General features: G+C 39.3%; 5 protein-coding genes across 11 annotated transcripts; 3 read left to right on the top strand and 2 right to left on the bottom strand.

Moving 5' to 3' along the window:
* Positions 1-24,648: 24,648 nt before the first annotated feature.
* Positions 24,649-26,165, top strand: cart3 (cocaine- and amphetamine-regulated transcript 3). The gene is made up of 3 exons (XM_086139702.1): positions 24,649-24,894; positions 25,278-25,361; positions 25,481-26,165. The coding sequence occupies exons 1-3, from the start codon at positions 24,712-24,714 to the stop codon at positions 25,586-25,588; spliced, it is 375 nt and encodes a 124-aa protein (XP_085995828.1). The 5' UTR covers positions 24,649-24,711; the 3' UTR covers positions 25,589-26,165.
* A 10,147-nt stretch (positions 26,166-36,312) lies between these two features.
* cdkn2aip (CDKN2A interacting protein) lies at positions 36,313-41,346 on the bottom strand. 3 transcript variants are annotated; one of them, XM_086143922.1, is made up of 4 exons: positions 41,201-41,346; positions 40,592-40,841; positions 40,368-40,492; positions 36,313-38,539 (listed from the first exon to the last, which is right to left on the bottom strand). In XM_086143922.1, exons 1-4 carry the CDS (start codon positions 41,274-41,276, stop codon positions 37,941-37,943), a joined length of 1,050 nt encoding a protein of 349 aa, XP_086000048.1. In that variant the 5' UTR covers positions 41,277-41,346; the 3' UTR covers positions 36,313-37,940. The 3 variants fall into 3 exon arrangements, with proteins under 3 accessions (XP_086000048.1, XP_086000049.1, XP_086000050.1); XM_086143923.1 differs by having other exon boundaries at positions 36,313-38,536; positions 41,201-41,342; XM_086143924.1 differs by having other exon boundaries at positions 41,153-41,245.
* A 156-nt stretch (positions 41,347-41,502) lies between these two features.
* On the top strand, positions 41,503-48,732 carry tubgcp4 (tubulin gamma complex component 4). Its single transcript, XM_086143921.1, has 18 exons — positions 41,503-41,672; positions 42,702-42,830; positions 43,365-43,487; positions 43,566-43,619; positions 43,737-43,793; positions 44,207-44,286; positions 44,676-44,877; positions 44,985-45,150; positions 45,251-45,375; positions 45,462-45,512; positions 45,740-45,845; positions 45,982-46,089; positions 46,221-46,365; positions 46,444-46,621; positions 47,150-47,284; positions 47,362-47,478; positions 47,546-47,685; positions 48,149-48,732. Exons 1-18 carry the CDS (start codon positions 41,595-41,597, stop codon positions 48,153-48,155), a joined length of 2,001 nt encoding a protein of 666 aa, XP_086000047.1. The 5' UTR covers positions 41,503-41,594; the 3' UTR covers positions 48,156-48,732.
* On the bottom strand, positions 48,722-74,719 carry tp53bp1 (tumor protein p53 binding protein, 1). 5 transcript variants are annotated; one of them, XM_086143916.1, is made up of 29 exons: positions 74,604-74,719; positions 72,287-72,503; positions 70,704-70,791; positions 70,556-70,628; positions 70,408-70,475; positions 70,168-70,293; positions 68,942-69,002; positions 68,687-68,856; positions 68,171-68,297; positions 67,428-67,522; positions 67,155-67,342; positions 64,578-65,517; positions 64,013-64,129; positions 62,896-63,087; positions 62,723-62,789; positions 62,199-62,291; positions 60,369-60,633; positions 57,142-57,198; positions 56,903-57,055; positions 55,193-55,410; positions 54,653-54,823; positions 53,662-54,059; positions 52,860-53,051; positions 52,027-52,206; positions 50,896-51,084; positions 50,707-50,801; positions 49,992-50,188; positions 49,115-49,251; positions 48,722-49,040 (listed from the first exon to the last, which is right to left on the bottom strand). In XM_086143916.1, the coding sequence occupies exons 2-29, from the start codon at positions 72,464-72,466 to the stop codon at positions 48,856-48,858; spliced, it is 5,022 nt and encodes a 1,673-aa protein (XP_086000042.1). In that variant the 5' UTR covers positions 72,467-72,503; positions 74,604-74,719; the 3' UTR covers positions 48,722-48,855. The 5 variants fall into 5 exon arrangements, with proteins under 5 accessions (XP_086000042.1, XP_086000043.1, XP_086000044.1 ...); XM_086143917.1 differs by lacking the exon at positions 54,653-54,823; XM_086143918.1 differs by lacking the exons at positions 54,653-54,823; positions 57,142-57,198.
* Positions 74,720-95,720: 21,001 nt separating this feature from the next.
* Positions 95,721-121,874, top strand: map1aa (microtubule-associated protein 1Aa). The gene is made up of 6 exons (XM_086143915.1): positions 95,721-95,876; positions 107,239-107,321; positions 108,068-108,208; positions 108,335-115,253; positions 115,397-115,623; positions 118,456-121,874. Exons 4-6 carry the CDS (start codon positions 108,497-108,499, stop codon positions 118,609-118,611), a joined length of 7,140 nt encoding a protein of 2,379 aa, XP_086000041.1. The 5' UTR covers positions 95,721-95,876; positions 107,239-107,321; positions 108,068-108,208; positions 108,335-108,496; the 3' UTR covers positions 118,612-121,874.
* The last annotated feature ends 5,489 nt before the right edge of the window (positions 121,875-127,363 follow it).

Genomic DNA, 127,363 nt, shown 5'->3' with positions numbered 1-127,363 from the left:
CCACCAAACATCACAAGAGGGTGAATTTTAGCTGTTTCCCCTGAGCGATTCGACCTCCTAGAGTAATAACATGAAGAAACACCTGTCAGGGAACCATTTAGGAGGATGAACAAGATAAAAGCATCAGTAGGGAAATAAACATACTCTGAAGTCTGACAGAGATGCAGAGTGTTTTCTTGTCTGGAGATCAGAGGTGAGTGTCAACACATTCAACCGTATTGCATGAACAGCAGCGTGTTGCCCATATTTTGGAAAAGGTCAAGTTTAAAACACTTTAAATGCCCCTTTCATCCTGTAATAAGATTTTAACATCAAGAATGAAAATCAGTTTTTAATGTTTGATGTCATTGCAACTGACATTATTGCTCAAGTACATTAACAATGACTAAACAAAGAGAGTTACTGCTTGTCTGTATCTTATATTACTTGATTTGACACCTGCAGGACTTTATGTACAAAACATTACTTTAATGTAAAATATAATCCAGTTTAAATGCAATAGCCAGTAAAATTCTGCTCCTAAATTAAGATATAAAAGAAAAGAAATGCACTTAGACACTGCAGACATTCATTAAGGTCAGTAGTATTTCCTGAGAAAATCCTTAAAAATATCCAAGTAATGAGAAACTACATGTTTAATATTTTCATGAAAATGGACACATGATGACTCCTGCCTGCGTAACATGATTATGCTTGAGTTGACCAAGCACTAAAGGAGTGCAGCAGCAATACCTTGATCACATGAATGAGAAAAATGAATGTCCATCAACTATTAATTATTTATACTTTGCAAGAAACTGTTGTACATTTAGGGAAGGCTGCCAAAAATCTCTTGCTCTAAGGGTCTCTCTTAAATGTCAACAAATATTTATGCATTCAGCTGATGCACAATAGATTTTTCCATTTAAGCAGTCTTTTTGTAATGAGATAGTCGCAGAGATGAACATGTTTAGGTTCTCTTTGGGGAGTGATGAGGATGGATAGAATCAGGGATAAATCCATCAGAGACCAGAGCCGGCTGGCCCATTAGGCAAATGCTAAAGGCAGCCACACAATGGGGGAAAAAAATCAATAAAAAAAAAAAAAGATATTCAAACTAGTATTAATATAACTCTTAAAATGGAAAAGCACACAATGATTCAAATGTAAACCAATTTGTAATCAATATATATAATTAATATGCTTGAAAGGTCAGGGGTGCTTGACCACTTTGGTCTCACTTTAAGTTACCAATTAAGAATGCTGATGATTCCATACAGCCGTTCAAATTTTTATTAAAGAATATCTTTAAAAAACAAAGTGAAAAAAACAAGGTTTGTTTCTCTTGACTCACATATCCATTGACAGATATCAGACTAGAAAAATAGGTAACTTGCAGAAGTGTTGAAAAGAGTAACGAAAGGTACATGCTCATGTTATTTATAGATGTACAGCGCATCGTAAATATAAACAGCATTTGTATTAAACATTACACAGTTGTACAGATATTTATAGATGCACGGCAATATGTATCAATTTGCAGATGTGCAGGTCATTATACAATTGCATAGTTTATTCATAGATGTTTGGATCTTTGGATGCTAATGCTACCCCATGTGCCTTCCAATTGCCGCATGAAGACATATAAAGTGATCCAGATTCTGATTCAGATTCAATTACTTTCTCTCTATACATATAATTTTTCACAGTATCACGAAAATATACTGTACAAAAGATGGGTGGGGATAGGAACAGCTTTTGCATGTAAACTATTAAACGGCCTCATTATCCATCTTACAACTAGTCAAGTGGTTGTGCGGGGGATATGGAAGGCTGCCTATTTGATGGATTTCGTATCGACCACGTCAGAGCCACGTCACCGAATAATCAAAAATAAATATTTCTGATAAAGTTGGCAAACATTCTTACCATGGAGGTTTGCATGATCCCTGACTGCATCAGCCAACGTCCCTTCAATATGGAGGCTGTGAAACAATTCTCTAAGCCTTCCTGTCCAGTTGCCATCACTCCTGAATTTAACTAAAGTTTAAGATTATAACCCCATAAATTGCCATATATAACCTGCTGTGTGAGCCCCTAAAAAGGGAAGCCTCCCAGCAGTTGGCTACTCTGCTCACCAGCACTACTTTAAGTTGTAATTTACCTCACTACCTGAGCTTACACATTTTGATCCCACAAATTGCAATTTCTTAAGCTTTGATGCCTCAAATGAGCATCTTTGTGAGAGAAAATAACTCATAAAATGCATTTGAATTCAACAGGATAATAGAACAATATATCTCTGCTATATCCTGCGAGTAATCGTTTCACAAAGAAAAAATAAAAACCAAAACGTACAGTTGAAAATATTTGGATCTTTGTCTTTCACACATCAATGAACCCAGGCGTTCAGTCAGGACAACATTCCGCAACATGTTTGGATCCTTTATTCCTTTCTTTACTTCTCTTGTCATTTCTAGCATTTACAATATGCCTGTGAAAAGCCCAAGATAGTTCAGACATTATTGATTTCAGTTTTCCCATCATTGCCTCAAACACAACAGAAACTTCAGATTGGAATTGATTGAAATCGCAGCAGAGCTGGTGCATTCAAGACGCTACAGTGGTTTCATGATTCTGTTTGTTATGTAACATGGCTAACCAAGGTAAACACACTCCCGGTGTTTACAAGCAGAGAGGAGGTGGCTGTTTTTACACCGTGTGGCCATTGCAGAAGTGGTTGTAGACGCCATTAGCCTCAACAACAATAACAGCAAATACTACTACTAATAATAATTATTATTAATTAATTTGTAGTTATTTACATTACGATGCTTTACAAAAAATAAGAGTAGGACAGAGTGAAAAATCATGTGTTGTCTATTCCACCTATCCTGCAGTCAGGGTGCATCTACTTTGGGATTATTTAGATCATTGAGGAAACATTTTTGAAAGTGTATATTTTACATTTCTTTACGCTACAACAGAGATATTTAGTGGTATGACCAGCAACGTTATCACTGTGCTGTCACCTGTTGGCGGTTGCGCACTGCCCTTCATCATCTCCAGGGTAATATTGTTTGGGATCAGGTGTTTAGAGAGAACTTTTCTTAATCGAAGTATCATTACTGCGGAAAATGAATTGATTTGAAGCATCAGCCATTAGTTTGTAACATCATGTGATCAATTTCTCCTGAAAATGATTTGAAGCCTCTCTTAGGTGTCAGAATGGCTGTGGAAGAGATGGTGTTGCTGAACTAATGAACTGAATGATAAAAAAAATGGCTGAAACTGAAACTTTTGCCTTGCAAAACCGGGCATTGACAGTAAAATGAACTGGGCACACAACACTGGTGGACTCCACTGGAAGGGTCAGAGCAAGTTGTTCTTCCTGAGGAGACTGAGGTCGTTTGGCGTCTCTGGCAGGCTCCTCAAGACCCTCTACCAGTCTATGGTAGCCAGCGCACTCTGGACTGGTGAGGTCAACAGGCTCAACAAGCAAGTGAGGAAAGCCCGCTCGGTAGTGGGATTGAACCTGGACCATTTCCAATCGATGGCAGCGGGGAGAGGAAGGGCAAACTGGGGTCTATCCTGGACAATTCTTCCCACCCCCCTGCATGATGAGCTGTGGCTGATGGGCAGCTCCTTCAGCCAACGGTTCATCCCACCCTGGTGCAGAACTAAACGCTTCAAACACTCCTTTGTGTCAGTGGCCATCAGAATGTATAACAGCAGTCTGGATGGCACACAACTCTGACCAGCCGGAGGTGCATCTGTGCTACCACAACCCCACTACATCACCCCAATGATTAAATCTGCATGGAAAAGCTTTTGGTACAACATGACAATTTGCTTTCACTGTTTTTTTTTTTCGTTGTATCCAGGTTTCATAATTCAGACATGGAGGAACCTGCCATTAGCAGACTGTTTTAGTCAGATTTAGTCACCAGTTATTGCATGCTCTACTTTTTAAGATCCCATTTGATATGGGGAACAAGAAAAATTGAAAAACAAACTAATTAACAGCAACGACAAAAAAGACAATCATTGACTTCCACAACACGTTAAGTATGTCCACCTGGCTATGTGTGGCACTATAATTGGAAACTTCAAATATTTCTACAGCAAGAGCATTTTGTTCCCTATTTCACAAATGATATTGGATGCAGTCAGACCAGACTAATAGTACACTGGTATGGCCTGGCTATGCAAGACTAACTGCGATCATACAGGCCATTCGAAGCCAGGATATCTCATCCTTATATCACACAGCCTCTGTGTGACACCTCTGAAAAGGACACAATTTTTTGTGCTCATATTTTTCCTCCCACGCAGATAATTCCACTACACTCTCCTTCCCTGATCTGAGATCTTATCCTTAACTCTCGCTTTACTTGGGTAGCTGTGTATTTTTATTTAACAGCAACATGCTCATCCCTATTTCTTCTTTGCCTGCATGTGAAATACACGGAAAAAAAAAAAATTAAATTGAGTAAATGTTGTGCTCTAAGTTTAAAAGAAGTGAATGAAACCTTCTTTTATGTGGAGTTCATGGCCTTGTCAAAATTAATGTCAAGGTTAGACCGCTGAACCCACAATGTAGACTAGCTGAGGTTGACCAGGAGGAGGGCGTGTCAAAGAGGGGTCAGGAACAACACAGGCTCCAGCAATGTAGATCAAGAAGTCAGGAACAGGTCAAGCATCATAGGGATAGTGTAGGTAGTCAGGCAACAGCTGTGATAGTTATTAGTTAAATAATAATAATTATTATCATTTACATGATAATTATGTGGCTTCACCTGATGACCTGATGGATGCTTGTGATTCCAGTCAACAAGTGAGCTTACTAGGACACAGGACTCCAAACTCCCTACTGAGAAGAGCATTTATCATCTTGTCTTAGTATGCAGATAATGCTTTTTTTTTTTTTTTTTTCACTTGCAAGTAGTTGAGGTCTGCAACTGTGCAATATATGTGGTATAAGCATAAATCTATCGGTGCATATCTTGCATTGTATTTTTTTCATAGAGGATTCTTTTATCTTTGCATGTGACAAAAAGCAATACATGCATGCAAAGGAAAAAGAGAATTTGAGATATTCACCTCACTGTTGCAAAAAGTGTCACTGGACTGCTTCCCTGCACTGCAATTACAGAACGGAGAACACTGCACATTATTTAAGCATAAATATAAGCCCTGTATTCGGAAAGGTCCTGAACCAACAACCCTTAATTACCTCACAATGACGCATGAGACTGCGTCTGGGAGATTCTGGGCTGACAGAATACTTGTCCAACTTGTCCAAGTGTATGTTATTTACACCCTCAGTTCACTCAGTGCATCTCTGTCCTAGGTTGTTTAAATGGGAAGGGAAACAAAGCACCTTATATATAGCTATTTTTTTCTTTAAATCATCTATTTTTCCTATTCATTTTTAATTTTCTTTAATATTCATTTATTTCAGTTCAGAAAAGTTAATATTAATCCTGCTGAAGGAAGATCAAAGCTGCTTCTTCATCCCTTTAATATGCTCGAAATACTCAGCAACATGACAGTCTTTTGCAGCCCACGCTCAAAATGCCTTGTGGCTTGACTGTACTGGGCAGCCTTTAAGGGGCTTAGCTTTATGATTTAATGGTGTAAAATGTTTCTGCATTAATCATCTCCTCCACCCACACAGATTTGAAACAGATGCTTTCCCTCTTATATGTTAATGATGCAGATAGTGTCAAATAAACCAGCAGATTTCAAAAGAGGTTGAATGTAAAGAAAGGAAGATGTGACATATTAAGTGAACCAATTCATTCTGACAGGAGCCAGTTGGCACGTGCTTGAGCGCATACATTTTGCCAGGGGGCTCTTTCAGTGCTGGCTTAAACCGCAAAACAAAAAGTAAGGAAAAAAGTGTTTCAGCATGTCATGAAATTTAAAATCGAATATATATTTCATGCTCTATATTGTAGCAGTTATGCTAAGGGGCATTGTTTAGTCATTGTGAGGGTGTTGTTACTATTCAATGTCACTGATGCAGAAAATGTAGAGGTTGCCAGCCGTCACTTAAACAGTACATTTAGCCAGATAAGTACAACCAAGTTGTGAACAGACAAAGGGGCCCCTGCTGTGGTAAACACACCTTGTTAAACTTGCATTTCCTCCTGATTGACTTCTGGAAGTATCTTGAAGATGCTCTGATTTTAATCATCAATGCTGAAAGCACAATCAATACAAGAATCACTTGTGCCAGATTGCTAACTTTTTAACTTGTCAATCCCAAGTTCTTTTTTCATACTCTGTGTTATTACATCCTTGTCCAAAGGGTTACCTTAAACAACACCTTGAAATTCCTGAGTTTATTTCACCACACTTACCCATGTTGCAATCATTAAATGACAAATGGGAGCTACAGAGTTGAACTCACAAAATATGTGAGCTGCATTTGAGACAGACTCTGCTGACATCTGCTTTTAGATATATACTGTATCGCATCCAGTATGGGTAAAGTGTAGACAACTTTCGTTGTTTGCAGTGCAGGTTTGCTTAGCTTTCCCCCTTATGTTATAATAATAGGGTATAAACACCCACAAGAAGTGCAGAGGTGACCAGATCTTCCTCCAGAAGCTGTTGTTAGACTATCTGTTGGCATTAGCTTCAATGTACAGTTGAAATGTATTATCTGTGGTCTGCTGACCATACCAACTTCAGGTAATTTTCTCCTCTGCACAATGATCTACGTTTATAACAAACTGATAAAAAGAAACACACTGCTACAATGACATTGCATCATGAAAAAGTCTTTGAGATGGGTTTTCAAAATGCTGTAACTCATGTCAAGATTGATTATCAAAAGGTGAGAATGAAGTTTTCTGGGTTCCAAACAGGGTGAAATGAAGACATGTAATTTTCCAGAGTGTGATTGTTGTGTGAGTGGATTTGTATTGTTTCTCAGATAAATGAGATAAGATAGCTAAGGAAGGAAGAAATTCTTGTGCATACCAACAAGGATAAGCTCGGACTTATAAATGTGTATCTAGAGGACATTTGTGGTAGTCACAAATGCCGTCTGCCAGTGTTTGAATTCAATTGTAGAGTTCTGCTGATTAGAAACAAACTGTGTGGCATCAGAAAAGTGATGTTTAGGTATATTATACTATAACAAATGAAAGGACAGGTTGGGGTGGTATTCCTCATGTCATCTTCATTTATATATACTGTAAATGTACATATCTGGTGGGGGAAAACACATTTTTTTTATAACATTACAATATCTTTTACTGATGTCATTATTCATTTTTCTCTTTTATGGTTGGCCAGACAGAAGTTTCTGTGTTTCAAATAATATGGTTTAACCATTAAAAACAACAATGAAAAGAAAGACTTTAGTCACAAAGTAAATAAAAAAACTGGATGTATTTTTCTTGAAATATATCTAGAGGGACTAAATGAGTGATTTATTTATTTATTCAAAACTATTGCTGTGACTTGGGTGCAGAATGCCAGATAAGGTTACCATATAGTTGCAGTTAATGAGCTTGTACGGGCATACAGTATCAGTAAGGTGAGGAAGGCAATTCTTCCACCTCCATGACTCACTCTGTCACGGAATTAGAAATGACAGTCACTGCTGAAATAAGCCAAAGATTGGTTGAGTTTTTAAAAAATGCATTTCACTGGCTGAATCTACACTAATGATGCTCATTGATCAAGTTTTTCATTAAGAATAGACTTGAGATGAAGCAATTAGAGATGACTCACTGCCAGAATTGACACTCGACCCTAATGATGGCCAAACAGGAAAGGCTGGTTTTGTTTGTGTGCAGTGATTTTGAAGATTGGAGTTGTTGTGGGATTATCTGATCTTCTTATTTCCATTCCCCCCCACAAGTCTCCATTTGAGATGATGCTGTTTTCCACCAAGTCCATTCAGTGACAGTCATATTGTTATGTGTAATTACAACTGAGCTCTCTTCCTCACTGAACAGAGGTTCTCTTGCTGTTAGTCTGCTCTCTCATTTCCTTTTGGCCCCACATGTTCTATCTTTCTCTTGCCATAAAACTTCCACTTTACCAAAAGCAAGATACTATATTTCAAACGTATTCTAAAAGACACAACAATAGTTTTTGCTTCTGGGGTGAACCGATATGATGTTGCGAGAGAGCCCAATGTTATATAACCAGACGTTGTTCATGAAAATCAAAAACAAAAAAATAGACTGTAATCCTTGAACAGACCCTGCGGTCATTCTGCCTCCCCCACAAATTCCAGTTTTCATGAAAATGTCTTATTCTTGTGTTTAGTTTTTGTTTGTTTGTTTGTTTGTTTTTTAGTTTTCCCATAAATGAAAAACACATGATTCTGTGTGGGTTCAGTGAATACCAGTCCTGAGAAAATAACTACATCACAATGCTGGGGCTGAAAACAAACAGGCTGCTGCAAAAGCTGATATTAAAATATAACACAAGCATTGAACAAAAACAACATATGCGGTTTTAATTGGTGACTGAGCAAGAAATTAGCTGATGCTTTGGTGTTAACATATAAGAAGCTTCCAAACAATGAATTCACTAAATGGCTCACAAAAGCACATGCACCTTGATTAGAAGCCTTTGGATCAAATAGCCAGTAAAAGGTCCTGAAAAGAAGAATTCATCATTAATTGTCACTTTTAACAAGACGAATTAATTTGAAACTTAAGGACACACTCAGAAAAGTGTGTCAGTCAATTGCTTTTCGACTGAAATACAATGGACAAATAGATATTAACTGAATTATATTTTGAATTGATCTGAATTGCATCACGTCCTTAAATTGTTATTCAATTAAGAAATAAATATACAGCCCTCTTGCATCCACAGCTTCCTGTCAGCACATTTACTCATTATGGACATTAAACTTTCAAATTTGGCATTTTTGGTTGTCAAGCCACATCTCTTTGTTGATTCTAAAATATTCAACAAAAATAACTTGAGCTCCCTCGTGTTCGATTATGTGCAGATGGCTGTCTTCCCTGAAAGACTGGGAAGAACTCGACAAATCAAACTGCTGTCAGACCCATTACATCACCAGAGAGTTAAAGAAGGGAAGAGTCATAGTGGTGTCTTATGTCCCCGTTGTGTGATATAAGTTGTCATAAATGTCATTCTGAATAAGAGAAATCAATTGGTTGGTTGGAACAGTTTCAGTTGATGTTTTGAAATAAAGTCTTTAAAATAAAGTGCATGGTGCAGTGGGAGTGATGTGCTCTTAGGTTAAAAGTCACTTGCATTGCTACAAAAGAATCTTTGCAGAAATTGAATGTACAAATAGAGACCTGTGAGGAGTTGCAGTAATGAACGACTTATATCATAAGAGACTGTAATAGCAGTTTTGCTGCCTACTCAGGTGGATAGGGTGTACCAGGGGAGACACTACAGACGAGGACGTTAGTTACTCATCAAATGTGAGTTTCCAGGTAGACTTTTTGCACACAATAAGACATTTTTTTCAAATATCTTGTTTTATCAACAGACTTTTTGGATGACAGGCTCTGTCTTACTTATCTTGTTCTTTCATCGGTGCAGTGAAAATGGCAAGGAATGAGGAAACCAGAGCTAGAGTGTCAGGGACATCTGCCAGGAAAGATGGAAAAGCTGTTAATTATCAGTAAAGAAGAGGTATGGGAAACCATCCATCTATTCATTATCTACTGCTTATCCTATGCTCAATGATCGCAGGGATGCTGGAGTGTCTTCTGGGTATTATTGGGCAAGCTGTGCGGCACGCCCTGGACCAGTCGCCAGTTGATCTCAGGGCCACATATTGTGACAAACAACCACTCGCTCTGTCTTTCATATATCTGGCCAATTTTCCTATTTTTCCAATTAAACTTCTGCATGTTTTCAGACTGTGGGAGTGAACTGGACAACCTACACAGACGCAAGGAGAACTTGCAAACTCCACACAGAATGGGAAATGAACCAGATCCTTCCCACTGTGAAGCAGATGAGAAAACCACTGTGCCACAGAGCTATGGAAAACCATGTTAACCAATGATTGTACCATGTAAGATGGTTTATGCCAACAAAATAATCTACCTATTGTATAAACCCTGAGAAAACATCCCAATACCAACCCTCACCTACCTTCCTACACTCAACAGTTAGTTCGGATCTAGACTTTTGTTTTGCAAATGGCCTCGCTGAGCATCCATAAATGTGGTGGGAAACAACATAGGTCAGGTCAGAACAGTGGGGTTGCTGCCCATCTTTCGTCATGAGCTGAAAACATACCTCGTCACCAAGCAATACTCCACTAATCGCACTTAGCCCCTAACCCCCCCCGGAAAAAAAAAAAAAAAAACAAAGAAATGAATGTATATATGTATATGGTTCTGAGGTGGCCATTTGGTAGAGTGGTCACATCTGACTTGCGACTGCTGGTACTTTGGATCTTCGGTGACTGAATTGCACTCTTTGAAAGTCGCTTTGGATAAAAGCGTCTCCCAAATTACTGTAATGTAAAATAATGTTACATACTATGTTAGAGGACAGCTGATGATTTGGGTGAGTGCTGTGTTGATTGCCAGAGAAATGTTCGGGAGAACATCGGATAGGGAGATCGGATAGGGCTCATTGGCCAAGAAATAGGGTGAGAATCCAACAAAAGCTTGGACGCTTCCTCATAAGTCGGCAGGTAAAATGAAATGAGGGAGGTCATGTCAGCTTGGGGTCACAGAACGTCCTTGTACAGCTCAGAAAGCTGCTCAGGGATGGCAGACTTTCTCAATGAAACATGAGGCCGACATGTCTCAAGTGAGGAGAGTGGCAGTCAGAAGGGGAGGTGGATTGGGAAAGGTGTTAAAAGCAGCCTTTTCTCTTTATGATTCATATATCACATTTCATCGTATTCACATATCTTGGATCTGATAGTGGATTGTTGAAACTGACTCAAAGCTGAAGGAGACTCATACAAGAGAATAGTCACTGGGGTGAGCCAACTCACAGGATTTACGCTGTTTTCTGTTGGCTGCAGTTGATGGTGTACTGAATATTCTGAAAGAACCTCAACTGCTTTTCGAAATATTCTGGAGAAGGTGTTAAAATGTTGGGCCAGAATCCATACAGTTCAGGAATGGTTGAAAATATACATACTGTTGTAGGTGCTTGCTTACGCTAACCTATTAGTATGGTCAAAGTCCTCCTTAATCTTTGCTTTTTTTTTTTTTCTCCTAACCATTACAGATTTTGACTTATTGATAATGTATGTTGAAAACATATAAAGGAAGAGTAATTTATTTGCACATTTTATCGCCTGTTATTTATTTGTCTTGGTCCAAATCTGGTTATGTATCAGCGGCACAGTGGCACAGTGATTACTACTTTCCAGTGTCCGGTTTCCTCACGCAATCCAAAGATAGCTGATATTTAATTGGAGGTAGGGTTTAACATGGATTGTTTTTCAATTGATAACAGGGCTTTAATAGAATAAGGTTCACTTATGCTCATTTTAACATCCTGACTACATATGTTTCAAGCTTAGTGAGGAAATTTTTTATTCTGTCAGACTTGATAAGGGTTCCAATATAAATAGAATCGCTTTGTCTGCATAGAAATGTACTTTGTGGTCATATCCTGCAGTGGTATTCATTATTGTAGTGTACTTCTGTCCCAGAACAAATGCAAGTTGTTTCAATGTGGGAGTAAATAGCAGCAATAGCAGAAGACATCCCTGTCTGGTGTCTTGCTGAAACACATGCAGTTATCGTGCTTACAAGATCAGACAAGGAAGTACTTATAACTCTGATCCAAACTATGAACTCATTGCTTAGATAAAGTTTCTAGGTTATTAAAAATGTAGTATCTGTCCCAAGAATTGAGGATAAAGAAGACAGAAAGGGAGAGGGAATGCAATTTATGATCAGAACGTCCCAAAATCATAAACCAAAGACCAGCAATTACGACACACCGCTCCACATATATTCTCTAAGTATGAGAAGTGATACAGCACATAAACATGTTATTTGAATATTTACAGACATTTTAATCCAATTACTTCATGAATTAATATGGCGGAAGCCTTTGCATGCATTTATCTGTAGAAAAAAGGAAACCATAAACAATAGAAAAAAAATGTAAAGCTTGTACTTTTCTACACTTGTAAACAAAATAACAAGAGCATATGTTACAAAAAATCTGCACTTGCTGAAAAGTGGTCAGACAGAGACGGGACCTGCTCAGCCCCAATCTCACAACAATTAACTGATGGTTTCAATCATTACCATAATAGGTATTAAGGGTCTGTTTGCAAAGTCTGCGCTCTTACCTGATGTGGTTGGTTAAAATGGTATTGTACATCAAATGAAGGACCTTAAAGAAGAGGTGGATAAAAGATTAGGGATTATAAATAGTAGAAAGTGGTTTGGTGTCTCTTTTGTTCTTCTAGCCTCTTATCTTGAAGATCAATGTTTCTGTCTAACTTCATTCTCTTTCCAGCGAGTCTTTCTTTCCATGTAAGCCCCCCTAAAATCCCACCCACACCCCTTGTAGTCTGGGGTGTTGTCATTTTCTATGGAACCGTCCAGACACTTGTCCATTATCTTGGTTTTTTTTAGCTTGTTAGAATTGTGGATAAAAAGCATAAAAAAAAGAAAACACAAATTCTTTGTTGGTCTTGCATGGAATGTTAATTCTGTCCTCTGGCATGGCTGCCGGTAACCATTGGTAACCATAAAAAGAAAATGCATAATTTCTATATAATGTTGAAATAGGTAAGGTCATTGCATTACTGTCATACTGGCTTGTTTAGAAGATCCAGTGTCCTGTCGAGAAAGTCTCTGATTATTCAGCACTTTAAGCCAACTTTCAGCTACCCTCCTCTGACCTCCCCATCTGGCTGTGTCAGCTATGCCCACCTACCTGATACAATCATTGAGCTGGAGGCTAAGATCTCATTATATTTAGTTCACGGACGACAAAGACTTCTCAACACAACTGTTTTGTGTTCAGCACAAACCTGTTCCCACAGCTCCCTGTCCTATTTGTGTGCCAGTTAGAGGCCATCAAGACTTCTCGACACCGAGGCATCACTGTGCTGCCAGTGATCTCCTTGTTCTTGGCTTTCCCTTCAAAAAATTCTGGACATAAGTTGGAACTAAGACCCTCTCAGCTCCCGTCTCACCACAAGCAGTTAAAGCGTGTCTGCAACTGATGTAGCAGGAAGAACGCCCACCATATAGCTTCTCCCTTTAGCATCCATGTGGAAAATATATACAGTATCATGGACCTGCTTGATGTCACTTCATTGTCACTGGACTGATCATTGCTCATTGCCAAATTTCATAGGACAATAACTTTCACTCTTCACTGGCCATAGGTGAGCCCCAGTCTCAATGTCATGCAACTCACTGCTCTGTCTAACCCAACTCCATCCAGCCTGACACTGTATGTTAAGTTCTTGACAACTTTTTGGAAACTTCCATCAACACACACTTTGATTTTTTGGGCCAACTGTTATTCACATTACTTACAGGTTTGCCCAAAAATCAGACTGATAGAACCAAATACATCCTCTGCACAATGCCAAAATGACTATTGTCATCAGGCATTGTAATTGAGTACTTTGAAAGGCTGGCCATGATGCACCTCAGGACTGTCCTGTCCTTAACCGTGAATCTTTACAGATATAATGTGCAATTTGCACCAACGGGTTTCTAGATAATGCATTATCTTCTGTTCTGTATCACACACCTCAACAAAAGAAATGTCTTACATATGAAGCAAATGTAGCTAGAGAGGTTTACAGTGACTGCTCGAAACAGTGGTGATGACAGTGGACTTCAGGAGCCCGCCTTTTACACTTTCACCATCACCATGCTTAAACAGCACTGTGGCTATGGTGGTAAACTGACACCCACTTTCCTGTTCACCCTGTACACTGCGGACTTCATGCACAGAACGGACAACCTCCACCTGCAGAAGTTCTCTGATGGCTGCCATCGTCGGACTTACCAAAGACGATGATGACAGAGAATACAAGGAGCTGATACAGGACTTTGTGCACTGGTGCCTGCGAAACTGCCTCCTCCTAAACACAGAAAAAATGAAGGAGCTGGTGGCTGATTTCCGCAGGAACAGACACAACCCGACACCGGTGAACATTCAGGGGATGGACATTGAGAGATTGTTCTCGTATAAGTATCTCGGTGTTCACTTGAACAATAAACTGAACTGGTCTCACAACATTGATGCTCTCTACAGGGAAGGTCAGGGCAGACTGGACCTGTTGAGGAGAATCAGGTCGTTTGGAGTGCAGGGAACTCCAAAGGAGTTGTGAAGAAAAGTTGGACATAGTAAAGAAAAGTCGGGCAACTCCTAAGCTAGCGAACCTGTCACAACCAGGAAAAGGATTTGTCCGACTATTTCAAGCCACGAAATATGACCGGTACCCCTGGCTCAAAGGCTCCGAGGTGCACTGCAAATTGTATTGCTGGGAGTGCTTGGAGCTGAAGCGCACAGATAATCTGTCAGACAGAATACCTGAACTCGTTTTAAGGAAAGAAAGGAGGATGTATATTATGTACACACACACACACACACACACACACACACACACACACACACACACACACACACACACACATATATATATATATATATATATACATATGTAATATTATTCCCCACTGTGGGATGATTAAACTAATTTTCTTTTCTTTTCCATTCTATTCTAAATTGTGGAATTTTGTAAAATATTGACCAGTTTCTTCGGACACTTTGGCTCTATGAAATGCATCACAATTAAAGACAAAGTTTAAAACATTTGAAAAAAAGACAATCAAAAGTAATTCTGGCTTATATATTTTACCATTTCAAAAACACTTTTTAGTAAGTAACAGAAAACAGCAAAATTAACAAACAGAAATGAGACAGCAAGCTATTTAAAAAGAAATGTTGACATACATTAATAAATGTATGTCAACATTTCAGTATGTTAATAAAGTGAAGTAGAATAATGTCTATTGGTTTTATGTGTTTTTTTTTAACCATTTCTATGCTTGCAAGATTGTAAAGATCTCTGGAACTTGAGATGCTGCAAGGGCAGTCACTGTTTAGGGCCTTGAAGACCTCTTTTCAATAAGATGTGAGGGAAATGAAAAGGGAGCGACTGTAAAGAAACTTGTGTTTTTCATGCCCCACTGAATTTAAGAGATCAGATAATTCATATAAATTTGCATGGAAAAACTACATATATCTGAAGCACTCAGACTGCCATAAAGCAATAATCATTCATTCTGACCCATCAAATAGAGATACAACTTCCTGCAAAACGGAAATGTAGATAAATCATTTGACAGTAATGAGCTTCATTGCTACTTCTGTGTAGGAAGCAAGAGGGTAAAGAATTCCTCTGCACAAGGGATTTTGACTTGATAGACTCTGAAGTGTTTTAGGCATCAAGCACGTACATTCTTAATAGCTAACATAATTTACAACATCTTTTTAAAGCGTCTACTACGCTACACATCTCCCTTAAAAATATCTGTGCTCCTCTTATCCATTGGCAATATTACATTTACTATTTAATACTCTTCTAACAACAGACCCATTTACAAGTAATAGTCAACTCTACATCATCACTAATGTTTCCAAGTGGATTGATGACAGTGAAGATAGAGACCTATGTGGCCCAAAACCTGATATTTGGCAGATATTATGATGTGATGTGCATAAGAAATGGCAATCTTCAGAATAATTCAAACACCGGCAACCTCCTTTGAGAGAAGAACATCTTTAAAATTCGCACCATTCCAGAGATTTGGGTTTGCTGCTTCTTACTTGACACTGAAATTTCTCCTTCAGAGAAACACAGCTGCTTTGAACACTCCAACAATTCAAACCCCAGATATTTTCATCAAAGATATATATAAGGCATTCTGTTCTTTAATTAAATTACAAATTCTAATGTTCAAAATCAAACAGTATATATGCATGTATATGAATATTGCCCTTGCATGCTCTCGACAATGGTCTTGTATTCCATTAAGCTAAAAATGTTAATAACAGACTTGTTCTCGGAGTAAGTACAATAAAGTGTGTTTACACCTGCACTTGACACCAGGTCATTTTATTTCATCAAAACTAAACTTCATATTAGCCTCTTGTCCTCTATTATGTTTCTGTGTGGTTCACAAGTTGTTATTTAAGGGACTCAGTCTTTATACAACTTATTGGTAATTGCCATTGAATCCAAAGCACATCTGTGAAATACTCCAGGTTTAAATGACAATCAGTACATGTACATCAATAATAATAATACAATAATAACCACAATAATAATAATAATGTATCCCTTGTTCTCTGCAATTAGTCCATCATGGATGAACCGTGAGCAGTAGGCTGCCGTTGATTAGCGCCTGGGGAGCAGTTAGGAGGTTATTGTCTTGCTTGACAACACTTCAACACACTAGAAGGAGGCGGGAATCAAACCAGGAATGCTCAGTTTTAGAAAAGAACACCACACAATTGTTGTGCTGAAATGTCAGAATCTCTAACACCTTGTCCTAGTAAGAATGTTGACTTCTTGTGTCAAAACCTGTGACCGCAGCTGGGCAGCTGACAACCTGGGAAAGACCTGGTGACAGCCCGAAGAGACTGCTGACAGGAAGGAACAGATCCCAACGGGGTCTAGCAACCCGTCTTGGCAGGAGGCTTTCACTCACAAGTGAAATGGCTTCATCCAATTATTGCAACGAAAAGTCCTAGAGGAAAAACACCCCTTGAGTCTGAGGGGCAGAAGATGACTCACTGACAGACCACACAGTAACAGACTGGAACGGAAACGACGGGGAATCAAAGGATCTACACGGCAGCTGATGGAGGAACAACACAGGCAGGACACAAACTACAAAGCTGCATTTTTGGCTGGGAAAAGATAACATCTAAGACAGGGCTCAAGATCCACCAGGGCAAGAGAAAGTGCTTGAGAGAGCTAAGCAAGGGGCCCCGCATTTACCACTACTTCCCCAGAGGTAGGGCAAATCAGTCGAGTGAAGCCCGGTGGCAGGACATGCATCACAGTCCGCAGGGCATCAGAACCCCAGATGAAGCTCAACCAAGCACAGATCCAACAACAGACATAAGGCATGAGCCTGTCCAGCCACAGACAGCAGGAGATGAACGGGCGAAAGCCTCAAATCTTGTGGCCTAAATCCTGCCAGAAAAAAGAGTGGGAAACTACCAATACAGATCATGTCCATCTCCTAGAAGGTCTGTAAGGATGTGCAGAAAGAATTGATCAGAGAGGTCATTTACAGATGAGGAGAAATTTGGGGTGAAGAACGTGGACCTGTGAACATGAAGAGAAGCATCAGCCCATCCTAAGGCCAGAAGGCAACAAGAGATTGAAAGACTTGTCAAAGAAAGAAGGTGCCTGAAAATACAATGGAAGGGGCTTCAGAAGGGGAAAGGAGAGGACTTGAGGCACTACAGGAGAACATCAAGCAGCGTCTTGAAACGCTGCGAAGAGCAGAATGCTTGAGGAAGCAACATAAGAAGAAAGAGCGAATGAGGACAACCTTCTACAGAGATTCCTACAGGTTTGTCAAGGACCTCTTTATCAAGGAGAAAACCAGGACCCATAAGGGAACTAGAGGAGCACCTCAGGAAGACCCACTCTGACAATCAAAGGCATGTGACAGCCAATATTCCAGATGACATGCCGCCAATTGAACCACCTGAGCACCACCTGGAAACAAGACCCCCTACATGGAATGAAATTGTGAGCACAGCACCTCGAGATTGGCATAATGGCAGGCTGCACCATATCTCCACTGGCATTTACTACGGCAGTGGAACTCATCATCCGTGCATTTCGATGGGGGGCTGGAGGGGAACAGGTGATGAGCGGGCTGCGTCTTCTTCCAATCAAGGCGTACGTGGACGACACGACGACGATAACAATGACAAACGCATTCACCAAATGTCTGCTGGACAAACTTGTCAAAAGCAAGCTCAGCAATGAAAGATTTTACATCAACAATGAGCCAATACCAACAATCCAGGAGAAGCCCATTAAGAGCCTTGGCCGCCAGTTTAGTGCAGACCTCAAAGACTCGAAGCAGGTGGAACAACTCGGGCAAGATACCATTAATGGCCTCAAGCGGATTAAAAACACTGCTCTCCTTGGGAAGCTGAAGCTCTGGCGTTTTCAGTTTGGGCTGTTACCTCACCTCATGTGGCCAAGTTCCATCTATGAGGTCACTCTGTCCCATGCCACTTGGATGGAGGGACTGGTGAATGCCCAAGTGAGGAAGTGGCTTGGACTGCTGAGATGCCTAACCAGCATAAGCCTGTGTGGCAATGGAGCCCTCTCCCTACAAATATCAAGCCTGGTGGAGTCCAAATGTGCCAAAACAAGGCTGGAGATGATCCTCAAAAAAATCCCGGTACCCAAATGTCAAAGGTGCTGCTCCAATCCTAGCAACTGGGAGGAAATGGAAGCCAGCTGCAGAGGTAATGGGCAAGGGCTGCCCCCAGGTACTGGGAAGTAGTGGGGCATGTCCAACATGGCAGATGGGGCCTTGGCTTGGAGGCAACATCATCCGCATGGCAAAAGGCTACTCCACTCCAACCGAACGGTGGCACATAGTGGAGAAGGAGATGCGCCACCAGGTGGAAGCAGCCAGGTGTGCCTTCTTCTTCTTCTAAGCCCAGCAAGGTAATTGGATGAAGTGGGAGGGTGTGGAGAGGAGGAAAATCACGTGGAGTGAGATGTGGAGCATGGACTCTCGCAGGTTAAGCTTAATCATTAAGGTGGCATATAATGTTCTGCCCTCTCCGTCCAACCTACATCTGTGCTATGGAGAAGACCCTGTCCCCGGTATGCAGCCCCAGCAACCCTGAAACAGATCTTGGAAGGCGTGCAAGACCAGCCTGAAGATACACCTGGCATCACAACCAAGTGAACAAGTGCTTGGCAGCTGAACTGCAGAACAGGAGGGTAACCACCAACACCATGCCTCCAAATGGCCAGATTACCATCCTACAGATAACAACCTTCATCTAGGAAGGGGACAAATTACAGACCAAGCCAGCACCCTCAGACTCAGGCCTGCTAAACGCAGCCCGGGATTGGGAAATGTGAGTAGACCTCAACCAGAGACTCATCTTCCCATTCGAAATCACCAAGTCCTGTCGCCATGTCTTCATTGTCGAGCTTACAGTCCCATGGGAGGATGCCATTGGTGAGGCATTTCAGTGGAAGAGGCTGCCTTACGCCAATGTGGCAGCTGAAGCAGAGGGACGGGGCTGGAAAGTGAAGGTGTGGCCAGTAGAGATGGGTTGCAGGGGCTTTATAGCTTTATAACTTTATAGCTTGTGAGCAAATGGGCGAAACGCCCAATGAAGTCAGGGCACACAATTGATGATGGGTCATATCGGGGGTACCATACAATCTCTGCAAAGTCCACCCCACCCAAGAGAACACCTAGTATAACAAACAATTGTTGTGCTAAAACTTAGGGCTCTCTAACAGCAAGTCCTAGTAAGAATCTTATGACTGACATTGGCACTGTATTATTGGGTTTTCAACACTGTTAAAAAACAGAAAGAACAATGCCCCTCGAGGCTGCAACTCAAAAATCCTCCAAACCACTTCTAACAACATACTAACAACAGTTATTGATCCGCACCTGATGCCAGAAAGAAAATCGTTGAGAATTGACATTCGAGTTTTGTGTGTCAGATCAGGAAGGAAAATCAATAGGAATCTTACACCACAGAAAAACAGTACAACAGTTGAGGTTACATTTGAACCAACTGCCCTTATAACACATCAATTGTTTCATTTCTGTTCCTGTTGTGAGAAATTCACCTTTGCCAACCAGATCAACTGCTGCATCTCGACAAACAGTGGGTTAGCACTTTTGTGATTCACACATCCAGCGAGATTACAAAGACAGAGCATTGGGCACATAGTTGGACAGAAGTCCAGATGGCAGATTCAGAGGGATTCAAATGAATATTTCCTACCAGCTCTGAGGTTTTTAGAAATAACAATCCAAAGAGAAGTGATTGAACCTATATGTCTCAGTCAGGTCCACATACAGTGCACAGTAAAACCATGATTTTCAATGTCTTATATGATGTGTTTCGCTGGACCATTAAGTAGAATGATGAGATAATCAACCACAGTGAGCTTCTTTTCCATAGAGTTGTATACTATTTTACTTTATTCCACATTTGTAATGGTCTTGTATTCATTCAGAAATGTTTTTTCAGATGATCACACTGTAAATTAGGATCTCCAGCCAACATTAACCTTGGATTGTTCTTTTATTTTGTTAGATTAGATTAAGGCAGATAATGCCTAAAGTATTATACATTAAAACAAGTGTATCCTTTGAGATTTATGTCAAGTATTTTTGAGAGTGGAATTTTAACTCAAATGCGCATGTATTACCTCCAGGATGTCGAATGACAAATAATCGTCTTTGTTTTCACGTTGAAAATCAGTTTGAACCCAATGTCACTGGGTCACTGATCCTACTTCGACTGAGAATACCTAATAAGCCAAGAGGGTAAACAAATGTCTAATGCTTCATTACAGAACCCTCTCTCATGCTCATCAACTAGATGTAGATGTCCAAACTTTTTCACTGAAACTATTTTTTTGTAGCTGTTAGTTTTTAAGGGTTTAGCTTTGGGCTTCAGGTTACCATGATGAATGCTGACATTACCCAGCCATTTGCTTGCCTCAGCCATTCTGTGCAGTGGCCCAATCTTTGTGGGTTTCTTTAGATATTTTTGGTTCCACAGTATAAAGATCTGCATGATCTGGGAAAATGTGAACCAGCATGATTTGGATTTTTTCCAGGATATGGACTCCTTCATCCAAAATTTGTTGCAAGTTTCAGGTGGATGTACATGCACTTTCATTTTTTTTATTTATTCTGTTAGGTGTAAATGTTTACTATTGGGTATCTTTTTTATTATTTTATTTACATGTTTACTGTACATGGACAGCTGTGTTCAATTGTATCCCATGACTGTAAAGGCAATGACCTCTGCCACTATATAGATAGAGACAGGAACATTTTGGCCACATTTGTAAAAAAGATTTCAATCCAATACTATGGCGATGATGACAAAGGCTTAAAAATGTTTTTTGAATGCAAAAAAGTTTTGAAATTAATTTTAAATATATTTAATTTTGAATAAATAAAAAAATTCTGATTAAGAAAAAGTTGAGTTCTAGTCAAGTCAAAATTCTATTCAAATTTACAAACAACATAAGCTTAACAAAGTGCTTTGTGAAAAAAAAAATAGATGATGGTAAACAGCAAGAATGAAAGATTTTGTTTAAAGATTTACATTTCTAAAAATTAACATCTGAGTTTATCAGTATCTAGAGGTGTTTACCATTTACAGAGGCGCGATTCCTTCACTTAATCTTCAAGTAGCTTTGTGACATCTGGTCTTAACACTGTTGGATAGAGTCACAAAGGTTGGTTCAAAAGCTGCTCCATCTTAGCGGGAAGTCTCACTGATCTGATGACCTGAGCCAGGATTTCAGCCATTTATTTAGTGAATCCAAACACATTTTTCAATAAGTAACAACCTTAGTTTGACAAAATCGCATGTAACATTGTGGCTTACACGGTCCCATTTAGCCTCAGATATCAGCTTGGGTCTGTCTTAAAATCAAACTTTACTTAAAAGAAAAGGAAGCTTAGATTTAGAATCCAAATAACATTCAGAATCAATGTACAGCTTTGTCTTCTATGAAGCGGCCGAACCACTTTATATTTCAAAGCAAAAAGTTAGCAGCTATTTAGATACAGTGATTAATAATAAAAAGGATGTTTGAGCCCACTGCACCAGGATGTGCTCAGGTGATGTATTCTGTTCAAAAGAGGTAACAACAGATGTAGTTATAGGAGGCTTGCCAACATTTCTATTCTTCTTTGCCTACAACAAGGCAAACCAATCTTTCAGAATTGGAGGGATAATATTTCTTTTAGCTTGGGGCTACAGGACCAGAAAAAAACAACAACAATGAAGGTCTTGTTATTTTCTACCAAAAGGTGGTCAGATATCCATCGAGCAGAAATCGCAGTTGTTACTGTTTGCCTCCCTGAACCTGTAATCCGACTTGAACCAAGAAGAGGAACCAAAGCCTCCTGAGTATTCATCAACTGAGTTCAACAAATCTCATGTCCCAAAAAGTCTTTCCAGTTTGCATTTGCTACAATCAAGGCGAGAACAGTGCACCTACTTTCGTATTTGTTGTACTTGTCACACAAATGTATTCTCAAAAGACAAAAACAAGGTGAAAGGTGAGAAAGTTCTTCCATCATTAAGATAATCGGCTTGGCAGCAGATATCCTTCCTCCGAAGAGCAGGTCATTTAACTTTTTATTAGAATAGAATAAACTATTCTAAAACTTAATAGATCCCAAAACTGGGAAATTATAAGAGTAAGCAACAGCAGCACAACATACAGACACAGAAACAACAGCATAAGGGACATACTATATGTCAAAATAGAAATGTGAGTTATTTCAAAAAACGCTGCACATAATAAGAAAGAAATATCAAATTAAAATTGAGTTTTTTATACAAATTAAGTTTTTTATACAATAAAGGAAGGCAAAAGGAAAGACCCGTAGAGAATATATGTACAACAAATGGATAGGTACTTAAAATATGAATTGTAATGTGAATTTCATAAAGTGTAGCGTGTAATAGAGTGCAGATTGATAGGAGATCAAGACAGTGATTTATTGCAAGGAGAAATAGCCTGTGGCTGGAAGAATTTCCTAAATATTTCTTTCAATTTAAACAGGGAATTTATAACTTACTGTTCATTTTAATTCATTTCTCTGAATAATAATGACTTCGTATCCATGAATTATTTTAAAAGGTGCCAGTTTCATGCCTTAGACAATGAGCTTTCTATGATAAGTGTATTGGTATCATTGAGCTCTGCTTTTGTTTTGAATACCATAACCTTACTGTTTGGGTTCAGCCAGTGGACAAACACATACATGCACACATTTGCACATTTATGTGTAGACATGAATGTACATGTATGCGCACAAAAACACTAGTTAGGGCCACAAGAAATGCAGCATTCAGTAATTTGTTGGACAAAAACATTAACTTTAGCACAAGGCTTTACCGTGACAATATTTATTATGCCTCTGATTTCTGATTGTTGTATTTAAAGTTGATTCATTGGTCATCACATTACATTACAATCATTATATTTCAGCTTTAGAACCTATTTTTAATGTTGCAGTCTGTGATTTGGAGGTCTCAAAGACCCGTCTTACGATGGAATGTTGAGGCAGCCAACTCTTTGTGTAATTTCTTGATCTCAGTAGTTATTCATGTGTGATCCAGTCAAAGGGGAGGTTGGGCCAAAACAATCACAATGGAGAATAAAATCCAAAGAGGGAAATTACTCAGAACTAAGAGGCAGTAGCAGAGAACAGCCAGGAACACACTACAAAAAGTAATGAAGTCCTGGTTGTGTATGAATTTGCCTGGTCGTTGTGAATGAGACGGTAAATTGGCATTGCAGCCATTAAATGTGGAGAGATGTGAGTCATACAGCCTGGAGCACAATCAAAGTTTCCTGCTCCTCCATCTCCATCTCTGCTGACGGACCAGAAACTGGCAGCCCTGAAAGACAAGATCAATGCGGCGGAGCGGGATAATCATAAATCGGATCAGAGACACAATAAATGCTTGAAAATTTGTCTGCTTGTATTGTGTGTAAACATTTATCTTTGGCTTCCTGAGCACTGCAGTTTTGCAAGAGGTGACTCCTCCACACAGGGGATGAACATTTGGAAGGCATTCATTTTTTAAAATGTCTTATGAAAAATTGTTTGCAGTTTTTCCGGCTCCATACAGTTCCTACTTGCATAAATTAGCACAAAATAAGAAGTTAACTGCATATATTTTTTTCCTTTGTTTTAATGGTGTGTTTTTTTATTGCTTTTACAAAGATGCAGGCCACACTGTCTAGCATCCTCTGTGTCTTTTCTACCATCATCAATCTGTCAGAAAAACTTAAAAAAAAAAAAAGATTTACTGTTCATATTTGTAACAAAAGAAATCAGCTGTTAAAAAAAACATGTTTGTTCTTTCAGTCATCACTATGAAGGTGAGTTTGACAGTAGCTCTTTGTTTTTTTTTTTGATCACTTACAACACAAAGGACAGAATGAGTCACCATATTGAGACACAGGAGAGGCTGTATAGGAGCCACTGGAGGTAAAAAGGAAAAGTAACAACACCACTGGGAAGAACTACTGATCTATGGAATACTAAATAAAGCCATTGGAGGCTGATTGAATTTTATTTAAAGTTCAAAAATTAAGTTCAAAATCCTCAGTGCCTTCATCTTAAAACCCAGGTGTCTTAAATGAATTTATCATCTAAATAGCTTTGCTACTTTTAAACTGATCCATACTGCTACTTATAACATCTATCACTTTATTTCCCCTTAGGAGCAAACCCAACCCCCCCTGCATGTCGATATTGTTGACTTTTTCGAGGCTTATTTTGCCCAGCAACTTTTACGGTATGACTCACCCAAGGCAGCTGTTACGCATGACGGGGAGGAAAAAAAAAATCAAAGGATAAGGTGGAGCAAGCAGATGGCAGGAGTGGGATAAAAAGGTGTTGTACGCGTTGGGGAGGCTATTTGAGAAGAGGACAGGGCCACACGCAGACGCGTTCCGGGACCATGCACAGCTCCGGATCCAGCTCCAGACTGCACAGCGGCGCGCTCCTCTGCGCGCTGATGCTGCTCCTTTCCAGCGCCTCCAGAGCCGAAGTGATGGACATGGAGTCAGAGGAGGAGCTGAGCGCAAGAGCCTTGCGGGATTTCTACCCGAAGGGTCCGAACCTGACCAGCGAGAAGCAGCTGGTAAGTTTTGACGTTTGCGCGTAAAATAAAGCAAAACGGTGCAACTTCGACTGTCTCCGACGCAACTCCGATCGGTTGCTCCGGTTTTCTTCTTTTGAGAAATATATAAATAACGGTGCTGCCTCTGACCTCCAGTATTAAATAAAGTCACCCCTAATTGTCAATTTCTTATCGCTTCCCTAACTTCCGCCTGATGATCGCATCTCATGAAAGGACCATGTGAAATACAAAATATTTGAAACAAATGCCGTGCATTTTTTTGTTGTTGTTGTTGTCTTAAAATCCGACTCATGCGCCGCAAATATTTGTCTTGGGACTAAAAATTAAAAACATAATTATTTGCGTGTTTCTTTGTGTGTGTGTGTGTGTGCGTGTCTTGCCAGCTTGGTGCGCTCCAGGAAGTTCTTGAAAAGCTGCAGGCTAAACGGCTGCCTTCGTGGGAGAAGAAATTTGGACAAGTTCCGACGGTAAATGAGAGGCAGTGATCAGGGTTGTATTGATCGGTTTGGATGAGATAATCACCCCTCTTGCCCCCTCCCCTCCCTCCCATCCCCACCTTTAACCCTCCCTCGCCCTCCTCCCTCAGTGCGACGTCGGGGAGCAGTGCGCTGTGAGGAAAGGCGCGCGGATCGGGAAGATGTGCGACTGTCCCCGGGGAGCCTTCTGCAACTTTTTCCTGCTGAAGTGCTTATGAGCCAAGCCGGATTCGAATGTAGCAGTGATGGGAAAGAAAAAAAAAAAATCCATCACTCGATTCCCTTGTAATTACAGTCATATTTTTTATGATAAAGCTTAAGGAGCAGGTGGGGAGACTTCACCCAAGAATATATGTGAAATTGTATGTTTAGGACAAGACTAAGCACTGGGACATGAGAGGGTATATACCGTGAATAAACATAAAACCTCTTTAAATATCCAGAGCTACATTATGTCTGTAGGAAATACCATCGTAAAGTGATAGGAGCTAAGAAATGATCCGCTATGCACAATAAACTCATACAAAAGCACACAACACTGGCCATGTCAACCTTTGATTATTCAGTATTAAAGGTCCTGGTCTGTCACAGGCCCTTAGAGTAGGTTCCCTTGGCACTCCACGACTACATTTAAATCTCTAGTCTTAACAGCAATATAATGGGAGAATATTCTGAATCTGTATCCAGGCAAATCCAAACTCTTGTCATTTGAACTGTTTTTTGTTGCAGATGAATGTCTTTGTGTGAGTCGTGAAGACATGAATAATAAAGTGGATCATTTTGTTTTGTAAAGCAGCTGAGTTGCATGTTCTTTCTGAAGGAGGTCCATGTGAGCAATACGGACCGCATTGCACTCGCAGTGGGTTATATAATGAATTTGTTTTCATTCTCGTTTTAGTCACTTATTTGTTGCAGTCATACACTGCAAACTTAATTTGGGGTTACGGGCATAAAAATCAGAAAGTCCTTGGACGACTTAACCCTACATTCTGCTTCAGGAAGTACACTCCCATCCTCAAAATATCTAGTCAAAATCTAGTAGATTAGTAGAAGTTTATTTGAACACTGTTCAATAGAGTTGCCCTTTTTCATTGTCATACATTTATTACCTCCATGAGACTTTTTGGAAATATGCAGAAATGTTCCTGCAATTTCAAGGAAATATTTACAATTACTTTTTTCCTCATTTTCAAATAATTATGGTGGTGATTTTCATATAGGTCCCCTGGTAATATCTGATGATATGCACGGTCTTTTTCTTGTGAATATTAGGGAGTTCAGTGAATTCCGAGAATGCATTTGCTCCGCTGAAGCAAAGTGATTATTTCCTAGTCCTGGTTTCAGGCAAGGTGCTGAAATATATCTCAGTAAAGCCATTAAGGGGCGGCCAAGACAGTTTTACTATTTAAAGCCGGTTCCATTTATGGGGTGGATGCAAAGTTCTGCCCCAACAACTTTAACAACATGGGAATAAATTGAAGTCAGCTGTAGAATTAAAATCAAGGAGAACACAATTACACAGAGGAAAGGGAGGCAGAGGAGATAAGAGAAAATGTGAGAGGAAAATAATAAGAATTAAAAATGGAGGTAGCAAAAAGTGAACGTGTTCAGCAACCAAGATGAGAGATAAAGCAAAGGCAAGATATCAGTCTGTATAGATTTCAAGATAGCATGCTGATAAAATCAAAACACAGGATAACACAAAATAGATTTAAAAAGAATATATGTAATAAGACTAAATGAATATAGACCACAAAATAGAGGATATGAAGGTAGTTAGTGTGAGAGAGAAGGATACAGAGAATAGGGTTAGATGGAGAAGGTTGATTCACTGTCACGACCCCTGAAGGGAAAAACCGAAAGGAGAAGAAGAATGATCACAAAATCAAGTATCTACATCTAATCAGGAGAAAAAAAGATGGAGGAAGCCAAATCTGAAATGAACCCAATAAATGCATTTTTACTGCTGTGTAACAGCAATATCATATCTTTACCACTTAAAAAAAGGGGTGCATGTAGAATGACGTTGCAAAGGAAGTAAACCAAAGGGACTGTCACTTAATCGTCCTGTTACTGTGCCAACATTCCCTGTGAGAGAGTGAAGGGAGCGGCTCCAAGTCCTGTGACGTCAAGGGCATCAGAAAAGACAAACCTCTGCTTAAAACCCTTTACAACACATTTTCAGTCTATCTGGAAACTGATTCCAACATAGTTAATACATGGGAGATACAAAGTTATTATTTCAGACATTTGAATGTTTTTACAATTTTCTCAAAATCCGAGAGACGGAAATGTCTTGCTGTCCAAAATGCAATATTTGGACGCAATTATTTATCAATTTTTCAATTTATTATTGTCTTTATTTTCCCAAAGAATTGCCTCTTAGAGCATCGTGTGTGAATACAAAGGTGAGAATATGATAGACCTACAGACCTCACTGGTCTTCTAAGTGGTCACTCCTACACTAATATGAGTTGAAAATATGTGTCTGCGGTTTCTCTCATTCAAAAAGTAATATAAATTCAGAAACTTGGGCACTTTGGCCATCTGATGGCCAAAATGTCTAAAAATTGCTCAAAAAGTTGTAATGTCTTTTAGGATCAGGATTTTTGAAAAAACAAAACAAATGAAGGAATTGATTTGTTACTCTGGGTACACAGTTATACAAATATCTCCACATGGAATGAGCAATTAATTATTCAAATGAAGAATAATAGCTCCTATCAAATAGATGTAATTAGTACCAATCACAAATTAGATAACCTTTTGACTTAAAGGCTGGGTAATATATTGGTTAACGTGTAAAGGTAAAAAGAAAACTCATCAAACTAACAAACCCTCATCTTCTTGACCGCCGTACTTCCATTTAATGACAGACTTTACTGGTTGACTTGCTGGTTCCTGCACCCTGGCCAGCATCACAGACATCCAAACACACACACACACACACACACACACACACACACTATATTACATTACATTGCATTCATTTGGCAGACGCTTTTATCCAAAGCAACTAACAAGAAGTGCAGTTCAGTACACCGAAGATCCGAAGTACAAGTAGGCGGGAGTGACCACTCAACCATCTCAGAACTATTTACATACATACATACATTCATTTCATCATTTTTATTTATTTATTATTTTTTTTGTTTGGGGGGGGGGGTCTTGGGGGCTAAGTGCTATTAGTAGGGTGGTGCCGGGTGACGGGTATGTTTTCAGCTCATGGGGAAAGATGGGCAGCGACCCCACTGTTCTGACCTTTTTTGGAGCACACACACACACACACACACATACACACACACACACACACACACACACACACAGAAGCACTGATCTCTTATTAACTAACTGTCCGCTTTGCTCCCTGTCAGCTGCCATCAATTATGCAGAGAAGACACAATGTCTGCTTCTGCATGGGTTTGTTTCTCCATGTGGCCATCTTGGAAGTTAACACTGAGCTGAGAGCAGTTTTTTTTTCTGACAATCACTTGAACCTATTATCCCCCTAAAAGTTTTTTTTTTTTTCATGAATATTTGATCAACTGGTGGAGGGAACGAGAGATGTTGTACGTCATTGACGTTGCTCAGCATTATCCCAGCGGATTAAGTGTGAAATTGTCTGACTTATTTCGGGCAGGACTAACTGATTATTACATAGTATCTTTAAGACAACATAGTTTTCGCTGTTTAAGTAAAACTGATTTTTATCCTGCAGACATTTCATTCATTTCATTGAGAATATCAAGCATCAACACCTGATATTCGCAGTCCATTCACAAGCCATCATCAATTGTCTAAATTGGAAATATGTTTGTGACATGGAAACAGACCTTCTTAGAAAAGGATGAGGTACATATACGTCAATATTATCACTAATGAAACAGAAATGGACTTACAAGCAATTCTTACACATGAATTCAAAAAAAGCGGTGCTTGATGATGTGGATAACCAACTTGCTATCTGAGGTCAGAGGGAGCACTGAATCTAAATCAGGTTGTATTTGTTTAATGTTAAATAACTGTCTTGCATCCAAACTCAATGATCGGTAGTTTGCAGACTATTTGAGACTTCTTCCACTTAACTTTCTTGAACATCTGTAAATCTAAGCAACTTGTCTGAAAAGGTTGGGGCGGGGTGTTGTGATGACCAAATAGATGTTAAACCAACCCATTCTTGTGCAGGAGCATCCATCCTCTCTATCACACACACACACACACACACACACACACACACACACACACACACACACACACACACATGCACACGTACATGCATAATGATATTTGATCATGTTAATCATTTGCTTGAGATTTGCAAAACTAACATATCTTGTGCTGAAGTAACTTTACAATATATTGTAGCAGTTGTGTTTTGAAAACAGTTGACAAAAGGTTTTAGTTTCTTTTTTGTTTTTTTCTTATGATTTTAATGATGAATACGGAAAAACAACACATGCTGGCTGAAGGCTGACAGTAACTGATGCAGGGGGCTTCAATTGCGCTTTGTGTTTTTGTCACTGTAAATTGTTTGTTGCTATCTCCTTCAGGGACGTTGTCAGCTTCACTTAGTGGCGACTACTTTCATATGGGGATTAAAGGGATCAGTCATTTACTTTACCATGCTTGTTTAAATTCGCCCATCAATTTGACATCAGTAAGAACCCAGAAGGGACAGAGAGTATTGTCTTTGGGCATAAATTAATTTTCACAACATCTATCCCCATATTGGGACAACTCATTTATCTTATAGCATAATCTATAAAAATGTGTTTTTACCCCAATCAAATCATATTGGATGCTTATAAGATTCATAATGTGAATCATCATTGTCATCATAACCGTCGTTTGATTAAGTCTCAATGTCCTCAAAAGAGCGCATTTCAATGTATTACAGCTTGTTATTGTTTCTAATTTATTTTCATGACTTGGATATCAGCCTCCGATGTAAACAGTGATAAAGAGGAAATATTAAATAATCAAAGACTGAATATACGCCACTTCAATATCAGGATCTGCTGAGAGAGAGCCCATTCTGTAATTTAAAATCAAAAAATACATAGGAGGACTGTCATATTTTGGAGGTGATGCCTGACCCCAAACGCAAGGACAGTCGGGAGGTACAGTGTTTTAAAAGGGTTTTATATTTTCAAGGAAGATGAATGGAGGGTTGTGCGGGGTCCAGGTTGTTTTTGTTCACATCACAGAGTCTAAGACAATCATTTAATTCACATAGCCATATAGTGTAATTGCCATGGTGTTATTGTACTAAACATTAAAATTGCCAAATAGTTCTTTCCTGGTTTCCAACAACTTTCCAAGTTGTTAAAAAAATCTTCACAGAATCCCCACATTCATAATTAACACCAGCGTGACTATCAATGTGCTCTTGTGTTCTTTAGACACTTTCATATTTCAGGCTGTAATGAACATTTGTGCCTCAGGAGAACTCTTGCTTCATATTTTTGGTTTTTATTTCAAAAAGGAACACTTTTCTTTGAAGACATTCGTCAAAAGCTCACGTGGGCTTGTGGTTTATAATGAGTCAAATTGAGACTAAGGAATTCTGGCGTCACTTTTGTGCAGTTGACACATGCAAACTGATGTCTGTTATTACATTCGGGTAATTTCAATGATCGGCAGATGAAGAAAATCCAGCTAATTCAATGTACTAGTTAAGCAAAAGCATCCAGTAGGTTTGTCTGACACAAAGAAATGTTTGGCTCACTTATTGCACAGGGACAGTGCATCAGACAGGAGCAGATATTGATTAACCGGGGAATCCAATTACAGTACAGATTACACCTGCAGCAAATCACTGATCAGCATCAGTGTTTGGCGGATTGTGGTAATTTGACAGTTAAACAACAGATGGAGGCACAAAGAGAAAGGGGGCAGAGGGTGAAGGAGAACATGATGGATGCTGACATGAAGTAGGTAATGAATGATGCCATCTTAAGTAAGAATCGCTCCCTACTAAAGAGGGACATAGTTGGACACAAACATCTGAACACACGTCAAACGCCAGCAGTCAGACTGGTGGTTAATCATGGCGGGAGGGTTAATAGGTCATATGATCAATTAGAATTCGCACTGAAAGTAAATTCCTTTGTCAGAGCAGCGTAATAGTTGTTATGTTAAAAAAAAGGGAAATAAATATGAATATGTATATGAGTATGAATGTAAATAGAAAGGCAGAAGACAGGATATAGCAAGACAAAAAAAATATCCAAGAATAAAAAGACAGCAGGTAAGTAGACAACAGACGACAACAAATAACAACAAAATCAGGGATGATGATGGGCAACATCAAGGAACAGTGAGGGTGAAAAATACACAACTAGAACTAAACAGCGATGTAAATAGAGTGACAAAAATAAATAGCGATTAATAAAATAAATGACAAAAATAGGCAGGATGTATGGAGAGACAGCAGAGTTAGGACATGACATGAGTGGGTGAGGTAGTGAGTGGGGAAAGGTAGTGAGATTGTGGAATTGTGGAAGCAGCAAAGGTGCACTCAGGCCGGTCAGAGTTGTGTGTCATTCAGAATCATTTTCAAAACAAAAGAATAAGCAAATCAAATAATACTCACAAGGGAAACTGCTTCAGTATCGTTGTAGAATATACTAGCAGACATTCTACTTTTGCTTCCCCCATAAGCCTCTTTTCTGAATAGCACACTGCTATCTCTGCGAGAACACATCATGAAAATGGAAGTGTCATTGCTTTATGAATTTTGCGGAAAAAAGTTACAACGGGCGGCACGGTGGCGCATCGGTAAGTGCTTTGGCCTCACAGCAGGAAGCTTCAGTTCTGACAAGGGGATCTTTCTGTGTGGAGTTAACACATTCTCCCTTTGTCGATGTGGGTTTCTTCAGGGTTTTAAAGTTTCCTCCCACAGTCCAAAAACACGCAGCAGGTTATTTTGAAAAAAATGGGAAAACTGGCTCAAATGAGTGAGTGAGTGAATGGTTGTCTGTCAGTTTATGTGGCCCTGCAAGTGACTGGTCCATGGTGTACCCCGCCTTCGCCCAATGACAGCTGGGATAGGCTCAAGCAACCCCCGCAACCCTGAGTGTAGGATAAGCGGGAGATGATGAAGGTTATTCAGGAATAAGAATAAGAATAAGAACAACTTTCTCTATCCCAAAGGAAATTGTGCCAGAGTTTCAAGTAAACTATAACAATGATAAATAATAGTAGGAAATTGTATAAACAGTAAAAAAAAAGGGTGGAGAATAAGAAATACAAACTATAAAGTGTCAAAGTCAAGGCTATAAAGTGTTTTAAGGTCTTAAGTGCAAAGATTTGAAGATTCCCTGCAGCATATAACATAGAAGACTAAGTTAAAGAAAATTCAACAACATTTACGTTCAAACAGAGTGTAAGATCTCGTGACGTCTTGTGGATTATACTGGATTTTAAAGCCTCTCAATATACTCCTCTTTTTTCAAAACAAAGAGTGGACTCTGGAGTATTACACTACTATACAGGAATTTGGGCTCTCAGACCTCTTATGATATGATATGGTTCGTGAACACTAGCCACCACATATTCAAAATCAGAAAACCGCCATTAATCTAAACAGAGAAGCAACTTCGATGATTTGCAGTTAGAAAGTTCCTAAAATCTCACTGTAGTAAAAGATATCTGGACACGAAGAGAAAGGCTGAAGTTAATTCACCATCAATTCGCTATTCCGCATAATAATGCATCCGCTGAATTTCTCAAGTCGAATATTTAAAAAAAAAATGTAATCCTTGGTGCGCATGTAGCCATATCCTGGAGCTTACAACCTCGACTTGTGATTTATTGGTTCTGCACGGATCAAAGTAATGTAGTCAGCGTCATAATTTATATCTGCCACACAATGACAACAAAACAACTTTGAAAACGCTTGCTTTCAGAATGCAGCTACAGGAATGTCTCAGAAAATTAGAATATTGTGATAAAGTTCTTTATCTTCTGTAATGCAATTACAAAAACAAAAATGTCACACATTCTGGATTCATTACAAATCAACTGAAATATTGCAAGCCTTTTATTATCTTAATATTGCTGATTATTGCTTACATCTTAAGAAAACTCAAAAATCCTATCTCAAAATATTAGAATATCATGAAGTCATTTTTGTTTTTTTAATTGCATTACAGAAGATGAAGAACTTAATCACAATATTCTAATTTTCTGAGACAGTCCTGTGTGTGTGAGATGCGATGTATTGCACTGTAATCTGTTGTCAAGGTCAACACTCTTTGTCAACACTTTCACAAATCCTGTGGGGATGTCAGTTGCTGTCGCTTCTGTGATAGGGTGATAGACACAAGAAGACTATTGTTGCTCAAATGCATTCAGCAGCAGAAGTGGAGCAGTGTGGAAAACCTAATACCTCAGTGAGCACTGAGCAGATCATGGTTGTCACAATTTTTGAAATGTTGCAGACCCTACAACACCAGTAAAGCTCTATGATTCATTTCACTCAGTTTGATATGCTGGCCTATTCAAATCCCAGACACCTCAGATCTCTCAATTAAAAAAAGCTTTAAAGAGCAATACATATTTTTCTATGTAATGGGGAAAAAATTGACAGGTTCACTGACCTCAACCCAGCCTCTGCTGGTTAATGCTGTCTGGCTGATACAGTAGAATGAAAATATTGTAACTGCAATGATTAAGCATATAAGATAGCAGCAGATGCTTCACACATACACAGTAAAAGGAATAAGCAATAAAATAGGAAAGAAATGTGTGTGGAAAACACACGAAAATGGTAATTGGAAGCAAGACATGAGAGAACACATAAAAAAAAATAACTTTCTGTAAATCTGTTGTCATAAAAAAGTCGTCATAGAAAAAGTTCAGTTTTTAGCTGTTGAGTAGGATGAGGGACTCCTCCTGTGCCATCTTACATTCTTAATCTGAACTTGAAACCAACAAAAAAACATCACCCGACCTCATACTAATGTTGACATAAAAAAGTATCCTGATGCTGAATGTTTCAATGCCTTTTCACAGTTTGATAACCAGGAGCTGGGCACTTGTGAGACAGTCGGGAGCCTAAACATCAATATTCCATAATTGAGATCTTACCTGAGCGACAGTAATCACAGAGGAAGGGACAAGGAACCGTCAGTCACCAATGTTCCATGCTGCAACAGATGGGTCATCAGTTACATTTGTGTTGTGATTATAAAGTTCCTTGATGCCACTTTACTGCAGTATAACTCTTATTGTACTGTATTGTTGTGATTATGATGTTGATCTTAAGGTTAGAAGCAAAGAATGGAATTTTTCCCTTAAATTGGGCCCTGACAGAATACATTACTCATCTTTTGATACTGACTTAGATGTTCTCGATGACATGCAAACACTGCTCCCTCTAGTGGACACAGAACACCTGAAAGTCCATTTTGCAAAAGCATGTCAATTGAACTCTTCACGAATAGTTCTTTGTAGAATGTATCAGCGATTAGTGAAAATTAAACAATTTGTTCAGGGGATATTTGTTTGTTTTGAAACAACAGCCCTTGTGAACGATTAATGTGTTAAACTCTAGTTTCATCCTACCTTGGTCAGTAAAACAAATTGTAAAAGGTGAATACTGACCATCACATAAACTGCAATATGCGCATTTCTGCATAGGACATTACATTTTCAAAAATGGCAGATGGATTGAATGAAAATGCTTTGCCTGGGACATTTTGCAATGACAATACTGCATTTGAAAGACACCAGACATAAAACAAAAACGGTTCTATCGCCTTTTAACTTTAACTAACACTTATAGCTTGCTCAAAAAACTTTTCGGAGAAAGCTATTTCTTAGTTAAAACACCAGCTACTGTACCCGTTACTCCTTTACGATGGACTCTGTGCTCATAGAATTTTGCCTGTTTAAAGGAAAATGTATGTTATGTACTTAAACATACAATCTGTTCCTCCCATTCTCTGAACCACCTTGAAAATGAGCCAACAAAAGAGATAACGCTTTGATAGTAATGTCATTTAGTATGTTACAGATAAAACATGTCAAGGAACAGGAAAATCTGTTTCACCAAAATGTGGGGTAGTTATCATTGGCTTTGGAAACACATTATTATTCTCTGCTCCTATGAGGCACAATACAAATGGCCTTTGGTGATGTGATGACTTGAGGTTAAAACACTACCAGTCACACACTGTTTTGATTATTAATACACATGATTTGCACAACCGCTTTTCAAACACAAGAATCACCCAGCTGCCGGCTCAGATTAGGATGCAGTGATTCAGATCCGATCATTGCTATTTTGTCTAATGAGGGGAAAAAATGACAGCGTGGAAACACAGATGCTCAGTCGGATAGAGAGAGATGATTAAGCCAAAGTCTGATTCAAACAATAGCTTGGTTTCGAGTCTCAGGGGATGTCATTCTCAATTAGTTCATCTATAATGAGCAACTGACTCTCACGTCTCACTTACACCTAAATGGGCAACAAAAAGTGAGGTCGGGCTGATGCTAGAGTTTTTCAACAAATACATTTTCAAGCAATACTTTGGCACAAAAACTGAAAATATCAAAAAAATAAACTGATATTCTCTACTTGAGTACTATTAATTGGTATTATAGGTGCTAAGTCCGCTACTTAGCATAAGTACAAACTGCAAAAATATACATTTCAGTGCATCTATATAGGAAGAGGTCAACGCCAGAAGTTAAACCAACTATCAATATCTAAACAGCATTTGTTGCATGCTGTCCAGCAGATGTAGACACATCATTTACTTCCCATAGATCAGTATGTGACAGACCAGTATCAACTAAGAAAATATGCGTGACTGGCCTATTTACCAGACACAACAGGATACAAGGAGTCATGCATGGATTGGGTTCATAGTTATTTGGATTCAGTTTAAACAGGCAACCATAAAAATTAGATAGGCAACAATGATGCGCTTCATTTGGTTTAATCCTTTATTTAAAAATATATAGAGAAAAACGGGACCATAGGTGTAAACATGTAGGATTTCCACACTTGAATGCAACCCTGTTTAACTTCAACCCAGACTGGACATGAAAATTACACAACACAGCAGGACATCACCCTCAAAAACATCAGCAGTCCACTCGTCATATTCAACTGTTTTCGTTGACATCTGTATTGTCACCATAGGGAAGGTCATTTGTCAGCGGACTTTGAGCTTAGAATAAACTAAATGCGGAATAGTTTAGCATGTCTTTGCACATACTTTGTGGCTACATTTTTGGTCGAGAACCCGGGGAGCCCAAAAGCTGAAATGATACAAGTGCATCGCAACTTCTCTGGCACATTGTCATAGCAACCTTAACTCAGCTCTTCAGCATTTAATAGAAGCTCAGTGAGCATGTCAGGTGTGTCACACTTAGGTTTACGCCGTTGTATTCTATAAAAGCTACATCAGTATTTATGACTAATGTGAAATAAAAAAAAAGATTAAACATGACAGGTACCCAACAGATTCAGTGCTCTTTTACCAGTGCACCAATTCAAATCCAAGCCTGTTACAAAAAACAGCTGTAGAATTAAGGCCTGTCGTAGCGCAGACTTAAAGACTAAAATTATGTTTATAACAGTCAGCTAGATGGAAAAAGTAGAAATATTAATGCAGAGCAGCAACATTTCATCAAAGTAAATGTGATGAAATAATCAAAGAAAACTAGACTTTTAATCCTAATTTTCAAGGTGATCTGTATCTGGGTGTAGATTCTTATGTATAGCATCACCTGGAGCTCTGCAGATTGACTTTATTCCTATGTCAGGCAAAATTCTAAAATGCTTCATCATGAAAACCATGGAGATATTATTCATTAAAAAAACAATAACAAAAAATGATTATTAGGTGCAGCCCTTTATTGAAGATAAAGACTGATATCTGATCTGAGTTTTGAGCCAGTACCATCCTGTTAGGAAAGTGCAGCCTTATTTCAAACCATCATACTGCTGAAATCTCCTGGCAACAAAATGGCACATCAGAATGTTAACAAAAGTAGCTGGTGGGTTCAAGTGACATTTGTTTCCCTTATACGTGAGCAATCATTTCGTGAGAATCAAAATGTAAACTAAATTCTGTGAAATTACCTGAAGAGAAGCAGTTACATTGAGAATCAAGGGGGTCAAACTGGTTTGAACAGCCAATTATTCCATTTAGAAAAGGTGCAGAAAAAAAAATTATAACACAAAATGTTTTTATACACGACTGACAGAACCTTTCATCGTAATCACCAAATGAAGGTTTATCTTCCATCGTGTTTTAAATTGTTTTTTTCTTAATCATGGCACTAGAGTTTAACATTTGTTGTTAACAGAAATCTAAATTACAGCATGACTGTTTGATCAATTATAGTTTGTTTTATAGTATTGTTTCTCAGATTGATTTCTAAACATAGGACTATGTGATTACAGATTAATCTCCAATATTTTATTTCTATCATAATGCAAAGATGTGTGAGTACTTTTAGCTGCATAATAAGGTGGTCCCGGCACCATCAATTTCTTCAGTGGCCGTGTTCCGTAAATGTTAATGTCCCCATAGCGAATGTCACAGTTGGTCAGTTTTTTAAGGAACTGTCTTCCAGTTGCTCGGCCTGAAAAGGGTAGCTTAGTGCAGGAGGAAAGCCCTGACTCCGAGGCTGTTCATCCAACAACATCAAATCCTCCACATCTTTCCCATTGTACCTCCGTCTGCCGATCTTTACTGTCACTTTTCTTCCTTGAAACACCTTCAGGGCCTCTTTGGAAGCCATACCTTTGGCAGCAGCCTCATCGCGGCCATATCCTGTGCCCATGTAGACAGTCTGACAGCGAATCTCACACACATGGCCTTCTTTCTGAGTGCGGCCTGCAGGGAGGCCTGTGATATCCTTTAATGGCACAAACACGCAGGTCAGCGTCTGTTTGCAGGACTCCACGCAGCTTCGAAGTATTTCAAAATGGTCCAAGTTTGGACCGAAGCCCCCTGCTGACACTAACTTCCAGGCCACGGCCTTGTAGAGGCGGTTAAAGAAAGGCTGGTGCTCCGCTGGAGCCTGTGGAGGAGGCCCAGATTTCTGACTCACAGGCCATAAAGACGTTCTCCCAGCAGGTCGACTTTCAGGCTCATTTGCCCCACATTTGGCTCTTTTCACACAGCTGTCAGCTTCAGCCTCTGCTAACAACAAAGGAGGCAGGACAGACATGGGCACACAGAAAAACAACACTGAATGAGGAAACACTGCAGCCTAAGGTGTGGGTGCGGGTGTGGGTGTGTAAAAACACCAGTGGAAGTGATTTTAGTGAATCACAGCTGTGACATTGACCGTTCATAGGAGAAACTTTGTCAACTAAGAAGTCATAGCTTGAACATAGCTGCTTGTACATTTTTTTTGGTCTTCATATCCAATATAGCCTTAATAACTTAGAATTAAATTAGTAACAAACAAAAACAATTTTCCCCATAGGGAAGTTGACTGGTACTGTTTTCGTGACAGTCAAAATGCAGAATGAGGACAGATTCATGTCAGTCAGCCCAATTAATCAGCCGATCTCAGCCTTTCACAGGTGTACCACGATCAATCAATGTATAGATGCTGATTACACTTTTCACATCAATATTCTATTATATGCTGTTGGTTAGAAGTCTTTAATTTGCATTGTAAAGTCAGCTGAATTTTCACCTCAAATGGGACATCAGTCTGATATTTAGACTTAATGTTAACTGACATGTAGTACAGCCTGTTACTGGCTTATTTCTAGTATCTTGTAGACCACTTAATGATAAACCATGAAATCAGCTTTTGCAAAATAAAAGTTGAACATTTTTTTACAAATGAAGAAATTATCACTATATCTCAATAAATCATATCAGTACTATGACTGTGTCATTTAAAGCACTGATGCTGTCTGTTCACAAGTGTGTTTGATCAGTGTTTGATCTTAAAATATGTCTAACCCATTTATGGAATTAATAATATATTATTAGAACTTAGTCCTAAATAATCTAGTTTTGGTTGGTCTCTGATGTAATTATTTATAAATCAGTCACATTTTCGCCAGTTGTTTTGCTGAAATATTCTTCCAGAACTTGCATCAATAGGGATAAGCAGAAGAGGGAAATTCTGCTGATGAAATTTCATGGTAGTAGATAGTAGAACATACCTTGGGCGTGTCTGAGAATAATACGAATGACATTAATGTGAGAAGGCTGGGATAACACATATTATAGACTACATTTGTTTCAAGATTTAGTCTGCTTTGATTGAATGCTAGACATGATCACAAGGCACATTTATTATTTCCCTGTTGACTTCAAACATGTAAATAAACATTGATTCCTTCCATCCAAGCCCATGACACATTCCTCATTAAGTTGAGAAAGGGAAAATAACATACTTAAATAAGCCTTGATATTAAGAGCCATTTGTAGTCATGATTTGATATAAAAGCAGGAGCCAAGAAATGTATCAAAATACTGAAATATTTCTAGGCACAGTTCAAAAGATAGCTGTAACTGATGGTAATTTGCATTTTAATCCCTCCACAGAGTATAATATAAACATAAAATAATTGTGAAACGCCAGTCATTAATCGGTATCTATAAATCACAGGCTCAGCCATTCACAAATGGCATTTAAAACTTTACTGTGCCATTAAGGAAGTCTCATGTGTACTGTGTCCATGACTTCTGTGAACTTTTCAGGACGCAAAGGACCTATGCTTTACCATCACACTGGGGCCCTGGATTGAGGTCAGTGAATGCAGGTTCAAAATTAAGAAGGACCATTGAGATTGTAAGCAGCAACAAGTTGATATGCATGGATTGTTTTAAGGTGCAGGTACTTTTGCAAATGTCTGTTACAATTCAAGGATGTACTCTTGGTACATTTCAATACACATTCAAAAGAATGAGCACCATGCAACATACTTTGATTGTGTCTGTTTCATCCTAATGGGAACTTGCACACATGAATGGTGTATTTCAATGCAGACAGTATCTTTACCAGAATGCAAAATCCGCTTTCCTTTGGCCATGTCCAAGTCTTTTGTGGTTTTGTGAACTGGAGGATCTTGTACAACTATCCCTACTCCCATCTCCTGGATCTTGTCCATGACAACCTGTGGATACCTTGGTGGCAGGGGGAATAAAAAAGATAATAAACTCATCTTTGTGCCTTCTTGTATTTATCCCTGCTTGATGCTGTGATGTTATGGTGTGTGTGTATACCTGCAGCCGAGGAAAACGTGATTCGCCCAAACCATGGACAAAGAGAGCAGCCTGTCCAGGCTGCTGTTGGAGACTCCAGGCTCCACGGTTGGGAAAGCCTCCATATTTTTCAGGATAAACTCTCTGCGAGCAAACCACTGCTTGTTGCTCTCGAAGTAACCCCTGAAGGTGTCGACCCACTTGGCCACCAGCGGGTTCTGCCCCAGATACTCTGAGACTATGTCATCATCGCTCTTCTCCCCGGCCATCCCTGAAATAAAGGGAATAAATTATATTTGTTATCGCGAACCTCACACTTAAGACTTACTAGCCGACACCACTATCTTGAATTGTGCCTGTCGAATCAGCAGAACAACTGATGAAGCTAATAGCCCTATATTTAACCTTTTACACAGCCTCCAGCTCGTTTTGCTGCTACCTTTCCTTGCAGACAAGTTAAGCTAACGTTAATGTTTCCTTTAACAACGTGTTGTGCAAGTGAAAGGGACGATGCTTCAAACCATCATTTGACATACAGCTCAATATCGATTGTACAATTGACATGCCGTCCTCAACCTGTACCTTTAACGTCTGTAAAAAGTCATAACTTTTCTTGAAACGACGAATTACCAAGCTCTCTGCGTTGCGGAGTGATGCAAACAGCTATAACACCGATTGATGACGAAAACCTAAACAGGAACCACATTTCCCAGAAGCAGTAAAAAAGCCCCTTGCTAGCGTTAGCTCGGTTATATGAAGAAAAATTACGTTTCTCAATGGTATTTGTGAACTGTATAGAAACTGGTCAAACACCCTTTAATATAAAAAAAAAACATACTGAAGAATAAAAGCGAAGTGAATGAGAACGACTGTAAGGGAAGAGCAACAAACAGATAGCTAGTAGCAGCCCCGTCATGCTTTGCGGTACATGACGTACTCAAACTGCGACAGCTTCGGCGGCAGTTTGTTTTGGATGAATTCCGTCCCTGCACTTTCTACATGAATTTGATTTAAACAGGTCAGGATGATTCACGAGTTGTTACAGTCCTTAAGTGGAAATCCTGGCACTATATTTACATGGAACAAACGCACCGGGTTGCAGGTACGTCAAACAAACGTCTCTTCAGCTTTCTGCAAAAATGAGGGTAACAATACGACAATGCTAACGCAATATATAATATTCTGAACTCCCCTGTTTTGGAATAAACGCTTAATTATCAGAAATATGTTACATAAGCAGACGCCCATTTTTATGTTAACAAAAGCATATTGTGAAATGCTTTTATTTTTTGAGAATCTCATCCACGATGGGTTTTTATTCATGGAGCTGTCTTAGGAGTTGCATCTTCTGTTTAGTGAAACAATAGTTAGCACTGACCAACAGACCCATAAGTAAACTACTGATTTGTTTTAGGTCTTTTTATTTCTACACCACTGGCATCAATATTCACTCTGATTCTGGGGTGTGAGAGGCTAAGGGAAAGGTTAAACTGTCTCTCTGTGTGTGTATATATTTATATATTGTGTATACAGAGAGACTGCTCTTGGTTCATATAGGTTTGTGATATAAATTCAGTTCCTTACCTCTTGGTTTACAAAACAACTCAGCAGTTTGTGTTGTAGCTGTGATGAGCAGTGCAGAACACCGATTCAACCGCTTCCCTTGACCTTTCACATTCCAAAATAAGGACGAATATAGATGCTAGGAGCTAAGAGCAAAATTAAAATATTTGTACAACATATTTCGAGTACTGATGTTGCTTCATATATATTTAGGGGCGGCACAGTGCTTAGCGATTTTGCCTTACAGTAAGAAGGACTTGTCTTGCTGGACATGAAATGGGGGGGGGCTTTCTGTGTGGAGTTTGCATGTTGTCCCCGTGTCTGCACGGGTTTCCTCCCATAGTCTAAAAACATGTTGAAGGTTAATTTGAAAATGGTCCAGATGTGTGATTGTGAGAGTGAATGGTAGGTTGTCTAGATGTGGCCCTGCGAGGACCAGGTGTACCCCACCTCTCGTCTAATGACAGCTGGGATAAGCTCTGTATCCTTGTAACCCTGTGCAGGGTAAGCGGTAGAGAATAAATTAAGGTATTTATGTATTTTTTAAACTTCCTTTTTATATCCCTAGGTGTCTCAGGATCTCCCTTTCCTTCACCCAAGTGAGACCAGTGTCCTTAACCGACATTGCAAACTAGGCTCGGACTACATACGCTTCACTGAGTTCATAGAACAACACACTGGCCATGTACATCAACAAGTGAGTCAATTCTGTGTGTCCCATTTAGTACTTGTATATTCTGTTAACAGTAACTACCTTTCAAAACTGTGTTCATAGCAGTTACACTGTAGTAACTTACTATATATAAAAATTAGTCCAGGTGATACAGAAGCCATGGTTAATTTTTAAATGTATGCATTTCTTTAGGAAAAAGGAATCCTTTCTTAAACGTAATGCCATTTTCAATTTTACATGTTTTTTATGAGACTAAAAAAGATGAACAAAACGAGCTTGCTAAGAAACAAAGTGAATGAAAGTAAAGAAGATGCATATAATCAGATGTATGTACTTATGATCATGTCAACTGCATACATGTTATACAAGACTGTCATGATGTGAACACGTTTCCCACTAGGTTAAATGTAGGGGAAAAATACTTTTGTTGTGTTGTATGCATAACTGAATGTGACAAAAAATAAAGGAAATAAAACAACATTCTGTGTAAGTTCTAGGGGATGAATGAAAGTGTCTTTGGGATACTTGAAAAAAGTAATGTAATGCTTTGCTATATAGGAGCATCACACAAATCAGCCCAACCAGACAGGACTTCATGGTATTTACCTGAGAGCATTCTGCACTGGGCTAGACTCCATGCTGCAGCCGTACAGACAGGCTCTTCTGGAGCTGGAGCAGGAGGTGAAACGAACACAATCCACTAATTTATCAGCCCAAAGCCAAAGACGATGCTGATCCAACTATGCCTGTTTTTTTCAGTTCCTTGAAGATCCCCATCTCACTATCTCCCATGTGAATTATAAGCTTGACCAGGTGGTTACATTTTTTTGGCAATACTTTATGAGATAACAGAAATAAGAATTGTCGCATATATGACACAAAGAATCAGAAGTGTTTTCTGATGATAACATGTTTTTTTCCTTGCTTAAGTTCCAATTGCTGTTTCCCTCTGTGATGGTGGTGGTAGAAACTATAAAATCACAAAAAGTAAGTACTTGTCATTGGAGAACTTCATTTCTTGAACTTCCATGATGCATAAAAATACAATTGTGAGAAAATGTGCTGTCTTTCAAAAGTACTGTTGCACAAATATAGAACTGTAATAATCATAAGCTCAATTGTTTTTATTCACATTCATCACAATATCTAAGTATTGAAAATTATATATATGGATAACATGTACATAAGGCAGAAAAACCTTGACAACACTGTCAGGTCAAAGTTTGTGCCTCTGATTTAACCACAATACCTATTCATTGTATCCCAAGTAACCAAAACAAACTTCTTTGAATCACCATTTGGTTCTGTCTGTTAACAATCTTGTGGGAGTACCTGGGAGAGATGGATGAGTCACATCAGAGCTGATGGCCATCTGGCCCTGTTCTCATCTGTCACTTCAGATTCATGGCTGTCAGATATTGGAGACTGTGTACAAGCACAGCTGTGGGGGGCTTCCTCCTGTGCGCATGGCACTAGAAAAGTAAGTCAGTGTCCTTTTTAGACTAGCTTAATAGAGCATTGATAATTATTCCCACACTTTTGTGTAGGAGTTTGGATGGCCGCATGTAACAAACAACGTTGTACGTGACTGATTCAGATACAGCATAACACCAGGCTCATTCATGAAATTACAAGGCAAGGTTATATTTCCTAACTCTCCTCACAGACCTTATTCTGTAGAAGGTTTGCCCATGAAAGTCATAGACAGAACCTGACAATGAACAAGAAATTACCTGACAAAACCACGAACGGCCAACACTCCAATGAGTGATTACTTGAATCTTTGCTATAACGTACTTGAGAATGCACAAAAAGTAAACACATTTTGCAGAATCTATAATTATGCCACTTTATAATTACATTTTGCAGGATTTTGGCTGTGTGCCATGGTGTGATGTACAAACAGCTGGCAGCGTGGATGCTGCACGGGCTCCTGCTGGACCAGAGTGAGGAGTTCTTCGTCAAACAGGGTCCAAGCGCAGGGGGAGCTGCTGCCAACCAAGAGGAAGAGGAGGAGGATCTGGGGCTTGGTGGCTTAAGTGGAAAGCAGCTAAGAGAACTGCAGGACCTGGTAAGAATCAAAACCATCGAACCAGACCCACAACCAATGTCGTGCTTCTAAAATCTTAATCTTGAATACGTATGTGTGTGTGTGTGTGTGTGTGTGTGCGCATGCAGAGGCTGATTGAGGAGGAGAACATGCTGGCTCCTTCCCTCCAGCAGTTCTCCCTGCGTACAGAGATGCTTCCATCTTACATTCCCATTCGAGTGGCTGAGAAGATCCTGTTTGTGGGAGAATCTGTCCAGATGTTCGAAAACCACAACCACAGTCCTTCTAGAGCTGGTAGTTTGTTGCCCTGCAGTTGTTTTGTTTTCTTTAACTAGGATCCTTACATTTTCTTTATCACTAAAACCATTTATGTGTGTGTGTGTGTCTGTTGCAGGCTCCATCCTGAAACACCAGGAGGACATGTTTGCTGCAGAGCTGCACAGACTCAAACAGCAGCTCCTTTTCAGTCTAACTGACTTTGAAAACCTAATTGATCGCATCAGAAGCACAGTAGCAGAGGTTAGTTTTCCTGACATTTTAATTCGATAGATGTAATTTGTTAAATGATTATTAGTAACACTGATATTTATTGAATTGAATTTCAGCATCTGTGGACACTGATGGTAGAGGAGTCAGATCTCTTGGAACAACTCAAGGTTTGTGTCTAGGGCACATTTTGGTTTACTTCATAAATCAAAGTTAAATGCGCAATGTCGACATTTGGGATGGATAGTTTTTTAAAATATACATATTATTTGACATTCATTTTTAGAATACATTGCGCTACTTCTGATTTTGCTGAGGACTCTGCAGGCCACTGGGGCGCTTGTGGTTTATCTTTTCTTGGCTTCAGTGAGTGGCAGTAATTTTGGTTTTCTTCCAGATCATTAAGGACTTCTACTTGCTGGGTCGTGGCGAGCTCTACCAGGCTTTTATTGACCTTGCACAGCACATGCTGAAGACCCCACCAACAGCTGTAACCGAGCATGGTAAATGTAATACCGCATCAAAAAGCAAGACATATTGTAGCACCATTCTCCATTTAGGTGGCAAGATCCAGTTTTCACAACATTCTTCAATTCATTAAATTGACTATTTAATTTTATTGCATTTTCCATCTCACAGACGTAAACGTGGCTTTTCAGCAGGCAGCCCACAAGGTATTACTGGATGATGACAACCTCCTGCCTTTACTGCACCTCACGGTTGACTACCAGGGCAAAGACAGCAAAGGTGAGCTCCTGCTGAAGCACGTCCAACAGCCACAGTGTTGAAGAAACAGTCAGAACCTTTGCTGTTTCCCTCTGTTAATGGAGGGTTCGGGATTCATGGTTTATTAATTTCTGATGATAATGGTGTTCCAGAGGCAACGGGCACCAGAGATGGAGCCACGCCCCCACAGGACACCTCTCCCCGAGAGGCCCCTCCCACCGGCTGGGCAGCACTCGGACTTATCTACAAGGTCCAGTGGCCACTTCACATCCTCTTCACCCCTGCTGTCCTGGAGAAGTCTGTTTTTTATCCGCTCATGGATTATACCATCTGTTTGTCCTGAGCGAAGTTGAGCATCCCCTCCTCTGTGTCTAGGTACAACGTTGTGTTCAGGTACCTGCTAAGTGTACGGCGAGTCCAGTCACAGCTGCAGCACTGCTGGGCTTTGCAGATGCAAAGGAAACATCTGAAGTCTAGTCAGACAGATGCCATCAAGTGGAGGCTGCGCAACCATATGGCTTTCTTAATTGACAATCTGCAGTACTACTTACAAGTAAGAAAGAACACACTAACACACTTTTCATCACCCACGTAACAGTATCTCTATAAGTTGAACACATCCTCACCACACTTTTGCTTCTTCTTTTAAAAGCTCAGACAGAATGTCTTTTCCACCAGACCTCATTCAAGTAAAGTAATTGGAGAGCAACATACACATGGGCGGACTGCCATCAAAACAAACTAATCTTGAATCAAAATACTGGCTCTTCTAATCTCAAAATGTTAATGTTTGTGGCATTTAGATTTCATTACTCCTACATCTTGGATAATGATGTCATTTGCAGCTTTTTAAAGACTAAAATAACAAAGTGTGAAAGGTGCACTGGGATCACATTAAAATGCAATAGTGCATTTTTATGTAACATGAGATCAGATGAACATCAGATCTTTGAATTAACACTCCTTCAGGTCAAATAATCCTAAAATATTTCTGTAGGATATGCTGATGTATAGAGACACTCATACTGAAATTAAATATAGGTCTGTGCATGATCTGCATTTTCCTTGATATTCTTTCCAGGTTGATGTGCTGGAGTCCCAGTTCTCCCAGCTCCTGCAGCAGATCAACTCCACCCGAGACTTCGAGAGCATTCGATTGGCTCACGATCATTTTCTTAGCAACCTGTTGGCCCAGTCTTTCATCCTCCTCAAGCCAGTATGAAAGCGGCTTATTTCTGAATTTTTAATCAAGATTGTTTGGTCTCTGAGTAACAGACATACATCCTTTTGAAGGTCTTTCACTGCTTGAGCGAGATCCTTGAACTGTGTCATAACTTCTGCTCGCTGGTCAGTCAGACGGTGGTGTCACTTGATGAGAGGGGGGTGGCTCAGCTGGACATCCTGGTCAAGGTAAGATGCTTGCTCAGTCTCCTCCCTGTCGATCTTGGAATATCACTTTAATGATGTTGAATTGCAGGGCTTCAGACGTCAGTCGTCCTTGCTCTTCAAAATTCTTTCAAGCGTAAGGAATCATCAAATCAACTCTGATCTGGCTCAGCTTTTACTGAGGCTCGACTACAACAAGTACTACACCCATGCAGGAGGCACTCTGGGCAGGTATGTCCCCTTAACATTGCCCTTGACAAGTCATGTCATTCAAAAAAAAATTGACTACGATAAAAGGGACATTAAACATCTTGTAAAGTTTAAGGTTTTAAAATTAGGCAAATGCAATAAGTTGCCTTAAAATCTGAATTTCTGTAGTAGAACTACCGTATATTCATGGAATATTAGTTCATGCTCCTAATCTCAGTTCAAGATTCTCACATTACCCTGATACAAAGTTGTTTACTTGTGGATGTGGATGGAGCATGCAATAAGCCAGTCAAATTGAATTGTTAGTAGTGTTTGTAGCATTTAGGTTTTATGTACAATCTAAATGATAGAATTGATTTAATCATGACACTCTGAGGGTCCTAGCCTTGATTTAGGAAATTCGGTCCAAGTATACTCACACCCGCTACTCAAACAGGTATTTTTAAACGCTATGTTCACCTAATGCGTTCCCTTTTTCTTCCAGTGTTTGAGAAGAGGATGCTCGATGAAGATTCATTGTGTTCTTTCATAATTCTTCTGCCAGCCTTGTGCAGTTTTTGGTGTTTTTCTGTAAAAGTCATCTACTAGTTCATCCAAACTGTAAATATATATTCCTCTGTCATCTCTGTAAACCGAACTTAATGAGAGTTGATAGGCTCTCAAAGTATTTTGAGCTTATCAAAATGCATCAGAATTTCAGTTTCCTAACATGGCAAATGTCTGTTACAACTTGCACAAATTACTGTTTGAGGTGCCGGAAAGTATATCTGTGGAAATGCGTGGAAAAACTTCTGACAAGAGTTGGATACCATTCCCTGTGCAATGTTGACTGGCAGGGGGAGTACTTGGTTATGCAGTATGGAGAGGGGCGTCTCGGTAACTCACAAAATATGGTGTGTCCATTTAACATTATTGACCATACCTCCAAAACAAATGTCTTAAAAGGAATCAACAGGAAAATGTTTTTGTAGCTTGAATTCAGTTTGGGTTTTTTGTATAAACTGTGAATATTAAAGGCAAATATGTACAACCAGTGGAAAAAATAAAGTAACTTTCATTAAAATGAAACAGGGCTCACAATTTATTATCCCATAAAAACAGACAGGATAAAGGTATATACAGCAGAGGCATGCAACATAGCTAATTCTCAACGTTTAGCATGACTAAAGGCATTTTCCACAGGGAGTTGGATTAAGAGGAGTAGTCATGGTGATACTGAGGCTTGCTATCGAAACCCAGGCGCTCACCGCAAATTACACTTTGGATGAGCCACTCAGGAGACACCAGAGGGATTTCCTGGGATGTGAAACTTTTGTCCAGCAGTGGTGGACAGGTCTCATCTGTCAGCACTACATCATACTTGCCAGCAGGAATGTCTACAAGGAAAGGTGAAAAAAGTCAGTAACCAAGAAAATGCAGAGTATTTGGGTGACGAGTTGTACACTCTTACCAAAGGTGTCTTTGTTTGCCTGGAAGTGTCGTACGGACGAGCCCCCACCTAGGGTGAGGAGTTGGACCCAGAGCTCCACTGGCTTCTCCAACACCACCAGGACCCTCAGGGCTTTGAAAGGACTACAGCGGGGATGCCTGATGGGTGAAGGAGTGTTACAAGTAAATGTTGAGTCATATTTAAAGAACATTTTAAACTGAAATAGTCAGGAAAAAATAATTAGTTCAGGTTCCTCGTTCAGGAATTCATTTTGTGGGAGCTACTCTACATTTGTACCGTAATTGATAAATGTGGTCTTAAAGCTCATCGTGCCAAAAATGTTTTTGTTTAGTGATCAAATGTAAAAGAGAGATGGGTACTGGTAATTATACATTCATGTATATTTAAATTGATATGATATATATTTTTATTTCATTATTTGAATAATCAATTTAAAAAAAAACAATTTGATTTTGATAGTTTAATCACATTGTCATTATTTTAAAACCAATTAATATACAGAGAAGAATAAAACTAAACTAAACCCAATTCAATACAAAAACCAAAATATTTGCTTATTAATTGAATTGTGATGATGAATAATTAAACAGCTGAAACAATTTTCAAAGACAACCTGTGATTTTCTCAGATACCACTGAGGCATGACTACTCATTTTCATAACTGAAAAAAAATGTTTAAGTGTTTCAGAGTTAATCAGGGTGTCATGTGAACTGAAACTAACCAGGATTGGGTTTTCAAACAATGAGTTTAAAAAACTGGTGTTTCAAAATTTCACCACACATTTTTCAAAAAACTGAGCCTCAGTTTGTGACTGAGTAATGTGAGGAACAACATAGACACACTAACAAACTCAAGACAAGCGGAATGTCTCCTCACCATTCCACTATGGCATCGTCAGGTCCCACACCAGCAGGCAGCAGGTAGTTTCTGTAGTTTAGCAGCTTGTTGTCTTTACAGCAGTCTCGTACCCAGATATGGGAGACGCACGGGACACCACTGGCCAGGCACAAAAGGTACTTCCTGGTACGACAGTGCTGGTCTGCAATCAGCAGGCTCTGGTAGGCAGCTTTGCACTAAATAGGATTGAAGAGCAGCGAGCTGTTTTTTTGATACATTTTCAGATATTTCTCAGATAATTCTTAAAAATGTTAAAAGGTAAATTTTTCATGATGTGGTTTACTACTAAATTAAACATGTTTAAAAGAGGTTGTATTTTGGAATAAACCATGCCATAGATGGATTAAAATGGTAAAACCTACTTCTTGTTACTATTATGAGAAGAATAGGCAAGTCACCTGATCAAATACATTTGCCAATAATCAAAAACACAATTCAAAAAAATCAATTTACAAAACAGCAGAATTAAAAGTAATCAGAAAAGGCAGAGGCATGTCACTCACATACAGTATTTTTATTCTTGTCAATTAGCTGAAAATATAACTATTGCTTCTGTTTATCTGCAATCTCAAAAAAAAAAAAAAAAAATCAATGGGAGGGGAAAAAGTTCAAACATAAATAAACAAGCCAGTGCTCTTATTGATGCAGCATCCTTGTGGTAGAAATTGATAACAATTCATTGTCCAACCTATACCTGTTCTTCATTGAAGTCTGGCAGGATGAAGCCTCCACCTGCCTGCAGCTGAGACTCTGTGTAACCTTTGTTGTACGGACCGGTCTCCACATAATCTGTTGGGCAAGTGGCGAGAATAAATGCCAACTGACAGCCACTGAAGAAAAGGGAAAATTTCTACTGATTTAGCAGGCCAGCAGGGAACCTCACCCTCCTCGTCGTCGCTCGTCAGCTTGTTGGTGAGCCTGTCAATCTCAGATGACGCGGTGAGCATGAATGCAAAGCCCATGAAGAGAGCCGTGTTGTGGGGCAGGGGGCCGTGGGTCTCGGCTGGGTCAGCTGATTGACCAGGTAAATCAGTGCCACTGCCGGAAGTGTTGCACACTCCAGCACGTTGACCTGAAGGACAGGGAGGGACAGACAGTTAAGAAGGGAGAGTAAAGCAGCAGTAAGACAATAAGTTTAAATAAACAAAAAAAAAAAAAACAACAAAAGTGTACACTGACATAACTAAAATGTCATTAAGTAGCAACATTTACTCATGCAAATCTCTGTATCTTTGAGTTACAAGCTGTTTGAACTGGTCGCCAAATCAATTTTTGAGACTATCTATTCAGTTTGATGCTTTTGCACAATAAAGATAAAAGTATAACTACTGACTATTGTCAAAAAAAACAACTTATAAATATTTTGACGTCAAAGTGCAAAAATGGATATTAGAACATTTTAGGAAATTAACTAGAACTAATGCCAGATCACTTTGATAAATAGGCAAAGAATTTTCTTGAAAAAAATCAGTGCAACTGACATAATAAACAATAATCTGGTTCAAAATGAAAACACCTGTGATCTTATAGAAATACTGCTTTCCCCCATCTTCCCTCCACCCGTGGACCAAAATGAACACTGGAGACGTGGTGTTAGTTACCAGATCGGCCACAGCTGCAGCAGAGGGTGGACTCGAAGACGGTGGCCTGTATGTCTTAGTTACACTTAGCAGAAAAACCACACATGAACGATCACTTGATCAAATTTGTGCCACTTTAAAGGGCAAGCTTTTACTATAACTGTTTACATTGTTGTAGTAAAGAAGGATTTAAGAAATGTTAAAAATGGTGGATTTTCTTTTTTGGAAAAAATAAAAAATAAAAAATTAAAACCACTTAAAAGCAGCTGAGTGAAAAAAAAGTGTTAAAATATTTGATTCATACACATTTGTGTCTAAAACTGGAAATGAAAACAATGCTTAAAAAACAGCTATCTGAGGAAATTCAACTTTATAGTCAGTCTATGAAAACCCCGCTTTGGCTGTTAAAACAATTTTGGGGAGCAAGTCAGTACCAGCTCTTGAGCCTGGCCCCCTGCGACCCCTCTTGGCTGGTGTTCCCTTATCGTCCTGGGCCTTTAGCTTCCTCTTGCCAGCAGGGCCGGGGATGCGGGGACTGCTGCAAGAGCTGCGGCTTGGCGTGTCCGGACCTGTGGAGTTTCCTCGGCGCCGCCTTTTCCCCTCCACTAGGTTGTCTGGAAAATTGTTATAATGATCATTTATCAGGGTGCCAGAGCTCAAAGATCAGGGTGTGTGTGTGTGTGTGTGACCATGTTCTTCATGTGCACAACCCCCAGAGCCACCTTGACTTCAACACAAAACTCCATGATCAAGAAATGAAATAGACAATTAATATAAGACCTGTTTCGCCAAAGGCTAAGGGATGCATTATCCATTACATTTTCATAGGGGATAACGGAATATATGGGAGGCCAATATTTATGTTGTGAAAACATTTTTAATGTTGTTACACTAAAAATATCCAAATATTTCCTGGATCCAACTACTTTTGACAGAATATTGAGATAGGAATATTGAGGAGTATCTCAAACAACCAGCTGCATCATCTCAATTTTTAAAAAGTAAGAAAGATGCTGGACATACCGAACATCTTATTTAGAAATGTTCTTTCAACATTTAAAGCCATAAAGCCAACTAAATATTAGGTTCAAATATCTTTAGACATTCAGAACTTTTAGAACAAGTTTGATTCGGATTTAAAAAATATTTAAAAAACCGAATCAACACCAGGGCGCAATTTAGGTGTATACAGTTGAGAAAAAAAAGGTTTCCATTCTTAATTAAGTCAAAACCAGTAAACTATTGAACTGGACTGTGGTGGTCTCACCCAGGCTGATGTCAGAGGCCTTGGCTAAGGGTGTGGAGGGCTCATATGGCCCGAGGCTGTGCTGCTCCCTCAGCTTGTTCCCCTGCTCCAAGGACAGGATTACAGAGGTCCTGTTGTACCACTGGTTCTGGCCTTCCTTCTCCACACTGTAGTACAGCTCCTGGCCCTCAGTCTTGTAGCCCTTCACAACACCTGCATTCAGACGCCAATATATACTCATAAGCCTACATAAACACAAGCTTTTGAAAATTAAGAAAAATCCAAAAAAGAACTGAATCAAACTAGTGGCAAGTTAGTGTATCCATGTGCTGAGACATATATTTTTGTAAATAATTCTGTAATGTTTTTCACATGTCTCAATATCTGTCATGGTTCTATATAACAGCTATGTAATTCTCTTATAACAATATATTGGGGGTGGCGTGGCTCAGGTGAGTAGTCGCCTCAGAACTGAAGGTTCTTGGTTTGATCCCAGAGCTCCCCCTAGTCTGTCAAAGTGTTGCGGAGAGCAAGACACTTTACTCCCAACTGCTCCCTGGGCAGTGGCCCGGCCACTACTCATGGTTCTTCCAAAATGGATAAAAATTCGAAGGCGCATTTCCCACAAGGGATTAACAAACTATTCAAAATGTTTTGAAATTGAATTTAAAGACATTGCTTTGGCCTTTTAACACTGATGTAAATAAGTAGTGACCTGATTAACTGGTTAGGGAAACTTCTATCTTTTCTGCTTCAAAAAGTGAAAAACTCATTTAGAGAAAAGGATCTGGAATCAGGACGATCTGCTGTTCCTCTTCCTCACCGATACTAAAATATTCATCCTCCAGCAGAGCAGTGACCTCTGTCTCCATGGGAATGGGATCACAGAGCAAGATATCTTTCCCCGCCACCTCACACTCGTAGCCATCATCGAAGCGCAGGCGAAATCTTCCCTCCCCAGCATCTTTGATGATTCGGCCAGAATAGAAGTAGCCGTTGGACGACCATTTGGCAACCACCCGAAGTCCCACAAAGCTGCAGCTGGCTGAGCTGGCTTCTTCGGGAGGTGAGCGCAGTGAGCCAGAGTGGCTCGGGAGCTCGGCATCTGTGGGGCTGATGGGAAGGCGTGGGGGAACCATTTGACCGTAGGGCTCATCTTCAGAGGATGACAGTGGCTGGATCTGGGCGTTGTACCGTGGTAGTGAGCTGCCACCACCAGACCTGAGAGAGAGAAGAGAGAGAGAAAGAGAAAAGGGGAGAGATAGAGCACTTTTTTTTATTCTGAGTATTGTAACCAAAAAAAAAAAAAATTAAACTTCAGCATTGAGTTTTAAGCCTGTCAAATCTGTGGCTTAAGTCTCACTGGAAACCAAATAATGTCACAATGACGGGGTATACAAAAGTATTGGAATAATTATGTTTTTATTGCAAGCTCACAAAATACAGAAACTCGTGTCATCAATTATTGAATAATCTTATACGCTTATTTGCAGGGAGAAGAAACCATCATTTGGCAACTACTTTTAATCATATTTTATCCAGATATTTTTGTACCTAAGAAAAGACTACCCACTGCTCATGAGCAACAGATGTAAAACTGATAAAAGGATAACAGAATCCTTCTTCAAAAGTGGAAAATTGATGAATTTCAGATTAAATGTGCAAGAGAAAATAGTAAATAATTAGTTGCAGGGTTGAGTGCAAGTTAGGTGCAGGAGAGTGAGTGAAAGGAAAGGTGCTGTGGGGTTAGTGGCACTACAGGTGTGTTTGTGGTTCAGTTAGATGATGCATGGTGAGCCTCTGGGAGGACTCACCTGGACAGGGAGGAGCGGGACGGGGGTCGGCCCCTTCTAGCCCTTCCTCGGGGCGTCAGCGGGATTAAGGCCCACGACCCCAGAGTGCCATAGCCTCTGTCCTTTGTGACCCCTGACCCTGCCCTTGGACCCATATGACCCCTCTGTTTTTGCCCACCTTCCTTCCTGGGACTGCAGACACACAGAGGGGACAAATGGAGCCGGTCAGTTTGCTCAGGCACTCATCCGAGGTTACTCACTACCTCCTCACATAGCGTGGAGATGTGAGCCCAGATTCATGCCTGGGTGCAACCTCGGATCCTGAGGCAGGTGCGAATCAGTGGGTCAGTGGGATAACAGGGTGTTACAAAAGTCAAAGACAGTGAGGGAATGACACAGGAGAATATAAAGCAAATCAAGCAGAGTTTTGACAAACCAATCAAGGAGAACCCGTCAAAATCTGACGTGCGTCTGTTTATATGTGAGTCTGAGTGTGAGATAGAGAGAGAAAGACAGAGAGAGAAAGAGAGAGAGAGAGAGAAAAGAGAAAAGAGGCAGTACCTGATGGATCGTGTCCCTCGGCTAAGGGGCATAATGAAGTCTGGTCTGATGTGTCCTGCTGTGCTGCTAGTACCACCGGAGCTATGCTGTTGGCTAGAGGCTTTGGATGACAGAGAGCTGATATCGCCAAGGTCACCTGAGGTCAAAGAGCTGCCTGTGCGGCATGGTGAGATGTCGCTGTCCATAACATGACAGTCCACAACTGGCTCCTCGCTCTCCTGATCAAATAATGAGAGCAGTAAGCTCCAGGTTACCATACAACTCTGACAAAAGAAACACTTCCAACATAATTTCTCCTTCTAACAAACTTCAACCAGGGTTTTGAGACATTTGCAACATTTCTTCAATAGCCATCCAGCAGGTACAGGATATACTAATGTAATGATACTAATGATACTATGCAGTGTGTATTTGTGTGTACGTTTGTGTATGTCTTTGTCAAAAAAAACAACAAAAAACCCAAGCTTACTGTTCTGTATATTTCCTGTGCATCTTGTATTTGCAAGTGTTATTTGCAGTCCCTATGTCCTCTATTGTAAGTCGCTTTGGATAAAAGCGTCTGCCAAATGTAATGTAATGTAATTTAGTATTGTCCAAATGTCAGTTAGTTTTAATTAACATTAATATTGATGTTAGTATTCCATTTAAAATTAACTGACATCATATCATGATTTTATTCAGTATCAAAAAATATATCAGTGTTTTCTCCTCTGTACATGACCAAACCATCTCAGTCTGACTTCTCTGACCTTCTTTCCAAAACATCAAACACGTGCTGCTCCTCTGATAGACTCATTCCTGATCCTATCCATCATCATCCCTCCCAAAGAAAACCTAAGCATCTTCATCTTTGCAACATCTAGCTCTGCCTCCTGTCTTTTCGTCATTATAACTGTTCCTAGGCCATACAGCATCGCTGGTCTCACTGTCTTATACACCTTTCCTTTCCTTCTAGCTGATAGTCTTCTATCACATAGTGCCCCCGACACTATTCTCCACTCATTCCAACCTGCTTGAACCCGTCTCTTCACCTCTTTTCCACACTCTCCGTTGCTCTGGACAGTTGACCCCAAGTACCTGAAATCCTCCAACTTCTTGATCTCCACTCCCTGTAGCCTCACCATTCCACCTGGCTCCTCCTTTTCACACACATATACTCTGTCTTGCTGCGACTAACCTTCATTTCTCTCCTTTCCAGCGCATACCTCCACCACTCTAGATTTTATTCTACCTCTTTCTCTGCTCTCACTACAGATCACAATGTCATCTGCAAACATCATGGTCCATGGAGATCCCTGTCTAACCTCATCTGTCACCCTGTCCATCATCACTGCAAAAAAGAGGGGGCTCAGAGCAGGCACCCTATCATATTCTTTTTCTAGGTCTACAAAAACACGAGATAGATATGTACCCTTCAACAATCAATTAATTTGAAATACTTCTAATAATTACTAAATTATCATGATATTAGGGTCAACCCCCTTAATAATTTATTACTTTTAATAGTAGAATTCAAACCTTTCCATGTTCAATTTCAAAAAAATTAAAAAAGGCAAAAATGGAAAAATCGTTACCCTTAAACATTGCTTTAAGTTCTTGATATCGGTTCAATTATTTATTTTGTAGTTACAAGTGCTATTGAGGTAAGAAAGTCCTTCAACCACAATTACCTTCAAATAAATAGACATATTCATTTTTGCAAGCCGTTACCTCTGTTACTCTGCGATCCACCTCTTTGCCATCCTCATAATACACGTCTGTAATGATCCGTGTAATGGTGGTCCGCACTTCTTGGATGGTGCGCACATGTCTACGGTGGAAGGGGCCTGTAGTTCTTCGAAAGGATGGTGTCTCTGGTTCGCCCTTTGAAAAAGTGACGCAAGTGTGTTAAATGTAAAATACTTGTATTGAGCCATTGTTCTTCATTTCAAATGCAGGTAACAGCGTACCCTGCCAGCTGGGCGAGTGCCCGGGTCTTCTGAGTTGGTCTGTTGGGAAACAGTCCGCTGAAGGTGCGAAAACACAGCACACATATCAATCTTTCTAAATACTAGGAAATATTACAACTAGTCATTTACATGAGTACAGTATATTACAGTATTTTGAGTTAAAACTAATCAAAAATCAAAGCTACAAAGCAAGTCTAAAGGCAACTTTACAAAAGGCATTTGTGTGTCAAACTTTGTGTAAACTAAATATCATCCTATCAAACTGACATGCAAAGTGATCTAATAAATCTCACACTTAGCCTAAAGCAAAATAAGATATTCGGCACACTTTTTTTTTTTGGAAAAAATGACCTGCTTTACCATCTTTCCTATCATCCTATCATAAGCTAAGAATACAACAGGCCAGGGGTCTCGCAGGTCCAGAGCCACATGCAGCTCTTGGATCCGTCTGATACTGCTCCCTGTGGCTTTTGAAGATAATCGAGTATTTGATTAAAATGTATTTTATTTCAGTTAGTTCATTTTTAAAATGTAAGACGATCTTGTAACATCTAAATAAAACATTTTAAAATATTCTTGCTGCTCTCAATGAACGACTGCATGTGCCAGTAAAAGGATGACACGAACAGAGAGAGCATTTTTGGTTTGCTGCTGGTGGATAATTTAAGTTCGGCTTTTTTTCATAAATACAAGGACTCAAATAGACATTGAGTATTTTTTCTTAAAAGTAACATTCAACCAAATGTCTTTTTTTCAGAGTTCAAAATGTTTTGTTGCATGCAGAAATGTAATTTTGTTTTCTATGCTGTTGTTCATTGCAACACATTTTGTTTATACATTCAAAGTGTTTGTCACATGCAGAGTGTAGAAAAGTGTTTTGCTGTACAGTGAAATTCGTGCTTTCCCGTTTGCAGTGCATGGATACATAGCATAAAGGCAAAAAAAAAACAAAAAACGTTATATGCCATGTTAATTCTGTTTAAATTTCAAAAGGGTTGTGTGGCTCCCGGTATCTTCTTTACAGTGGGGAAAAGGGTCCAAATGGCTCTTTGATTAGTAAAGGTTGCCAACCCCTGTTCTAGGCTATATCGTATACCCTCTGAACAATGAGCAGCAGTCAGCGGTTTATATACTGTATAAACTTGCACTTTTTCCATTTGCACACTCCATGCTGAACTTTACTGTTTTGCACATTTACTCTGTACATTCATTGCTTCCATTGCATGATAGTCAAACTTGTCAAAAAGCCATGCTTTAGCTCAGAATATTCATGAACTGCATTTACCTTGCAATTTGCACTTTTAATTGCAAAGTTTACATTTCCACTGCATATTTCATTCATTACCCTCTATTGTTCTGTGATGCATTTATTTGTATTTCATCCTTACAAACTCTCATATGTTACTAATACCTTGCTATACTATCTGGCATTCCCTGTGGATAGTAAAGTAAGAATTTCATTACTTACTGTGCATAAGACTATAAACACTTTGATTCTCTAAGTAATCATAACCGGCCTCAGTCAAATTTCAGTAATATAGTAGTTACTACGGTAACTCCAGTACACTCATACCCCCACCAGGTTGTGAAAAAAAAATTATGTTATTATGAGGCAAACAAAATGTTCAATTGTTGAATGCATGACTCACATCACGTTCGAAAGTGCACTTTGGACTTTCTGTGTATGTTGAATCTTTTATAGAGGTGGGCTTCTAATATTGAAGGCTAAAATTCATTGTACAAAGCCAATTACTGTGAGACTGACTTAAAGCTATGCGGTGAAGTACAGGGAAGGGGCAGGACATTATGTTCTTATTACTATAAACTGAGGAACTAGTATGGGGCATTTCTACTCTGATGTGCAAAGACAGCGGGAAACAGGCCAACCTGCAAACCTGCAAATCAAGTTGAAACATTTCTATGTAATAATGCAACGGTAAGTATGGTGGTCTGAATAATGGTGATTTCGATGGATAAATGCTAATCAACTAATTGGATGACAGTTACCATTGTAAGGAGAGCCACATTAGCATCAAATGTAAAGTACAGAATTATTTTATCTGTGCAATATCCAGCTTATACCTGTACAACAGCAAGCTTTCCTGACAGTGTGTTTGCGTGTTTTAACAAAATCTATGAGCATGTAATTACACATCTAGTCCTACAGGGTTGAGTGTTGAGGTATTTTCTCCTTGATGTCATCCTGTGTTGTTTATCCTCTCCCGAATAAAGAAAGTATACTGTATATAACTATGTGGAAATAAAAATTAACAAAATCTGGAAAATTGCTGAATTCGATATCATAAACACGATGGTTTAATACAGAGATACATGAAATATAGTCTCCACATTAGGGCATTATAAGAAAAAGCAGGATAAACAGTTGCTGCAAACAATGGAGGAGCGAAAAACAAAAAGCTTTGTTACACAAAAACCGAAAATCTTTTTCTCAAGCAAATGTAGATGTATTTATGTCTAAACATACTTTATTACTTGAAAGTTATTCAAGTGTTGAAATGAATATGCTACTCCAGGAAACGTGCAGAAGTATTATAAGCAAAACATACACAAATTGTATCGAAAATAAAGGTTTTCATAAAGCAGGGGGGCATGCAATGTGGTATGATAGTGCTTGTTTCATTACTTATTGAAAACTAATACATGTGGAAACATTTAATGCTATACCTTATCACTTAACAAGGTTCAATACTTCTGGTAGATATATTGTATTAGTATTGTGTGATTTCACATTATTCAAAAAAGTGCATCAGGTTTATTTATGACCCTATATAAAGTGCATTTAATGACAAAATGAAATCTTTTCATCTATATTACACGGTCTTCTGAAAAGGGGACAAACCCGTAAAATAAATGTAGTGTAGTAGAATGTACGATACTGTATTTACCTGTTAATTGTCTTGGGTTCAAAGTACAGTACAAGAGTCATGGAGTATTTACTTGTTGTCCTTCACTAAATTACACTAAAAACATCTGCAGTTTGTAATTGGAATGGGCTTAGAATTTCTGCATACGCTTTGAACAACGCTTGAATGGAATGATAACCATTGTTCCTATTCCTATAGATCACCTCTTGTGCTTCTTTAAAAGTCTGGAGACACATATACTAACTCTAGTATCCCAAAGCAATTACCAATTAACCAACTAACCAACTCTGAGCCAGCCTTTCATACATTCATGCAAGTCATGAAGGACTGTTGAAAACAAACCTTGCTGGTCGGACTGGATGTGATGGTGATGTCAACGGTCTGCTGGTTCACTGCCTTCTGTCTTGCCTCGGTCCTGTTTGGTGTGGGCGGCTCAGGTGACCCCTGCCTTTCCCCAGACTGCTCAGGGAGGCCAGGAGGGTCCTTGGTGGTCTCCTGGGGTTCAGCAAATACTTCTTGTGAAGGCTCTGATTGGCAGTTGGGGAGGCTATTGCATCCCGACCATGAACTCTGGGAAGTCCTCTGTGGTGACCTAATCAGGTCCCCCCTGCCAAACATTAAAAAAAAAAAAAAAAGGAAATTAATAAATAAATTAATAAATACGATGTTGCAGGGCATCTGACAAAACACCAATTGATTCACAGGCAGAAGATCACAGTGAAAGAACAGTAGTTTGAATTTTTACACAGGGCAGTGACCCTATTTATTTTTTCTATACTATTACTGCGGGTCTACAACCCGCCAGTAAATTGCTATCATGTATGCTTTGCATATAGGCCAACTTCGGACCATGTCCTGCCCATTTCTTAAATGGAAAAATGCCTGTGTGTATGTAGATATTGAAATGATGGTGTCCTTTTAAATATATTTGAATAAAGGTGGACTCAGTCAATGTATTTGTATGGTCAAAAGCATATAGGGCCCAAAAGTAGGGTACATCATTGTCAACCACAGCTCACTTACACCCTTATTTTTTAAACTGCATTGTTACACTTCTATTTCTCACACATGAAGGCAGAGAGGCAGAGAGTGCAAACATACAAGAAAACTAAGGTGAAACTTTTATTCTTGGTACCATCCCTCTAATTTTATCTTTCTTGAAACCAGGAGAGTCACCTACATTTTACAACCTCTTTGTCGAATTGCCTGACTTTGGAAAAGCAGGACAAAATGGCACCTTCCCTCTCTCTGCATGTCCATAATAAGTCAAATGGAGCAAAAAATAGCCTCCACCCCACCTCCAAACTCAGAAATTAGGTCTCAGTCTCCATCTCACTGGCATAAGAGCTGTGCCATTTCTATCTGATAAAAAACATTAGGTCAAGCTATTCAAACCAAAGGCAAAAGACCATGGGAAAGTCCAGCCATCGAGCAGTAACATTATTGAAGCACAACAATTAAGTAGATCTATTTATATTGGGTTGAGAGGCAACAGAAAAAAAATGTCAAATTGTTAAAATTCAGTGAAGGAGGTTTTCCTCCAGATGTTATCACACACACACACACACACACACACACACACACACACACACACACACACACACACACACACACACACACACACACACACACACACACACACACACACACACACACACACACACACACACACACACACACCTATTTCGTATTATATGCCTAAACATAATTTACCCCTACATTTATCTCCATGTGGCTCAAGCCTGGGGTCACATCTGGACCCTGAGTTGTAGGAGTTCCCCAGCCTAGAAATCATGTTCTCTAGAATTATTTATTAAGTTAAATCCTGGCAAGCATTATTTTATTTATGTACATAAATGCCGTAATTTGATCAAAAGTCATAATTTTTCTTAATGTTTTCGCATCCAAATCTAAAACACCATTTTACCAATTCCCACTCCCTGCAAATGGGTTTGTAATTAGAGAATTACATTTTGTAAACCGGAGGTTCGATATCAGAACTGGAAATGGATTGAAACTAACTTTCTGCTTATTGCAGAAAACTCTGAAGAACCTCCTTATGTGATATTTATCAAACTCTGAGTTTTACTGAAAACAAACATAAACCGGGGAAAAGGTTGCCAGAAGTGACATGGCTGCTTTGCTCTATCTCTTGTGTTAAGCTCTGTCTACCTGACTGGTGCAGTGTTTCCTACAGCCAGGCACTGGTCCTCGGCCTCATGCTGTCGGAGAACTTGCCTTACACGAGTGAACACTGATGGGCTGCTGGGACACAAAACATCAAGGTCAGACTTCTCTTTTCACCAAGTGATCAGTCACACTGTTATTTCTGACTGAGATTACTGGACTACTAGTTGACATGTGGATATATTTTAGTCACACAGTTTAACCTCAAAATGTATTTTATGTGTCAAGGGCTGATAACCAGATAACCAATGCAAATCCAACTCAATCAGAACAGGCTCGCTATAGTATATTGATTTTAATCCTGCCAAAGGGGAACCCTTTATAATCTGCCCGGCCCTAGACTGCCTACAATAATGAGAACAAAATTAATGAACAGGGTTAGAGATTTTCAAAGAAGCCCAACACTCTTTGTTTTTGTGAAGTCTAATTCTAAAGAGCCTGGGAGCCTGGCAGACATAAACACTTCAAAAGGAATTCTGTGAATGTGATAAAATAGAGCGCCAACTTACCTGGTTACAGCCTTGGTAACAGTGGTAACCTTGACAACGGATCCATCCTCGTCAGATAGTGTCGGCTCTGGTGGGGAAGAAATATATAACTGAGGGGTATGAGTTCATGCAGCATCTTCAAAGATATGGTTATGTTGCTCAGCCTTGAGCAGGGAATGGTGATGAGCTCTTACTCTGTAGGCTGAAGCGCTCCGAGCTACTCTCCTCCACTGGGGTAACCAGTTTCATCCTTAGACTAAGTTTGCCCTCTTGGGTGTCAATGGTGTCATCCCCGCTTTCTGCTGAAACAATGTCACTTGCTGCCATCACCGCCTCTGCAGACACGTCACCAACCACGTTTGACTTTTCAGAAAAGGATGTGATTTCTGGATTGAAAAAAAACAAAACACAAAAATAGTGTTGGGACATGCAGAGAAAATATATTCACTATTCAGGGGTCCCTTTTCTGAAGGATAAATGTTCATATCTGGAACCCTAACCAGATATGAACCCTAACCCAAACATAAAAAGTCACTGTTAGGAGTCACTGTTAGGACTCTTAGGGTTTAAGATCAGTTTTACTGAAAGGGCTTATGAAAGGTATCTTGTACTTTCAAAGATTTAATTTCTATGGGTAGACAATAAGATGTTTTGCTATTGTTTCCAAAACAATTCTAGTCAGTCCCTTCCTGCCTTTTTGAGACCATTTGTTGTTTATTTTTTAAGCTGTTTTTTGGAGAGTTTAAAATGAAACCACGCGAGTTTCTAGCCAACTTTAGCAAACTATTTAGGTATTATATTTCCCTTCGATACATGTTTGCTTTGTAGCTTTGCAATCAAGAGTTGAAACACAGTAAAGTGCAAGTAATTAGGGTGCAAGTACGATATGAAAAGTATGCATTCAAAACAGTGAACAGCAGTAGTTATATGGCAGTGCAGTTAAATAGTAGCGTTGGGTCATATGTTCAGGAGAAAAATGTCACAGCAGTAAAATACGTGTTTTCAGGGATATTAATAAATGGATATCCAATTGTACAACTGTGCAAAAAGTGCAGCTGAAACAGTGAGTATGCACAATTTCAGTATTCCAATGCTACTTTTAAAATTAATTAAATTCATTTATGGGAATGGGGTTATCTAAAAGTCGATGGTAAAATTATGTATCACAATGTACTGCGTCAGAATCCAGAAAACATAATTATTGTTAAAACAGTTTATAAATGATATTACAAAACTGAATCCCTATCAATGATATTGAAAACAATATTTCCTACTTAATGTTACAAGGGGCAGACTGTCCAAGAAACCCACCAATGGGAGTGCTGTGTCTCAATGTCCGCTTTAGCTGGTTCATCAGGGGGGGAGTGACACCAACAACTGGACCAATCAGCTCACCCTCTTTAGGAAGTGTGAAGTGGAAGGATATTTCTGTCAGAGAAAAGGGTTTGAAAGATTTTTAAAATTTTTATTAAGTTCTTGTTTGGAAATGGTTGAGAGTGATTATGTATTTTTCCAAGTTTTTTGTCAATGGGAGGATGTTTTCCTAGAAACCAGGTATACAAAAATATAAAACTTTTCAGCAAGCAAAAGGATAGAAAAATGACAACATGACATTATTTATTGGTTATCAAGGAGAGGGGAGTTAATTAGAAAAAATAGAAATGTTATGGACAAGCAGACTAATTAATCAATTGATGGGTATTGAAACTGCTGCAATTCTGAAGTTCATGACTTTGTAGTTTTTGAAGTAAGTAAATATTTGCAACAAGTCACTGTACTATGAGTACATGAAGAAAAGAGCTCAAGGCAGAGCTTGAAAAGACGCTTCCTTATCATGAGATGGCAGTAGGGTTCAGTACATATGTATCCATCTTACCTCCTGAACTGTCACTCAGACTCTTGTCTTTGAGCCCATCTGGTTCTGGCACCTTGTCCTTCATCTGAGCCAGGGCCTCATGGCCATTAGTAGAGGTAGGAATGTTGCCTCTGACTGGCTGAGAACTATTGGTCTTTGAATCTTGTGTCACTGCTTGGGGGAGAGCCTGTGAGTCTCTCACAGAGTCTGTAACCATAACAACGCTATCCTCTCTCCTGTCTTGGCTCTCCTCCTCCATTGGCTCAGGTGAGACCAGTTGGCTCTGGGAGAGAGCCAGCGCCAGACGAGAGGTCCCGCCTCCCACTGTGCTCTCTTCCTCATCCATCAGCACCTCTTCCTCAACTACAACTTCATCTGGAACATCCTTGGCCATCTGACTATTGCTGACTGTTGCACTGTCTTGTGATAGGGCCTTTGCAGTCCCTGCTTCTGCTGCCACATCCACAGTAGACGTCTGGGAAATGACTGGCATTGAGGCCGAACTGCAAGGGGTCATGTCTGAGGGTGTTTCCTGTACACAGATGTTCACAGTAATACCTGGGGAGTTCAATTTGGACTGAGAGCAGGACACTTTGCTGCCAGAGCTGCTCTCTTTGATTCCAGCCTCACATTCTTTTACATTCACATTGTTTACATTCAAAGAAGTCTTGCTACAAGGTTTGAAACCAGTGGCAGTTTGTGATTCTGCCTGGAGCCTGTTGGTCTCACTGCACTGATGTTGGCAAGGCGTTACCGGCAGCTCCTCTGGTTCTTCAATCTGCGTGTCCTGGCTGTCCTCCAGCACCTCCTCAAAGGTATGCCTGGCCTGGCTCCCTCCAGGCGTGTTCATAGAAAGCTGCAGAGGCAGCACACGGGGACGCTGGGATTCCACAGATAATGATTCTGTCTTCTTACTAGACTGTTGTGCAGCCTCCTGGCTCTGCGTGGGAACAAACACATCCTGAAAGAAGAGACCACATGCACGCACACAGGCACACACACACACGCGCGCGCACACACACACACACATGAATAATTTTGCTTTATTAAAGATAGCCTACATTTTGTTGTGAAGATTATTAGAAGGAAAAAAATGTTTTTTTTATATTGAAAATCCAGAAAAAAATGTGATAGATATATTTATTGGGGTTATATCATACTATTTATTATAGTCTTGTCAATTTATTAAAATTACCGTATGAGCATTGGAGGCGCACCTTCAATGAATGCTCTATTTTAAAACTGTTTTCATATATAAGGTGCACCGCATTATAAGGCACATAGAATAGAAACTGCTGTAGTGGCTGGGGTTGCATTATGTATCCGCTGGATGAAGCTGCACTGAAGGGAATGTCAACAAAACAGTCAGATAAGTCAGTCAGTCAAACTTCATTAATAGAATACAAACCTATGTTCTGACAACTCCGTTCACTCCCAAAACAAGTTAGCGCATTCACAATATGGTACAGTACATACCGGTAGCTCTTACCAGTATTTGTGCCGCCTTCGTTGAAAACAATGTTTTTCCAACTCCATTTGTCACAGTTCAAAGCTTTTCATAAAACAAAAGTACCAAGAAGGACCGCCTCTAAATTCATTGATCATGTCACTATCTAGCGCTGTTGCCTTCATTCGAATAGTGACTGTGGAGACGCTTCTACTTGCTGCTCTCTGTTCAACCCACTGTTCGAGTTTGTCCTCCACCTGTGGCCATCTCGCTTTGTTTCCTCGGAAACTCTGTTTGGTCTTCTTTACCTGGCGCAGGTCATCTTGTCGTTTCCTCCTCTTCCGTACCATTGATTCATTAATGTTGAATTCTCTCACTGCTGCTCTATTCCCAATTCTACTGCGTGACTGATCGCCTTGAGTTCGAACTCTGCATCTCTTGAAAGGTGCCATTTTGGGGTCTTTATACACACACAAGTGGTGTGGGACTGGAATTACCCTTTACCGTTTTGACCGCTGCTACTTTGGCAACGCCCCCTGACTACGGTAACCACCATTAACCAACATTAACCAACCACTGTCGGTTTTTGAGAAAACTAAAGGCTTTTAAGTCTGCCTTATAGTGCGGAAAATACAGTACTTATTGAAAATTAATATGATCTATAGTAACTAATCATAGTAAGTGTCATTTAGTTAAGGGAATTAGGGAATTTTCAGTGGGGAAAATGAGCGTTCTTTTGATTCCTTTCCTTTACCGAATTTCTCAAGGATTTAAAATTGCAAATTTTCCCAAGTACTTAGATTAGTTTTGTCAGACTGGGGAATGATGATCTTTTCATCTTGCCATTGTTCCACTGAACAATTTGTAAAATAAATATATGGAAATATATGGATGTATGGACTAACATTTTAGGGGATTAAAATCTTTACCGATTAATGTATGGGTTTATGACAATTTAAGATAACGGCTTTCAATAGTAAAAAAACCTAATTGATAAATGAAGTAAGGAGGTATATGTCTATGGAGGTTCTCAGTCATCCAAGCCATGGTTACTTCAGTTTCTTCTCGTGAGGACACTCACATCCAGTTGCCATGAAAAGATTTTGAACAGAGGTAAGGAGGTATTTAAGTTAATGAAATGAAGAACTTACATGAGAGAATTCTGGCTGTGATGGCAAAGACAGTGCTTGGTCCAAGACAAAAACTGGGGAATGCTGGGAAACAGGGGTGGAGGAAACTGGCTGTGGCTTAGGTGCAGCATCTGTTTCCATGGGCTCCTCCTCCTTCTCCCCAGGTCCAACCTCAGGGTGCTGCAAAGTATCCATGGGCTCCTCAGACCCTGACAGAACAAAACAGTTTCCACACCATAAAGCAGATTCTATTTAGTAAAAAATATCAGTCATTTCAGGAGCTTCAGTTGCTACCCTGTGGATTCTCTGCATCAGTTGGTGAGCTGGGCACAATCAGAGGAGTTGGGCTACAGTGGTCAGGAGTTGGCGCAACAATGTCCACAGAGCTCCTGCAATGAAGAGTAGACAAGTAGACGTCAGGTACATTTTGTTATTAGTATTATCATTATTATCATAATTGAATCAAGGCAAATTTCTGCTTTTCCACCCCATTTCTGGCTCATTCTGGAGACAAAGCAAGCTTGGCAAATTTCTTTTAAGTTTTGAGTTATTTCTTACAGATTTTTTAAGTCAGCTATTTATGGCATTTTCAACTGTTATAGAAAACCACATATTTGCTAACAATAAAACTATTGTAAAAAGTGATAAATTAATCTAAATAATGATTTTTTTGTTTTAATGATTCCTTAAACACAAATAATATTGTTTCCAGAATTTGGTGGATTATTTCATCAATTCTTCATTCATGCCAGTCATGCCATTTTTTTTAAATAGATGGACTTTAACTAGCCCCATAACAGGGATATTTTTCATGCTTTAACTATACCCATGAAACTACAATCATAAATGAAATAATGATCAAAATACGTTCAAAATGACCAATACAGAATCAACAGACAATACAAGAAAATATTCTTATGAATAGCAACGTGTACACTTCTAATAACCCTGGCAAAGTAGGTAATCTATTAAGTAATAGTTTATTCATAAAATCTCCTTGCTACCGCGATGTGGGGGAATCCCCTTTTGGAGCTTACTGGGAGAGACTCTCCTGAGCCAGAGCTTCTTGTCCAGACAGATGCAGGAGTCGGAGGGTGTGGGCCGGCGTGGAGGTGGGCTGACCTTGCTGCTCGGGTTCAGACACTGTGCTATCAACTGCTGTGCCTGAAAGGCAGACAGACAGACAACCACACACATTAGACGGAGAGAAAAACTTTCAGGTATAACCAAGATAAGCCTGCTCCGAATTCACACTTAAGATTATCACATTTTACATTTTTACTGATTTTTGTTCCAAATTTCAAGTAACTTTCAGCTGATAACTGTACAATCACTGATTTTTGAACAATGCCAAGCTAACTTCAGGCATTGTTGTGCTGATTTAAGGATGACTGAGTGCAAACTCCTTTAATGTTTTTTTTTAATATACAAGAGGTAGAAAGAGAAAAAAATATGTATCACAGTATTCATTAATAAACAATTTTCCCATTTACAGTATAATTTGCAGTATGTCTGATATACACTATCATACGATTCAGCTACAACAGACACACCTGGTTTGTCAGGGTCGAACAAGTCCTCCTGTGAAGACAGGATCTCAGCATCCTGGTTTTCTGGCCTGCCAGAACCTTGCTGGCCCTTAGAATGAAGCAGGACCTGGATGCTCAGCTGCTTGGCTGACTGACATGAAGATTCGGTCAAGCTGCTGGAGCTTACCTCAGACCTGCAGGGGGAAGCACACTATGACAGCTGGACTGGGGTTCGCATGTCCTGTGATCATGGAATGAAAATGGGACATGAGGCCGTACCTGGCTGCTATGCTGTCCTGACCCCCAGAAGCCCCACAGCTGGTAATCTGCTCTGCTGCAGCTGGAAGCAAGTAAGACAAAGAATATTGGTTCAACCCCAAAAAGCTCAGATCCTTAAGGTTAGCGCAGTCTATGTTGAAGCATTGGAGAAAGAACCATCATAATGCATTTAGCTGTCAGAAAGCTTTTTGTGGGATTAGGGGTCTATTTTTGCTCTCATGTGCTTAAGATGCATCAATACATGTATCAAGAGCAAAAATAAAATCTAAGGCTACTTGTATATTGCTTCTTCTGACTGTGCTACAAAGTGCTGTGTGATAACCAAACAATAACAAAGAAAATTAGAAGGGCGGTCATTAGGAGCTGCTACGGAGTAGGAATGTCAATGATGTATTCTGTAAGAATGTTTTGAGATTAAGGGATTAGAGAACAGAGGAAAACAAAAAATGTAAATAATGTCATCAAATTGTAGTATTTTTTCTATCTCCCCTTCATCCAAGATTGTAATATGATTTTATTATATAAATGCAGACAAAGATCAATAAAATATACAAAACTGATCCCGACAGAGGAAATTCTTTTGTCACAGCAGCGCGACAATGACAGTATCAATAAATATGAGTATAAATATAAATAAAAAAGACAACTAAATATTGCAAAAGACATCCACAAATAAACAGACAGCAGAGTGAACAACAACAAGGACAGGAATAGACAACAGAATGGGGAGGAGAAAAAAAAAAAAGAGCAAGGGTGAGAATAGACAACCAGAAACACAACAAGGATAAGAATAGAAACAGTGACAATAACAATGACAAAAATAAACGTGATGCGAAAGGAGTGACACCAACAAGGATTGATTGACTAAATAAATAAATAAACAAACAACGGAGTTGGGGCATGACATGTGCGAATGAGGTTGTGATAGCACAATGTCTGGATAAAGAAAACTGTTTGAAAGTACTTTCTAAATTGTTTTTTTGCTAATTTGAAAATGATTAAGCAATAAGTCCCCATAATACCATTGTTGTAATTTCCTAATTAGCAATTCACTTCTCTTTTCCCCATATAGAAAAAAATAATGAATGGATGAACGAACGAACAAACGAAAAAACAAACAAACAAACAAATAAAAGACTACTTCACTGCTTACAGAATCAAGGTAAAAACACATCTCCTGTGACAAATGTGCTATGGATATGTCTGAGGAAATAAATGATTAAAACCTGATTTTGAGTGCGTGCCTGTGGCTGGCTCAGGGGTGTTCTCTACATTCTCCTGACTGTTAACTTCTTCACAGCCAAGATCCTGACTTTGCGAAAGCTGAATAAAACCAAACTGTGAGTTTCCCTCTGAAACAAAAACATAAAAATACACCTGGTGACTTAAGTTGAATTATTTGTTCTTTTAAAGACAGTAGTCATTCTATTCAATCTCACAATGGAACATCAAAGACGAGCACCTACCCTCAGACTGGATGCAATGTGTTGTGGAATCAGCCCCAGATTCCATTTCTGTATCTACAGATGAACACCTAGAAGTGTGCATAGCAGAGTGAAAACATTTTCTGAAATGATACACTAGCTGATGAGACAATCATCTGCTACTACATACTTCCTATTGTTAGGCAGAGAACAGATGTTGAGGACTTGACTCTCTTCTTGGAAGGCAGAATTGGCGTTAGTGTCTACATAAAAAAAATGTTTCTTTTAAATCCATTGTGTACAGAAAATACTTTCTGTCTTGTTAGTGAAGCACCTACCAGGATCAGCCTGATTGTTGTTCTGGGAGCTCTCTGATTGGCTGTCAGTCTGAGAGGATCTACCTCCGAGTGGTGAGGATATCAGCTCCTGAAAGTGGATAATAATAAAAAAAAATTGTGATGATAAGTAATATTAAATTTTTTTTTATTTTTTATCTTATGTCTATATGATGTCAAAAACATAAAGAAAAATATCCACCGCATTCACAAATATATCCTAGATTATCAAATTCAGGCTATTTTTCTTCTGAGGAGTGTTACAGTACACGTTACAAGTATTTCATGATCCATGTGAGCATTTATAAAACATTGTATCATTTTGAAGGTGACTGCAAATAATATGTAGATGTTCTTTGTTTATGTTATGGAAAACATAACTGTATCTAGCGAACATAATAGTGCACTCTTATCTTTCACTTGGTACTTAACAGCTTAAGACACTTTATAGTTTTCACTTGTTACTTAAGACACTTTATAGTTTATTTGAATTTCTTATTCTCCCTTTTTTTATGGTTTAAACAATTTTCTATTATTTATTATTGTTATGTTTTTCTTGTAATTCTGGCACAATTTCCGTCAAGATAAAGTTGTTCTTATTCTTATTCTTAAATGAATACAAATAACATAGCACTTACATTTCAAAATACACTATCTTAATAATGACCTCTGACCAAATGTAGTATAATGTGTACTGCATTTTACAAAGTAATAAAAAATATACATCTTAAATCTTGGGAGACAACTACCTGTGCTGTGCTGCTACCCAGTAATGATTTGTAAAGTACACATTGATGGTGATGAATTTAATTTTAAAGGGCCATTGCATGGCTGAGGGTGTTGGGGTGCCTCTTTTTATCCCTGTACTTCAGATCCATAGTCCTTCCATTTAGGAAAAATAATAAGAATTTACACATTATTAATCCCTCATGGTGAAATTCCTTCTCTGCATTTAACCCATCACGGATGAACCGTGAGCAGTGGGCCGCCGTCTAACAGCGCCACGGGAGCAGTTAGGGGGTCAGTGTCTTAGCTCAACAACACTTAGACACACTAGGAGGAGGCAGGAATCGAACCAGGAATGCTCTTCCTCCTGCTCCATGTAATCTTTTGGGAAGCTGTAGTCCTAGGCTAGCCATCGGTGTAGCTCTCAGTCTGAAAAATATGTAGGTCTTCAAGTATCAGTCCATGATAGTCTTGCATTATCTGTGAATGGAGGCTTGCAAACATTAGACTCCCAATCAGAGACTTCAGCCGGCTGCTTGAATACAGGTTTATGGCTGCTTGACAATAAAAAACGTCTAATTTCGATTGTCTCTCAACAGGACGTGAAAGAAACAGATGAGTGGTAATTGCTATCATTGAGGAGGCTGCAAGAAAGAAAAACAGAGACAAAACCGGAATAACCTCCGTTGTATTTAGAAACTGTTAACCTACAGCCAGCTGATGCCTCTGTTGTTCCAGGCCCTGACTACCGGAACTGCTTCAAACCCCAAGAGAATAATCACGTCGTAAAATGAAAAATAAATTAATTTAAAAACCCGTGGTTGTGAGTGGTAGACTCGTAAGTTCAACGAGGTGCTTACCAGAACCGGGCTGCGGGATGTGGGCTGCAGGCTGGATAGCCGGCGAGCCAGCAGAGCTCGATAGCTGCTCTCAGGATCGTCTTCGAGAGCGACACTGTCCGGCTGGGAGTCCTCCACGATCAGACACGGGTTCTCGGGGTGAGGTAAGCTGGAGTCCAGTTCACTACCACCAGGATCCATGGGGTCAGACAGAGGACAGGAGGCTGACTGCTGTTAGCTTAGCATATAGGACGAGACAGCGACAACACACGTGAGAAAGTGCAAAACCCGGTTGCTTTTGCCTGGAACTACTTGGTTTGCACGTTAGCTAGGCTAGCCAAACGAGGCAGGGAGGTTAGCTGACGCTCCGCCCAATAACAAAGAGTCCTTCGAAGCCGGCGAAGTTATTGTGCTCTCCTTGGAAAACACGCTCCAAACCACGTTACTAAATCACAAAATTAGCAATTCAGCCAAATGCACATGGTATTAATATAAGTCAAACTCCAAAGTTCTCTATGTAGCAAGAGACTATACACACCCACTCCGTCTCAGGTCCGCTCCGCGCGGCAAAACTTGCGAGAAGTGATATCATTGGTCCGCTAAACCCCATGACGTCACGTGACGCCACCGGCTGTTTTTTTTTTTTGTTGCGAAATGTTTAAAAGATGGTTCTTTAGAATTGATAAAATGACACTGTTTCTCCCAAACTATGTATCTATGTACTTCCTCACATTAGAATATGCAACTCATCGCTCAATACACTTTGATTAACTGGTTTGAGATGATGGAATATAAATGACACTAATTTCCCACACCGCTTTTATAATCTCTTGCCTGTAATAGGAGGATGCCCTTGTGCATCTTTCAAACAAGTATTATTTATTTGCATTTTTAGGTATGAGTAAAAAACATTTAACATTTAACTTTGGAGTGTTATACTTTCTAATGATAAATCACATCAGTCTCACAAATCTGGGTCACTGCATCCCTTGGTGGAGTCTCCGAGACCTTCATGGCTCATTGAAAGGGTTCCAGAGGCTCCAGTTTAAAATTAGATTTTTTAGGTTACGTTTTTTCAAACATTTGTCATTCAAGAGTCCCTGAGTTTGCTCTGCATATTATGTATTTTTGGATCTATTGCTTACCTTGTATTACATCTGCTCTCCTACTCCATCGATCTTGGGATAAATTACGATGAAACTATGGAAAATGTTAACTTGGAACTCTCAGGGTTCTAGTTTTAAATGATGTGCATCTCTTTTGTGCAAAATTCTTGGACATGGTCATTTCAACTAGAAAACATAAGATTCTTGTTACTGATTCAACATCTGACTGATTTTAAGATATTAAAAGAAAGAGCATGAGGATCAAAAGGCACCATTGTGTCTTTCAGTGATGTGGTGTCTGCTCAGTTTTTGGGATTAACAGTCTTTCATATATCACTTTATCATCATTTGACAGCCTCAGTTTCCATGGAGACACCACATATCCTGTGACAACGCAGTCTATGCAAATCAGATCAGAGAGGTACTGTTGGAAGGGAAAGTACAGAGCTCCAATCATTTTGACAGACCGGGGTTTGTTTCCGGGCATTGGGGGATAGAAATACTGCAAAATGAAACTAAATCTCGCTGAAGTAAGCAATTGTGCCGCATCATTAGAAAGGCCGCTGCCTCACATTGGAGATGACCTACCCTCCTTCAGAGTCAGAGTGACACAATGTTTAAAACTCAGTAAAGACCTAATATTATTACATTTTGGAGCAGAGATTGAATATGGTGTTGTGCCCTTATTTTGGCACATTGTAGCACATATTATACGTTTAATAAACAAAGGATTTTTTTTTAAAATCATTATTGCAGACTATTTTAGCACAGTGAAATCATTATCCATGTGTCACATGTTGAGCTGTGATGCTCCCAGTCCTCTGAAGGTGTTGTCCTTCCAGACAAGACAGCTTTGGTGCCTGGCCTGGTCACAAGTTATAGACAAGCAGCTGTAAAATAAGGGAACTCTGACATTTCCATCCGGGAAATGGTCTGCACTAACCTTCCCCGACAAGCACCCCAAAAGTTCAGCGTCACGTCGTCATCCCTGCAGGTCGGGCTGACAGACACATTCAGAAATGCGCAGCCACAATCCAAAATGTCTAATCTGAGAGCAGCGTCCAGCAGAGTTGACATTCGACTAACACACACACACACACACACACACACACACACACACACACACACACACACACACACACACACACACACACACACACACACACACACACACACACACACACAGCCCGCCTTTCTGGCCGGTTCGAATAAAGAAAGAAAAAGAGGGTTACCTTGCAGATCAATAGGTGCACTCGACTTATTTCCCGATTTTATTTCACTGCCCCGTCCTTGCAGTGAAAGACGCGTCCGACATCGGCGGGTCCTGCCGTGCCTCTGTTTTGCTGGGAGTCAGGGTGTGGAATACACACTCGCCTGGTACGTGAAGATGCAAAGGCATTTTTTAATGTAGAAACCATGCTCGTCTCATCCGGATCGGACGCAGCTATTTCGCACACGTCATTCATTCGGAAATGCAAATACACTCACAATTATAAGATTAATAATTCGACAACAAAATGCACTTGGGATTGACTTTGAAAATTGAAGGTGGGATGACTGACACGGGGTTAAATTAGAGCAACGTAAAATATAGAAATATCTTTTGTTATGGCCAATACCTCCCATTAAACCAAATACCTCTCGTTGTTTGATCGATCATCGGGATATTGCATGTTAATAACAAGCTCCTGTATTTCATTTAACTGATATTTATATTTATGGCTATAGATGAAGGTAAAAATTGATCTTTAATATAAAGGAAAATGCAGTTATACTGCACGCATTGTCCATCTGTACTTTGACAACTAACACAGCTTAGAAATAACTATTCTGGCCTGTGTGCAACCTTTATTGAACGTCTTCCTTCATTAGCAGTGTTTTTATTGAGATCCATACTTTTGAATCTTTAATATTTTACTAATAGACTGCATGGAGTCACACACTAGCGAGGTATATGATCATTCCTTTCATTCCTTAAACCAAAGTCCAAATATTTTTCTACGTGAATGTGATTTTTTAGAGGCGGGGTTACGAGCAAAATATGTTGCATCACATGGAGCCTGCGGTCTATTTGGGTCCAGATTTCAGCAAAAATAGTGATGTAGGAAGTTGAAGTCACAATAAAGCAGGAACTATCTCGTGTCGAGTAGCTCAACACTCATATTAACAAATCCATATACTCATATTCCGTATCTACATATCCATATAGATTATCAAGAACACAGAACGAGCCGTTTGTAATCTCAATCAGTTATGCGTTGAAGCATTTCTTACATACATACAGACGTTTCACGCTCTGGCAATTTATTATTGTGCATTGCGAATGCATATAATTATTTTAAAGGCTCTTTATTAGGAAGAAGACTTTAATTGGTATTCAAAACATATCCTGAATATTGATAAAATATATGAACTGGATTTATCCTGCATGGCAAATGGTGTTTCAAGTGCATCCCTTGCAGTCCCGTTGGTGACCAGCAGGGGGCAGCAGACACTCTGCAGTGCCTGTGCAGGGGTTGCTGACTCACCCCTCACACAACATACGCGTCTCCCTCTGGAGAAATTTGGGGGCGGATTTAAAGCCCCCACAGTGATCCATCACCGCAGCGGCCTCTGGGACGTGTAAAGGGAAACCAGGTTTGAAAAGAACAAAGAGAGACTGAATGAAAGCCAAGACAGTGACACAGCTCACAAACAAATGCTTACATAATATTCCAAAAATAGATTCTGTAATATATTTATTCATGTTTAACAGTATAGAGGGAATTTTAATATTTAGTTATCATGATTGCATTATTTCCTTTCCTAGGGGGATAATCTTGAGCTATTAAGTTCATACTGCATCGGAGTCGACAGAAGGACTTCGCTTGAAGTTGTTCGATAAATAGTAAAAGCAAAGACAGAAGCGGTTACATGTCTCACTCAACATTCATTACTTTCCGGTTCGGCTTTTAAAATTATCATATGAAATGGAGCAAAACAAAATTAGCGAGAAAATAACCTGAAAATTGGTGACTAGAAAAGATGATACATTCCCAAATAAAACAAGGAAAGATTGACAAAGACAGTAATTTATAAAGTAATTTAACAAGGTTACAAATGCTATTATTTTTTTAATCAGATACAAGCAAAGTTGAAATATCTTTCATTTTGCCACAGAAAAAGAATATTGTGTTATTATAAATATATTTACTTATGGGATTTTTGTGAACCGCTTATTTGTCCGTATATGTGGTCCTGTGATCGAATGGCAACCGGTCCAATTAAAATGAGTTGATGTTTCAGTACCATCACTCTTACAAGAGTACATCTGTCATCACTGGGTTACAATGAGATGAAAATAGTCTGAGGTCATATCTAACAAACCACAAAAAGTGATTACAGGAAAAGTGATAGGATGTAGTACAGGGTTTTGGTTTCTGTTCATGCTTGTAAGAAGCTCGTTTTTCAATCTCTTCATCCCAGTGTGTCCCTTTTCTTTTGACGGCCTGTGCTGGTATTTGTGGCACAAGGCATCTTTCATCAATGAGGAGTCTTGCTCTGTTCCGTGTCTGAAATTCAGGTCAGACCTTGGGGTTTGAAAAATTGATACATGAATAAGATTTAAGTCCATAACTCAACTCCAGTACAGTAAAGGGTAATGTGTTATTGTGAAAGTTGCCCTTCTGCCCATATCTCGAATTGTTGTTTCACATTCTGACAATGCAAAAGATATTTATAACTGGTACATAGTAATTTGATAATTCATTTAACGATCCTGACGACTCAAAGCCCAGCCTTACATTTCTCTGTTTTGTGGCTACAAACCTTTGCACCTCTATAATAGCTGCTGGGAAAACTTAATGGCCCAATTTTATTTTAATTTGGCTTGTACTGCACTATTTGATTTGGATGTCAACATGTGACTCCAGCGTTTCACAATGAGCTCGTTCACAGCACCTCTGAAGCTTAAAATAACAGTTTCTCTCGCCTGACTATTCTTCTTGTCTCTCGCTGATGAGAGAAAGCATTGTTTTGATCAAATGGAACAAAGAAATGTCAGTTTAGTGACCAAAGCACATTGAGTGGTGGGTTCAATGATTCAGATAGAAATAGAATTGCCGTGTGCCACAAATATTTCATTTCAGTCTTCCTTTTGTCTGTAATGGTTTTAATACTGCAAGGACGGTAAGAGATATAAATTATGCTGATTCCGTTATATAATCCTAAAAGATTAAAATAGTTTGTGTTAGATTAAGATCATTTGGACTGCATATCATTTCTTTAGGTTTTCAACACTAGTAGGGGAAACTACTTTGTAAAAAGCTATATTTATTTCAGAAGAAGTAAGGTCTCCATATTCAGTCTCCTTAATCAATTCTATCCTCTTCACCATCGAATGCAGTCTGTTTCCGCAGTCTCATGCATGAACCGATGAGCATTAATTCTCAAATCCCTCTTTTTGTTTCGTCCAATGATATGATGTGACATCATATAGCAACATAACCATGGAGCCAACCAGATATTAAAGATCTACCAGGGCCACACCCACCAGCTCCCCAGCTCATCCTGCATTGTAATGGTGCTTGATCTGGATGCAGTTGTCATGGAGATGGAAGAGGGCTCAGCGTCCACTAGCAGCTTTGTTACCATGGAAATTCCTGTGGCTGTAACTGCCTCAGTAGAGGGAACAGTGTCGGAGGATTCTGCTCAGCACCATGGACAGCACCATACTGGAGCTTCTTGGCAGAGCAGAAAGTATCGTATGCTAATTGTGATCGGAGAGATTTCTACCAGCTATCACCTCAACGCTGCAAAGAAACAAATCGCACAAGGTAAGAACGCCGACAAGTGGTCAGGTGACCTGCAGGGGTTAATTTAAAATATTTAAGCATGAAAAATGATCAAAGACTGTGAATAATCTATTACTCACTATTACTAATAAAAGGTTATCATAAAAATATACTGCACGTAAATAAGTCTGCAGTTGTTTTAAACTTATTAGATGGAACTCTCTGCCTCTTTGGCATACAGAAGCCCCAGTTGAAAAAAACTCCAGACGAATGCAATTGATTGTATGTTATATATGAGGAGAATATGACACCAATTTCAGCATCTTTAATTATTTCATGTTGTTTTATCAATTACATGCCTCACAGCACACAGTCAGATGTTATAAACATTGCACTAACTCAGACAGGACAAGGCACTGACAAACTTAAACAAAATCAAAGAAACATGAGTAAAACTAAAAGACACGATATATTATTCAAGCCATAAAATAAAGGGTAATAATATTTGAAAAGATTGGAAACTAACCTATATGTGACCTTGTGTTGAGTTTAGATTGAAAACATCCTTTGGCTCGCTCCCCTAGGAATCGATACAAAGTTGGGCAGAAATGTGGTTGAAAGCACCTCAAGTGTTAATTTCAACCCTGGGAAGCACTAGTAGCACTTGAGAGGTCCAGAAGATTAGATTAGATAAGTATCTGACCCTCAGCGATTCATTGGCAATTAATATTACTTCACTTCAGAAAATGGTAACCCTGGAAGTGCTGTTATAACCCAGGTTGAAGTCTAACCTGCTGGAGAATAAATCTCCAAGAAGTCTTGCCTTGTCAAAAATCTCTGATCCATGGTTTATTTAATCAAATGTGAATATTTGTGGGGAAATTGTGTCTTGATGCTCGTGAATGTTCAATTCAAGTCAATGTCATCTCAAAAATATGTACCATTCAAATGAAAAAACTCTGAAATATGCATGTAAATAGTATGGACTGAAGAATAGGCATATTGAATTTATCAGGTCCAATATAGTGAAATACAGTGTAACCGATTGTATCACACTACATCAATCTTAAAAGATAAATCCACTTTAGCAAACTATAATGTTATGTAATACACTGACATGAACACATCCCAAAGTAAAACCCTGCGAAGTAAGACTATAAGCCATACCAGCTGTTTTAGAAAGTGGCACAATGTAACATACTGTAATATGTTGTAATACAAGATGACAAAATTTGGCGAATTACAACAGAATGTAACACTGTGAAGCACTGAGAACTGTATATGATTTAACAAACTACCAAATTAAGACATACAATAACACAATACAGCAGCATGTAGTGAAACTGGATGAAAAGCTGTGGGTAACTGAATTACAATTTAACCCACGATGACCAAATAATATGCAATACATTACACAAAGTGCAACTTATTGACAAATCTCAAAACAAACACACTTTCAAAGAAACCAAAAGCAGGACATCATGCTGTGTTTCAGTTTTCCCAACTGATGAACATTAAATAACGTTGTTCTCTTTCTTTTACCAGGTTTACTTTCCTGGATTGTTGATCTGACTGTTTGTGACTTAAACAAGGAGCTGCAGCTGTTTGAGACCAGACACACGGCTCAGTTTTCTTCCCAGGTCAAAGGTCAGTTTAGGGTGATTAAATAAACACTGTCATAAAATGCACCAGCTGTAGTTGCTGGTGGGGTGGATGTTTAGGTAGATTTACCTGCATCGTGTGAGAAACTTTACTGAGAGATTTAATAAGTTTAGCAGCCTGTTAGCCTCATCACTCATGTGCGTCTCCCTGCAGCCAGTGGAGGAGGGTAGGGTGAGATCAGATTGCTTTAGTTGTTCTTTCTTCTCTGCATCTCTTCCTCTTGCTGTCCCTTTTGTCTACATGAGCTGGAGATGCCACAGCCTTTATTGATTAGAGGCCCATGTGGATGTTAGTCCTGGAATCAATAAAAGTCCAATATATGTGTGAACTCTATCTGTGGTATATAGGATCAAGCCCTGTGGTTGAGGACAAAAGGTCTGGGTTTGATTGTGATCCTGCTGCTTAGCAGCAAGAAGACAGTCAAATCTGCATGTTTGATGATGAGATATCCAGAATTAACCGTTGCTCAGGTATGTCAGATGGATGATAAGGTAAACTGGCTGAATTACAAACTGAGCACAGATTTCTATCCTCCCACACTGTTTGGTTAACATTGCTATAAAAGGGATAAGTGCATCATTTATCTGACAATCCTTTGTGTATATTTGTAAAATCAATGCATTACAGATACTGGCACTACTTACTGCAATACCAGTAAGCCCTGTTTTACCCGACAAATACACTTCAGCCAACGAGGACATTAAGTGCCAGAATGAAGAGTATTTTTGTAAATATAGATTTTGAGCCACACTAAAAATAGATCTGATTTCATATTCCCTGTTTGGAAGTTATTTGAGGTTCTTAGATCGACCTGACTGAATAATATAACATAAGACCGTGGTCTCATTATCACAGTACGTTCTCGATGCATAAATTGACAGCTTCCTCTGGATCTCACATTTCTTGAACCACGACAGTGAAGCAAAACTTTTAAGCTGGAGTAGTTCTGTCTCCTTCTCTTTTTAGGAAACATGTAAAACTGCAGCTAATGCATGAACTGAAGAATAATAACCTCATCCTGATTAATTATTTTTGCCATCAGATCACATACTTCACCTTTAATTTATATAAAGTCTGCTGGCTTCCTGTTTGATCCCTGTCTGTTTACATTTTTTTATGAAGTGAATTGAAGTTGAGAGTTGCTTTGCACTGAGAATGTGCTTCAGACTAAGCAGACCTGCTGGGAGGCACAACCTTTTTCTGAGCAGGGAAGTGGAAAAATGAAGCATCAAAGATGCATTTGTACAACTCAGTATGGTCACTCCTTTTATGAGTGGTTTAAGGGGTAACTGTTTTATTCCCAGCTAAACTATACAGGGGACTGTCAGTGTTCCAGAAATATCATCTTGTTCAAATTGGCAATTAATCCTTTACTAACTGCTTTCGATTTTCTTGTGTTCATTTTTACTGATTCAAAAAGCAATGGAAAATGCAATGACCGTTGTCAAGTCAAATTCAAAAATTTGACTTGACTTTGACAAAATGTCATTGACTTGACAAAATTTGACTTTGAAAAATTTGACTATTTCCTAGAAATAGAGACAATAACTTTGCAAAGAAGAATCAAATGAATTGGAAAATATCTGGAATTATCCAGGGAAAATATTGTTATTAAGTTTAACTGTAATTACTGAACCTGGATTTAGAGGTTAAATCTTTCATGATGTCTGTGGTTGCTTTGATTTCATAACATTTCATATGAAAGATGAATCTAAGTTTAATGTATAAATGGAACCTTCTCAAAATATATATGTTAGCTTTGTGATGTTATTTTTCATAACTAGGCATATGGTGGATAAAGCAGCTCTTTGATTACATCCATCTCATCCAACATTGAGGTCAAAAGGAAAAACGGTGGCATATGAGAAGTGAGCAATCTGTGGTTAACTGAAACAAACACTCTATTTCCCTCAGGATTAGACAGCTGCTATTATCCGTCTGCTGAAGTAACACACACACACATGCTTCAGTGCAGTTTTCTAGCCCTTTCACAGCTCATGTTATATCGAATCATTTTATAGTATATTACAACTATTTAAAAGAATTACTTGTTCTAAATGTCTTGCAATTCCACCCAGACCAGGTGTTTCAATTAAATATTTATGATCCCCAGTAAAATGGAAAAATAAGCCATTCTCAGGTGCCTCTGAATTTTAGCCAAAACTTTTTCACAAGTAATTAAGATTTTTTCTTGAAATAAGTTTTTGTTAAATGCCTAAAATAGCTTTGATTACACAGTGTTTTGTTGTTTGACAGATTGCATAGATGTGGCTAATGTCTTCATTCAAAGTAAGATTAGAGTGTGTGTGTGTGCATGGAAGATACACACTCTCACCTTACGAAGAATTCACTGAAGAATCATAGGCTGTGCTTCCAGAGGCAACGACTGTCAAGCATCAATGGTTCTCACTCACAGGAGGATGTTAACATTCTGATTTCTATTTCCGTCAGAAATGTCACCAAAGACCGGGTCTTAACAATGTATACTTTATAAACTGAAACACTTTTCATATAGTGTTGAATGTTCCTATTGAACATTTGTTACTGTCCACATTGTGAACAGTGATTGATCTGGTTTGCATTAAGGCTGTTGGTCCATTAGATTTTCTCAGTCTTATGACTTATATCTGTTTAAATTTTGAGATCTTGTCTGCGCTCCATTAATCTCTACTGCTCACATGCAAGACGAAAATGTGAAAGCCTGTTGAGGATATACAATTTGTTATTTGAACAGATGACATTGTTCTACTCATCTATTTGATTTGTCTTTGCATTTTCTTTCCACAAGTCACTGAAACTTAGGATTCAGTTTAAGAAAGGCCTGGTTCGTGGTTTTCGCAGTCAATGAAACAATTTGCTCAATTTAATTTTAATCCCATGTGGAACCCTTGGATGACAGGATAACGAGGAGACCAAGATCATAAAACTATGAAAAAGATCAGTTTAGCTCAGTTTTTTCAGTGAACTGTGCAATTTCAATATAAAACTAAACTTTAAAGCAGGAAGTATCTTAGGAGGACTACATAATTAATGAACTAATGAGTGTGTTCATGCAAATGATGGGATGTGTTGTCCCCTGCAGAATTAAGTATCTTAAATGTTTTACATTCAAACTTGACCGATTTATTGATCATGACCATCGTTTTAAAGTTAAAGTTTGGCTCATGTAGGTTCATGTAGGATTTAGATAATGACAGCAGCTACTGAGCTATTGTGTTGAACCAGAATTCAGGCTCTTCAAATGCACAAATGTTAAAATCCATACCAAAAGAGTGACTTCTCAACATAATTGAACACTGATAGGTGTGGTTCAATTCTAATTCAAACAGTGGATTTTTAACATTGACCACTATCTCTGGATATACCACTACCATTGTAAGCACTAACTGAAAAGTGCGATACATTTGCAGTACATTTTCTTAAAGTTGCCTCTGATTTATCAATCTGATGTAGATGGTTTCTTGATTTGTATCATGTTAACTTGAGAGTTTTTTTTTTTATCAGGCTGCAGCATTCAGCTTTCTTTGAGCCACTTAGGAGGTTGCAAAAGTAGAATGCTCCCTTTGTGTCTGTGTTTGCAAAAGTATCTTGTATTGTGAGAATCTTGAATAAAAATGAACTGAGGCGCTAATCACTGTTCATCTTGTGGAGGCAGTAGGGCACTTGTGTCAAACTCAGGCCCGCGGGCCAAATTTGGCCCTCAGTGTAATTATAATTGGCCCGCAAGATAATATCAAATGCGCATTAAAGCTGGCTCACCGCATGTAAAGCTAATACTACAAATCCCACAATGCTTTGCTAGTATGTTGGCGCGCAGTCAAACCCGCAAGTGTTCCTTTTTTCTGTTGACAGTCATTAACAACCATGCTAGAGTCACATCGGGCAAATTAATTTCACCCTCCACAAAAATGGCCAAATGAAAAATGGACAACAGGGGCTTTCAAGACAGGTGGGAGGCAGATTATCTGTTCATGAATATTAAGGACAGACCTGTTTGTCTAGTGTGTAATGAAAGAATATAACATAAGAAGACACTATGACACAAAACATTATGAGAATTACAAGGACTTGGCTATGCTTGTTCCATATTTAGTTTTTAAGGAAAACTTATTTCGGTTCATCGTTATATCTGGAGGAATATTTTTTTCAATATATATCATTGTTGTCCCACGACTCTGTCCCAGTTTTGAATTTTGGCCCTCTGTGTATTTGAGTTTGACACCCCTGCAGTAGAGGATGTGGGCTAAAACAAGAGTCATCGCTTACTTCATGGGGAATACTAAAGCATTATGGGAAATCCTGCACTCAATACAGAGATACATGATTCTCAATTCAGATAAGTAACATGGCTCCTCTGAGAAATAACTTGCTCCTGTTCTGAGGTTGTAATGTGTGTAGGTCCCACTGGATCTCTTTTGGGTCATTGTACAATATATAGAGTGGAGTCAATTCTGCTACTCTCATTGAACATATAAATTATATGACATTTGTTCTAGAGCTTGTCTTTCGCAAGTATCTAATCAGAAAAAAAGAAAGAAGAAAAGAGACAGCATTACCGATGAGACCAATACTGCTGTATTGATAACAAGTATTTTGGTACATTTTCAAATACGTTTCAGTAAGTCTTTGCATTATTTCTTGTTATTTTTCCCAAACTCAAGCTATTTTCAGTTATGTTTCTGAATGTTTTGCAACACAGTATTACTTCGATTCACCCATTAGAAATAGTTTTTTCTTATAATGTTATAATAGTGTACCCAGGGGGCTCATCCATTCATTCTTTCTTTATCCTTTATCTATTTCTGATTAGTTATCAATATTATATCTGCTTGTTTCTATTCCAATAGATATTTTGTACAAATTGCATGACAAGAACTCTCCTGCTCTTGGTTAATTGGTGCGTTACACTTATAATCCAGCCCAGGTGAAATTGGGAAGTGTGTTGCTCTCTGACAAGCCACTATCATTCAGTGGAACTGATCAGATTTTGATGGCGAAAAAAACACGTAGGAAAAAAAATACATGCCATTTGACTTGGAATAGGTTTTTAATTTCCAGGAGAATCTTTCACGTATTGAGGTGTTGAATCACTGCCCCATCTGTCAGTTAAACTATATCTTTCCCTCATCTGTGCCTTGAATACTGATATCCATCTGGGGAAGGGGAACAGAGTCATCATGGCCGACAGCCTCCCAGACGAGACAGACAAATGCATGGAGCAAGACGATGAGATGATTAAACTGCATTCCTTTTAAGCACATGGATAGTGTGAAGCTTAGAGATAATCGGAGACGTCCATCAATGCTGAAATTATTGGTCAAGATATGAACTAAAATGTTTGGATGGGAAAAAGTGGAGCTTTCCAGCTTTCCAGAAGAACGACTGACTTAAACAAAGTCTGCAGTCATAAAGTGACAACTCAGATCTCTTTCCGGAATAAATAGATGTAGTGACATCATTAAATACTCCAGTATGAGTGAAACTCTTGAATGGAAAATGTTACTTGTCAAAAATAAATAAAAATTATCGGAAAAATCTACTTGAATCACAAACATACAGACAGTGTTATATTATTGTAGTTGTATCATTATTTGTTTAAAAACATACAAGTAAGAGCATACTGATTTTACATTTTATATCAATCTGTGTTTGATCCATTTCAAATACTTAGTATGATTTTAAAGTATTGCATCATGTTAATTTTTGAATATCATTTCTTTTCACAGTGTACTTTATATAAAGCATGTCACACAGAATGCAAAACATTTTTTTCCAATAAAATAAAACAGTGACAATACAAACACCGTAATATTAAAATATATATTTTAATTGAAATTCATTTGTTATTTAAAACAATTGTAATTCTTTGGGAGTTGTTCTGTCTGAGCTGTAGTCGAGTGGAAATATAGTGTAGATTCAAATCAAAACCCTCAGCAAAGTACAAGAAATATTTTTTTAGATAACTGAGGTAAATCTAATTAGTTACTTCCCAGCAGAATCGAACAGAGATTGTGCGTCACCAGGAGATATACAGTGGCATTGTACTGGAATGAGGCATTTAGCCATTGGCATATTTTTCTTCACCACCTCTTTGGATTTGAATATGAGCAACAGGAAAATGTCATCATCCAGTCAATAAGCCTTCATTCTGATGCAAAGAGATCTGACCTCCCCAGACAATCGTCTTCACTACAGGAACTGATTTCAAATAGCAATAGCAATATTTAATTAAACTGAAACGGAAAAGCTGTCACATAACCCTATGGCACTTTTTGATAATTTGTCTAAATTTGTCTGAGAGGGGGAATTAGCTGCGTGTGATTCAGATCAACATCTTGCCTACATACAGTTAGATTTGTACACTGTTACGATAATCTCTTGTAAAATATCTGCTCAATTAGTTGTATCAAAATGTCATGCATGACATCAGTGTTGTTTCAGTGTTGATATCAAATGCCGTTGTTAGGATATCTAAAGCAAACATTGATCGAGATAATGACTTAAGCTGAGAATGAGAGTTTTTAAGTTGTGATTTTACTCAACTGAAAGCCAATGGTGTTTCTTAGATTTTAAGAAATATGTTGGACTTTAACGTTGGTCATTTTCAGTGTGGCCTCAGTTCAAAACTTATTTTGGCATTTCTCATATGTGTAATTAATGCCAGAAGTCTGCTTAAGCTGGTGGTTACAGAAATTCTCAAAAGTCCAGCATTCCCAAGTCTCTTATCAAAATATCTTCACAATTGGCAATGAGGAAATCTATGTAATTATCCCTCATTGGCAAAACCTTGTTCATCCTTGTCAAAGTTGCCTTTGAGAGCTCTGACCTTTTTACTTCTCAGATGAAAACTATGGTTGTACCTCCCTACTCCCTGTAGACATTCTCACATCCCCTATGGAGCCACTAAATATTGATGCATGACCAATATCAGTCACATACAGTCATCAGTGCACACAAGCATCCATCTCTCTGTGTTCATTGATGTCTCACATCCAACTGTATGCTGGTTGAGTGATGAGTTAGGGACAATCAGGAAGCAAGAAAGCTCAGGTTTCATCTCAGAAGAGGCACAGGTGAAATATCAGGATGTAAAGAAGCTATTTTTACATTTCTCTTCCATAAGGTTCTTCTTGGTGTTTTTGAAAATACCGTCGTTTTTTGCTGATTTTGCAGGCAAGCTTTGATGGTCTAGCTAAAATAGAATTTTAAATAATGAGAATGCATTGCTCATAATTTCTTGCAACTGCATCCTCTTAGTGAGGTAAATTTGGCGAGGATGTTAGCAAATTAGAAAACTGATATATTCATAAAAATAAATGTAGTATCTAGGCAAAAGAAAATAATTTTTGACCACATGCAGAGTGTAGATTCCATTTTTTTATTTAAAATTTACAAATAAATGGTGATATTGATTATTTAGCCCCACTGATATGAAAACCCTGTATTGTACTTTCTTTCACCTAAGGTAAAATACACAGATTAGCATTTTAAGAAAAAAGTCAGAGTGGAAATTTTCAACTAAGATACATGTAATAGAACTGAAAGGGGTTATTTAATATCATAGATATAGCTAGACATTGTACTTGATACCTATGATACAGTACATTATCTCAGGGGTTATTTGTGTGACGCTCCATGTTCTTAATGTCTAACTCTTTATCATTTAAATCTTGAATTTTGTACTTCATTTAATATCAATTATTGGAAACAATATACCCAGTATTCAGGGAATGTTTTCATTATTAGGAAAGCGATAACCAATTTGCTGCATCTTTTACGCATTCAGTAAGGCAAGCATGTATGGACGCAAATAGGAACAATAAGAGTAATAAAGTTTTAAAATGCACTATACATTCAGACAATCACTGCTGCAGCTTCTGCCGTGAATAATACCAACATTGCAAGACACATATGAAACAGACAGTCAATCTTAAGGTTGTGAATAAATAAATACAACTTTTATGCAATGGAGGACGTTAATATGCAAATGCAAATGTTTGCGAGGGCCGCACTAAAAAGATAGATAATATGTAAATACGTAAAAGTGAATGTACTCAGCGCAGAAAAAAATGTAAATGTTATACTGTTACACCCATTTAACTAGTATTAGTCATTGTTCAAGTGTAGAATTTAATGCTTGACTTTGCAGGAAGATTATCACAAATTTGTGAACAACTGCAACTAATGTCTTAGAATCTTTTATATATCAGTTTGATTATTCTCAGTTTTCATTAATACATTTAAAAATGGTAAAAATATATATATTTTTAAAGAAACTAGTGAAGCACTATTATACAATATTTCCTTTTTATGACGGCTTTCAAGTTTATAACAAAACAGTAGCAAAGGACTACTTTCAAAACAGCAAGAAAATTACCCCAAACTCATGAGATTATTACAAATGTAGGAAACCATTCAAAGACAAAAGGAAAAAAGGTGGTAGAGTTCGACTATTTCATACTTGATAAACTTGTAACTGTATCTGTGTTTTATATAGTTTGACCACTTGTGTGAGGAGTGGGATCATGAATCAGTACATTTGCTCAGTGGTTGCATTGGAAACATTTGGTCTACCATATAAAATCTATTTCACCCAACAACCCTTTGTTTACTCCAAAAATTGCTGCTTAAAAGTTATTTTAGCTGGGTTAAGATTTCAGGTAGAGTTCATCCCTCTGGATATTACATTTAAAGCATTGTTTATTAATATCCCTAAACTATCATGTAACATGAGAGATGTCAGGCCAAGTAAGCAGTCCACACAGAGACCACTGGCTGCAGCTTCTTCTGCTCTTTGCAGCTACGCTGTGTGTTTTATTTCACACAGCTTTGATTTGCGGCCCTGCAGTTTCCGTCTCTCTCCGTGCTCTCAGCAATCCAACAGCAGCCGCTGCTTATTTGAGCCACAGTTCTGATAAGTCCTTTTCTCTGAGCAACTAAGGCTGGTGAAGGAAATATGATTAAGATGATAAATGTTTGTAATTGCAGCACCATTCATTTCAATCTTAACCCAGTTAACCCTAACCCTAACCCTAACCCCTCAAAAACCGGATGGGTTATTGGATAGTAAATATATGGCCAATGATAATCACAATTACAATAATATTACTAGTTTTTACCATACATAGGATTTTACATAATTTTGACACTAACATTTCAGAGACTATTAATTTCAATTTTAAAAAGACAAAATCCAGTTGTAACTTTATGAGCAAGGGACCGGCCGACACACACACACACACACACACACACACACACACACACACACACACACACACACACAGGACATACAAGTATGATGGTAGCTGATCCTACATTCCTCTCATGCACAAGCTACTGATATGCTGGCGGGAAGAGAAATGGGGAAAAAGGCAGCGCAAACAATATTGTCACAGTGATGGAGGAGGATCATGAGTGGGCAGTCGTAAAAGGTTGCTGTGTCAGCGTTTTCTTTCATGGGACAGGGGCATATTACTTACACTTAGCACTCTCGGCCTGTTAGTTGATGTTCTGTTTTATAATCCCTCTGTCAGGAGTGTTTTTGTAACAATGCTGAGCCAACAGAAGGACCAGCGGTGTGTGTCTCTGCTTACTGTAAGCTGCTCCTGTATTGATTCCTGCCAAGAAGCTCTCAGATGTACAGTCCACCATAAATAGAGTTTTGAAGAGCAGCCAAATCAACAAGCAGGGGCTGAATGGCTATGATATGACTACCTGGAGAGGGGATGCATTATACAGAATAATGAATTATAGAAAACTGACTTTTTCAAATTATCATTTTATGTGTATCAAATAAATGTCTGGTGAAGTATAAATCATAGAAATCTGACTTTCAGATATTTGCTTTATAAAAATGTTTACTTATTGAATGTTCATTTACTGTAATTATTACTGCCAAATTTGATGACTCTCCCCATCCAGTGATTTTCTTTGTACTGTTTAAGGGCAATTTAGTGTTTTCAGTTTTTGACAGCAGATATTTGCAAGATATGTAAAGGTATGAATATACATTTAAATATATATATTAAGAAAACAACATTTCATTTTATAAATGCTTGTTATTTTTTCTATTCATTTTTCTTTTCAGTCATTCCTGCTCTATCTATATGACTATGAAACAAGCTTTAAAAATTGATAAATTCCCTTTCTTTAAAGAAATACAATTGAAACATTTTCCACGAAAGATTTTTCTCCGATCATCTTAATTTCCTTTCTCTTAACTTTCGAGCCTTTTAAAATAGATGACTTCGTGTTGAACTATAAACTGCACTGAAGATGATTATCTAGAGGATGAAGGAGCCCTCAGAATTTACACAATTTGACAATTAATGTCACCTATCTAATGACAGGAATGGAATTTTAATTTAACTTTTTTTGCATCCATGACAAGCAGCATGTGTGGTGACTGCAAACTGGAGAACATGAAGTCATTAATAATTGAGCGGTGATTATTGATCGTGACCTGAGCCCCTCTGCAGATGTGCTTTCCATTACAGAGGCTCAACCCTTGCTCCCTTTTATATGGAGCCTCCTGTACTCACCAATGCACAGACACACATCCAGGATGATGAAAGAAAACACTATCTGAAGTCTTTACAATACCATTGAGTCAGCTGTTTATCACTGTTCTTTCTCGTTCTATCTCTGCAACCACTGACATGAAGTTTCTTTCTGAATCTTCTGTTGTCCCGTTGTCAACGAGAGGGGTTTTGACAACTACTTAAATGCTGAGGTATTATTTCATTTAAATATTTTTTTTAACTTCATTTACACTCAATGAATAACAGAAAAAGGGTAACAGCAATAGGATAAAAGAGTGATGAATATAAATAAGTCATCGAAGCTCATAACTAAATTTTCAATCCCATTGTCTCAAAAATTGATTTATGATTTATTAAAGTGTTGTAATATGTAGTAAATAGGTCTTACTACTAATTCTAAATTTCCTGCAGCAAAATGTTTTTAGATAACTTGAAGAATTTATATTTCAGTTAACAGGTTTTATGAAGCCAAAGCCAAAGGCTTTTAATTACATGTGCCCGTAAAAGCGTAACCTTTGCCATTTTATATTGAAACAAGCAAACTATTTGGCATCAACTTATAATGGTCATTTGCAAATGTGAAGAAATAAATAAAAGAAGAATATCCGTTCAAGCATGCTGGTAGAAATAAGGAAGATTTTTGTTATGCATACAGTTTATACTTCATGTTCAGGGTTTCAAGTAATTTAAAAAAACTAGTGATGATTTTTAAGTGGTTGTTGAGAAATATTTTTCTTTTATTATCAAACCTATTGTGTTATGCCAACACATTATCAAGCAAGGCTTTCTGGAAATTATTTGTCCTTTAAAACCAAGCAAAGTATCCAAATCACTTGTGAATGTCTTTTTACAGCCACAAGAGAGTTTAGTGAGCCTCCTTTAGTCAATGCAAACTGCTCCTCTGATATTAGTGCTACAAAAGCTTTTGCTGTAAAAATGTAGTATAATTTCTTTTAACAAAGCACAAATTTGTGGCAATTCGACATTTGGCGACAAGAAAATTTAAGGCATAGATAATCTGGCAGGTATTAGGCCTAAAGCCCTAGAATAAGCCTGAGAAAGCAAGAAAAGGAGATGGACTATAAGCCCTCACAGAAAGAAAAAATTAAGATGAAAGATGACTAATAAGGTAAAAGTATTTTTCTTTTGCCGGCTTTCAAATTGGGAAATTAAATAGTGTATTGAAAAAGGATATCAGAGAGAAATGGACATGGACAGCAAAATAAAGACAATACAAACCAATTATGTCAAAAACTATCAGTTTACCAAGCCTGGATGTAAACAATGTACACTATTGAATTTGATCTATTGATTACAGCTGAAGGAATGTATTTGCTTGAGTCCCCCTCTATTAAGACTTTGATTTAATAAAGTTTACACTCAACTTATATCATATAGATATCTAATACCATATGTTATTCTACATAGATATGGAAGTTCGGAATGTGTTGTATTTGGATGATTTAACAACAAAACCTCATAACAGAACAATATCAGAGCCAGCTGGTTATATGTATGAATCAAATGGTTCCATTGCATGACCTGCTATTGAAATTACATTACATTCAACCACATGTCTGTACAACACTGTTGTTCAGCTAGAAACCTGGAATGGAAATGTATATGCAACAAACCGATCAGGAATTTACCGCATAAATATATTGATCTCTAATGCTTTTATTATCAGCTGACATTTGCTGCTGTATCAGTGAACAGTTTGTGTATTTTTTAGACTCTGTTATTAGTGAATGTATGGATGTGACACAAGTTTGACATAATTGAAGCTCAAATCCACTACTGCCCCTTCAAATGAACACAGACAATAGAGTTGCTCTGGTGAGAGCCAGGCGTGACATTACAGTGCTATTACATCATCCTGCTCACATACACATTACTTTAAGTATACTGAAAACGTGTGACCTTGACCAGCCGCATTATCTGGTATATGTGTGTGTGTGTGTGTGTGTGTGTGTTTGTGTGTGTGTGAGTGTGTGTGTGAGTGTGTGTGTGTGTGTTTGTGAGTGTGTGTGTGTATAGGCACGTATTCTAACATGTGTGAAAGAATCATAAGGGAGGTAAGATTATTACCGGAGGGAGGGGCAGAGGGCTGGAGTTGGTCTGGAGAGAAGGGCGTGGCAGTCAAGCCACACAGCTAACAGCTGTCTGATATTTAGAGGAGCCTGATGGTTATCTGAGATACTGTTGCATCATAGCCGCTTCAGGAGATACGCTTAGGTTTCACTATGAGGCTATTTTGCTATTAAAACATCATAGTAATCCAGACCACACTGTGCAAAGACCATGCAGACCAGCATGATGCATGATGCTCAGCAAAATGAAAAAAAGTTGCATATATCTCTATATATGACATCACTAGATATATTTTTTCTAAAGATTGTGGGATTTTATCTTAAAAAAGTGTTGTCATCTGCAGAAAGGAACCTATTAAAGTAATTACTCTGTTAGCCACATTTACAATGGTAATACTATGTGTGTTGTCTAGAGATAGACTGGGGAGGGTAAACTACGGCCCGCGGGCCACATCCGGCACGTTTGCCTTTTTAATCCAGCCCGCCAAAGATCGGGACAAAATTCTTACTTGATGTGAAGGATTGAATGATTGGATCAATGAATGTGGGAGCTCAAACAGGAGATTATTTCATTTTAGGAGCTAATTGAGAAAACTTTTCCTGAGCTGAATGACACAGATTGCCTTTGTGATGTAGTCTTTACTGTGGACATACTGACTCACATGGATGAGCTGGACATGAAGCTACAAGGGAAAAACTGGTTTGTTGCAAGCAAACTTCAGAGCCTTAAAAACCGAGCTGGTTTTATTATCAATGCAGATGTCAGATGAGTCTGATATGTTCTGTTAACAAATGCGTTTTTTTTTAATATGTATCGTATCTTGTGGTAACCCGGCCCGTCTGTCAAATTTTAAAAGTCAGTGCGGCCCCTGATCCAAAAAATTTGCTCATCCCTGACCCAGACACTAAATCTCTGTTATTTAGCTTAGCACAATAAGAATATTGGCGCATTGCACCAATATTCTCTCTACATCAAATATCACCAGATACATTCCAATATAATTCAAAACATACCTACACAATAGACAGAGATGGATGGAAAACTTTACGTTATCTAATTACAATTCTAAAATTCTGTGTTATCAAACTAATATTACCTTGCGCCTCGAATAAGAGCAAACCTGAAAAAGCTGCTTATGCCAAATAGTCAGGGTGAACCTCTGATTTTCAAAGTAAAGTTCTTGCCAAAATTCAAACAGATTGTCATTTAATTTTTTATGTCCAATAATATTTTACAAGGTATGGTACGGAAAATGTTACATTTTCCATTATTCACCCTTTCACGGCAGAGCCACCATGCAAGGTGTTGACCAAGCATTGACCAACACTGAAAAAACTTTGGCAGCTGTGTCAACCTTAAGAAAATTATCTCGAAATAGACTTACCACCTGGCTACAGATTTAAAGATTTCATTTTTTATTGTTTCGTCTGTCATACATCACAATGACCACCAAAAACCTGTGGCTTTTACAATGAAGAAAAAACAAACTCTTAAATAAACCAGATTTTTACGGATTATATTTCCAGCATTTTTGACCTCCGACTCAGCGTCACACCGCTGATGTGTTTAAGCTCCTCTGAACAGTTATTTTCCACTGGAGTCCACACATGGTTCCTATAAATACACAAATGATTCATTCATTCAGGGAAAAAAATCCAATTAATTATCAGTGTCTGTCATCTGCATGGACCAATGGCACATTCTCTGTCATTGTGGGTTATTAATCATGGAAAATTGCACCAATTCTATATTTAAAGCCAAATTCAATTTTGTTTACTTGACAGCTAGTGTAGCTCAATGCAACAGTGAATGCAACAGTCAATGCAACCATTTAATACCACACATTTAAATCATATTCATTAGATTTTACTTCCATTTTGGCACATTTTCTGTCACAAGAACTTAGTATTGACAAGCTAGTTGTATCACTTGTAGAGACAGTGTTAATGGTAAAAGACATGAAATTGTTCACAGAAGACTTTCATTTAACCCATCGTAACCAGCAATCCTCATTAAATGACATCATGGGTAGATTGTACATTAAGTTGCAATACTTCTTAGGACGTACAGATCTTGATGGAAAATGCACAACAAACACAGCCTGGTTACAAGACGATTAAGCAATGTATTCCTAGTCGCTCAACTGCAAAACATATTGACTTTGTTTAATGTCTTCTGTATGCCAATCTCCATTTTTCTGTGCGCTGACATTGGAAAATGTTATTAATCCAATTATCTATGTCGTTTCTTTCAATAAAATATCCATCCAACACTAAAATCTGCTCTCAATGAAATTTCAGGCACTGATCACTTGGAAAAAGCTGAACTATAAATGATGACAGAATGCATTACTATTGAGTCTCAGACTGTTACTGATGGTAAAACTTAATAGAGGGAATCACCTTTTATGGGTGTGTAGGATTCCTTCTACTACTGGATAATCGACAGTCTCATCACATTTTAGCCTAAAAATCTATGGATTCCTGTAAAATTCAAAGCAGGACGAGGGTATAACTTTAATGTTGACAGTTTAAAGGCAACTTCTTTGAGTTAGTCAAACGCTGTGACTCATATTTGGTGGGTCTATTTGGCGGAGCTGAGAGTCTATTTTAGTTGGATTCTGCTCCATCCAGCAGCTGCTGGTTGAGTCACAGCTGCTCCAAAAGTCCCCTTGCCTTCTCCATCAGACCTTCCACAGGCATCCCATTCAGGTTTTAAAATGTAACTGTTTTCATGGTTTCATGTTGTGCATGATCTTTTTGAAATTTGATAAAAAGTACTTGGAGATTTAGGAAAATAGATATAAGGTTAACCCAAGTTTGTGAGAGTATAAAATTTCCCATTTTTCCCAAGAGTTTCACAAGCTGGTTTTACATTGGTTCTGGGAACTCACTGATCCCCCAACTGTTTGCTGCATAAAGTACAGGAAGGAGTTGGAACATTATCTACTTAACAGCTGGATATTTGACTTATATTTGGCCAGTGGAACACAATTATGATAACACAACAATAAAAAAAAAAGTAGTAAAGAGTAAGATGAGTATGAAAACATAGGAATAAAGATAATCATAAGATGATGGTGATTAAGATGATATATTTTATCAGCTATTTTTCACGTCTGCAGATGCAACATTGAAAAGCTTTGTGCAGAAAGATCATATTTTTCATATTACCCATTTTATCTTAAATTTGATTGGTTTTGTGGTGGATAATGTACCTAAGACCGAAACGTAATGGTACTCCGCTGAACGTGAACGCCGCGAAGTTTTTTTACACCGGATTCTCCGAGGGGCTCTTGAACGCAACACGAGCCATCAGCTGCAGAGCAGAAGGAGGCCAATCCTTCATCCTTCATCCTCCTCTATCTGCAGCAGCAGCGGCAGCAGCGGCAGCAGCCTCCCGTCCCTCCCACCGCTCCATCCGCCGCACCGGCCCCACGGTAAGACGCTTCGCCGTGCGTTCCCCCGTTCAGGCTGGGGGAAACCGGGTCTCGTTTTCTGCCCTTTTCTCGTCCAGTGCTAAAGGGAGCCTGGAACCGGGTGACTCCGGAGGACGAACGGACCGGCGGTGTGACGCGTAATAGCGCAGCGCAGACGGTCAAAAATAGAAAAAAAGACAGGAAAAATACGTTGAAATTTCCAATCATTTCATTTAAAAAAAAAAGGTGGAACCATCTGAGGACTGGCGTCAGAGCGCACGGACTGCAGATGTGAGAAAGACGATGCCGAATCGCTCGGAACCAGAATCCCAGGATCCAATTCTGGTCAGTTTATCAATCCATTGGTAAATCGCAATCGGGGCATATTTTCTTCTACTTTTGAGTCTACAAATTAGTGACTACCTGCAAGGCCAGAGGGTCACCAGTCCCTGTTCAACACATGACTGCAAGAAAATAATAATAATAATAATTCAATTATTTGCAGTAATTTCCAACCGTCACAGAGCATGGAGGATAATATCCTATTCCTTTATTTAAAAATAATCGGCATTTAAATCCAATATTTACATACAGATCTTTACAAGATTCCATTAATATCAGTATGAAGGGGATATTATGTGTGATTTATGCGCAGGTTGTTAAAACCCCCGAAGATCCCTTAAAACAACAGTGATGACATAATCTGTTGAGCTCTTTTATAGCAACATCTCAGCTTCATCGGTTTTCGTAGTATTGCAGGATTAAGGCCGTCAGAATATCACTGCAATATGAGCATAATATCTGCTGAAAAATGCCAATCAAAAAATACTAATGTCAAGGGTCAAATTCAGTTTTAGAATTGCTTCATTGGGATAAGCAATTGTGTTTGAAGTGCTGCAAATTGGAAGATCTGTAAGAAGCATGAAGGGGTAGTTACATTTACATCAGTATTATTACAACCCATTAAGTGTCAGAGAATTTGTATATAAATATTGATTATTATGTAATTCTAATTATACCGTGAGCTCTTGAGACTGAGAGTTGTGATACCTCATTTTGCAGTTTTACTGTCTTTGTCCTTTTACTTCTTGGAAATTCAGTCATTGTTTTCAAAATCATGCAACATGAGTAAATTAGCAAGAAATAATAATAACTTGATTAAAAGAAAAGCAATGTATGATTTTTAAAAACAGTGAGAAAACAGAGACAAACCTAAATGGACTTGATTTTTTTTTTTTTAATTTAGAAATAATTTCAATAAAGGTTGAATTTACTTTTCATCTTCACCTGGCTGCAGCCAGATTCAGTTAATTTATTTGCATTATGTAACGGATTCTCCATATTAGATATTACTTGATAGTTTGACAGAATTCCCAATAGTGATGTTTTTCCATATCACCCAGCACTAAACATGGTTCAGCATCGGCTCCTGTCTGCACAGAATGACTTGCAGGTTTGGTGTGAACGCAGTTTAGGCCTTCATCCTCATCGTGCAGCCTTTCCCTATCCAGCTCAGTGTAAACAGCCTGTTTCTCTGCATTTGCTGCCCTCGCTTCAGTTCAGTAAATTCAGGTGACCTAATTTATTGGTGGGAAAAAAAAAACACATCATCTGACCTGAAGGCAACAGCCGAGACTTGCTGACCGAATCGGAGCCTCCCGTTGTTGACCAGGTTGCCGCGGCCCAGCTGTTCATGCGAAAACTGGACGTGGATTAGACTTTACTCTCTACATAACCCCAAACTTATGCAACAGACTAGACAAAAATGTCTAAAAATAGACAGGCGCTCTGATGGCTGTGTTAATCCAGCGACAGAGTGGCGGACAAGATGTGTGTGTTTATTATGTTGACACCAGGGGAATATTGTATTTTATGCAACTTGCCTTTTTCTCAATATTGACTCACATATGGTTTTCTACTGGGATTCAAATGTAACTCAGTAAATATAGATTAAATCAATGTGTATCCAGAATACTGAAACATAATTTGATTCCCTTTGGATTTAATGCTTGGAAATTCTGAGGAAATGTATTGACTGTAGCAATAACTGTTATAATGCAAATTTTCAGGCTATTTCTCACTGATACTGAATTGATTTCTCATCAATTTAACGTAATATGTAGGTAATATTGTACATTGTTTCTAAACATTTTCAGGCATTTTGTTGAAGAGGTTTTGATTGTTTCAAAATGATTTTTACATTTTTTTAGTAATTTCTTTGCAACCTTCCCGTTCACATGGGTGTTGAACGTACAAGCTCACTGATCTTTGAAAAATTTTGTAGGATATGAAAAGGTGATTTCTTGCCACTTTAATTGTGGTATGTGAGGAAAACTACCAAGTGAATTTGCTGGGGGGAAAAAGCTAAAAATGAAAGGCTTAACCAAACAATAGACCATAAAAGCCGAAAGAAAGCACAAATACATGTCTGGATGTACAAAATAAAATGGGTGTCATCATTTTTTTATATAAAATTTATAAAAAATAAAATTCCCAAGATGGTATAGACAGACCATAATATATATATAGGTATATTATTATAATTGATAAACTGCCTAGCCCTTTCTGAAATATTGATGAGAGAACCAAAATTAATTCATGAGGGCAAATCGGAAAGATTCTTGTTTCGGTTTTCAAATGTTCTTTTCATTGCATGCAGGTTAGAATATATATATCTTTTTATATAAATCTGCAATCTGTTGTAAAATAAGATTGTTGTTTAGGTTAAACAATCACTTAGATGGAATGAGTCCGGAGAAGAGCAGAAACATTTGCTTTAAGACATGTGGTCAATTCATTTCTTCTTAATCAATAAATCTATTTGTCATTTAAACTCGACTGTTTGTTCGGATGAAACAGGCAATTATTTGACATCACCTGAGGCTCTGAGGATTAGTGATGAATGTTTTTCATTGTTGTTTAGCAATTAACCCAAGAAAGATTTATCGATCAAAGACAAAACAAAGTAATACTGTGGGACTAGAAATTGGGGAAGGAAGACAAACCAGACTGTCATTGAAAAATCCTTGTGACAGCCCCCATCTTCAATTCAAGGACTTGGATTTTTCACACTCAGTAACCGACCTTATTTGATGATGTCAATAATGCGCTGTGTAAACTCCCATGATGCCTTCGTGCGGGTGTGGCGGCGTGCTGAAGTCAGCACATTTCAGGATGTGATACCCGACTGTTTGCTTGGGACATTCACCTCACATATGAGAGTTTCCAAACAAGTGCAGGCTTCTTGTTCATAAATATGGGACATTTTGCTCTTCTTCTTATTGTTTCCATTCATTTCCTGGGATGTGATTCAATGCAGACTTTGTTATTCTTGTTGAGTAATATGTTTTTACAAGCTGCATTTGTATTGTTAAGATGTATCTAACAAATACATTTTTGCTGCTTGCCAAGAAACTCGGTTTCTTAGTTACCAGAGAAAATGTTCTTGTGACTGATCATGAAGTCTGCTCATTTTTAGTGGTAATCTTTGACATTTTGAGCTACAACATAATGAAGTGGGCGAATTGTTGGAGTGAAGGTGAGCAATGTCACGGTTTTGCTCCACTGCCTTTTAAAAGCCATGTAGGTTGGAGTGACCTTTAAAGGAAATGAAACACTGTGGAGAACTCCAAATCCAAAATCAGTGCTGATACTTGATGACATAATATTTTTTCAGCCTTTTTAATGTAGTTTTCAGAGTATTTTGAGGTGATTGTTTTTGATAAATAACTTATTTATATGTATAATCAATTATACATATAAACAAATTTATGATAATGTATCAAAAAATGTATAGTAGTAATATATAATAATAATATTAATAATAATAACGATGGTAATAATATAATATAATATAATATAATATAATATAATATAATATAATATAATATAATATGATATGATACAATATAATATAATGTAATATAATATAATATAATATAATATAATATAATATAATATAATACGATACGATACGATATAATATAATATAATATAATATAATATAATATAATATAATATAATATAATTATGATTATGATGCTAATTGTTATTATTGTTATTAGTATTGCCATTAAATGATATAGTAATATAATAATACTAATAATAATAATAATAATAATACTAATAATAATAATAATAACATAATCGTCATCATAATTACCATTATTATTACCAGTAATATATATATATATATATATATTATTATTATTATTGTTATTATTATTATCAATATTATTATTATTATTATTATTATTATTATATAACACAATATTTGCTGAAGTGGTCGCTTCGATATCACAGTAAAAAGATAGGTCAGGATGGAATTGTCCTATTTTCATTTTTTAATTCATTTTTATGTCCTCTCTTTCTGGAAGAATGTTGAATCATTACATGTCAATTCTTTGGGGTGCATTTTTTGATGACCATTATTGCAAATATCCTTTTGAAAAGTCGATATGCATATTTTTAATTTCATTTTTTGTTTAATCACTGAATTTATCACAGTACAGAGTTTCAGTAAACTGTTCTATGACAGGATAAACTCTAATCCTAAAATCCGAAAAGGCATAGCACCTCTAGCTCTAAGCGTTAGATGCTTCAAGGATCACCTGTAATGAAAAAAAAAAAACAGTGCCCTTGAATTCAAGGTGAAAATCATTGTTATTTATTGTCTAATAGAAACTATGATACTGACTTAGCTGCCATTAATGTTTTGGTATCTTGAAGTTAAATTGTTGAAAATTTGGTTTGTTTTAATTCACACTCCAGACACTGAAATCATCCAGAGTTTTATTTGAAATGCGATGTCTATCTGATGCCTTTCTCACCGTCAACTGATGTCTTTTCTCAGCTCGTGTCACAACACAGTGATGACTTGGTCTGTGACGCAACAACTGTGAAATACTAAATATTGAACAGTCTTTTCTGGATATTTTATACACTTAAATCAATAGTTTCATATTTCCCTCAATTATGTATGTCATTTAAAGGGATCTTCCTGGAACAGAGGATCTTAGAGACCACTGTTGCACTACAGGCCATTTTAACCCCGCTATTGTTTCCCTCCAGATTTACTGTTCCAGTGTTAACACTGCTGGCAGCAGGGTAAATCACATGTGCATATTGGTTAAAACACACTTCATAACACCTGGCCTATTGCTTAGATTCATAATTCACTACGGTGGTAAAACGCTTCACATCCACTTTATGTGCTCTGTTTGGTTCGTGTGTTGAGGACAGTCAATTGGAACCGGTTCATTCACCGTCTGAAGGTGAATTTTTGGTTTTAATTGAGATAAAGTGTGTCTCAGTTCTTTTCTGTACAGGGATATCTTTAGGGAAATCAATGTGTAGGAAAAGAGTTTTAAAAAAATAGAATTGATAATATTTAAATTTGCAGTAGTTCTAAAATCAAATATAAAACATTGGATATTTTACAAAACCTCTTTTTGAGGACGATTATTTTCAAATTAATAGTTTGTAAATTTTCCAAAGTCTATGGTTTGAAAGCTATCTGTTATCTGTCAGATAGCTTTACAGCTAGGTGACCTTTTACTCCTACCGGTCAGGAAACATTTTGCCACAGCTTATTATTTGGGTATTTTTAAATGAATGTTATGTCTTTGATGACATGATTATATCTAATAGTTTTGGATTGATGATTTTATAAATGAGAAAATACTAGAGACCATCAAAGAGAGAGGCATAAGTCTATTATTTTAAAGGGAGGTATCAGATAATAGCAATTTATATTTTCCCACCCAGCAAAACTAGCTCTGTAGTGTATAAAAAAATGTTTCCTCGTACAGTAAAACATTTATCATCCAGTCGGTCATATGATTTTTGTTTGGCCTGCATGGGAACCTTGTAGTGATAAACTCATTATTGGCTACATTTCTAGAATTGCACAAGTGTCAGACCTAGTTGACAGTGAACAAGCAGAGCATAGATAATGTCAATATTTCTAAAAAAAATAGTTGGAGAACAAAACATCTGTGATCCCCTGCTGGATGAATATGGACACATGTGGCCAGTGACTGGGAAAATCAGACGAGCTGCATTGTGTAATAGTCAGTAAGTTGTCTGTGTGATCAAACAATTTCTTCAATCATACAGCACTCGCGCTACAATGTGAGTCAGTGCTTCCGCTTCCTCTCTGTAAATGCTGACCCACCTTTGGCACTGAATCTCTCTGTTGGATTGGGAGGCAAGTCCTGCCATGTGGAGTCACAAGGAGTGACACATATGGGACATGGTCTACTTTTACCTTGAGTTTTACAAATAAACACTGGCCTCAGATGGCGTTTAAGCACGTGAAGTTGTGGCCTTTGTCGGGCGCAGAGTGGGTTAGGGAATGCATAGCTGCCAGCGAACCAGTTCCCGTCATGCAATAGATGTGAAACTGTGTAGGCTCTGCTTTCCATTTATTCTTTAATGCCGCTGACACCCCCTCACTATTAGATATCTCACATTTCCGAGAGTAAAGAGGCTTTTCCTCTGCGCCATATTTGCAAGTGAAGAAATGCAGCATGTTTTACTCATGAAAAGCATTCACTAAAATGTTGGCAATTACAATAGAATAGGAAAAACTTATTTTTGATAAATCAGCCATTTAACCCTCATATTATGTTAAGGGTCAATTTGACCCTTAACATAATATGAGGGTTAAGATCAGATAGAGAATGAACTGAATACCTTTCTGTAGATAATTAACTGAAAATTTAAATTCAGTTCGGTGTTGAGGGTGTAGAAAGTATCGGTCACAATGTACAAGAGAATGTATGAAATTTTTTGCTTGAAAATTATTAAGTCTTTTATTTTCTTCTTCTTTTACACTTAATTTTCTCTGTTGAAATGTATAAATCAGCTTACAGACCCATAATCTAACAGGAATCCCTCGACCACAGCTCATAACAGAAACATGTAATTGCACGAATTAGGTCTGGCAGAATAAATACAGCATCAAGAAAAAGAAAATGTGACTTTGATATTATGATAAGATGACACCAGAGTTTATGATGGGATATTCTAGTGCAGTCTGAATTTTAAGAAACTGCGCTGCACTAAATTCATCCAAATTAAAATGGAATACAGATGCATGTTCACATTTTTTGTGATTGTCTGACTCTCTCCTTTTTCTATTTCCAACACATAAAAACCTCACGGAACATTCACCGGGAACTGTTAACTACACAAATTATGGATCAAAATAAGACCCTAGATCTGAGTCTGGTGCTCACAGCTAGTCTTGTTCCATCCTCTTTCCTTCATGCGCACTTGCTCCTTTAGCAGGTTCTCACATCTCATTGTTGATGCAGGTACTTGAATTTCCATTTTTGCTGCCTAATTATCTATCCTGTTTTTAATAATATCACCATATCACATGCACACATGTACACACACATGTACACACACAGGCATGCACACACGCAGACACACTTTCTTCTCTTCCATCCTTTAATTGCACTCACCAGCAAATGATACAATGTGTGTGTGTTCTCGTGTGTGTCACTGTGCAGCTACTTCATCCCCCTAGAGTTGACAAGACAAAAACAAGTTCACCAGTCTGCTGGCATTTGTCCCACCCGAGATCTGCTTCCATTATTAGTCCATGGAATTCAGCCAGATGAAGGGCTCAGAGGCCCAGACTACATTTGCCCAACATTTGCTTTTACGATAACACTATGAATGATGTGTGGGCTCAGGAAGGGGTTTAAAGGAGATTGTTTCTGTACATACTAATAACTTCAAGCAGGAGTTAAGAAGTGGGGGACAGTTACTAGGCTATTTAGATATTAGGAGCATTAATTACAGAAGTAGGAGGATCCGTGTTTTTTTTTGTTTTATTACACAGTGTTGCAGATAGTGATTGAAGTAACATCTTGGCAGATGAAAAAACAGATTGTAGTCATTAGAACCAGTGTGAATCAATATCATTGCATTACAAACTACATAAATCAACCAACAACACTGTATTTTAGGCTTGTTGGAATGTATCTATTGCATTTTCATATATGTGTAGTTCACTTCTTTCCTGATTTCTTTAGTTGAATTCTTTCACAATCATAAAAAATGCCATAGAGCTATTTGGCAGCTAAACTTTTTTCAAATAAAAAAATGAACAAAAATAGCTGCAAAAAATCAGTAATTTGGAAATCTCAAGAAATTATGTGTAAAAAATATTTAAAAAAAATCACAAAGATGTTACCGATAAGTAAAAATTATCACAAAATTACTCTTTAAAATCTCAAAGATCGTGACTAAAAATATTAGTAACTTCAGAAATTTTCAAATACTATCTGTATAGACTTGCAGAAGGAAAGTATTAGATTTAGGAACAGAACATTCAAAATTAAAGTAATCACTGAAATTTAAATTGTGGAAATATCACACCTGAATATGTGAAATCTTTAGCAGTGATTTAAAATGCAGCATTAACAAAGGCACACTCATTGTCCTGGCACCAAACTACTATTTTTGTTGTGTCACATATTTGAAATGAGTATTTCATGCTTCAACAGATATTGTACCTTCACTGAAATGGTAAGACTGGCTTCTTATTATACCATTTCTGAGTTGCTTTGTGCTTCAGATGCTGTTATAGTCTTTTAACCAGTTTCCTTTGATTAAGTAATTTTGACTTAAAGGAGGTGGGCAAATGTGTTTTCCATGTAGGGCTACATTGTTTTGGACAAAAAAAAAATCACAGAAGTTGAAAAATAGTGAGATTCAGGGTGGTCTCCCAGGCTACATCATTGCTACACCATTGTAGTTAATCTGCCACAACACTGCAAAATAATCATAGCTGCTGATCCAGGACCTGCTGTAATTTGTCTGCTGGATTCAAATGTCTTGCACTAAATATTAATTTACTCAACACTCAGATCCAATCTTGGCTCAGGCTGCATTTTACTGGCAGTTTTTTTTTTTAAATCTTGGATTATTTGGCAGAAGAAGTTCTCATTTTGTCAAATCTTTATGTAGCTATCAGTTCTTAATTGATGTTGGCCAGTGCTGATGCTGGTTAGAAAAATAAACATCACTGGCAGGTTTAATCAGCTCAGGACTGTAACAAAACAATGCTAATTAAATGGTTTCTAGATTAAACAAAATTACTCTTGCTGCAAGCAAAATCTCACCTTCAGCAACAAGATGGTGTTTTCCTGACTTAGCTATGTGCTTTACATTTTTGCTTTTGAATCTCAAACTCATTTTAGCAATTCTACTTGAAAACAATTGAAATAATTTGGCTATGAAAAACAGACATTGACAAATTAGACAATACATTTTCAAAATAAGAATATGATTGTAAAAAAGAAGGGTCTGATGAATGTTCATGGAGTCTGAGTATGTATGTCAGATATCAGTCTGTCGGGCTGGCATTCTGTATAAGATACACTATATGTGTAGATACTTGAAACAAACGAACATCTTTGTTGATTGACATGTAATCTTCTCGCAAGCAATGACATTTTGAAACTAAGTGGCAATTATCCGGTCATTTTTATCCCTGTCAATCAAATTTTAACACAGGCACCACTGTCATTTCCAGCCTTCACTTTCTACTCATTACGAACAATCTGCAATGGATGGCAATATTGGCCTGGTTTTACTTCCCAGCACACATGAACCTGTTCTTACCAAAATGCAGATAATGCAAACACACTTTTACTTTGGCTATTCATCAACAGTCTTCTGGGATGGAAACAAAACCAACAACCCTCAGTTCCACTTCGCCTGTTTGATTAGTAGCTGAACAAATTCAGATGGTTAGTGCCCCTCTAGAGAATCTTGAGGATAAAAAAGCAGCCTCTGTAAAACTGTGTTGGCATCCAACCAATGACACAAAATCTTCACATTTGTATGGCTGTTTTATGAATGTGCCCGACATGTAACCTTCCAGATGTAATTTATGTCATTTTCTCTTTGCTGTTGTAATGTAAACATCAACCCTTGTGTCCCCTACTGATGTGAAGGTGAGTTAATCAGCTGTTGACCAAGGTGTAAGGTAGAGTTGTCAGCATCTTTCATGCTAAATATAGCTCTACCACTGCATGTTTCTGATGCTGCTTCTGCCTTGGCACTTGCCTTCACCTCCTGTATTATGGGATGCTGCGTGCATACGCTCATGCAGCATAAGCCCCCCGCCTCCTCCTCCTCCTTGGCTTCTCACAGAAATGCTGCAATGCGTCTCCCTCAGCCAAGACTGGGTCAGTGTAACTTGGCTAGCAGCAACAGCCACAAAGGTGTCCCCATAGCAACCGCATATAAGCTTTTGGTGAAGGTATGTTCTTCGTTATTGTTTGGTGTAAAAAAAAGTGTGTGGTTGTAGGCATAAGTTAACAAAGGGGAGATATTAAATGAGCAAGAGGGGTCTTGGTCTGCACACTCATGCGGACAGGAATGACATGGCTGTAATGGTCACTCACTCAGGTTTAATGTTGCATGCAGGATGTCAATATTACCGATGTATTTCTTCACTACTGTCTAACTGTACTGTAATGCCACAGGTTTAGTTTTTTTTCCTTATTGGAAACTGTTGCATACTTTTACTGTCTATATTCATACATGGATGATTTAGCTTGAATATACTGCAGTTCTTGTCAAGATCGCTCTTGTTTTCAAAATCCTTATTTCCATGAGTAAATTGTTTTTTTGTTTTTATTTTTGGCACATTTGAAGGTCAGCAATTTATTGCCAAAATATATGCGAGAAATAAGAAAGTAATTACAAGGAGACAATTAAGGGAATATTGGAAAAGTAAGGAGAAGACCCTGCATGCTGCTTCTTAAAAATATTTATATTGGAAGGGTTTCTGGTCTCTCCTTAAGAGATGAGATGAGAACAACTTTATTAATCCCGAAGGAAATTGTTGTGCCACAGTTTCACGTAAAAAACATAACAGTAATAGATAATAGTAGAAAGGAGGAGGAATAAGAAATATAATGAAATATGAATTGTCTTAACTTAAACCACTGGAAATGTTGATTATTAGTCAAATTGAGAATTAAAAAAGTAATACTGTTAGATACTTGGCCAGAATGTTTCAGATCTGATCAGGACAAATTTGATATTTTTCTTTAACAGACAATAAACTTTTAGGCTATTAATTTATTGAGTCACACCAACATAAACACTGACTAAGTAAGACAGTGACAGGTAAATTCTTTTCATCACTGTTATTGATATCATTTTGCAGTCGAAAACATCTCTAGGTTTTTGATTGTTTTACCACCAGCAACATGGAGTTACTGGAGATGACGATTGGTCTGCTATTCTGTACTGTTTCGAATGAATTATATTTTATTATTTCAAGATCAAAACTCAGTAATATCTCTACATATGGGAGTATTAAATTTTGCAATGTCTGTGTTTTTTTTAGGCCAGCGTGTTCTTGAGTATCAGAGTGATGTGCTTGAGACGGTGGTGTTGGTGAATCCGTCTGAAGACACCATTTCTTCAGAGGTGAGTCCCAGTAAGACCCACTGCAGGGATAAAAACGTCCTCCAGTGAGAGATGTTTGATCTGGTTTCAGCTTGGATTGACTTTTGAGGAACCTGCTGATAATTATGGAGATCCAGTTGGAAGTTTTGAGGTCTTTACTGCTCAAATAAACAGGACACAACCCTGAACTAAACTTGCACACCATGACAATTAAAAATCTTTGTTTACACCGTTAAAAAAGTCTATTCCCTCAATGTGGAAATGAGTCCACCAGCAGTTTGATTCTTCCAAATGTTAGCAAAAGATGTGTGCATGACAAAGTTGTGGATTCATATCCGTTACACTAACATTTCATTCGGAAAAAAACCTTATCAAATGTGCTAAAATATCGCTGCTTATTTGAGAGAGGCACTATAGCCTTTGCAGTGCTTTGTCTATAGTAAACTTCTGTTGATAAAGCGGTTTCTCTGAAGAAAAACAATGATCACTACACTGCTTTTACACATGAACTTTGTCCAAAATAGTCTTTGGCAACAAGAAAAAAACATTTTTCAGTATTGATATGAATCACAGTGTCTGCTCCAAAAACAAACTGAAAGTGTCAAGAGCACAATTCAGGGTAACTAAATTTTCCTTCTGCTTAAATGCATGAAAAGGGTTCTAAATGCTAGCAGCTCTAATGCCAAATCCTCAGTACAGTATAACTGTATGCTAGCCTTTAACATTTTGTATCAGGATGTTTCAGTAATAGTTTGTACTTTATCTAGATCCATTCTCTGATCACTAACCCTGCTGGGAATAAGTTGCTGATACTGAGTGGCCAGAGCTCTGAACAAGGAGGTGACATCCTACTACAAGGCGGAGCCTTCACCTGGCAACATTTCTCAAATATCATATCAAACCCGAAAGTAAGTAGAATGTAATAATTTGTCTGCCAGCATAATTGTTTCTGTTATTTGTGTGTGTAGCTATATCAGAATGTTAACAGAAACACAAAATGTTCCAAGAACTTTCATTGTTTCCCTGTGTCTCAGGTGATAGAAGTCCTGTCCAGGGCCTCCCCAAAGCAGCCAACCAGGCTCACTGTTTCCTGTCAAGGAGAGGGGGGGTGGAGCTCCCTGGGCCAAAGAGAGGAGCAGCAGCAGCTCCAAAATCTTTTGGAATATCACTTAAACCCTGAACCACATCTCCCTGACATGGATGGAGTCACAGAGTTCACAGAGTACATCTCTGAAACAGTGGACGTGCCCTCGCCCTTTGACCTTTTGGAACCGCCGACTTCTGGAGGGTTTCTGAAGCTGTCCAAACCCTGCTGTTACATATTCCCCGGAGGAAGGGGTGATTCAGCGCTGTTTGCTGTAAATGGATTTAACATCCTGGTCGATGGCGGGTCAGAGCGAAAGTCCTGTTTCTGGAAGCTGGTACGCCACCTCGACAGAATTGACTCTGTCCTGCTCACTCACATTGGAGCAGACAATCTTCCAGGGATCAACGGGTTGTTTCAGAGAAAGATTGCGGAGCAAGAGGAGGAGAGTAACCAGGGAAATGGCTCCAGTAGCAACGGGGACTGGACGAAGAACTTAATCTCCCCTGAGCTTGGAATTGTATTTTTCAATGTCCCAGAAAAGCTGCGTATGCCGGAGTCCACTCTGAAAGTGAAGCGAAGCATTGAAGAGGCATCACTTACACTGCAGTACCTCGACAAGCTTGGCATCACACCAGAGCCTCTTCACAGGGTAGTAAGTAACACCATTGAGCCCATCACACTGTTCCATAAACTGGGTGTGGGAAAATTAGAAATGTATGTGTTAAACCCCGTTAAAGAGAGCAAGGAGATGCAATTTCTTATGCAGAAATGGGCTGGAAATAGCAAAGCCAAAACAGGAATCATGATGCCGAATGGAAAAGAAGGAGAAATATCCGTGCCCTATCTGACATCTGTTACTGCTCTCATTGTTTGGATTCCTCATCGTCCCACTGAAAAAATAGTGAGGGTTCTCTTCCCCGGAAATGCCCCACAAAATAAAATCTTTGAAGGCCTTGAGAAACTTAAACACCTGGACTTCCTACGATATCCAGTGGCCACCCAAAAGGACATCGCATCAGGCGCGCCCCCTCCCATCATCAAGCAGACTAAAATAAGATCGAGAACTGACAGTAAAGAGAGTCTGAAATCGTCTCCCAAACCAAGCTCTAAAACGGCAAAGAAAGAGGGCGGCGGTCACGAGGAGGAGTCCAAAAGTGACACCACAAAGGAGAATAAGGTCGAAAAGAAAGAGGAGAAAAAAATAAAAAGTGAAAATCTAAAAGCAACCAAACAGCAGAAAAACAGTGAGGTGGCCCCAGTAGCTGGCAAATTGGAGAAAAAGAAAATATCCAAGGACAAAGTAGTCAAGCAGGACAAAGTGTCAAAAATGGATGAAAAGAAAGACAAAGAGAAGAAAGAAATTAAGAAAGAAAAAGTGAAGAAAGATGAGAACATAAGAAAAGAGGAGAAAAAAGAAAAAAACATAATCAAGGATGATAAGAAGAAGGACCCGAGTAAACCAGAACTAAGAAAGATAACTAAACCAGATCTGAAGCCACTCACTCCTGAAGTGAGAAAAACACTACATAAGGTGAAGTCTCAGACCAAGCCAAAGACAGATAAAAACAAAGCGGTCAAAGAGGATACAAATGAGAAAAAGCCGTCCCCGAAGAACATCCGTGATGAGGTTGCAGCGGCGGCACTCGCAGACAGGTCCATTGCATCCTCACCTGAGGACCTCACGGAAGACTTCGAAGCTCTGAAGAGAGAGGAACTTTTCCAAAGTAAGCCAGAAACTATCCAGAATGATGTGATGTCCGGACATCAAGATATGAAGGGTTCGGCCCTCGATTCCCCTGGAGAGAGAGTGTCATCCCTCGCCGCTGAGACAAAACCAGCCTCACCCAAATCCTTCATCACGCAAAAAGAAGATGAGAAAGACAAGGGTGCAGAACAGGTTAAAGCAGCTGATACAAAAGAAAAAATATATAATGAGAACAAAACTGACGTTTTTGACAAGTATTCTGTAAAGGATGACATAAGAGACAGATCAAAAAAGAGTGAGAGCTCAGAGGAGGAGGGTGACGTAATAGAGAAAGCTGAACTGGAAGGAACAGAAGATGATGAGGTTCTGAAGTACAAAACAGAGGAAATGAAAAAGGAAAAAATGGGAAAAGAATGGGAAACCAAATCAACTGGGCAGAAACCTTCCATAGTCACAGGTCTGGCTGGACAAGCAGTAGCAGCATCTGCATCTGAGCAGTTCTCGTTCATTCAGGATGAAACCATTCCAGGTTACTCCGAGACAGAGCAGACCATCTCTGACGAGGAGATCCACGAGGAAACAGATCGCATCCCGCAGTTGCGATATGATGTGGGTTCCCATGAAGTCTCGGTCCCCGATGTCCCCGGCACCTTTGACTCCATGCACGGCATAAAAGAAATGAAAAGCTCCGCCAGGCCTGACGCTATGGACGTCAAACCAAGAAGCATTATGGGAAGTCATGATCATGAACTAGCACCTTACCCTGCAATTATTGCTGCTCCACTAGCAGAAGAGGAGCACATCTCCTCAGCCACATCAATCACAGAATATGACAAACTGTCTTCATTTGCCACGTCTGTCACCGAAGACCAGTCTATAGCCTCTGTGACGGCTCCTCAGACAGAGGACGCTGTAAAGAACGCTCTCCTGCTTGACACCATCAATAGCACACCGCGAGCTGAGAATACCCTCGGGAAGGACTACCTCCATTCAGCGGGAACAATTTCACCCACGTCCTCTCTCGAGGATGACAAATGCTTCAAATCTCCTTCCTCTGATGAGTTCCAGCCACACATCCCTGAGATGGAAAGCGATGCAAAAATCAAAGCAGTGCAGGAGGAAGAAGAAGATGAGGAAGATGAGGATGAGGACCAGACTCCAAATGTTGACATTCCTCTGGGTAAACTCCAGGAGGGCTATGAACAGGCAGCCTCCATGATGCTCCAGGAGAGGGAAAAATCCCCCTCTGGCGCTATCGCTCCTTCTCTCTTTTCAGGTGCGAAGCCTTCATCCACCCACACCATCAGTGGAAGCAAGGCTGCGTTTAGCACAGAGGGATTTAAGCCTGGCGCTGATATGAAGCCTATTTCACCCCCACAGTCTTTCTCCCCTGGTTTAGACTCTCAGTCAAGGCAGGAGAGTGAAGAAAGATGTGTGAGTCCAGATGACAGCACAATGAAACTGGCTTCTCCCACACAGTCGATGCCCACGAGCAGTGGCTACTCTCCGACTGAAGACAAACCTTTTAGGGCAGAAGACAGAGATGAGGCAGTGACCGGTCTGAAAGCTGACACCCATAAAACCGAAAAATCTGTTACTATCTCTGATAATACCTCCTTTATTGGTTTGTCCGGTGATAAGACGACATTTGAAGCCTCTGAAGAATCTGAAGAAGACAACGAGGATGAAGATGATTATTTTGTTAAAAAGGACATGAAGCCGACCGTTAAGGCCAAACTCATGGAGGCAAAAGAGGGATGTTTCCTGGACGATGACTTCACCTTTGAAGCAAAGAAAGACGCAGAGGTTAAAAGTTCAGGCAAGGCACAGATATCTCCTAGCAGTGATGAAAAACCAAAGCCTCAAATCACGTACTCGGAGGAAGAGGATGATGAAGGTGAAAAAGAGGAATTCCCAAGTGGCTTGGGGACCATGTCCATATCAGGAGGACAAATCAAAACAGATGTAAAACGTGACAGCGATGAGAAAATGGATAAGCCTTTTACAGAACCTGAAAAAAGTGTTCACTTTGGTCTCTGCAATTTTCCAGAGAAGGAGAGCAAAGAAAAAGCTGTGTATATAAGACAAGATACTCCCTATGTGCACGGCAAAACATTCTCGTACAGTGACATTTATGACAGCAAAACAAGCTCGGTGGATTCAGATACCTATCGCCAGGAATCCTTAGATAAAACGGAGAAGGACACTACAAAGGGTGAGGTGGATACCTTCACATCCATGGTAACAGCCAAGGACAAGATATCTGAAAAAGATAAATTGACTATATCGCCTGGAAAAGAGTCCTGTAGCCCATCATGGCAGGACTCCAACAGCAAATCTACAGTTCCTTCGGCTATGAAAGATGTCAAAGAAACAGAGGCATTTGAATCCAGCGCAGATCGGCCTTTCCCTTTTGTGGCAGACAGATCTGAGCCCTCATCTACTTCCTTGTCCTCAGGAAAAGACTCTTTCTCTCTTAGAGGTCAAGTTGAGAGTGCAAAGCCTTCAATATATTCCTCAATAACGAAATTTGACATTAACACACCTGCTCCCACCGGCTACACTGAGAAATGTTTGGAGATCGATATGAGAAAACTAACTGCAAAGGATGAGGAAGATTATGATGATGATGAAGTCCTTGATGACGACGATGAAGATGAGGAAGATGAAGAGGAAGTCGACGATGAATGTACTATAGATTCTGATGCGGAGAAAGGGGCAAAAGAAAAGTCTGAGAAGGAAGTAAAAAGTCCAATTAGTGAAATGTTTGGACCCAACAGGCCTGAATTCATAGTGTCGCTGGCTGGATATGGCTATAACAGTCAGGGGAAACCCAATATGACAGAGAGCATTTCTTGCTCTGACACAAACACAGAAGATGACTCCAAGACTGATTTATCATCCCTCGGTGAAAAGCCAAAGGATTTGAAAGCTGCAGGATTCTCTGGCTACTCCTCTGATTTCGACTACCTGTATGGAGGTGGACAAAAAGACTTATCATTGTCAAGTCACATCACAGACAAAAACAAGGAAGATTTTGCCTCAAAATCAGCAGACAACAGCTTTTATGAGCGCGACCGAGATGATTCTCATTTCGATAAACAAAAGACCCCAGATCTTTTGAGCAAGAAATCATTTGACACAAGCTTTCAGTACACGACAACCACTGCCGCCCCTGGCTACTCCTCTTCATCTGCCTATAGCTACTCCTCCTCGACCTCAGGCTCCCTGTCCACCAGCCGTCAGTTTGGAGAGGAGCTGGAGACACCCGCCTCAGCTGAGCCCCTCTTTGAGTATTCTTCCTTTAAAGAGGAGCACTCACCGGTCTTGGGCCCTTCCTTCTGCACTCCAGCCAGTACCAAAGATGATTATCTTGAAGTCTCTGAGAAACAAATCACAGCTACAACTACAGCTGAGTCTACCTCTAGTTTAGCCCACTTCTCACCCCTCAGTCCCTTTGAGGAGGTCCAGTCATTCCCTTCACTTTCATCCACTGCTCTTGCTGAGGACAGGAAGGAGCATGCAGCTTCATCGGGTATTATGGAAAAACAGCCTCAGTCGGACTACTTCTGTAAGCCTGGGTGGTCTGAACCATCAAAGCTGGACACAGCTAGAGGATTTGGAGCCTCGCTAGGTCAATCTGACAAACTGTCCATGAATAAAGAGGCAGCCAGTGCTGCTCTGTTTGGAGTAACCTCTTCCCCACGCCCAGATGCTGAGGGTAAGCATTACTTTGAGGAGACTGACAGTAGTGAGGAAGAGGATGAGGAAGCTTACATGCGTGAGATGACTCGGATGTCTCCTTCCAGTGGCCTGGCAGGGAGCCTCCCATTTTCTGACAAACCATGTGCTCCACCATCCAATGAAAAAATCTGTGGCACACTCCCTGATGTTCTTGGCCCTTACATGTCCCCATCACTTCAGCCAAGCAAGACAGAAACAACCAACGGCCCCACAGAGATCAGCACAAGCTCTGCACTCCCATCTGGAGCGCTTGGAATCAGTGGAGCTTCAGGCCCAGCCAAGTTGGAGCCCAGAGAGGGAGCTGGAGGCTACAGAGGTTCTTATGAGTGGGAGATACCAACTCCTCAAATAGGGATGGTGCCTGGAGATTCCCCACCCCATTATCGTCACGATGATGAGTTTGAGGAGGAATGCGAGATGGAGCCAGAACACCCCGCCCGCCCACTTTCTCTTTCCTCAGCCGATCAGCCATTCCACTCACCCTTCTATGCTGAGGAGTGTAGCCAACAAGGGCAGGATGATGATGATGATGACAGTGATCAGGACCTAACCACCGATGGGCCCAAGGGAGCCACTTCCTCCTACGCAAGTCACACCTCTCCTGGATACTCATCATCTGAGTTCAGGCAGCACAAAGCTGACCTTTCGCCTTCCTTTATCAACCCTTGCATGCGGCAGCTCTGCAGTGACAAGGATGATTATGACCAAGGACACAGAAGTGATCAGTCACAGGAAGAAGATGAGCATAACATGTCAGTCAAGAGAAGATCTCACAAACAGCCCCACCATCACCAGTCTCACAGCAAGGACAGCAGCTCTCTCCACACCGCTGGTGGCATGTCAACGGGGATGGGTCTGGCTACAGAGGACACCCCTCCCACCTCAGTAAGTGAGTCTATAGGCTCTCAATCGGACTCTGATGTACTTCCAGGCACTGAGGAATACCCCTCAGTCACTGGTGAAGGCAACATGGACTCAGATGAAGATGCTGACTACATGCCAGTTGATAAGTTATCTTCTGCTGGAGTGGGCAGCCATCATTCTGAATCCAAGAGGAGTCATGACCCAGCTCCCATACCAAGAATGGACCCATATCCCCATCCCCCTCACCCTGATGTTTGCATGGTGGATCCTGACACTATTGAGAACAGCTCTCTCAAGAAAGAGACAAAAACAAAGGGCTTGAAGAAAGCCTCAGGAAAAACCAAATCAGCATCACCAGCTAGGCGCAAGAAGTCTCCCATGCCCATCAAACAGACATCATCTCCTCGCAGTGCCTCGCTAAAGAAGAAAGAGACAGACAAGAGTTCACACATGTCTCGTCTGTCAGATGGGCAAGGGTCCAAAGAGGATGACCTTTCCAGATCGAGCTATAATCCCAACAAGGGGCTGACCAATGGTGTCAAGAGCAGTTTGGGTGAGCATGCTGTCATACATCATTCAAATAGTAAATATATAAATCAATCCCTGCAGTACAACATGTTTATATGTGATGAGTGTTTAGAGTATAACTATCCTGTATAATGGGTTACTCAACTTCTTCACATTTCCCCCCCAAAGGTTCTCAGAAGTCAGGCTCTGCAACGCCTCCTGGCTTTCCCATTTATGTGGACTTGGCTTACATTCCCAACCACTGTAGTGCCAAGAATGTGGACCAAGAGTTTTTCAAACGCATTCGCTCTGCATATTACGTAGTGAGTGGAAACGACACTGCGAGTGGTGAACCAGGCCGAGCAGTCCTTGATGCTCTGTTGGATGGCAAATGTCAGTGGGGATCAAATCTTCAGGTGAATGTTTTAGCTCTTTTTAGTTTTCAATTCAAATTCTATAATGATCCAGCTTCACTGTGTCAGCTAACCCATACCGGTCTGTTTAAACGTGGTCGGTGTGAACATGTCTGGTCTTACAAAATTCATTTAAGATTTCCCGGCGGTGTGATGAACATCTGCTATTGGCTCCATCTACAATCTGGGAATTCCAACCACCTTGAAATATTTGTGAAAGAAGGCATGGAAACTAGTCAATACTCTAAGAAACATCTTAATTTTTGTATATTGGTCTTTCTATCTATTACGAGGTAATTTTTTTGTGATTTGCTCTTTATTCATGGAGCTTAGGGAAATCAGAATGAAGGAGATGGTGGCCATAAAACCTTGTAGTGAAAGTAAACCATCACTTTTAAGTTTGATGTTGATGCCAAAATTTGGAAATTTGAAAATAATACAATGTCAATAGAATACTTTAAGTAAAGGTATACTTGTACTGTCAGCAAGTAATCCATCCATCCATCCATCCATCCATCCATCCATCCATCCATCCATCCATCCATCCATCCATCCATCTTCTGCCGCTTATCTGAAGTTAGGTCGTTAGCGCAGCAGCCGGAGCAGGGAGGCTCAGACTTCCCCTTCCCGCTCCCCAGCCACGGTCTAGGTCTTCTGGGGGGGTTCCCAAGGCGTTCCCAGGCCAGCCTAGACACATAGTCTTTCCAAAATGTCCTTGGTCTTCCCCGTGGCCTCCTCCCAGATGGATATGCCCAGAATATCTTCCCCGGGAGGCATCCCGGAGGCATCCGGACCAGATGCCAAACCACCTCATCTGACTCTTCACTATGTGGAGGAGCAGCAGCTCAACTCTGAGCTCCTCCCAGATGGCTCAACTTCTCACCCTATCTCTAAGGGAGAGTCCAGCCAAGCTGCGAAAAAAAACTTATTTCGTCCACTTTTATCTGCGATCTCGTTCTTTCGGTCACTACCCACAGCTCGTAACCATAGATGAGGGTAGGAGCGTAGATCAACTGTTAAATTGAGAGCTTCGCCTTCTGGCTGGGATTGGGCAAACTCCCATGCCCTCTCGAGAACCCTGCCGAGTGTATAGAGCTGGTCCACTGTTCTGCAGCCAGGACAAAAACCACACTGCTCCTCCCCGATCTGAGCTTTAACTACCCCATTGACCCTCCTCTCCAGCACTTATAAATAGACCTGACCAGGGAGGCTGTGGAGTGCGATTCCCTTGTAGTTGGAGCACACCCTCCAATCCCCCTTTTTAAAAAGGCGGATCACCACCCCAGTCAGGCAGTCCAGCAGTACTGACCCTGATATACATGCACTGCTGCATAGGTCTGTCAACCAGGGCAGCCCTACAACATCCAGAGCCTTGGGGAACCCAGGATGGACTTCCCCAGAGCCTTTTTAACTGCCTCAGCAGCTTCAGCCCCAGAAATCGTAGGGTCCCCAGTAGGAACGCTCTCTAGCAGCCCCTCTAGGGACCACAAGGAGGGTGTGTAAACTGAACTGAACTGAACTGCTGTTGGGTGCATAGCCGCAAACAATAGTCAGAAGCTGTCCGCCTACCTGAAGGCGGAGGGAGGCTACCCTCTCGTCCACTGGGTTGAAACTCAAGGCTGAGTCAGAGGGCAATCAATATGCCCACACCTGCCCAGCACCTTTCACCATGGGCAACTCCAGAGTAAGAAAGAGTCCTGCCCCTCTTAAGAGGCCTGGTTCCAGACCCCACGCTGTGCATCGAGGTGAGTCTGACTATATCTAGTCAGAATCTCTTGGCCTTGTGCACTAGCTTTGGTTCCTTCCCCGCCAGGGAGGTGACATTCCACGTCCCAGCTTCTGCAGCCAGGTGTTGGACCCCAAAGGTCCCCATCTCAGGCCACTGCCCAGCTCACACTGCACCCAACAATCTTGGCCCCTCTCATGGGTTGGTGAGCCCAGGGGACGAGGGAGCCATGTCATCTCATTGGGCTGTGCCAAACCCCATGGGTGCAGGCCCGGCCACCAGGCTCCAGGGGGTAATCCCGGTGACCTGTGTCTGGGAAGGGGAAAACTGGGTCCACTTATGTTGTTCTTGATGAAGCTCTTCTGAGACGTGTTTTGTCTGGGCCCTATTTCCCTTTGGTGACCCTTCAAGGGACATAAAGCCCCTGAAAACATAGCTCCTTGGATCACTGGGACATGCAAATCCCTCTTATCATGATGAGGTGGCAGCTTAAGGGGTAAAATAACTCATTTATGTAAAGTAGACCACGTGACTTCACTTACATTTCAGCAGCTTATACTTATTGCGATGCAAAACTGTTTTTGATGCAACAACCAGTTGCAGAGGGAAATGCTGTGCTTGCTGTCATAGGTACTTAATTTGAAAAGCAGTAAAATGCCAAGTTACATGTAACTAAATTTAATGATGGGATAAAATCTTAGTTGTAGAAATTTGATACGGAAGATGTTGATTTTTGGGAAACAGTTATTTAAAGTAAACACAACACTTTTTATTACAGTTAGGACTTGGGGTTTTCTGACTCCTGTGTCTGGATACATAGTTGATTCAGCTAGAAGACCTGTCTTGGGCTGAAAAGCTGAGCCTAAAATAATTTCTCAGAGGATAGTAGTAGGCGTACATGAGTATTCCTACTCAATTAGGAACATATAATATAAAAGGCTGCGTTTGTCTGTTTGAGATATTTAAAGATGCATAAATGCCAATTCAACATTAAATTGACTGTTTCATAATGGTTGGTATCTTGAAATTAGGCTCTCCTCCTATCATTCAGTTCCATCCTGCTTTACATGTGGGACATCTCCTGATTGTCTTTTTTTTTTTTATCTCAGGTGACGCTGATTCCAACCCATGACACTGAAGTAACTCGTGACTGGTACCAGCAGACACATGAGAAACAGCAGGAGCTCAACATCATGGTCCTGGCCTCCAGCAGCACTGTTGTCATGCAGGATGAGTCTTTCCCTGCCTGCAAGATTGAGTTTTAGGACCACATCGTCTGTGTTGGCCCTCATCCTGGCCTCCGAAGTGTATATCAGTTTTTATTCTCTATAGCCTGATATACAAGTCTGTCTCAGCTTTGGGCTCTACTGTCTTCATTTAACACCGAGACGAAACAGATCTGGATAACGGTCTACTTTTTCTAGATTTGTATTCCTTCATAAGCTTATTGTGGCTATTATTATTTGTAAAACAATTGCAGCTATGTCCACCTATGAAATATCGGTTCTGTGAAAGGGACTTTTTTCCCCCAAAAACCCTGTTAGACAATGGCTTCTCTGTTTATTGGCCTTGACAATAAGCCACTGTACTGAAAAGTGACAACAGGCAGTTCTTTTAGATGATGTCACCAACAAAACAATTTAAAATTTCATGTTTGGTTACTTGTTTTTTGATTGATCTGAATTAGAGCACAGATTTGTGCGCCTTACAGAAGGAAATGCATTGTTAGTTAAATTGTTTCTCTTTTCTGATCCCAAACACTTAGCCTTTTACAGCTGATTCAAACACAGTGGTGGTAGGAACTTGCGAATAGTAATCTGTTTTAGTTTCCTCTACTACAATACCAATTCCGATGTTTGCACATTGTGCCTCCTATTGACATAGTACGATAGAAAGTGTTCAAGTAGAGACCAGCAATCCTTTCAATGTCTTTTCAGTATATTTGCCGTAGCATAGTAAAGACCATATTCTAAAATCTGTATTGTGGTAAATTCTATTTCTACGGTGAAAAAAAAAAACCCTTGTTACAGTTAGAAGTTCTCAGTGGCTGTTATTTCCTACTGTAAATTAAGTTCTCTTTACTTGTTAATGTAGTCTTTGGCGTATTTTTCCAGTGTGTATCCAGTTAACATATCGTTTCAGAGGATCTTGAGGAGAACTGCAGGCAGAGGCAATGAAGTGGCTGAAGAAATCATCATCCCATCTTTGGATTCTATCTGTTGGTATTTTTACACCCTCAATAGCACTCTGAGTTAGAAACTAATGACAGGAGATGAAACCTTGTGTCAGCAGCTTCACTGAAATATGATCTTTATTAAAAAGCTGTATTGATGAATGAAGAATGTACAATTATAGGAACATGTGGTCACAAGGAGAGATTGTGCTTGTGGTTTGATTGGCAGGAGTGGTTTGACTGTCACCCACATGTGCCTTTTTGTCCTACTTTGCTGGAAGGGAAATGAAATGTATCCATCGTGGAGACTGCAATTTGTGGTGTGTTCGCTGGATTTGGCGAGCTGGTCTTTTGTGTTGTTATAAGTTCTGTCCCTTGGGGTATAGCGCACAAAAAGCAAAGGTCCAAGATGTGCATTTCTGCACTTTTAAAAAGCACCAAATCAGTGTTTAAATCAGGTTTCCTGGAACTGCCACTTGAAGCACAAATAGCAGCTGGTAGACAAACCTATAAGGGGCACACCAACTTTTTGCGAAAGTCATCCGTTTGCAATGATTTTGGGAGTCAGACCTTTATGGATGCATTGTGGCGCATCACCAGTTGATATACGGTTGCATGAAAATTATTTTTTGTAATATCACATAAATATTACAGTGCATATGCAAGTCACAAGATGTACATAAGAGAGTTTAAGAGTTGCTGGATTGCGCATTTAATGTCATTTTAAACCAGATGGCCTTCGGAAGCATAAGCTACCATTCATTTTATAAAGCTAACCATCAGGAGGAGGTTCTCTGGCTAGGGGTCATTGTTAAAAGGTTAGGTTTCCCAAAGTTGGTGTTCCTTCAGGCGGTTTGTGCTTTCAAATTAAGCTACATTAAACATACGTTTATTATTTGAACTGAAAATTTGTGCCATTTTTCTCAGTGTTTTAAATGAGCACAGGGATTAAGTTTGTCCTGAATATACAAAATAGTTTACAGCTGCACACGCATTTTTAAATAATCATTGTTGTATTGGTTATTAACTCTTATGAATTACTTCAGTAAGTGAAACAACCTTCAATTTAGTACGTGTAAGTGTTTTTTTTTTTTTTATATTAAGGATTGTATATTTTCACAAGTTTGAATAACAAAAGAAAACATCTCTTAGACAAACTCCAGGACCAACAAGTATCACCAGGGTTGCTATTATCTGATCCACTAGAGAAAGTAAAATAATTTCTTCCTGTATGTTAGTTTATTTGCTGAAATCTAGAGATGCATGTTTAATAGATGCCTGTACATAAAGGCGGTGGCTCTTTAAAAATAAAAACTAAAATAAAAAAATTGAGGGCTGCAGGCATTAGAGTCAAAACCTAAATGGCTCCAGTTGATTTGAATGTCAAGATGCAGATTACCTTTATGTTCTCCGTGGAGGACTCTGATCTCCTGGTTGCCTTGGTTACTGTGCACCATACAGTACATGTGACTCATCGGGCTTAATGTCCTGACTCCAGACTGCAGCATATCTCAACTCTGTACAGGGCAGTTGGAACTAAATACAGTTTGCATACTTAAATATTTAATTCCTTGGATGACATAAAATGTTTTTCAACATTTTTTTGTCTGCTGACAGTATGATGCATTTAGCCCAGTCCTGCTGAGGAGTGATACTAGCATTTCTCGTTAATCCACTGTGCTGCCCATAGAGGGTCTTTTAACAAATTAACTACAATGTCATCTGCTTTCCTATGAAACACTGCAACACTGTAAAAGCTGACATATTTCACATGTGAGCAGAACACTAACTCTAGACTGCCAGACACAAGTTCAATCTTGACAATAAAGTTTTATCTACCAATGGTTTCGTAATACTCTCTAAGTGAACACACACTCACATATAACTGCTACATTTCTGTATCGTGCAAACATATATAGCTATTGTAGATCTATATCTGTAGTGTTCAGACACATCTGCAACTACCGTAAAACAAATTATCATCTGACTGTTGGTTTCCAGTGAGCCCTGCTTGTATGTGCATGTGGACCTCCTGAGTTCTCTTGTATTGTAATTGCTAAGGAAAAAAAAGAAATTACCATAGAAGCGCTATTTTAAAAGATGTATATTTAAAAAGCTCGGCCGTCCGGTAATGAGGAGGCAGATGTAACCTGGCTGTTGTTGTGCTGTAAAGAAAGCCTTGTGGTCGTTTTTCCTCCTTTTCTGCTTCCTTATTCTACTCTCATCTCGTTTTAAGTGCAATATTCTCTTGATCTCTCTTTAAATGCTTAAAAAGGTAAAAATAGAAAACAGATTTATTGTGAAAATGGGGAAAGTGTCAAGACCAATAAAACATGATTTAATGAAGAAAGATAACCCTTTTCTTTAGTCTTTTCTTTCTTGGATTATTAATAACGTGTATCAAATTTTCCTTGAAATGAATGAAATGGGTCAAAGAATGTGGATGTCAGATTGAAACCTACAGCTTTTATACAGTATTTTTACAGTTATTGTGAAATACAAATAGAACATTACTTAAGAAAGATGCCTCAAATTTGTATTGCAGTACAGAACTTGAGTAAATGTTCTTTGCTGTGCCCCACTTATTAAAAAGGGGTACGAGTCTGCTGATCCTCGGGTAGCACTGTACTTATACAATGTTTGTGCTGAGACTAGTCCATATTAACGATAAAGAGATCAAACTTTCCCTAATTTTGAAACACAACCGTTAAATATAAAGAGAAACGATACAAGAAAGTGTGCCGCACACAGCCGCAGGTAAATAAGTCAGTCAATTTAGCTGAAATGGAAGAGTTTTTACAGTACCCGAGAGAAGAATAATTGTTTTTAGCTATCTGGTTTGTATGGTATTAGTGAAATGAAAGTATGACATTAATATTCTGCTTGAATACAACAAATTAGTACCTACTTAGATACTAAAAATGGCAAACCTGAGACTACCAGTAACAGAGTCCTTGAATGACCCACAACTCGCTTGCTGCTGATGGTCCAATACATGATTTGACTGTGAAGTGGTTTTCCTCTCAGGTTCATTAATCATCCGACAAACACATTGTTTGGACCCACAAGTTGCATTGGAAACCGTGTCAGCTCGACAGACAGTGGGCTCAAAGTGTGGGGATGATGTAATGCAGGGGAGGCAGTTAGCCCTCTCTCGACAGTCCAGACACAGAAACAGAGAAGGCTTTGTTAAACTCTTTTCATCCGTCTGAGAGTCCAGGGTTGTATGGGCCACTACTTCCAGGCTTGCTGGGTGATATGAGCTGTTTGTCATGCAAAATCAGGCAAACAAAGGCAGCAGTGATGTTGCCAAGCTGACACTGTGTCGCAGGAAGGAGCAGGACAATAGTTGCTGTGATACGGTGCGATGACATCATTCACACAACCAAGGTTTAATGTGATCCACTATTATTTCCATGTACTTCACAAAACACAAAAAAAAAACTTCATTCCTGAAGTTTACAGGACCATCCCGAATAAATTTCATCATCATGATCTTCAGGCAAATTTATACAAAGTAAGATGCAAACTCAAAATTTTTAATGCATTTTCACTATAGTGTGATAATGTTCCACATATGGCTAAAGTATTAGCAGAAATAAGATGAAAATGCACAATTCCATTCATTTTTTAATTTCAGCATCATCTAAAATTATATCATTATAATGATAATATGAGACACTGACATTCATTTGATGAACATGGAACACATCAAAATATTAATTCAAATATCAAATTATAGTTAAATGTCAACAATTTTGTTCCAACACTAATTACAACCAACAATTTATGAATGAAAATGTGAACTGAATTTAACAGTTCATAGACTAGTCCGGTTTCAGAGGGAACACTCGTCTGTCACTTAAGTTATAGGAGGTAACTTAAGTTATAGGAGACTGATATTGACATTACTGGTACAGCTTGAATAGATTATGTGATGGTTACTGAATTTCCATTCATATTATGAATCCTTTAGTGGGGATTTAAACAGTTTTTCACCACTTACTTAAAATGTCCATACTAGTAGTTGCAGAGTAAACATGCACAGGGATGACAGACTGAAAGAGTTTAAGTCTTTCAACAATCTTTTAAGATGGACTTAAAGGAGTGTTGTTTCATTTACCTGTTCTGCTGACATCAGGCTTGAAAGGAATGCTGGACGGTAAAGTTTGAGTGAATTGCAACCGTTAATCGGAAAATCTTGACCTACCATCACACCTGTGCCCTCCGTCAGCAGCTCCTGAAGGCCTGATTGCCTCAATAGCAGCTGGTTACTGATTAATCCTGAATTCAAAGCTGAAACAAAGGTGATGGCACTGTGAGGCGCCATTCCAACCACATCCTTCCTAGTTATGTGGGATTTATACAGGGCATCACAATGTCTACATGAATAATTTAAAAATATATATTCTTTTATTTCTTTTTGATTTTCAGATGTAATTTTCAAGTGATTTCTGTTTTATTTTGAGATTAAAAAAAAGTCCCACAGAAAAAAAGCCTCCATTGTATCCATAACATAGAACATCACCTGCTATTGTACTATAATCAATTTAAATACAAATTTAAGATAATTTTAGATATGATATTATTAGTTTTTAAGTGAAAATTCTGTCTTAACCCTTCCTAGTTATGTGGGATTTATAGGGGGCATCACAATATCTACATGAATAATTTAAAAAATATATAATCTTTTATTTCTTTCTGATTTTCAGATATAATTTTCAAGCGATTTCTGTCTAATTTTGAGATTAAAAAAAAAATCTCTAAGAGAAAAAAAGCCTCAATTGTATCCATAACATAGAACATCACTAGCTATTGTACTTTCATAACTATAAATACAAATTTAAGATAACTTTAGATATGATATTATTAGTTTTTAAGTGAAAATTCTGTCTTGACTTTACAGTATTACACCACCTAAAATGATTTTCTATTATTTATTGTAATTATTAAATTGGTGTTGTTTTGTGAAATTGTTTGTGTTGTGAACCAGTTTTTTTTACATAAGTTTGAGAAGTAAACCACAGAGTGGTGTTAGTCACACCTGTGTATCTGCATTTATATCTGCTCTGCTTGAACTCTTTTCGGCAGCTTGGTTTAAACTTCCTCAGGTGACAGCCAGATACGGAACGAGCCCAGGAGAATGTAGAGCTAGGTTGACCATATTGCTATGATGACACCAAAACTTCTGTGGATTCAACGGCTAGATACATGAGGTAGAGGAACATCTGGTCCTACAGTGGCAGCACCTGCATCTGAAACATACAATAGTGAACAGCTTACGGGATCCAAGTAGGAACAGACGATATTGAGGGTTTTATTTTGCATTTTACCATTTTATAAACAAAATACAATTTCAGATGTTTTTTTCCAATATAAATTCCAATATAACTACACACACACACTAGAATTGTCGTTTCCATTGAAAGCAAGCAAAAACAAAGGAGATGAGTAAAACTTCAAATTACAGTAAAAATGTTCATACATTTTTTCATGAGCTCATCAAAATATAAATAAGCAATTACAAGAAAACGGATGGAGACAAAAAAAATATTTTAAATAAAACATTTTTTCTGTTCATTAATGTCTGATTTTAAGTTACACAATATCACAGGTTGGTGAATTTCTCTGTTGCTGATAGCGTGTTCTGCATGAGAAAATACATACAACCCCATTTCTGAGATGACAATGCCTGCTAACAGTTTCAGCTAAGTCCCCAGCTAGAAAATGTTGTCTGAATACTCTGGAGTGACTGGTCACTCTCATCCGCTCCATCCACGTACTCTTTTTCCATTTCGACCAAAGTGCTAAAATTTTCTGAACATGCATGGAAACCCGCTGACATGAACTTAGCCCATCCAGAAACAATTGTCTTTGGTAGTTCAGGCTGGGTGCTGGGACGAGCCTCTACAGGTGACTTGTTACATTCCCGTCACTGTGGAGGGAGTACCTTGTTTAGCACTGGAGGATACCAGGTCCACAGTGCCTGTGGTGAGGCCACCAGGGTGCATCTGCAGACGGTCACTAGTGAACTGGCTCCGATGAAGTGCAGAGGCATACTGTGAGGATGGGGGGGAGAACATCACCCATGTAGCCTGGGTCTGCACTTTTTGAAGGCTGCAGGCTGCCAGCTGGATTTCCTGAAAGGGACAGTGAACTTTCGGGAAGGTCCAGTGGTCAAATTGCTCCCAAGGGTTCTTCTGGACACATCCCCTGTCCCCCCGTCCCATGATGTATGCCATGGAGCCTGTTGCTTCCCAACCCATCTCCAGACCTCAGTTTCAGGTGTCTTTTCCCCAGAGTGGTATTCGCTCCCCCAGCCCCAGGAGGGAACTCTCTGCAGCTTCCCCACCCTGGCTGCCACCAAGTGAGGAAGAGAGGGTGATGATACCATGAGGGAGATATGGAGGAGGAATGGTGGCGGTCTGGACCCACAGCAGCAGGAGCAGCTGTGGCAGGTATGCTGACTGGCCCATTCCTGCAAATCAAATCAAATCTTGGGCTTGGCCTCTTCCTACCGGACGTTTGTCCAAAGTTTTGTATGCACCCTTGTTTCAACTGTTACAAATGGGGAGAGACGTTTTGTGGATGGGGGAGTGTCAGGAGGTGTTTGGCAACCTCCAGCGGGCTCTGAATGAAGCTCCGGTGCTGGCTCCACCTGAACTCACGTCGCCTGTTGTCTTAGATGCATGGGAGATGTGCCTCGGTCTCAGGTGGGGTCAGGAGGGGAAGAGGCTGTTGCGTACTTCAGCAACATGTAGATTAAGCACAAGATGCGGTACAGTCTCACTCGCAGGGAACCCTTGGCAGTGATTTTTTTAAGTATTACCTCTGGCTTGATGTTCACAGTGCGAACAGATCATTCTGCCCTTTGCTGGCTCATGACTTTTAAAGTGGCAGGAGGGGCAGGTGGCAAGGTGGTTGACGGAGCTCCAGGCTTATGACTTCAATATGGAACACCGGGCTTGGGCACGGCACACAAATGCTCGTGCTCTCTCTTGTTGACCATGTGCAGGTGAAGGGTGCAGTCACTGCGAACAAAGAACAGAGAGAGATGGAGCTGTGGACTGAGGAGGAGACAGAGGGGTCCTCCAGGTGGCAGGAGGAGGTGCTTCAATGCTGCAGGTTGGGGACGGTGGACACGGCAGTGTGGAGACAGCAACAGATCCAGGACATGGACCTGATACCCGTTCTGCAGTGGGTGGAGGCGCAGCAGTAGTGGGAAGAGGTGGCAGCATTCTCCACAATGACCAAAGGGCCATGTTCGACAAGCTACATCTGCACCACAGCGTGCTCCAGCGGGTGTGGAGAGAGCATAAAACAGGGAAGGAGAAATGAGGTGGCTGCCCCGAAGGGCCTGCAGCAAAGAGTGCTCAAGGCATGGAGCTGCAGTGTCTGGGCACTTTGGGGTTACGAGAACTCTCTGCCGCCTCCGCCAAGGGTTCTACTGGTGTCGGAGCAGGAGGGATTTGGAGGATTTCTGTTGCGGCTATGACACCTGCATGCCCTGTAAGGGCCTCCTGGGCTGTTCGCATGCACCTCTCCGTCAGTTTCCGGTGAGGGGCCCGATGGAGGGAGTGACAGTGGATGTGATGGGCCCTTTTCTGCATTCAGCCATGGGTAACCACAACATCCTTTCTGCTATAGACCATTTCACTAAATGTTCGGAGGCCTGCATTCTACCAGATCGAGGCGGTGACCGTGGTGCATACATTTGTAGAGGGGATGTTCATCCGTTTCGGGGTGCCAGAAAACATACATTTGAACCAGGGGAGAAATTTTGAGTCTCTGGTGTTTTCTGCCATGTGTGAGAACCTGGGAGCACAGAAGATCTGCACCACTCC

Source organism: Fistularia commersonii, chromosome 3 (assembly GCF_037954325.1).
Source record: "Fistularia commersonii isolate RoL2024-O1a breed Wild chromosome 3, RoL_Fcom_v1.0, whole genome shotgun sequence".
Taxonomy (NCBI): domain Eukaryota; kingdom Metazoa; phylum Chordata; class Actinopteri; order Syngnathiformes; family Fistulariidae; genus Fistularia; species Fistularia commersonii.
The sequence above is the reverse complement of the archived record's forward strand: the minus strand, read 5'-3'. Positions and strand labels throughout refer to the sequence as shown.

Coding starts and splice junctions, on each gene's coding strand:
- map1aa (XM_086143915.1), top strand. CDS start 108,497: ATGGATGGAGTCACAGAGTTCACAGAGTACATCTCTGAAACAGTGGAC. Junction 115,254..115,396: donor TGGTGTCAAGAGCAGTTTGG/GTGAGCATGCTG, acceptor TCCCCCCCAAAG/GTTCTCAGAAGTCAGGCTCT. Junction 115,624..118,455: donor AGTGGGGATCAAATCTTCAG/GTGAATGTTTTA, acceptor TTTTTATCTCAG/GTGACGCTGATTCCAACCCA.
- tp53bp1 (XM_086143916.1), bottom strand. CDS start 72,466: ATGGATCCTGGTGGTAGTGAACTGGACTCCAGCTTACCTCACCCCGAG. Junction 51,085..52,026: donor GGGGCCAGGCTCAAGAGCTG/GTACTGACTTGC, acceptor CCTGTCCTTCAG/GTCAACGTGCTGGAGTGTGC. Junction 50,189..50,706: donor CAGACTTCAATGAAGAACAG/GTATAGGTTGGA, acceptor AATCCTATTTAG/TGCAAAGCTGCCTACCAGAG.
- cart3 (XM_086139702.1), top strand. CDS start 24,712: ATGCACAGCTCCGGATCCAGCTCCAGACTGCACAGCGGCGCGCTCCTC. Junction 24,895..25,277: donor TGACCAGCGAGAAGCAGCTG/GTAAGTTTTGAC, acceptor GTGTCTTGCCAG/CTTGGTGCGCTCCAGGAAGT. Junction 25,362..25,480: donor AATTTGGACAAGTTCCGACG/GTAAATGAGAGG, acceptor CTCCTCCCTCAG/TGCGACGTCGGGGAGCAGTG.
- cdkn2aip (XM_086143922.1), bottom strand. CDS start 41,276: ATGTGGTTCCTGTTTAGGTTTTCGTCATCAATCGGTGTTATAGCTGTT. Junction 40,842..41,200: donor TCCGCAACGCAGAGAGCTTG/GTAATTCGTCGT, acceptor CCTTTATTTCAG/GGATGGCCGGGGAGAAGAGC. Junction 40,493..40,591: donor CACGTTTTCCTCGGCTGCAG/GTATACACACAC, acceptor CCTGCCACCAAG/GTATCCACAGGTTGTCATGG.
- tubgcp4 (XM_086143921.1), top strand. CDS start 41,595: ATGATTCACGAGTTGTTACAGTCCTTAAGTGGAAATCCTGGCACTATA. Junction 45,151..45,250: donor CCACAGTCCTTCTAGAGCTG/GTAGTTTGTTGC, acceptor TGTCTGTTGCAG/GCTCCATCCTGAAACACCAG. Junction 46,622..47,149: donor ATCTGCAGTACTACTTACAA/GTAAGAAAGAAC, acceptor TATTCTTTCCAG/GTTGATGTGCTGGAGTCCCA.